The sequence below is a fragment of the Heterodontus francisci genome, chromosome 39 (genome assembly GCF_036365525.1).
Source record: "Heterodontus francisci isolate sHetFra1 chromosome 39, sHetFra1.hap1, whole genome shotgun sequence".
Classification (NCBI taxonomy): Eukaryota; Metazoa; Chordata; class Chondrichthyes; order Heterodontiformes; family Heterodontidae; genus Heterodontus; species Heterodontus francisci.
The window spans coordinates 15,743,596-15,887,774 of record NC_090409.1 but is presented as its reverse complement, the minus strand read 5'-3'; the positions used below and the strand labels follow the sequence as shown (position 1 = coordinate 15,887,774).

Here is a 144,179-nt window from a genome sequence, read left to right as displayed (position 1 = left end):
TACAGTGGGAACATGGGTCAACCAGCGCAGGATACTGATCACCATACCGATCTTGTACACTGAGAATATGGGTCAACCAGCCCAGGATACTGATCAAAATGCTGAGCTGGTACTGTGTCAATAAGGTCAACCAGCCCAGGATACTGACTGCCATACCGAGTTGGTGCTATGTGAATATGTGTCGCCAGCCCAGGATACAGATCACCATACCGAGCGGGTACATTGTGAGTATGGGAGAACCAGCCCAGGATACTGATTACCATGCTGAACTGGTATAGGGTGAATATGTGTCAACCAGACCAGGATACTGATCACCATGTTGAGCTGGTATGGTGTGAATATGGGACAACCTGCCCAGAATATTGATCACCATGCTGAGCTGGTACATTGTGAATATGGATCAACCCTCCCAGGATACTGATCACCATGCTGAGCTCGTACTGTGTGAATATGGGTCAACCCGCCCAGATTACTGATAACCATGTTCAGCTGGTATAGTGTGAATATGGGTCAACCTCCCCCCAGGATACTGATCACCATGTTGAGCTGGTATAATGTGAATATGGGTCAACCCGCCCAGAATACTGATCACCATGTTCAGCTGGTATAGTGTAAATATGGGTCAACCATCCCAGGATACTGATCACCATGCCGAGCTGGTGTACTGTGAATATGGTCAACCAGCCCAGGATACGGATCTGCATGCCGAGCTGGTACAGTTAAATATTGGTCAACCAGCCCATGATACTGATCACCATGCCGAGCTGGTACAATGTGAAATTGGGTCAACCAGCCTACGATACTGATCACCATGCCGAGCTGATACAGTGTGAATATGGTCAACCAGCCCAGGATACTGATCAAAATGCTGAGCTGGAGAAGTGTAAATATGGGACAACAAGCCCAAGATACTGATCATCATGCCGAGCTGGTACATTGTGAATAAGGGTCAACCATCCCAGGATACTGATCGCCATGTTGAGCTGGTGCAGTGTGAATATGGGTCAACCCGCCCAGGAAACTGATCGTAATTCGGACCTGTTACAGTGTGAACATGGGTCAGCCAGCGCAGGATGCTGATCACCATGCCGAGCTGGTACAGTGTGAATATTGGTCAAATAGCCCAGCATATAGATCACCATGCCGAGCTGGTACAGTGTGAATATGGGTCAAATAGCCCAGTATATAGATCACCATGCCGAGCTGGTACAGTGTGAATATGGGTCAAACAGCCCAGGATACTGATCACCATGCCGAGCTGGTACAGTGCGAATATGGGTCAAATAGCCCAGTATATAGATCACCATGCCGAGCTGGTACAGTGTGAATATGGGTCAAACAGCACAGTATATAGATCACCATGCCGAGCTGGTACAGTGTGAATATGGGTCAAACAGCCCAGGATACTGATCACCATGCCAAACTGGTTCAGTGTGAATATGGGTCAACCAGCCCAGGATACTGATCGCCATGTCGAGCTGGGACAGTGTGAATACGAGTCAACCAGCCCAGGATACTGATGACCATGCCGAGCTGGGACAGTGTGAATATGCTTAAACCAGGCCAGGATACTGATCACCATGCCGAGCTGGTACAGTGTGAATATGGGTCAACCAGCCCAGCATACTTATCAAATGGTGAGCTGGTACAGTGTGAATATAGGTGAACCATCCCAGGATACTGATCACGATGCCGATCTGGTACAGTGTGAATATGGGTCAAACAGCCCAGTATCCTGATCACCATGCCGAGCTGGCACAGAGTGTATGTGGGTCAACCAGCCCAGGATACCGATCACCATGCCGAGCTGGCACAGAGTGTATATGGGTCAACCAGCCAGGATACTGAACAGCATGTCGAGCTGGCACAGAATATGGGTCAACCAGCCCAGGATACTGATCAGCATGCCGAGCTGGTACAGTGTGAATATGGGTCAAACAGCCCAGGATACTGATCACCATGCCGAACTGTCCAGTGTGAATAATGGTCAACCAGTCCAGGATACTGATCACCATGCCGAGCTGGCACAGAGTGTATATGGGTCAACCAGCCAGGATACTGAACACCATGTCGAGCTGGCACAGAATATATATGGGTCAACCAGCCCAGGATACTGATCAGCATGCTTAGCTGGTACCGTGTCAATATGGTCAACCAGCCCAGGATACTGATCACCCTGCTGAACTGGTACAGTGTGAATGTGGGTCAACCATCCCAGGATACTGATCACCATACCGAGCTTGTGCAGTACGAATATGGGCCCTCACGGACATCCTGTGCGACTATTTGCTCTCTTCCAGTGTGAACGTCAGCAGTCTTCCATACTCATGCTTCCATAACCATTCAGTCTGCTCACTATCTGGAACCGGTTAATGGAAGGTATCATCGACAGTGCTAACAACTGGCACTTGCTCACCAATAACTTGGTCAGTGCTGCTCAACTTGGATCCTCAACGTTCATTCATCTGCAGACCTCATTGCAGCCTTGGTCAAAACATGGAGAAAAGAGCTCAACTCCAGAGGTGAGGTGAGAGTGACTGCCCTTGACATTCAGGCAGCATTCGTCCGAGTATGGCATCACGGAGCCCTAGCAAAACTTAGGTCAATGGGAATCAGGGGGAAAATCTATGCTGGTTGGAGTCATAACTGCCTCAAATGAGGATGGTTGAGGTTGTTGGAGGTTAATTATGTCAGTCCTGGGACATCAATGCAGTTTATTCTCAGCGTATTTTCCTTAGCTTCATCTGTTTCATCAATGACCTTCAATGAGAAGATCAGAAGTGCGATTATTCATTACGGATTGCAGAGTGTTTAGTTTCATTTAAGATTGCGCAGGTACTGAAGCAGTCCGTGCCTACATGTAGCAAGAACTGGACAATATCCAGCCTTGGGCTGAGAATTAGCCAGCAATATTTACACCACACATTCAGGAGTGTAACTGAATAATCCCCACTTGCCTGGATGGGTGCAGATCCAACACTCAGCAAGTTTTGCACCATCCAGGAGAAAACTGCCCGAATCATCACAGTGGTGCAGTGGTTTGCACCGCAGCCTCACAGCTCCAGAGACCCGGGTTCGATTCCAGGTACTGCCTGTGTGGAGTTTGCAAGTTCTCCCTGTGTCTGCGTGGGTTTTCTCCGGGTGCTCTGGTTTCCTCCCACAAGCCAAAAGACTTGCAGCTTGATAGGTAAATTGGCCATTATAAATTGTCACCAGTGTAGGTAGGTGGTAGGGAAATGTAGGGACAGGTGGGGATGTTTGGTGGGAATGTGGGATTCCTGTAGGATTAGTGTAAATGGGTGGTTGATGTTCGGCACAGACTCGGTGGGCTGAAGGGCCTGTTTCAGTGCTGTATCTCTAATCTAATCTAATCTAATCTAATCATTTACCACGTTGCCATTCACTCCTATTCAACATGAAAGAGAACGCAAAACTCTTTTAAAAGGGCACGCAAACATTTTCCACAGGCATGTAGATATTAATCAGGTAGAACGAGTTGGGGTGTGGTCTATTCGGGGAAAAGAGTGTAATATACACATAGAGACGCAGAGCAAATCAAATATACCTAATGAGTTCTTCATATCATTGTTTACTGAGGAAGAGGAATCCGCAAAATATTAATGTAAGTGGAGAGAGTCGAGATAATGGATAGAGTAAGCATTGAAGGGAGAAGGTCGTGGAAAGGCTGGCTGTGCTTGGGGTTGACAAGTCACCTAGTCTGGATGGCTTCCATCGCAGGCTGCTGAAGGAAGTGGAAATGGAGATATCACAACAGCATGCCATCATCTTACAATCCTCTATAGATGGGGGAGGTGCTTGAGTATTACAGAACGGCAAATCTGACACCCTTATACCATAAAGGGTGTGAGGACCTTCCTAGCAGCTACAGGCCAGTTAATTCATCATCAGTGATTTAAGTTTAACTTTGGTGGTCGGAAAACGTCAAAAAAAATCTGGACAAAATCAATAGTCACATGGAGAAATGTGAGTTCGTTCAGGAAAGCCAGCATGAATTTCTTAAATGAAAGTCATGTTTAACTCACCTGCTGGAGTATTTTAAGGAGATAACAGAGAGGATTGATGAGAGCAATGCTGTTGATGTGGTGCACATGGAATTTTAAAAGGCATTTGATACAGTGCCACACAACAGAATTGTGAACAAACTTGTAGCTCATGGAATAAAAGGGACAGTAGCCAGATGGATATGAAATTGGCTGAGTGACAGGAAACAAAGAGTAGTGGTTGGAGTTCCAGGGGATCAATGTTGGGACCCTTGCCTTTCCTGATATATATTAATGACCTAGATCTTGGTGTGCAGGGCACAATTTCAAAGTTTGCAGATGATACGAAACTTGGAAGCATAGTGAGCTGTGAGGAGGATAGTGTAGAACTTCAAAAGGACATATACATGTTGGTGGAATGGGCAGACAGATGGCAGATGAAGTTCAGTGTGGAGAAATGTGAAGTGATTCATTTCAGTAGGACGAACATAAAAAGAACAACACCGAATGAAGGGTACAATTCTAAATAGGGCGCAGGAGCAGAGGGACCTAGGTGTATATGTGCATAAGTCATTGAAGGTGGCAATACAGGTTGTGAGAATGGTTAATAAAACATATATTATCCTGGGCTGTATCAAGAGGGGCATAGAGTACAAGAGTAAGGAAGTTATGTTGAACTTGTATGAGACACTAGTTCGGTCTCAGCTGGAGTATTGCATCCAGTTCTGTGTGCCAAACTTGAGGAAAGACATTGGAGATAGAACAGAAAAGATTCATGGGAATGGTTCCAGGGATGAGGAATTTCAGTTATGAAGATAAAGTGGAGAGATTAGGGCTGTTTTCCATAGAGAAGAGAAGGCTGAGTGGTGATTTGATAGAGGTATTCAAAATAATGAGGGGGCTGAACAGAGTAGATGGAGAGAAACTGTTACAACTCGTGAGAGGATCGTGAACGGGAGGACACAGATTTCAAATATTTGGTAAGAGAAGTACAAGGGACATGAGGAAAAACATTTTCATGCAGCCAGTAGTTAAGATCTGGAATGCGCTGCCTGAGAGCGTGGTGGAGGCAGGTTCAATTGAAGTATTCAAAAGGGAATTAGACTGTAAAATGAAAAGGGGGAATGTGCAGCTTTATGGGGAGAAGGTCGGGGAATGGAAAAGTCGGAAATTGTTCCTTCAGAGAGCCAGTGCGGACACGATGGACCAAATGGCCTCCTTCCATGCTGTGACGATTATGTGATTCTGTGAGTGTAGATTAAAGGTTTAGAAACAATTCTCAGGGAAATATTAACAGACACTTGGAGAGGTGTGAGTTTATTAAGGATATTGAGCACAGATTTGTAAAAGGGAGATCATGCTTGACTTATCTAATTGTATTTTAGATAAAGAATCAGGGAAAGTTGTTGAATGCTGTGGATGTTGCCTATATGGATTTGAAGAAAGTGTTTGATAAAGTACCAGATAAAAGGCTGGTGAATAAAATTGAGGCTCATAGAATAGGAGGGTCAGTGTCCAATAGGAGTAAACACATGGCTTAACGACAGTAAACAGTTATTGTGGTAAAAAGTTGTTGATTTCAGACTGGAGGATGGTAGATAGTGGTGTTTCCTAAAGGGCATGGCTAGGACCACTGCTTTGAGTTTGCTGTATACAAATGATTTGGTCTTGAATATATAGTGGAATTTCAAAATTTGCTGATGATAAACTTGGAGGAGGGACAAACAGTGAGGATGATATGATTTTCCTGCAACAAGACAGAGATAGACCAGTAGAATAGGCAGACAAGTGGCAGATGGATTTTGATACAGACAAGTATGAGGTGATACAATTTGGCATAAGGGATAGGGTGAGGCAATGTAGCCTTATTGACACTGTTCTAACGAGTGTGTCGGAACAGAGGGAGCTGGGTCTCCAAGTGCGTTTGAATGTGAAAGGAAATGCTGACAGATTGGGCTTCATAATTAGGGAAATAGAATACAAAAGTAGGGAAGTTCTATAATGCAACGATACAGACCTCTGGTTAGGCACCAATTGGAGCTCTGTGTCTAGTTCTTATGATGTGAGCGTCCTTGAGATGGTGCAGAGGAGATTTGACAGAATGATTCCAGGGATGGGGGCTTTTAGTTACAATGTTAGTTTGGAAAAAAACAGGTGTGCTTCTCACTGGTGCAAAGGAGATTGAGGGGCAATTTAATGGAGGTGGACAAGATTATAACAGGCATAGATAAGGTGGAGAAGGAGAAATTGTTCCCATTAACTAATGGTACAAGGAGCGGGGACACAGGTGGAAGGTTTTGGGCGAGAGATGCAGAGGGAATGTGAAAAATAACTTTTTTTTAATGCAATGGGTCGTAATGTGGAGGCGGTGGCGGAGTGGTATTATCACTGGACTGGTAACGCAGAGACCCATGGTACTGATCTGGGGACATGGGTTCGAATCCGACCGTGGCAGAAGGTGGAATTTGAATTTAATTAATAAAAATCCGGAATTAAAAGCTAGTAAAAGCTATAATTTGTGCGGCACAATGGTGCGGTGGTTAACATCGCAGCCTCACAGCTCCACCGAGCCGGGTTCAAATCTGTGTGCTGCCTGTGTGGAGTTTTCAGTACTCCCTGTGTTTGCGTGGATTTTCTCCAGGTCCTCCGGTTTCCTCCCACATGCCAAAGACTTGCAGGTTGATAGGTAAATTGCCCATTATAAATTGCCCCTAGTATAGGTAGGTGGTAGGGAAATATTGGGACATGTGGGGATGTGGTAGGAATACGGAATTAGTGTCGGATTAGTATAAATGGGTGGTTGATGGTCGGCACAGACTCTGTGGGCCGAAGGGCCTGTTTCAGTGCTATATCTCTACATCTAAAATTTAAATCTAAATCTAACTATGACCTGGAAGTCGCAGCCCATAAGGGTGGTGGAAAGAAAGACAAATGAATGATTTCAAAAGGAAACTGGAATGGCACTTGAAGGAAATGTACTTGCAGGGCTATGTGGATTGAGCAGGGAGTGCACAACACACCATTCTGACTTGGAACTCTATCGCCGTTCCTTCACTGTCGCTGGGTCAAAATCCTGGAGCTCCCTTCCTAACAACACTGTGGGTGTGCCTACCCCACATGGACAGCAGCAGTTCCACAAGGCAGCTCACCACCACCTTCTCAAGGGCAAATAGGGATGGGCAATAAATGCTGGTCTGGCCAGCGTCGCTCACATCCCATAATGAATAATAAAAAATAAAGTGGGACTGATTGGACTGCTCTGCACAGTGCCAGCATGCATAATGGTCTCCTTCTATGTCGTAAATCTATGACTCCAGCATTGGAGCAAAATGACAGCAGTGTGTACAGTCTCGCAGATGAACTGCAGCAACTCACCAAGCCTCCATCAAGAGCACCTTCCAAACCCGCAACCTCTACCAGCTAGAAGGGCAAAGGGAGCAGATACATAGGAACACCACCACCAGCAGGTGCCCCTCCAAGCAGCATATCATCCTGACTTGGAACTATATTGCCATTCCTTCACTGTCGCTGGGTAAAAAACGTTCAGGAAAACAGATCACCTCTACCTTCTCAACGGCATTTAGGGATGGGCAATAATTCCGGGCCTATCCAGCGATGCCCACGTCCATGAACAAATAGAACTGTCGACAGCCACTGGGGATGCACTGTGCAGGAGCACTAGGCAAGTCAGGGTGGAAAATGTCCAGGAAATGGTCGTAGACAGGATTGGGGATGGACAGGATAAAGTATTGGAACTTAGCTCAGGGTCAAAGCAATCAGCGAGGAAGTGAACACGCTGTTTCAGCCTCATGTATTGGCAGATTCGTTGGATAGAGAACAGAGTTTGTGTTGGATACTGAAAACAATGGCTTCAATCTCCCTAATACTTCAATAACAAGGGCGGTAACGCATTGAATTGTGGCTTACACATGTAATAGCTGAATAGAGTGACTTAGCGGTGTGACAACAGCAGCAACGATGCAACAGCAAATTAAAACAATGGTAATACAGTTAGCAATGGTCTTTAGAGCTAATATCTGGAGACAGATATTTACCAGGAATGACAACAGTAACAAGGTGGACAGAGTGAACGATAGTATCAGTAATGCAGTTAAACATGGTTTATTGAATTGAAAGGTAGTGAGAGAGACTTACCAGGGACACCACCAATAGCGAGAATGGGATAGTAAATGCATTGAATCATTTTCAATGCATCGGAGATCTGCCACTCTAATGGTATCGAATCGTCATCTGCAGTAAGACTGTCAAACCAATAAAATAAACTCCTGTCCATTGTTGTAACATTCCAATCTATTGTTCTCAGATTCTGTTCCATTGTTGTAACATTACAACTTATTGCTCTCAGATTCTGATCTATCCTCTCCCCCTCTCTAGAACCACTGATCCATTTGTGCCAGGCATGAATCTCCCGCTGACACTTTGGGATATCACATTGAAAGGTGCACGTTATTAATAGAAGATGGAAACCCTCCAGTGACACAATTAGGGTCCATGGAGACTGACATTAATGACAGTCACTGAACAACCGGGTTCAGTTAATTCCTTTCAATCCAACACTGTTGGTACCATGATAACAAATCACATTTACGCTTTCCAGGTGAGATGTATGAGGGTTGCTGATGGAAAGAATGGTGGAAATAGCAGAGGAAATGGCCAGAATCTTACAATGCTCCAAGGATATGGTGATAGATTACTACAGATTTCTCAATGTGACACCCTGTTTAAAACCAGAGAAATGGATATACTCTGGAATTACAGTTCCAGCAATCTAACATCGATGTAAACTATTACAGTCTATAATCTGAGACAAATACTTTTTGCCTTGGAATAACAGGAGTTTATAAATGACAAGCATCTTGGATATGTTAATACCAATCATGTCTGACAAACTTGATCGAGTTCTTCAATTACGTCATTCCGCGGCTTGTTGAAGGCAGCATGGCTGATTCTATATATATGGACTTCCAAATGTCATCTGATCATTTTCTACCTAATGGATTTGTTAGGAAAACTACAGCCCATGGATTAAAGGGGCAGTGACAGTGTGGATATGACACTGGCTAAGAAACAGAAAGCAGAGAGAGGTTGTGAACAGTTGTTGTTCAGACTGGATGGGAGTATACAGTAGTGTTCCCCATTGATCAGTATTAGGATCACTCCTCCTTTTGTCACATATTAATGGCACAGACGGAGATATAAATGACCATTATTTCAACGTTTGCAGATGATGTGGAGTTGGGAAATGTAACCTGTGAGGTGGATCGTCAGAGTCTTCAGGAGGACATAGCTACCAGACCAGGAGCCAATGTGGAAAAGCAACCACAGGCATGATGGATGAATGGGATTTGGCGTGAATTAGGATGCAGGCAGCAGAGTTTTAGATGGGCTGAAGTTTATAGTGGGGGGCAAGGTTGGATGTACGTGATGAGAGGGTTGGAATAGTTGCATCCAGAACTAACAAAGGAATGGATGACAGATTCAGCAACAGATGAACCAAGGCATAAACAGAGAGAGGCAAGGATATGGAGGTGAAAGTAAGTGGTCTGGCTGATGGAGCTGGCAGCTCGGCTCAGAGTTCTATAGGAAGCCTAGGTTGTGAACAAGCTGGTTCAGCCACAGATACTGGCTATGGAGTGGGATGGAGTGGCTGGATAGGGTCAGTTGTGAGAGGTCACTATGGCGACCGGCAGTGACTGCTCCCCTAGTTCAATAGCAACACTCAGCAATAACCAATGAGGCAACTACTTGAGGAACACAGACTCCAGTAATAGACAGCAACAGAAAGAGTTTTATAATATAAGTACAGAACAGCACAGACGTTGTCACAGAGATTAATTTTCAGGAATGCCACACATGCAGATTATCAATCATATTAGTTTAATCTACTCCCAGGACAGGTACATTGTGGGGAAGATATAGAGTCAAGTTCGCTCTGCACTGTCCCCATCAAACACTCCCAGGACAGGAACAGCACGAGGTTGGATACAAAGATATGAAATTGGCTGGGTGACAGGAAACAAAGAGTAGTGGTTGGAGTTCCCGGGGATCAATGTTGGGACCCTTGCCTTTCCTGATATATATTAATGACCTAGATCTTGGTGTGCAGGGCACAATGTCAAAGTTTGCAGATGATACGAAACTTGGAAGCATAGTGAGCTGTGAGGAGGATAGTGTAGAACGTCAAAAGGACATATACATGTTGGTGGAATGGGCAGAGAGATGGCAGATGAAGTTCAGTGTGGAGAAATGTGAAGTGATTCATTTCAGTAGGACGAACATAAAAAGAACAACACCGAATGAAGGGTGCAATTCTAAATAGGGCGCAGGAGCAGAGGGACCTAGGTGTATATGTGCATAAGTCATTGAAGGTGGCAATACAGGTTGTGAGAATGGTTAATAAAACATATATTATCCTGGGCTGTATCAAGAGGGGCATAGAGTACAAGAGTAAGGAAGTTATGTTGAACTTGTATAAGACACTAGTTCGGTCTCAGCTGGAGTATTGCATCCAGTTCTGTGTGCCACACATGAGGAAAAACATGAGGGCATTGGAGAGAGAACAGAAAGGATTCATGATAATGGTTCCAGGTATGAGGAATTTCAGTTATGAAGATAAATTGGAGAGATTAGGGCTGTTTTCCATGGAGAAGAGAAGGCTAAGAGGTGATTTGATAGAGGGATTCAAAATCATGAGGGATCTGAACAGAGTAGATGGAGAGAAACTGTCCCCACTCGTGAGAGGATCGTGAACGAGAGGGCACAGATTTAATGTATTTGGTAAGAGAAGCACTAGTGACATGAGGAAAAACATTTTCATGCAGAGAGTGCTTAAGCTTTGAAATGTGCTGCCTGAGAACGTGGTGGAGGCAGGTTCAATTGAAGCATCCAATAGGGAATTAGACAGTTATATGAAAAGCGAGAATATGCAGTGTCGTGGGGAGACGATGGGGGAATGGAAAAGTAGGAAATGGTTCCTTCAGAGAGCCAGTGCGGACACGATGGACCGAATGGCCTCCTACCGCGCTGTAACGATTATGTGATTCTGTGAATGTAGATTAAAGGTTTGGAAACAATTCGCAGGGGAAATAATAACAGACACTTGGAGAGGTTTGAGTTAACTAAGGATATTGAGCACAGATTTGTTAAAGGGAGATCATGCTTGACTTATCTAATTGTATTTTTTGATAAAGAATCAGAGAAAGATGAAAGGAATGCCGTGGATGTTGTCTATATGGATATGAAGAAAGTGTTTGATAAAGTACCAGAGGCTGGTGAATAAAACTGAGGCTCATAGTATAGGAGGGTCAGTGTCCAATAGGAGTAAACAAATGGGTTAGTAACAGTAAACAGTGTGCCGTGGTAAAAGGTTGTTGATTGCAGACTGGAGGATGGTAGACAGTGGTGTTCCCCAAAGGGTATGGCTAGGACCACTGCTTTTAGTTTCCTGCATACAAATGATGTGGTCTTGGATATACAGTGGAATTTCAAAATTTGCTGATGACAAACTTGGAGGAGGGACAAACTGTGAGGATGATATGATTTGCCTGCAACAGGACATAGATATAGAACAAAGAACAAAGAACAGTACAGCACAGGAACAGTCACACTCCAGGCACTGAGGCAGACCGATATACAAGCGCATACACACGCACACACACCCTTCAGACACCAGGTACTGATGCAGTCAGACACACACACACACACACACACACACACACACACACACACACACACACACACACACACACACACACACACCAATCACACACACACTCACACCGATCAGACCTCAGTCACTGAGGCAGTCAGATATACAAACACACTCACACACACACACATACACACACACACACACACACACACACACACACACACACACACACACACACACACACAGTCTCTCTCTCTTACACACACACAGACACATACACTCCCTCTCTCCACCACACACAAACAAACGCTTTCTCGCAGCCACAGACACACACAAACTCTCTCACACACACGTGCACACACAAACACACACACACACACTCCCTCTCTCACCTCCCCACACACACACTCTCTCTACACGCAATCACGTGCACATGCATCTCTCTCACACACATTACCCCACTTACACACACACTCTCACACACATACTCTTTCTCTCAGCCACACACACACACTCTCTCTCTCACACACACACAATCACGTACACATGCACCCTCTTACTCATACACTACCTCTCTTACACAAACATACACTCTCTCACACACACAGGTACACTCTCTCTCCGACACACACACACACTCTTTCTCATACACACGTGCTCTCTCTCTCACACGGACACACACACCACACATGCACACACACACACACACACATTCTGTCACACGCAAACACACACACATGCTCTCTCTCTGTGTATCACACACTCACTCTCTCTGACACCCAGACGCTCTCTCTCCAACACATACATAAACACACACTCTCTCAAACGCACACACATGCCGTGCCTTTCACATACACACATACACCCCACACACACACGCTTTGTAATACACAAACACACACACACAATCACTCTCTCTGACACATACACAAACAAACGCTCTCTCTCACACACACGCGCTCTCTCTCTCACACACACTCAATCTTAGACACACACACACGCTCAGTCTCTCAAACACACAGACACACACACTCGCTGTAACACACACTCTCTCTCTCTAACATACACATACACACATGTTCTCTCTCATACACACTCTTTCTCAGACACACTCACACACACACTCACACACACACACAGACCCTCTCTCTCACACGCACACACATAAATACACACACACGATCAAACTCACTCTCTCACACGCGCACACACATATTCTCTCACACACACTATCTCTCACACACATACACACATGCTCTCTCTCACACACACACGCTCTCACACACTTACACACACATGCTCTCTATCTCACACGCAATCTCTCTCTCACACGCACACTCTCTCACACACACGCCCTTTCTGAAACACACACACATGGGCACACGCAATCTGACACACATACACACACATTCTCTCTCTCTCACACACACACGCTCTCTCTCACACACACATTCTCTCACATACACACACATACAAACACAGTCTCTCTCTATCACGCATACACACACACTCTCTCAGATCCACTCACACACACACTCACACAGACACACAGATCCTCTCTCCCTCACACACACACATAAACACACACAAACAATCAAACTCACCCTCTCACACGTGCACACACGCTCTCTCACACACATACACACATGCTCTCTCTCTCACACACTCACACGCTCTCACACACATACACACACATGCTCTCTCTCTCACACACACTCTCTCTTACACATACTCTCTCTCACACACACACATACACACACTCTCTCACACGCATACACACACATGCACTCTCTCTCAGACACACACGCGCTCTCTCTCACACACACTCTCTCTCACACACACATGCATATACTCTCTCTCTCTCGCGTACACATGCTGTCTCTCTCACACACACTACCTGTCTTACACACACACACACACACGCACTCTCACACAAACTCTTTCTCTCAGCTACACACACACAAACACTTTCTCTCAGCCACACACACACACACGCTCTCTCACGCGCATGCACACGCTCTCTCACAGACATACACACATGCTCTGTATTTCTCTCACACGCACACACATACACACACACTCTCTCAGACGCACACGCAGCCACGCTCTCTCTCACACTCGCACACAAACACACACACATGCTCTCTCTCTCACAAACACCCACTCTCTCTCAGACAAGCACACGCTCTCTCTCACACACAGTCTCTCACGCACACACACTCACACACACTCTCTCTCTCAAACACACGCACATACACTCTCTCAGACGCATACAAACACACATGCTGTCTCTCAATCAGCCACACACCCACATAGATACACACACACACTCTCCATCATACACACGCACTCTCTCTCTCTCACACACACAGACAGGCACGCTGTCTCTCTCAGACACACACACTCTCCATCATCGACACATACACTCTCTCTCTCACACACACAGACACACACGCTGTCTATCTCAATCACACACACATGCACACACACTCTCCATCATACGCACACACACCGTCTTCTCACGCACACACACACACACACTCCCTCTCTCTCTCTCAGACACACACACACACGCTGTCTCTCTCAGACACACACACACAGACACACACACACTCACTATCCATCATACACACACACACACTATCTCTCAAACTGACACACACACACATAGGCTCTCTCTCTCTCTCTTTCCATCTCACACACACACACGCATACACACAAACTCTCAAACACACGCGCCCTCTTTTTCTCTCTCGCACACACACACCCTCTCACACACAGAGACACACACACTCTCTCTCTGACAAACACACAAGTCACACACCAACACTGAGCCAGACATATAGACACACACACACAACACACACACACACAGATCACACCATAGGCATTGAGGCAGAGCCTCTCAGTCAGTTCAACATTTAACTCTCGATACAAGGTCACAGTGCTGCAGATGCTGGAAATCTGAAATAAGATCAGAAACTGCTGGAAATACTCAGCAGGTCTGGCAGGATTTGTTGAGAGAGAAATAGAGTTTAATGTTCCAAGTCGGTGACCATTCATCAGAACTGGATTATGGAAGATTATGGATGGAACCGTTTTTAAACCAGATGGGGAATGGAAGGAGCGGGAGGTTTATGATCAACATTCAGTTTCACAATTTCAGTATCATCCTTTTATTATTTATTATCTCCTGTCTTTCACCGTATCACAGACGTTCCCATTTGTTCGTTCAGGTCCAATCATTTCAATACATCACTGGATACAGGAAAACATTTATAAATCTTAATAAGTCTTCAATCAAACTGATAACTTTGCACCAGCCTGATGTATAATTTCTCTGTTAATTTCCCTTCCTCACAGTTAACTTGCTGATGATTAGGATCCTGTCTCGGGGAAATTGCAGTCTCTTCCAAATGTCTCACTCGCTACCTGGTGGCCATATCAGTGGCGGATTTACTGGTCATTATCCTGGACCTGATATTGAGACACATTCCCATTGTTTATTGGGAACAGTTTCAGTTCCTGTGGTCCATCCCGTGTGTAATATCCACGCCGTCCTGCTTTATGCAGCCACAGACTGTTCTGTCTGGTTCACCGTCATTTTTACCTTTGATCGATTTGCAGCCATTTGTTGCCAGAAGCTGAAAAGTAAATATTGCACTGAGAAAATGTCGGCTGTAGCTTTAAAACATTGACTTTGCTGAGCTGTTCAAAGAACACCTTCTGGTATTTTATGTTAACAGGTTTGTATTGGCTGGTGAACGAAATGGGGTTTCGTGATATAACAATGGATGCTCTGGAATCTCGTGTCTGGACAACAGTCGAGTTCCTCCACAACATGCTAACCCCGTGGATCCCATTTGTGCTGATTCTGCTGCTTAACGCTCTCACCGTCAGACACATTTTAGTGAGCGGCAGAGGACGCAGGAGACTCCGGGCTAACAGCAGTGGGGAGAGTTGCAGAGACCCCGAGATGGAAAGTTGAAGGAAATCCATCATTTTACTGTTAGTTATCTCGGGGAATTTCATCCTGTTGTGGGCAGTGTTCATGGTGTTTTCGATATCTAACCGGATGTGGTCTTTGGGGTATGAAGCTGTTTATCTCCCTGAGTTTCTGCTGGAATTGTCCTTCATGCTGCAACTCCTGAGTTGCTGCACAAACACTGCGATTTAAGCCGTGACCCAGACTCAGTTCAGAGAGCATTTGAAGAATGTGCTAAAATATCCCTTTACTACAATTGTCAAATGAATTCAATGATCAGAGGAGGGGGCGGAGCCTGTCTCCATGGAAACAGAGCGGGGCGGGACCTGTCACCATGGAGACATAGCGGGGACGGGGCTTGTGACCATGGAGGCAGATCGTGGGCGGGTACTGTACCACGGAGACAGATCGGGGGCGGGGCTTGTCACCATGGAGGCAGATAGGTGGCAGGTACTGTTTCCCCGGTGACGGGGGGGCGATGTCTGTTTCCAGGGTGACGGAGTAGTGGGGGCGGGTTCTGTTTCCAGGGAGACAGAGCGTGGGTGGGCCTGTCCCCATGGAGACAGAGCGGGAGGTGGGGCCTATCACCATGGAGTCAGAGCGGGGACGGGGCCTGTCACCATGGAGGTTGAGAGGGGGCGGGAGCCTGTCACCAGGGTCACAGTGCGGGGGCGGGGACTGTCATCATGGAGACAAAGAGCGGAGGGGTCCTGTCACCATGGAGACAAAGCGAGGGCGGGGTCCTGTTTCCATGGACATAGAGCGGGAGCGGTGTTTGTCACAATGGATACAGAGCAGGATCGGGGCCTGTGACCATGGTGCGAGGGCCAGGGCGGGGTCTGTTTCCCCGGTGATGGAGGAGTGGGGTGGTCGGATTTCCTGCTGACGGAGGAGTGGGGGAGGTCTGTTTCCAGAGTGATGGTGGAGTGGAGGTGGGGTCTGTTTCCGGAGTGACGGAGGAGTTGGGGTGGTAACTGTGTCCAGGGTGACTGGGAGTGGAGGCAGGGCCGTTTTCCAGGATGACTGGGAGTGGGGTCGGGGTCTGTGTCCAGGGTGATGGACGAGTGGGCGTGGGGTCTGTTTCTGGGGTGACGGAGGAGTGAGGGCGGGGTCTGTTTCCAGGGTGATGGGGAATGGGGCGGGACCTGTTTCCAGGGTGACGGAGAGTGGAGGCGGGTTTTGTTTCCAGGGAGACAGACGGGTCGGGCGTGGTCTGTTTCCGAGGGACGGAGAAGTGGGTGCGGGGACTGTTTCCAAGGTGACGGGGAGTGGGAGCTCGATCTGTTTCCAGGCTGACGTGGTGTGTTGGAGGGGTTTGTTTCCAGTGTGATGGGGAGTGTGAACGGGGTCTGTTTCCAGGGTGATGGGGACTGGGGGCGAGGTCTGTTTCCCCAGTCATGAGGAGTGTTGGCGTGGTCTGTTTCCAGGGTGATGGGGAGCGGGGGCGGGGTCCGTTTCCCCAGTGATGGGGAGTGGGGGCTGGGTCTGTTTCCCCAGTGACGGGGAGTGTTGGCGGGGTCAGTTTACAGGGTGACAGGGAGTGGAGGCTGGGTCTGTTCCCCCAGTGGTGGGGAGTGAGGGCGGGGTCTGTTTCCAGGCTGACGGGGAGTGGGGGTAGGGTCTGTTTCCCGGGTGACGAGGACTGGGGGCGACGACTGTTTCCCCAGTCATGGGGAGTGGGGGTGGGTCTGTTTCCCTAGTGATGGGAAGTGGGGTCGGGGTCTGTTTCCCCAGTGACCGGAGTGGGCGCGGGCTCTGTTTCCAGTGTGATGCGGTTTGGGGGCGGGGACAGTTTCCAGGTTGATGGGGAATGGGGGTGAGGTCTGCTTCCAGGGTGACGGGGAGTGGGGGAGGGGTAAGAATCCTTCAGAATGTTTCATAATCTTTATAATCCCTTTATATTAAAAACAATTCTGATAATTATTGATACACCTTTATAATAATTTATAAACATTTACTGACCTCTATAGCCTTTATAAAAAGTTCATAATTCTTGCAAACTCTTTGTAAACCTGCATAATCCTTTATGATTGTTTAGGATTTATTATCCTTTATGAGTATTTATTTTCATTTAGAATCTGGTACAGTCAATGCCGTGGGCAGAAAACATTGAAAATGATCGCCGTGTATTGCTGTCATGTCAAACAGACCACAGTACATATCACTTAAAATGTCTGCAACACATGTTGCCTAAAATGGCCGCAGTGCAGGTGACATCAAACAGCCACACAGAATGTCATTTAAAATGGCCGGAGCAAATGTCGCTTAAAACGGCCGCAGTGCAGGTGACATCAAACAGCCACACCGAATGTCACTTAAAATGGCCGCAGCACAGGTCGCTTAAAATGGCCGCAGAGCAGGTGACAGCAAACAGCCGCACGGAATGTCATTTAAACTGGCCGAAGCACGTGTCGCTTAAAATGGCCGCATTGCAGGTGACCTCAAACAGCCGCACGGAATGTCATTTAAAATGGCTGAAGCTCAGCTCACTTAAAATGGCCACAGTGCAGATAGCATCAAATAGCAACTCAAATGTCATTTAAAATGGCCGCAGCACATGTCAGTTAAAATGGCCACAGTGTTGGTGACATCAAACAACTACATGGAATGTCATTTAAAAAGAGGAGCAACTCAGGTCATTTAAAATGGCGACAGTGCAGATGACCAACAGCAACAGAAATGTCATTTAAAATGGCGGCATCACATGTTGCTAAAAATGGCCACAGTGCAGGTGACATCAAACAACCCAAGGGAGCGTCATTTAAAATGGTGCCACTGCAAGGGACAGATCGAAGCTGCCATCTACTATTACCAGCTGGAGAGGTACTGAAACCCACTACCACTACAGGAAAGAGCCAATTAAATACAGGTTTCCATTAAGACCAGCTGGAGTGGTACTGGGTCCCACTCACTCACCAGGGAAGAGCCAATTCAATCCAGGCCTCTGCTAATACCAGCTGGAGTGGTACTGAACCCTACTCATACACCAGGAAAGAGCCAATTCAATCCAGGCCTCCATTAATACCAGCTATAGTGGCACTAAATTCCACTCACAGACCAGGAAATAAACAATTCAATCCAGGTCTCTATTCGTACCAGTTGGAGTGGTACTGAACGCCACGCAAACACCAGGAAAGAGGCAATTCAATGCAGGCCTCTATTAATACCAGCTGGAGAGGTACTGAGTCCCACTCACACACCAAAAAATTTGCAATTAAATCCAAGACTCTATTAATACCAGCTGGAGTGGAACTGTGTCCCACTCACACACCAGGAAAGAGACAATTCAATCCAGGCCTCTACGACTACCAGCTGGAGTGGTACTGAGTTCAACTCACACACCAGGACAGAGCCAATTCAATCCTGTCTTCTTTTAATACCAGATGGAGTGGTACTTAGTCACACTCACACAGTCGGAAAGAGACAATTCAAACCAGGCCTCTTTGAGAACAGCTGGAGAGGCACTGAGTCCCACTCGCACACCAGGAAAGAGTCAATTCACTCCAGGCCTCTATTAATACCAGCTGAAGTAGTACAGAGACAAAAACAAGAAATGCTGGAATCACTCAGCAGGTCTGGCAGCATCTGTGGAAAGAGAAGCAGAGTTTCCGTTTCGGGTCCCTTCTTGGGGTCGCTGACCCGAAACGTTAACTCTGCTTCTCTTTCCACAGATGCTGCCAGACCTGCTGAGTGATTCCAGCATTTCTTGTTTTTGTTTCAGATTTCCATCATCCGCAGTATTTTGCTTTTATTGAAGTAGTACAGAGTCCCACTCACACACCAGGAAAGAGACAATTCAATCCAGGCCTCCATTAATACAAGCTGGAGAGGTACTGAGTCTCACTCACACACCAGGGAAGAGCCAAATCAATCCAGACCTCTATTAACACCAGCTGGAGTGGTACTGAACACCACTAAAACACCAGGAAGTAGCCAATTCATTCGGGTCCTCGATTAACATTTGCTGGAGTGTTTCAGAGCCCCACTCACTAGCCAAGTAAGAGCCAATTAAATCCAGGCCTCCATTAGTACCAGCTGGCGTGGTGCTGAATCCCACGAACAGATCAGCAGAGAAACAATTAAATCTAGGGCTCCATTAATACCTGCTAGAGTGGTACTGAGCGACACTAAAACACCAGCAAAGAGACAATTCAACCCAGGCCTCTATTAATACCAGCTGCAGTGGTACAGTGTCACATTCTCACCAGGAAAGGGCCAATTCAATCCAGGCCTCTATTAATACCAGCTGGAATGGTACTGAGTCCTACACGCACACCTGGAAAGAGCCAATTCAATCCAGGCCAACATTAATACCAGCTGGAGTGGTACTGAGCCACACTCACACTCCAGGAAAGAGCCAATTTATTCGAGGCCTCTATAGATACCAGCTGGAGAGTTACTGAACTCCACACACACGCCAGGAAAGAGCCAATTTAATCCAGGCCTCCATTAGCCAACGGCTGGAGTGTTACTGAACACCACTCACTCACCAGGAAATAGACAATTGAATCTATGCATCTATTAATACCATCTGTAGGGGTACTGAGTCCCACTCACACAGCAGAAAGGGGCCAAAACAACCCAGGCCTCCATTAATACCAGTTGGAATAGTTTTGAACCTCACTCACACACCCGGAAAGAGCCAATTTAATCCAGGCTTCCATTAGTGCCAGCGGGAGTGTTACTGCGTCCCATTCACACACCAGAAAGGAGACACTTCAATCCAGGCCTCTATTAGCACCAGCTGGAGTGGTATTAGTTAGGCCACACTGAGAATTTTGCGTGCAATTCTGGTCGCCACACTACCAGAAGGACGTGGAGGCTTTGGAGAGGGTACAGGAGAGATTTACCAGGGTGTGTATTTACTTATTTAGAGATACAGCCCTGAAACAGGCCGTTCGGCCCACCGAGTCTGTGACGACCATCTACCGCGCATTTATACTAATCCTGCATAAATCTCATATCCCTAACACATCCCCAGCTGGGGAGAGAACCGGAGCACCCGGCAACACAGGGAGAACTTGCATACTCCGCACAGGCAGTACCCAGAGTTGAACCCGCTCACTGGAGCTGTGAGGTTGCGGTGGTAACCTCTGCGCTACTGTGCCGCCTGATCAATTCCACTTCCATTTGAATCCCCTCTTATTATTGCATTCCCACACTTTTTGCTTCTCCCGGTGCCGCAGAGCCAACCGTGGTGCAATGACTTGGGCTGTTGCTGCATTCCCCTGAGAGGCCAGTATCCAAAGAAGTATACCCGTCTTGCAGGGCAATTGCCTTAGGAGATTCCTGAACTGTCTACCTAGTCCTCTTGCTCTGCCTGGTGGTCACCCATTCCATTCCTGCCTGTGGGGTCTGAGCCTGCGATGTGACCACCTCTCTATATGTGTTATGCATGATACTATCCACCTCGTGGATGCAGAGGGTAAATCTGGAGTTAATTGTTAAATAGACATCCGCAACCAATCATCTTCTTCTTTGGCCTCCTTGTCTCGATAGACAATAGGTAAGCACCTGCAGGTGGTCAGTGGTTTGTGAAGAAGCCCCTGGAGTGGCTATGAAGGCCAATTCTGGAGTGACAGATTTTTCCACAGGAGCTGCAGATAAAATTGGTTGCAGTGGCTGTTACACAGTTGCCTCTCCCCTTGCTCTTCTGTCTTTTTTCCTGCCAACTGCTAATCTCTTCGACTCGCCACACGTTAGCCCCGCCTAAACCGCTGTCCGCCAGTTCTGGCGATCACTGGCAACTGACCCCCACGACTTGTGATCAATGTCACAGGACTTCAAGTCGCGTTTTCAGACGTCTTTAAAGCGGAGACATGGACGGCCGGTGGGTCTGATACCAGTGACGAGCTCGCTGTACAATGTGTCCTTGGGGATCCTGCCATCTTCCACGCGGCTCACATGTCCAAGCCATCTCAAGTGCCGCTGGCTCAGTAGGGTGTATATGCTGGGGATGTTGGCCGCTTCCAGGACTTCTGTGTTGGAGATAGATGATTCTCGACAGGGGCGAGAGTAACAGGGTAGTTGTTATGGGGGACTTTAACTTTCCAAATATCGACTGGAAATACTATAGTTCGAGTACTTTAGATGGGTCAGTTTTTGTCCAGTGTGTGCAGGAGGGTTTTCTGACACAGTATGTAGACAGGCCAACCAGGGGTGATGCCACATTGGATTTGGTACTGGGTAATGAACCCGGCCAGGTGTGAGATTTAGATGTAGGTGAGCACTTTGGTGATAGTGATCACAATTCGGTTAGGTTTACCTTAGCAATGGGCAGGGACAGGTATATACCGCAGGACACGAATTACAGCTGGGGGAAAGGAAATTATGATGCGATTAGGCAAGATTTAGAATGCGTAGGATGGGGAAGGAAACTGCAGGGGATGGGAACAATCGAAATGTGGAGCTTATTCAAGGAGCAGCTACTGTGTGTCCCTGATAAGTATGTACCTGTGAGGCAGGGAGGAAGTTGTCGAGCGAGGGAGCTGTGGTTCACTAAAGAAGTTGAAGCGCTTGTCAAGAGGAAGAAGGCGGCTTATGTTAGGATGAGACGTGAAGGCTCAGTTAGGGCGCTTGAGAGCTACAAGCTAGCCAGGAAGGATCTAAAGGGAGAGCTAAGAAGAGCAAGGAGAGGACACGAGAAGTCATTGGCGGATAGGATCAGGGAAAACCCTAAGGCTTTCCATAGGTATATCAGGAATAAAAGAATGACTAGAGTTAGATTAGGGCCAATCAAGGATAGTAGTGGGAAGTTGTGTGTGGAATCAGAGGAGATAGGGGAAGTGTTAAATGAATATTTTGCTTCAGTATTTACAGTAGAGAAAGAAAATGTTGTTGAGAATACTGAGATTCAGGCTACTAGGCTAGATGGGATTGAGGTTCACAAGGAGGAGGTGTTATCAATTTTGGAAAGTGTGAAAATAGATAAGTCCCCTGGGCCAGATGAGAGTTATCCTAGGATTCTCTGGGAAGCTAGGGAGGAGATTGCAGAGCCTTTGTCCTTGATCTTTATGTCGTAATTGTCGACAGGAATAGTGCCGGAAGACTGGAGGATAGCAAATGTTGTCCCCTTGTTCAAGAAGGGGAGTAGAGACAGCCCTGGTAATTATAGACCTGTGAGCCTTACTTCGGTTGTGGGTAAAATGTTGGAAAACGTTATAAGAGATAGGATTTATAATCATCTTGAAAAGAATAAGTTCATTTGCGATAGTCAGCACGGTTTTGTGACGGGTAGGTCGTGCCTCTCAAACCTTATTGAGTTTTTCGAGAAGGTGACCAAACAGGTGGATGAGGGTAAAGCAGTGGATGTGGTGTATATGGATTTCAGTAAGGCGTTTGATAAGGTTCCCCACGGTAGGCTATTGCAGAAAATACGGAAGTATGGGGTTGAAGGTGATTTAGAGCTTTGGATCAGAAATTGGCTAGCTGAAGGTGGTTGATGGCAAATGTTCATCCTGGAGTTTAGTTACTAGTGGTGTACCGCAAGGATCTGTTTTGGGGCCACTGCTGTTTGTCATTTTTATAAATGACCTGGAAGAGGGTGTAGAAGGGTGGGTTAGTAAATTTGCAGATGACACTAAGGTCGGTGGAGTTGTGGATAGTGCCGAAGGATGTTGTAGGGTACAGAGGGACATAGATAGGCTGCAGAGCTGGGCTGAGAGATGGCAAATGGAGTTTAATGCGGGAAAGTGTGAGGTGATTCACTTTGGAAGGAGTAACAGGAATGCAGAGTACTGGGCTAATGGGAAGATTCTTGGCAGTGTAGATGAACAGAGAGATCTTGGTGTCCAGGTGCATAAATCCCTGAAGGTTGCTACCCAGGTTGAATGGGCTGTTAAGAAGGCATATGGTGTGTTAGCTTTTATTAGTAGGGGGATCGAGTTTCGGAGCCACGAGGTCATGCTGCAGCTGTACAAAACTCTGGTGAGACCGCACCTGGAGTAGTGCGTGCAGTTCTGGTCACCGCATTATAGAAAGGATGTGGAAGCTATGGAAAAGGTGCAGAGGAGATTTACTAGGATGTTGCTTGGTATGGAGGGAAGGTCTTACGAGGAAAGGCTGAGGGACTTGAGGTTGTTTTCGTTGGAGAGAAGGAGGAGGAGAGGTGACTTAATAGAGGCATATAAGATAATCAGACGGTTAGATAGGGTGGATAGTGAGTGTCTTTTTCCTCGGATGGTGATGGCAAACACGAGGGGACATAGCTTCAAGTTGAGGGGTGATAGATATAGGACAGATGTCAGAGGTAGTTTCTTTACTCAGAGAGTAGTCAGGGCGTGGAATGCCCTGCCTGCAGCAGTAGTAGATTCGCCAACTTTAAGGGCATTTAAGTGGTCATTGGATAGACATATGGATGAAAATGGAATAGTGTAGGTCAGATGGTTTCACAGGTCGGCGCAAAATCGAGGGCCGAAGGGCCTGTACTGCGCTGTAATGTTCTAATTCTAATTCTAAGATAGGGTCCTGCCACCTGCTGCCAAGGATTCACCGGAGGCAGTCAAGCTGGAATGAATTGAGATGTCGCTCTTGGCTGACGTACGTTGTCCAGGCCTCGCTGCCGTAGAGCAAGGTACTGAGGACACAGGCTTGATACACACGGACTTTTGTGTTCCGTGTCAGTGCGCCATTTTCCCACACTCTCTTGGCCAGTCTGGGCAGAGCAGTGGAAGCCTTTCTCATGCGCTCGTTGATTTCTGCATCGAGAGACAGGTTACTGGTGATAGTTGTGCCTCGGTAGGTGAACACTTGAACCGCTTCCAGAGCGTGATCGCCGATAGTGATGGATGGAGCATTTCTGACGTCCTGTCCCATGATGTTAGTTTTCTTGAGGCTGATGGCTAGGCCAACGTCGTTGCAGGCAGCCGCAAACCTGTCGATGAGTCTCTGCAGACACTTTTCATTGTGAGATGTTAAAGCAGCATCGTCAGCAAAGAGGAGTTCTCTGATGAGGACTTTCAGTACTTTGATCTTCGCTCTTAGACGGGCAAGGCTGAACAACCTGCCACCAGATCTTGTGTGGAGGAAAATTTCTTCTTTTGAAGACTTGAACGCATGTGATAGCAGCAGGGAGAAGAAGATCCCAAACAGTGTGGTTGCGAGAACACAGCCCTGGTTCACGCCACTGAGGATAGGAAAGGGGTCTGATGAGGAGCCGCTATGCTGAATTGTGCCTTTCATATTGTCATGGAATGAGGTTATGATGCTTAGTAGCTTTGGTGGACATCCAATCTTTTCTAGTAGTCTGAAGAGACCACGTCTGCTGATGAGGTCAAATTCTTTGTAAGATCAATGAAAGCAACCTAGAGGGGCATCTGTTGTTCACGGCATTTCTCCTATAGCTGGCAAAGGGAGAACAGCATGTTAATGGTGGATCTCTGTCCTCAAAAGCCACACTATGCCTCAGGGTAGACGCACTCAGCCATCTTCTGTAGCATGTTGAAGCAACTCGAGCGAAGACTTTCTCCTCTATGCTGAGCAGGGAGATTGCATGGTAGTTGTTGCAGTCACCGCAGTCACCCTTGTTCTTATGGAGCATGATGATCCTGGCATCGCACATGTCCTGGGGTACTGCTCCCTTGTCCCAGCACAGGCAAAGCAGTTCATAGAGTTCTGTAAGTATAGCAGGCTTGGCACTCTTGATTATTTCAGGGGTAATGCCGTCCTTCCCCGGGGCTTTTGCGCTGGCTAGAGAATCAATGGCATCACTGAGTTCCGATTTTGTTGGCTGCACATCAAGCTCATCCATGACTGGCAGAGACTGGGCTGCATTGAGGGCGGTCTCAGTGACAACATCTTCTCTGGAGTACAGTTCTAGGTAGTGCTCCACCCAGCAGTCCATTTGCTTACGTTGGTCAGTGATTGTGTCCCCTGATTTAGATTTGAAGATGGCGATCTTCTTGATGGTTGGCCCAAAAGCTCTCTTAATGCCATCATACATTCCTCTGATGTTTCCAGTCTCAGAGGCCAGCTGAAAATGACTGCATAGGTGTTGTCAGTAGTCATTTGCGAAGCGCCAGGCTGTTCTTTGTGCAGCACCTCTGGCTGCTTTAAGTGCTACGGATGTACTCAAATGAATTTAGAAACTTATGTAACAACTGTGATTGAAAAATTCTGCTTGTGTTGATGTGCAGGCGGCCCTTCTGCTTGGAGTGATACAGCTTCTTTTCGTTGAGTCTAACCTTGCTGCACACCAGGGAGTAGTCGGTTTCGCAGTCCGCACTGTGGAAGCTGCGTGTGAATCGATCACTGTTTAAAGTGGCTCGGCTTGTGACGATGAGGTCCAGCTGCTCTCAACGACGTGATGTTGGGTGCCTCCAAGAAACCTGGTGACAGGGTTTAGTGTGAAAGAACGAGTTGGAGATGCACAGGGTATGATAGGTACACAACTCAGGCAGTCTCTGCCCATTCTCATTCATCCTTCCAATATACAGGGGATAAATCTACATATAATTGTTTTGTAGAGATACACAACCAATACACAGATGTTAATCTACAGATAATTGTTAAAGGGAGATCCACGACCAATACACACGGGATGTATCTGCAGATTATTTTTAACTCGAGATCCACGACTAATACGCAGCTAGATCTACAGTTAATTGTTCAAGTGAGATTCACAACCAATACACAGGTAGATGAAGCTACAATTAATTGTTAAATCGAGATCAACAACCAATACACGGGATAAATCTGCAGTTAAATATTAAATAGAGATCCAGAACCAATACACAGGGGATACATCTACAGTTAATTGTTATATAGAAATCCACAATCAATACACAGGAAGGTAAATCCTGTATCCTGGTGCCTGTGTCCAAACTTTGGTTTTGGGCTTATTTGCCTCATTCGAGGGTTTTTGCGGTCACTTTTCCTTGGGATACAAAATCCTGGTAGGTCTCAGGGATTTTTTAAAATGTTCCCACACTCTTAGTGGAACACTGTGTCTTACTGCCACAGTTAAAGCCACAGCCTGGACTTCTGTGCTTCCTATCGGGGCCCTTTTCCTGCACTGTCTGGTGCATCCTGATTAATCCTACAGCTTTCCACTGTAACGTCCAGAATTCAGCTCGGAGGTGAGGTGCCTTGTTACAATGGAAACACACATGCTTTTCGGTGTCACTCCTCTTCTCAGCACCGTCTGTTATGGTCTGAGGAGGGTCCGCTGAGTGTTCAGCTCCACTATGTTACTCATGACTTTTTATTTGTTTTATTCATTCGTGCGATGTGGGCGTCGCTGGCCAGGCCTGCATTTAGTGCCCATCCCTAATTGCCCTTGAGAAGGTGGTGGTGAGCTGTCGCCCTGAATCGCTGCAGTCCATGTGAGGTATTTACACCCACACTGCTGTTTGAGAGTCCCAGGATTTTGACCCAGTGACAGTGAAGGAACGGCGATATAGTTCCATGTCAGGATGGTGTGCGGCTTGAAGGGGAACTTGCAAGTGCTGGTGGTTGCATAGATTTGCTACCCCTTGTCCTTATAGGTAGTGGAGATTGCCAGTTTGGACGGTGATGTCTAAGGAGCCTTGGTGCATTGCTGCAGAGCATCTTGTAGATGGAACACAATGCTGCCAACGTGTTTCGGTGGCGGAGGGAGTGAATGTTTGTGGATGGGGTGCCAATCAAGCGGGTTGCTTTGTCCTGGGTTGTGTTGAGCTTCTGGAGTGTTGTTGGAGCGGCACCCATCCAGGCAAGTGAAGAGTGTTCCATCAAACCCCTGACTTGTGCCTTGTAGATGGTGGACAGGCTTTGGGGTGTCAAGAAATGAGTTAAGCGCCGCAGGATTCCTAGCCTCTGACCTTTTCTTTTAGCTACGGTATTTATATGGCTACTCCAGTTCAGTTTCTTGTCAATGGTAACCCCCAGAATGTTGATAGTGGGGGACACAATGATGGTAATGCCATTGAATGTCAAGGGGAGATGGTTAGATTTTCTCTTGTTGGAGCTGGTCATTGCCCGGCACTTGTGTGGCATGAATGTTACTTGCCACTTATCAGCCCAAACCTGGATAATGTTAAAGTTTTGCTGCATTTCTACACGGACTACTTCAGTATTGGAGGAGTCACGAATGGTGCTGAACATTGTGCAATCATCAGGGAACATCCCCACTTCTGACCTTATGATTGAAGGAAGGTCATTGATGAAGCAGATGAAGATGGTTGGGCCTAGGACACTACTCTTAGGAACTCCTGCAGTGATGTCCTAGAGCTGAGATGATTGACCTCCAGCAACCACAACCATTTTATTTTTCGCTAACTATGACTCCAACCAGTGCAGAGATGTCCCCCTGACTCCCATTGACTTCAGTTTTGCCAGAGCTCCTTGATGCCATACTCGGTCAAATGCTGACTTGATGCCAAGGGCAGTCACTCTCACCTCACCTCTTGAGTTCAGTTCTTTTGTCCATCCTCATATCACCCTCCCATCTTCTATCCTTTTCTGGTTTTCGGAGGTGGCGAGGGAAGGGTTTCCCTTGGGGCAAGGACTTGTGAATAAGTGTTTAAACATCAGCCAGGATTGCTGCCTGCCTGGCTATTGCAACATTTTGTTCTCCATGTGGATGGTAATGGAACGGTAAATCGAGTTTCTGATCTCCTACTGAAAGATCACCTCTTTGAGGTTTTCATATGTGGGCTGTATTTTGAGTGTCTGTATCCTTTGGTCAAAAGCAAGTTGCTTAAGACTTTCAAACTCGAGGTATATTTGTTCCGACTGCTTTCTGAAGAGTTTGGAACTTTTGGAGGTGCACCTCCAGTGCTAGCTCTTGCACCTAGGATCGAATTTTTATTCATCTCATAGTCTGACAAACTCTCATCAGGCAACAGCAAATAGACCTCATGGGCTTTTCCTGTTAGTTTGCTTTGCAATAGCAGGGATTAGCTCTCTGCTGGCTACTTTGGCTGTTTTGCAAGCTTTTCAAAAGAGACGAGAAATGTCTCCACATCCCCCTCATTGAACTTTGGTGCCAAATGGGAGATCTTGAAGAGCTCAGAATTCTGTCCTGGGCTAGGGCTCGTTCCATCACCAGCGATGTCTTTGCTAGTTGCATTGGGTGTTCCCCTGTTTAGTTCGAGCCATTTTAATCCATTCCCTCCTTCTGCTGGAACACACTTTTCCCCTTACCTAATACACTCAACTTCTCCTTCGGGAAAGCACTCTCTTTTACTCTTTTCTGAAACTCTGCTCTTTCTGCTTCTGGAATTCTAATTCTAGTCTTCTCGGTTCGAGCTGTACCTTCTCCAATGTTACTTTGTCTGTTACCAACACTAAACCTGTTAATGAGTTTTCATGTTCAAGTGTAAAGTGGTTGGCACATGTTTTTGGATTTTGGGTTTCCTAGCTTTTGGACTGATAATAAACCCTACCTGCCAAGCTAAAATCCTCAACTCTTCAATGGAAAGGACTTTTAAAATCTGTCACAAATAACTTCTCTCTGGTTTCGGAAGGTACCGGCCTTCAATATGGACATTTTAATACTCCAGCAGTAAAATACCCAAGAAAACTTATATTGAAGTTTTTGTAGATTTTCTAGGGATCCATTTGGTTTTGCACTTCCAATTTCTCATTTTTGTTTTGGCTTTTGATCCCAGATGCGAGCCCCCAAAGTTATTTTTCACTCAGGTGAGGAGGGCTCGAAAGGCTCCCCTCTTGTCCCTCTCCTTGTTTGATGCAACTGTACTTATTCCCTTTTAAACAGTGGATTTGTTTACCAATTCAGTGAGTGTTTAACCCTTCATGTGCTAGGGTCATAAAAGAACCAATTGGAAGGGTTTTCTTTAATTTGAACAAGAAGGAGGTTACTTTATCGTCGTGAAAATCAACTCTTGATCGCAGTAAAATAGTAAACTGAGCTCCAACTATCAGGCTCACATGCACACGAGAATCACATGCACACACAAATAGATGACAGAGTAATGAAGAATAGTTTGGGTTGGATTAGAGTGCAGAACAAGTAAAAATAATATACAGTCTGAAGGGTCTGGTAATTCAGCTTTCTTCTGGATGGATTCGTGGTTCCAAAGTCTTTGGCTGGTAGAAGTGCACGTGCAGCTTATCCGCCTCAGTCAGGGTTTTCTTGGAGACGGTAATGGTCGGTGGTTTTCTCCCCACGTTTCTGTCTGTAGCAATGGTGGACATGGATGTTCTGCAGTCACGGACAGATTACAAACTTTCAATGTTAACTGGAGAGAGAGCGAGATAGACAGCCCTACTAGGGTTTTGCATGGGTTCGCTCCCAAAGCCTGTATGCTATGCATAACAAAAAGGTCCAAGTTTACATGGACTGGGGTGGGGGAGGACTGTTACATGGTCTCTCAGTACCTTTCTTTCTTTAACGGTGTCCAAAGTCTAAGTATCCCAAATGTCTCCCAATTATGTTGTCAACGTGCCCCCTGCAGAAACGTCTCTGCAAGTGAATGCTCCAAGATGGCTTCGAATGTCCTGCTAATTGGGGTGATCCCAGATAATCTACTCAACTGTTCAAGCCATTACCCTGGGTAGGAGCCTTGAAGACATGCATCTGCACTTCTATGCATTGGAATGTGCGGTATTTCAGTGAAAATTGTGGTGGCCAACTTGACTACCAGCGTTTTAAAAGTTAAATGTAGGATTCCAGCTTTCCAATTTCAAAGTTCAATGTAGGTTTCCAACTGGTGAATTAAAAATTATCATTCAGCCTAGTATGTTTTCTTGGTAGGAGGTATTAGAAAGGCTTGTTGCACTTCAAGATGTTAATGCAAAAAGCATGCTGAGGGAAGTAAGGGTGGGAATTGTGGAGGAACTGGCCATAATTTTCTTTACACAGGAGTGGTGCCAAAGGACTGGAGAATTGTAAATGTTACACCATTGTCCTAAAAAGAGTTTAAGGACATGCCCAGCAAAAAGGCCAGCCCGTTAAATTTCGGTGCTGGGAAAGCTTTTAAAACAATAATCCAGTACAAAATTAACTGACTGGGACAAATTAAAGAAATCCAGCACGGACTTGTCAAAGTCAAATTGTGTTTAAATAATTTGATTGAGTATTTTCAGTGAAGTAGCAGAGTGGGTTGATGATGATCATGTACTTGATGTGTTGTACATGGACTTCCAAACAACATTTGATGAAGTGTCACTTAACAGGCTTGTCAGCAAAATTGAAGCCCATGGAATAAAAGAGACAAAGTTGTCTACATGACAGGAAGCAGAGAGAGGTTGTGAAAGGTTGTTTTTAGAACTGGAGGAAGTTTCCTCAGATGTCGTTAGGAGGACTGCTACTTTTTGTGATATATATTAGTGACTGGGACTTGAGCATAAATTGCATAATTTCAAAACTTACATTTGACACAAAACTTGGACGTGTATTGCACAGTGAGGATGAGAGTGAGAGCCTTCAAGTGGATATAGACAGGCTGATGGAATGGGCAGAATAACTGTAACAGAGAGAAGCACAACTTGATATATTTTCATCGGATGGAGTGGAGAGTCAAAGGAGGTTAAAGGGTGTAATAGTAATGGGGGTGCAGCAACAGAGTGGATGCATGTGAGTAATTCTGTAAGTTGCCAAAACCTGTTGATAAGTTTGTTAACAATAACCTGATGTGTGACTGTTACAAAGACATACTATCCCTCCTTGAACTTCACACACTTACTGCAGCCTGTGACAATATTGGTGACACCATCTTCCTCCCACACCGCTCCACTGTCGTCCAGCTGAAGGAACATCTGTTACCTTAATATTATTTCATGGGATGTGGGCGTCACTGGCCAGGCCAGCATTCATTGCCATCACTAATCGCCTTTGATAAGTTGGTGGTGAGCAGTTAGGAAGGGAGTTCCAGCATTTTGACTCAGCGATAGTGAAGGAACGTCGATGTAGTTCCAAGAAGGTGTACAAGGTGTGTGACTTGGAGGGGAACTTGCAGGTGGTGGTGTTCCCATGCATCTGCTGCCCTTGTCCTTCTATGTGGTAGAGGTTTCTGGTTTGGAAGGTGTTGTCTAAGGAGCCTTGGTGCATTTCTGCAGTGCATCTTGTTGACAGTACACACTGCTGTCACTGTGCATCTGTGGTGAAAGGAGCGAATAATCGAGGATGGAGTGCCAATCACTTCGGTTACTCTGTCCAGCATGGTGTTGAGCTTCCTGTGTTTTGTTGAAGCCACACTCATCCAGGCAGGTGGAGAGTATTCCATCACACTCTTGACTTGTGCCTTGTCAACGGTGGACACGTTTGGGTAGTCAGGAGCTGTGTTACTCGCTGCACTATTTCTAGCCTCTGACCTGCTACTGTAGCCACGATATTTATGTGGCTACTCCAGTTCAGTTTCTGTTCAATGGTAACCCCCAGCATGTTGCTTGTGGGGGTTTACGATGGCAATGGCATTGAATGTCAAGTGGAGATAGTTACATCCTCTCTTATTAGAAATGGTCATTGTATGGCACTTTTGTGTCATGAATGTTACTTTCCACTTCCCAACTCAAGCCTGAATGTTGTCTAGGTCCTGCTGCATACTTCTATCTTCAGTATCTGAGGAGTTGAGAATGGTGCTGAATATTGTACTGTCATCTAACTTTCCCACTTATGACATTATGATTAAAGGAAGGTTATTGATGAAGCAGCTGAAGATAGTTGGGCCCAGGACACTATCCTGAGAAACTGCTACAGTGATGTCCAGGAGCTAAGCTGATTGACCTCTAACAACCACAATCATCTTCCTTTGCGCTAGGTATGACTCCAACCAGTTGGTTTCTCCCATTTACCTCTAGTTGGTGAGTTTCAACTCATATCTAAAATAGCAACAGAAAATGCTGTAAATACTCAACTTGTCTGGCAGCATCTGTGGAGAGAGAAGCAGAGTTAACATTTAATGTTGATGAACTATCATCAGAACCGGCAATGATTAGAAATTTAATTGGCTTTGAGCGTGTGAAAGGTGGGGAAAGCAACAAAAGGGAAGGTCTGCTGGAGATTATTTGACAAATAACAAGGCAAAGCCTTTTGTAACATTTGTTGTAAAAGACAAAGCACTTGTCCAGAGAGAGTGTTAATGGCTGAACTGCTCTGTCCGAAAGCAAAAGCATGAAAAACAAGTTTAAGACCAGGTGGTGGTGTGAAAGTCCTGAACTCAGTGTTGAGTCCAGAGGCTCTAAAGTGTCTCATTGGAAGATGAGGTGCTGTTCCTCAAGCTTGCATTCAGTTTCACTGAAATACTGCAGCAGATCGAGGTCGGAAATGTCGGAGTGGGAGCATGGTGGTGAATTAAAATGGCAAGTGTCCGGCAACTCAGTGTCATGCTGTGGACTGAGTGGGCAGGTTCTGCAAAGTGGTCACCCAATCTGCATTTGGTCTCCCCAATGTAAAGGTGACCACATTGTGAGCAGCGAATACAGTATAATAAATTGAAATAAATTGCTTCACCTGAAAGGAGTGTTTGGGGCCTTAGATATCACCTCCTGTGATTGCATGGGAAGGTGCCGTGGGAAGGAGATAATGTGTTGGGGCGATGGAGGAGTGGATCAGGGTGTCGCAGAGGGAATAGTCCTTTCGGAATGCTGACAGGGGAGGGTGGGGGGATGATACTTTTGGTAGTGGCATCACGCTGCAGGTGATGGAAATGGCGGAAAATCATCCTGTGGATGTGAAGGCTGCTGGGGTGAAAAGTGAAGACGAGTTGAACATATTCACCAGTCTGGGGGGAGGGAAAAGAGTGAGGGTAGAAGTTTGGAAAATGAGTCGGACCTGGTTGAGGGGTTTGTTAACCACAGTGGGGGCGGTTACTCAGTGGAGGAAAAAGGGAGACATATTAAAAGCGTTTGTTGTGGAAGGTTGTATCACCAGGGAAACTGGGAGAATGGATTGGAGTCCTTACAGGAGGCAGGGTGTGAAGGAGTGTAGTCAAGGTATCTGTGGGAGTCAGTTGGCTTATATTGGCTAGTAGTGGGTAGGGATAGAGACAGAGAAGGCGAGGAAGGGAAGCAAAGTGTTGGAGTTGGACCGCAAGAAGGTGATTGAAGGGTGAAAAGTTGGAAGCAAAGCTAATGAAGTTTTCCAGTTCGGGATGGGAGCAGGAAACGGCACTGATACAGTTATCAATGTAACAGAAAAAGAGCTCAAGGAGGATACCTGAGTCAGACGAGAACAAGGAATGCTCAACATCTGCGACAAAAATAAAATTTAAAAAAATAGACAAAGCTAAGACCCATGCAGGTAACTTTTACTTGCACTTCAGCTACAAAGAGAGACTGTACAGGTTAGGGATGTTCTCCTTAGAGCAGAGAGAGCTGAGCAGGGTGGCTGAGTGAGGCGTACAAAAGGGGCATATATAGGGCAGATGGGAAGAAACGTTTTCCCTTAGTGGAGGGGTCAATAACCAGGGGGCATAGATTTAAGGTAAGGGGCAGGAGGTTTAGAGGGTATTTGAGTGGAAAAAGATCACCCAGCGGGTGCTTGGAATCTGGAACACACTGCCTGAAGGGGTAGTAGATGCAGGAACCCTCACAACATTTAAGAAGCATTTATTTAAGCACTTGAAACGCCATTGCATACAAGGCTACGGGCCAAGTGCTGGAAATGGGATTAGAATAGATAGGTGCTTGATGGCCAGCATGTACACGATGGGCTGAAGGGCCTGTTTCTGTGCTGTATAACTGTATGATTCCATGAAGTGAGTGGAGTTCAAGGAGAAGCTGTTCAATGTGAGAACACGTTCAGCCGGGCGGAGGGGTGTGATGTTGGATGGGAACGGTTGGCCCTCTGTTCAAGAAAGAAGCAGAGAACACAATGACCGTCCTGTTGGGGGATGGAGGTGCAGAGAGATTGGACGTCCACAGTGAAGAGGAGGCAATTATGGTCAGGAAACTGGAAATTGTCTAAATGACATATGGCGTCAGAAGGGTCACGGATGTAGGAGGGTAGAGACTGGACCAGGGGAGAAGAAATCGAGCCAAGATAGGAAGTTATATGTTCAGTGAGGCAGGAACAGGCTGCAACAATGGGTCGACCAGGACAGTCCTGTTTGAGGAACTTAGGAAGAGATGGAAGTTGGTTCTCCGGGGTTGCGTGACTGAGATTGGAAGGTGTAGAGGGAAGATCTCCATAGGAGACGAGGTCTGTGATAGTCCTGTGGACAGTAGTTTGATATTGAGTGGTGGGGTCATGGTTCAGGGGGAGGTAGGAAGAAGTGTCTGTGAGTTGTCGCTCAGCCTCTGCATGGTAGAGGTCAGTACGCCAGACAACAATAGCACCACCCTTGTCTGCAGGTTTAGAACAAAGAACAAAGAACATTGCAGCACAGGAACAGGCCCTTCGTCCCTCCAAGCATGCGCCGATCCAGATCCTCTATCTAAACAGTGGTCCCAGCACGGATCCCTGTGGAACACAACTGGTCACACGTCTCCATTTTGAGAAACTCCCTTCCACTGCTACTCTCTGTCTCCTGTTGCCCAGCCAGTTCTTTATCCATCTAGCTAGTACACCTTGGACCCCATGCGCCTTCACTTTCTCCATCAGCCTACCATGGGGAACCTTATCAAACGCCTTACTGAAGTCCATGTATATGACATCTACAGCCCTTCCCTCATCAATCAACTTTGTCACTTCCTCAAAGAATTCTATTAAGTTGGTAAGACATGACCTTCCTTGCACAAAACCATGTTGCCTATCACTGATAAGCCCATTTTCTTCCAAATGGGAATCGATCCTATCCCTCAGTAACTTCTCCAGCAGCTTCCCTACCACTGACGTCAGGCTCACCGGTCTATAATTACCTCGAATATCCCTGCTACCCTTCTTAAACAAGGGGACAACATTAACAATTCTCTAGTCCTCCGGGACCTCACCCGTGTTTAATGATGCTGCAAAGATATATGTTAAGGCCCCAGCTATTTCCTCCCTCGCTTACCACAGGAACCTGGGATAGATCCCATCTGGACATGGGGACTTGTCCACCTTAATGCCTTTTAGAATACCCAACACTTCCTCCCTCCTTATGCCGACTTGACCTAGAGTAATCAAACATCTGTTCCTAACCTCAACATTCTTCACTTCCCTCTCCTCGGTGAATACCGATGCAAAGTGCTCGTTTAGAATCTCACCCATTTTCTCTGACTCCATGCATAACCTTCCTCCTTTGTCCTTGAGTGGGCCAATCCTTTCTCTAGTTACCCTCTTGCTGCTTATATATGAATAAAAGGCTTTGGGATTTTCCTTAACCCTGTTTGCTAAAGATATTTCATGACCCCTTTTAGCCCTCTTAATTCCTCGTTTCAGATTGGTCCTACATTCCCGATATTCTTTCAAAGCTTCGTCTTTCTTCAGCCACCTAGACCTTATGTATGCTTCCTTTTTCCTCTTAGCTAGTCTCACAATTTCACCTGTCATCCATGGCTCCCTAATCTTGCCATTTCTATCCCTCATTTTCACAGGAACATGTCTCTCCTGCACGCCAATCAACCTCTCTTTAAAAGCCTCCCACATACCACATGTGGATTTACCTTCAAACAGCTGCTCCCAATCTACATTCCCCAGCTCCTGCCGAATTTTGGTATAGTTGGCCTTCCCCCAATTTAGCACTCTTCCTTTAGGACCTCTCTCGTCTTTGTCCATGATTATTTTAAAGCTTACGGAATTGTGATCACTATTCCCAAAGTAGTCCCCTACTGAAACTTCAACCACCTGGCCGGGCTCATTCCCCAACACCAGGTCCAGTATGGCCCCTTCCCGAGTTGGGCTATTTACATACTTCTCTAGAAAGCCCTCCTGGATGCTCCTGACAAATTCTGCTCCATCTAGACCTCTAACAGTAATTGAATCCCAGTCAATGTTGGGAAAATTAAAATCTCCTATCACCACCACCCGGTTGCGCCTACATCTTTCCATAATCTGTTTACATATTTGTACCTCTGTCTCATGCTCGCTGTTGGGAGGCCTGTCGTACAGCCCCAACATTGTTACCGTACCCTTCCTATTTCTGAGTTCTGCCCATATTGCCTCACTGCTCGAGTCCTCCATAGTGCCCTCCTTCAGCATAGCTGTGATATCCTCTTTGACCAGTAATGCAACTCCTCCACCCCTATAAACTCCCTCTCTATCCCGCCTGAAGCATCGATATCCTGGGATAATTAAAAGAAAAATACTTTGGATGCTGGAAATCTGAAACAAAAACAAGAAATGCTGGAATCACTCAGCAGGTCTGGCAGCATCTGTGGAAAGAGAAGCAGAGTTAACGTTTCGGGTCAGTGACCCTTCTTCGGAACAGACAAATATTAGAAAAGTCACAGATTATAAGCAAGTGAGGTGGGCGTGGGGCAAGAGATAACAAAGGAGAAGGTGCAGATTGGACCAGGCCACATAGCTGACCAAAAGGTCACGGAGCAAAGGCAAACAATATGTTAATGGTGTGTTGAAAGACAAAGCATTAGTACAGATTAGGTGTAAATACACTGAATATTGAACAGCAGCAAGTGCAAACCTGAAAAAAACAGTGGGTAAGCATTTCATCAAAGGAGGCGTAATACCTGCCCACTTACCTCCTCTCTCCTCACTATCCCAGGCCCCATACACTACTTTCAGGTGAAGCAGCGATTTACTTGTACTTCTTTCAATGTAGTATACTGTATTCGCTGCTCACAGTGTTGTCTCCTCTACATTGGGGAGACCAAGCGCAGACTGGGTGACCGCTTTGCGGAACATCTCCGCTCAGTCTGCAAGCAGGAGCCTGAGCTTCAGGTTGCTTGCCATTTCAACACTGCCCCCTGCTCTCATGCTCACATCTCTGTCCTGGGATTGCTGCAGTGTTCCAGTGAACATCAACGCAAGCTCGGGGAACAGCATCTCATCTACCAATTAGGCACACTTTAGCCTGCCGGACTGAACATTGAGTTCAATAATTTCAGAGCATGACAGCCCCCCATTTTACTTTCATTTTTAGTTATTTTTTCTTCCTTTTTTTTTACTTTCTTTTTTTACATTTTTTACAATTTTTTTTGCATTTATTTCATTTCATCTTAGTTTGTTCAGTTTGCTTACCCACTGTTTTTTCAGGTTTTTTTTCAAGTTTGCACTTGCTGCTGTTCAATATTCAGTGTATTTACCCCTAATCTGTACTAATGCTTTGTCTTTCAACACACCATTAACATATTGTTTGCCTTTGCTCCGTGACCTTTTGGTCAGCTATGTGGCCTAGTCCAATCTGCACCTTCTCCTCTGTTATCTCTTGCACCACGCCCACCTCACTTGCTTATAATCTGTGACTTTTCTAATATTTGTCAGTTCCGAAGAAGAGTCACTGACCCGAAACGTTAACTCTGCTTCTCTTTCCACAGATGCTGCCAGACCTGCTGAGTGATTCCAGAATTTCTTGTTTTTGTTCCTGGGATATTTAGTCGCCAATTATGCCCTTCCCTCAACCAAGTCTCAGTAATAGCAATAACATCATACTCCCAGGTACTAATCCAAGCCCTAAGTTCATCTGCCTTACCTACTACACTTCTTGCATTAAAACAAATGCATTGATCACAATGTCAGGATTAGACCTGAGAGAACAGAGTGCAGCAAGTTCAGAGGGAGACAGGTTAGAGCGAGTGTGGGCGGCAGAGAAATTGAGTGGCTGATGTCTCACCGACACTTCTCAATGAAAAGATCAAGAGTGAGTAAAAGGCCAGAGGGAGGGAGAATACATGAGGTGGGTGAGTCGGTCCACTGGTCAGGGGGAGGACTCCTGGTCAAAGGATTGAGGCCGAATTCGATGGCGATGGAAAAGAACTCAACATCATGCCCAGCGTGAAATTAATTGAGGTGGAAGTGTAAGGGGATAAAACTGAGTCCTTTGCTAGGCACAGATCATTCAGTGACAAAGAGGCGAAGGACCCACTGTTTAAAAATAAGGAGTCAGCTATTAAAACGGAGATGAGGAGATATTTTCCTTTCAGAGGGTCGAGATTTTTTTGGAATTCTCTTCCTCAAAAGGCAGTGGAAGCAGAGTCTTTGAATATTTTTAATGCAGAGCTGGATAGATTCTTGATAAGCAAGGGGGTGAAATGTTTTCGGGAGTAGGTGGAAATATGACGGTGGTCAGTTCAGCCAGGAATTTATAGAATGCTGGAGCAGGCTCGACGGGCCAAATGGCCTACTCCTCCTAATTTGTATGTTCCTTTTTATATTAATACAGGACTCCTTTCAATGTGTTCTTCCATTGTGTCAGCGCGAGCATCACACCCAGCACTAACAGGAAACAGCAACTCTGGACAGATGGAAAGGATCGATCAGAAACTGAGAATAGATTGGAATGTTGCAACAATGGGTCAGAATCTGAGAACACTAGATTGGAATGATACAACAATGGCTCCGAATCTGAGAAAAATAGACCGGAATGTTACAACAATGGATCAGAATCCGAGATTAGATTGAAATGTTACAACAATGGGCTTGCGTTTATCCTATTGGTTTGATAAACTTTCTTCAGATTCTTATTGGATAACATTAGCGCATCGGATCTATTGGGTACTGATGCTGACTCAATACATGTATTATCCCATCCTCTGCTATTGTTGGTGTCCCTGGTAAGTCCCTCGATCCATAAATTAATTCTATAAACCATGATGAACTGTTATGCTGTTCTTAACAACGACCACCTTCAAAATATCGTCCTGCATGTGAACCCATTTGCTAGATAAACTCTGGTCTGTGCCTTTGCCAAATCTACTGTTCCAATGCTGTCCTGTTTACATTCCCTATTACAAACCATCATAAACCACAGTCTATCCAAAACTCTGCTGTCCATCTCTTAACTCACACTAAATCTCGTGCAACCAACATCCCTGTTTTCAGTGACCTACATTGGTTTCTGTAGGACAGAGTAGACAGGAAGAAATAAATGGAGCATGCAAGAAAAGTACCACAATTATGGGTGACTTCAATCTGCACGCAGACTGGGCAAATCAGATTGGCAAAGGTAGCCTGGTAAATTGGTGCATACACTGTGTTCAGGGCAATTCCTTAGAGCAGCACGTTCTAGAGCCAAACAGAGAGCAGGCTATTCCAGAACTGGCAATGTGCAATGCGACAAGATTAATCAAGAACCTCCTGGTAAAGAAGTCCTGAGGCAACAATGATCATAACATGATAACATTTCAATGTTCAGATTGAAGGGAAATCTGTGGATCGAAGACTTGTTTTTTTTTTAACCTAAATGAAGGTAATTATAGGGATATGAAGGCAGAGCTAGAAAAAGTGAACTGGGAAACTAGGTTAAAAGTTAGGAAAGTCGTGATACAATGGCATACATTTAAGAAGATACTTAATAACTCTTAGCGCAGGTTTATCTCAGTAAGAAAGAAATGCTCTTGCAGAAGGTTGCAGCATACGTGGCAAAATAAGGAAATTAAGGGTAATATTGAATTGAAAGAAGCACTGAAAAATCTGCAACGATTGTTGGTGGGTGAGAAGATTGGACAGATTTTAAGAACCAGCAATGAATGACAAAAAAGAGGAAAATAGTAGAGTGTGGGAGAAAGCTAGCTAGTAAAATAAAAGCAGATAAGAAGAGATTCTACATGTATCTAAATGGGAAAAGAGGGACTAAAATTAGTGTCAGTCCTCTAGAAAGTGAGTTTAGGAATTAATAATGAGAAACAAGGACTGGCAGAGGTGTTGGACAGGTATTTTGTGCCTGCTTTCACTGTAGAAGACTCAGAAAACCTTCAAAGATACCAAAATCAGGAGGCAAAAGGAAACGAGGATGTTGAAACAATCACCATCACCAGAGGAACGGTACTGGGAAAACTATTACACCTAATGGCTGACAGGACCCACCATCCGTGGTTAACTAAAATATTTAAAGATCGTATAAAACTTGAAGAAAATTCATATGATGGTGCAAAAATGGGGTGGCAGGTCAGAAGATTGGACAGAATATAAAAAGCAGCAAAGAAAAACTAAAAGATTAATAAGGAGGGAAAAAATAGAGTATGAGAGAAAGCTGGCTAGAAACATAAAGACAGATAGGAAGAGGATCTATAAATATTTAAACAAGAAAAGAGTTAGCAAAGTGAGCATTGGTCCTTTAGAAAGTGAGTGTGGGGAATTAATAATGGAAACTAAGGAGATGGCAGATGAATTGAGCAGATATGTTGCATTGATCTTCACTATTGAGGTTGCAAGTAACGTCCCAGTATTAGCAGTAAATCAGGAAATGGAAGGGAGGGAGGAACCCAAGAAAATTGCAATCACCAGGAAAATGGTACTGAGCAAATATTTGGAGCTGAAAAGTACCCGGGTCCTGATGAACTTCTGAAAAAAGGCACTAGTTAGATAACTGATGCGTTGCTTTTGATTTTCCAAAATTCCCTAGATTCAGGTAAGGTTCCATTAGATTGGAAAATAACGAATGTAACTCTTTTATTCAAAAAGTTAGGGAGACAGAAAGCAGGAAACTATAGGCCAGCTGGCTTAAAATCTGTCTTCGGGAAAATGTTAGAAGCTATTACGAAAGATGTAATGGCAGGGAATTTAGAAAAAATCCGGGGAACCAGGCAGAATCAACATGGTTTGGTGAAAGGGGAATCATGTTTAAACAATTTACTGGAGTTCTTTGAAGAAGGAACATGTGTTCTAGAAAAAGGGGATTTGGTGGATGTACTGTTCTTAGATTTCCAGAAGGCATTTGATAAGGTGCTAGATCAAAAATTATTGCAGAAAATAAAATAAAAAATCGTTGTGCAGGGAGTAACATTTTGGCATGAAGAGAAGATTGGCTCGTTAACAGGAAACAAAAAGTAGGCATAAATGGGTCATTTTCTGGATGGCAAGATGTAATGAGTGCTGTGCCACAGGGATTAGTGCTGGGGTCTCAACCTTTTATAATTTATATAAATGACTTCGATGAAGGGACTGAAGGTCTAAATTTGCTGATGAGACAAAGATAGGTAGGAAAATAAGTTGTAAAGAGGACATAAGGAGGCTACAAAGGGATATAGATAGGTTAAGGGAGTGGGAAAAGATCTGGAAAATGGAGTATAATGTGGTAAAATGTGAACTTGTCCACTTTGGCAGGAAAAATAGAAAAGCAGTATACCCTTTAAAAGTCGAGAGATTGAAGAACTCGGTGGTAAAGAGGGATCTGGGTGCCTGGTACATGAATCAGAAAGAGTTAGTATGCAGGCACAGCATTAGGAAGGCAAATGGAATGTTAGTGTTTATTGCAAAGAGAATCGAGTATAAAAGTGGGGACGTTTTACTGCAGCTATGCAGGGCCTTAATGAGGCCACATCTGGAGTATTGTGTACAGTGCTGCTCTCTTTATTTGATAAAAATGCTATACTTGCATAAGAGGTAGGTCAACGAAAATTCACTTGTCGTATTCCCTGAATGAAGGGCTTATTTTATGAAGAAAGTTTGAAAAGGGTGGAGTTTAGAAGAATGAGAGGTGCCTTATTGAAACATATCATAGCCTGAGGGGTCTTGATGGAGTGGATATCTCTTGTGGTATTCCGTTTGTTGGGGAGACAAGGGGATAAAGTTAAAAATAAGAGTTCAACTGTGATCTTATCGAATGGTGGAGCAAGCTCAAAGCGTCGAATGGTCCAGTAACACCTCAATTTTAATATTCCCACCAGGTGATCAAATCCATCCACGGCCTCACCCCTCTGAAAATCCCAATCCTGTCCATTTCCAATAGTCCTGAAACTTACGCATCTTAATTTTTTTTTCTTATTCCCTTTTTAAAGTGAGTTTCTTTCCCTCGGTCTCTCTCCATGACCACACATTTAATCTCTCCAGCTCCACTGGTGTTGTGGAAGTTTGGATCCATACAATGGTGTGAGCTGCACCGCCGGTTTCATCCAGCACTTTGTGCAGGACACCCAGGCTGGCCGGAGTGCTCGCCTGGGTGTAACGTGTTTGTGTCTGTAGCGTGACGAGGGGCCTAAATATGGTGTCAATCAGCCATTCCAGCAGCTTTGGTGTACGTCTTTGAAACGTGGTCAGTGCATGTCCACTGACCGCCTGTGTTAGTCACTCTCAGCTGAACATACATTCAGCAGCACGAGGAACCCCTTCTAGTGTTATGTAAAAGGACCAGGCATCCAACCTACAGAAGGGGGACTTTTGACTTACTTCTGCGATTGTAAAGTCAGTGGAGGTGTTGTGGATAGTTTTCTGGAGGTTGTCTTGTGAGCTGCTGCAGACATTCAGGAAGGACAGAGGATTTGTGACCCAACTCTGGACGAGGTATGCGGACTGTAGTTACAGGGTCTCTGGGTCTGTAACTTGACCAACAAATGGAGCAGAGGCTGCAGAGAGGGGAAGCTCTGCAAAGAGGGATTTGGAGGGGTCTCTTCCTTACCCACTCCAGGTTTTCCAAGAGCAAAAAGAGCACTGGTCCTAATACCGAGCACTGGGGATCACCACTGTATACTCCCATTGAGTCTGAACAACAACTTTTCACCACTTCTCGCTGTTTACTGTTCCTTAGCCAATGTTATATCCGCACTGTCACTGTCCCTTTAATCCATAGGGTTCAGATTCCTAACCTGTCTATTGAATGTCACTTGATCAAACACCTTTTGAAAGTCCATATATATAACTTCAATCACACCATCCTCATCAGTCCTCTCCATTGTTTTCTCAAGGAACTCCATCAAGTTTACCTCACCACCACCTCTTTCCACTCCTCCACTGTTTTTAAATTATCAGACTGCTTATCCAACATCCAGTACTGGATGAGCAGATATTTCCTCCAATTAAAGCTGGGAAGACTGAAGACATTGTTTTCATCTCTCTGTTCCCTTGCTATTGATTTCATCCCTCTCCCTCGTAACAATCTGAGATTCAGACAGGCTGTTTGCAACCTTGGTGTCACATTTACCACAAAATGAGCTTTAACCTAATTTTCAGGATATCATTACAACCGCCTATTTCCACTTCAGTAACATCGCCCGACTTCACCCCTGCCTCAGTCCATCTGCTGCTGAAACCTCATTCATGCCTTCGTCACCTCTGGATGTGATTATTCCAACTCAGTCCTGGCTAATCTCCCACATTCTACTCTCTGTCAACTTGAGGTTATCCAAAACTCTGTTGCCCATGTCTTAACTCACACTAGCCCCGTTCATCTATCACTGACCGACATTGGTCCCAGTCAAATCTTGTCTTGATTTTAAAATTGTCATCCTTGTTTCAGATCCCTCCATTGCCTCTGCTCTCCCTATCTCTGTCATCTCCTCCAGTTCGACAACCCACAAAGATATATGTGCTCCTCTAATTCTGGACTCTAGTCCATCCCAAGTTTTAATCACTGCACCACTGGCGGCCGTGCCTTCTGTGCCGGGGCCCCAACTCTGTAATATCCTCCCTACACCTCTATGTCTCTCCACCTCGCTTTCGTCCTATAAGACACTCCATAAAGCATATCTGCATGACCAAGCTGTTGGTCACCTGATGTAATATCTCCTGTTCCATCTCAGTGCCATACTTTACTTTACAATGTTCCTACGAAGCACTTTGGGATGTTTTATAATGTTAAAGGCAAAATATAAATATAATTTGTTTTTTTTCCTGGGTTATGACCTCCATAAATCTTCTGATTAGCGTTGGAAGTCTGACAGGTCATTAGTTTACAGCGTATACTCCATATCATTCTTTTTGCACAGTGTGCAACATTTGCACCCCTCCAGCCCTCTGTCACCATTCCCATATCCAAGTATGTTTGAAAGCGTCTGCCCAGTGCTTCTGCTATTTCCACCATTCCTTCCCTCAGCAACCCTTGCACTTCCAATCCAGACACAATGGTCAAATTTATTGTGGTATAAAACATTTTGGATTGAAACGGGTTAACTGAATCTGTTTGTTCAGTGACTGTAATTAATGTCAGTCTCCATGGACCCTAATTGTGTCACTGGAGGGTTTTCCTTTCCCATTAATATAGGACTCCTTTCAATGTGTTGATGCATAGTGTCAGCAGGAACATCATCCCCAGCACTAACAGGGATCATCGTCTCCAGAAAGATGGAGAAGATCGATCAGCATCGGAGAACAATTGATTGGAATGTTACAACAATGGATCAGAATTTTAAAACAATAGACTGGAGTGTTTCAACAAAAGGCAAGAGTTTATCTGAGTATATTTATGACATTTCACCATATTATGATTTGCTAACATTAGAATGGCAGATCTATTACACACTTTTGCTTCTTCAATGCATTTACTATCCCCTGCTGGCTGTTATTGGTGTCCCTGGTAAGTCTCTCTGTACAGATTTTAATTTTATAAGCCATATTTAACTGCATTACTTTTCATATCATTTACTGCTTGATGCTACTGTTATTCCTGGTAAATCTCTATAAACAATGCCAAATGATTTCTAGAAGACAAGGTTAAGGGCACATTACCTGAATGCACGCTGCAGTCACAACAAGGTCGATGATTTGAAGGCCTAAATCGAGTTAAATGGGTATGATCCAATTGCCATTACGGAAACGTGGCTACAGGGTGAGCAAGGCTGAGAACTGAACATGCAAGGATATTCGACATTTAGGAAGGATTGGCAAAAAGTAAAATAATGTGGTGTTGAGCTGATAATAAGGGATGGGATCAGTGCATTGGTAAGGAGGATTTCAGATCTGAAGAGCAAAACGTGGAATCTGTTTGAGTGGAGCTAAAAACAACAAACGGCAGCAAACATTGGTATGAGCAGTTTATAGGCCTCCAAACAGTAGTAGTAGTTTGAGTCATGGTATTCATCAGGAGATTAGAGAAGCACGTAGCATGGATAATACAGTAAGCATGGGTGAATTCAATCTGCAAAGCTAATAATGGAGGACGAGCCTATGGAGTGTTTTAGGGATAATTGACTGGAGCAGTATGTTGAGGAACCGACTAGAGAAGAGGCTATTTTAGATTTAGCATTGTATCATGAAAAAGGGCTAATTAATAAGCTAGTAAAGACATAACAAAAACAGACGGGAAAAGATTCGATAGGTTTGCAAAGTGAAACGTCTGTCTCAGACAAACGTGGGTCCATTACAGGCAGATTCAGGAGAATTTATCATGGGGAATAGAGAAATGGCAGAGAAACCAAATGATTACGCTGTGTCTGCCTTCATTGAGGAAGATACAAAAAATTCTCCAAGGATTAGAGATCGAAGTTATGAGGGAGAATGAGGAATTGAAGGAGATTAGTATTCGTAAGTAGGTTGTATTGGAGAAATTAACAGGGCTGATGTTTGAGAAGACACCAGGACCTCATATTCTACATACCAGAGAGTTGCAAGAGGTAGCTATGGAGATAGTGGATTCATTGGTGATCATCTTCCAAAGTACTATAGATTCTGGAATGGTTCCTGCAGATTGGAAGGTCGGAAAAGTCACCCCACTATTTAAGAAGGAAGGGAGAGAGAAAACAAGGAATTATAGACCTGTTAGCCTTCCATCAGTCGTAGGGAAAATGCTGGAATCTATTCTAAAGGATCTGATAAATGGACACTTGGATAATAATCATCTGATTGGGCATAGTCAACATCGACTTCTGAATGGAAAATCCTGTCTGGCGAAGCTGTTGGATTTTTTTGCAGATCTTTCTAACAGAATTGATAAAAGAGAGCTGGTGGACTTTCTATACCTGGATTTTCATAAGGCTTTTAATAACGTTCACAATAGGAGGTTGGTTAGCAAAATTAACCACATGGGCTAGGAGGTAATGTATTGGCATGGATTCAGGATTGGTTAATAGGCAGTAAACAGAGTATAGGAATAAAGAGGTCATTATCGCATTGACAGGCTGTGACAAGTGCGGTACTGCAGGGATCAGCGCTTGGGCCCTGCTATTCACAATATATATCAATGATTTGGATGTGTGGGCCAAATGTCATATTTGCACGTTCACGAATAACACAAAAGTAGATGGGAATGTGTGTTGTGAGGAAGATGCAAAACATCTAGAGAACGGGTAAGAACGTGGCAGATGGATATAATGTGGCAAAATGTGAGGTTATAGGAGGGATAGATGTGCAGAGTATTTCTTACATGATAATGGATTATAAAGTGCAGATGTTAAAAGGGACCTGGATGTCCTCGATAAAAAAGTCACAGAAAGCCAACATGCAGGTGCAGCATGCACTTACGAAAGCTAATGGTATGTTAGCCTTCATTGTAAGAGGATTTGAGTATAATGGGCTGGTGTAGCCACTGTTGTCATGGTGGTGCTGCCGGCCCAGAGGTAATGTTGCCATTTTGCTCTGTTGTTCGCTCATGTCTCTCAGGTGTGTAAATCAATGTCTATGACCTTTCTGTCACGCCTGCAAACATCATTAAACGAAACTTTTGGCATCCTACTGGTCTTCTGGCTCCCGTTGCCTTTCCACACAGAATATCTTATGAATATGTCAGTTCTCCATCCTGCGAACGTGCCTGAGCCAGAAAAGTCACCTCGGCTTGATGAATGCCAGTGTACCTGGAATACTTACCTGTGAGAGCATGGTGATATCCAGAGGACATAGATTGAAGGTGACCAGCAGAAGCAGCAGAGACAATATGAGGAAAATCATTTTAATCAATGAGTGGTTTGGATTTGAAATGTATTGTCTGATCGGGAGTTGGATGCAAATTCAAAACGAAGTTGGATAAATATTTGAAAGATCGAATCTACTTTTTTATAAATGTTCAGCATAACCTCCCAGCCTGTGTGCTGTTTGTCTTTACTTATAAATCCCAGGACCCCATTTGCTTTACTAACTTTCCTGTCTCCTTGAAAGATTTTCACACATACATCGCAGGGTTTACCTGTTCGCGAACTCAGTTTAAAGTTGTATCATTTAGCGTATATGGTCTGTCCTCATTCATCCTCCCAGAATATATTTCCTCACACATCTTCCTTGCCAGTTAAATATTGGTAAGTCTGAAGCCATTGTTTTCAGTCCCCATCCCAAACAATGTTTCATAGTTACTGACTATATCTCTCTCCTTGGCAACTGGCTGAGACGAAATGAGACTGCTTGGAACCTCGGTGTCATAGTTGGCCCTGAGATGAGCTTCCTGCCAAATATTCACATGAACTGTTAAACTCCCTATTTCCAGCCCCGGAACATTGCCCCCTCTCAGCTCTTCTGCTTCTGAAAAAGTAATCGGTGTCTATTTACTGGCATGGAGAAGTAGAACAGCATAAATGAAATAATATGCCTAAATGAGAGAATGTGTTGGCTTGTACTAGGAAAGGAAGTTGTGGAATTTTAGAAAGCCTTTGAAGGAGCACCACATAAATTATTAACAAAACAGGGGCACATTGGATAAAACAATGGCTTAAAGGCAGAAAACAGTGAGTCGTGCAAATGATTCGTTCCTGGGATGGAAGCGCCGTTGGCTGGACCAGCATTTATTGCCCATCCCGGATTGTCGGTGAGAAGGTATTGCTGAGCTGTTTTAATGAAGCGCTGCTTTCCATGTCAAGTAGGTACAGTCACAGTGCTGTTAGGAAGGGAGTTCCAGGATTCTGACCCAGCGACAGTGAAGAAACATCGATATAGTTCCAAGTCAGGATGGTGTGACTTGCAGGGAAACATGCAGGTGGTGATGTTTCTATGCATCTGCTGACCTTGTCTTTGGAGGTGGCAGGGTCGGGGATTTGGAAGTTGCTGTTGAAAGAAACGTGGTGAGTTGGTGCACTGAATCTTATAGATGGTACACACTGCTGCCACTCTGCATCTGTGATAAAGTGAAAGTTTAGGGTTGTGGATGGCTGTTCTGAATGGTGTCGAGCTTCTTCAGCACTGTTTCAGCTGCACCTAACCAGACAAGTGGAGAGTATTCCATCACATTCCTGACTTTTGCCGTGTCGATGGGGAGATAGGAGGTGAGTTACTCATCACACATTTCTTCGTCTCTGACCTGTTCCTTTGTAACCACAGTATTTACCTTGCCTGCTCCAGTCCAGTTTCCGGTAAATGGTGACCACCACGATATTAATAGTTGGGGTTTCAGTGACGATGATGCCATAGAATGGCATGGGGAGATGGTTAGAATCTCTGTTGTTTCAGATAATCATTGCCTGGCTCTTATATGGCTCGAATGCTCCTTGCCACCTAAGAGCCCAAGCGTGGTTATTGTCCATGTATTGCTGCATTTGGACAAGGCCTGCTTCAGTATCTGAGGAGTCGTGAATGGCGTTGAACATTGTGCAATATTTAGCCAACTTCCACACCTCTGATTTTCTAACAGACGGAAGGTCATTGATGAAGCAACAAAAGATGGTTGGGCCTAGGACACGACACTGAGGAACTCCTGCAGTGATATCCTGGGACTGAGATGATTTGCCTTTAATAGGGCAGTCAGTCTCACCTTGCCTCTGGAGTTCAGCTCTTTAGTCCATGTTTTGAACAAGGCTGTAATGAGGTCAGGAGCTGAGTGGAACCCAAACTCAGCGTTAGTGAGCAGGTTATTGGGCCGATTCACTTTGTCAGAAGAGAAAGGGAGAGGCAATATAAACTTAATAACATAGTTCTAAAGAGTGTGCAAGGGCAATGGGCCCTAGGGTTGATGTGCATCAATCTTTGAATGTGGCAGGACATATTGAGTGAATATTTGTCAAAGTATATGGGGCCTTGGGCTTCATAAATGGAGATATTGAGTACAAAAGTAGGCAAGATATGTTGAACCTTTTCTCATGCAGGCCAAGAATGAGGCACATTAATTTCGCCATATGGACATTGAATTTCAAATTGTTGCTGGGCATAAAAGGAAGTCTATTAGAAATGTTGCCGTGCCCCTGCCTGGAAGGCCATTTTTGCATACTAGCATACAGAGTTTAAACAAAGGAGCTACCCCTTCCTTTCAGTGCACAAGATCTGACCAGTTTAGTCACATGACTAACTGGCTGTCACCGTTTTTTTGAACTCGCCACATAGAATTTAAACTCAGTAAGCTGTTTGCTTCTGGGCTGAGAAGACCTCTCTTCTGTCTGCTCCCATCTCTTGCTCAAAAAATTGGAAACCACTGAAGAAACAGGAATCCCAAGAGAGAAAAGTTGCCTAGAGTGATCAAGGTTTAAGAAGAATACTGGGGCCCAATGAAAAGCAAGATCTACCTAGAAACGGACTTTACAGTGAGATCGAAGAACAGTAAAAAACCACCTTCAGAGATTGCCTCAAACGTTTTCATTATATTTTCTTTGTTTTTCCGTCCCTATTTGCATGTATTGCATGTGCATGCTAGCGTGGGATTGTTGTGTATCCGTGGTGTTAACCAAATTAGATTTTAAGTTTTATAAAATTTCACTTTTCTTCTTTAAACCTGAGAAAACGTTGTGTTCTGGCTTACTTGCCTTTTCATTGGAAAGCAGTGAACAAGGATTCACAAAGGGGGAGCTCAAAACACGGTGCGTTAAAATTAAAGCCTGTTACAGTAAGAACAGGTGAAGGCTGAGAGGGACCCCTAGACACCTTTCCCACCTGGTCATAGCACTTTATAAAGACTGGTAAGGCCCCAACTAGCGTATTGGGGTTTATGGTTACAAGGTTAGGATGGAGACTCTGGGACTGCTTTCCTTGCAGCAAAGACGGTTGAGGGAAATTTGACAGAGGTCTACATGATAAGGACAGGTTTAGATAAGGTAGGCAACGAAAATCTGTTCCTATTAGCTTATATTAGAAAAAGTGAGGTATCCGTAGTTAAGGTTTTGGGCAAGAGATGAAGGGGTTGTGAAGAAGAACGTGATTTTATGCAACGAGTGGCAGTTGTTTGGACCTTGCTGCCTCCAAGGGTTTTGGAAATGGGTAGAATCAATGTTGTCAGAAGGTTTCTGGAAAGAAACTTGAGAGAAGTAAACTTGCAGGACTCCAAGAACAGAGCCGCAGAATGAGACTGACTGGGTTGCTGTACAGAGAGCTGGCATGGACAAGATAGGATGAATGGTCTCATTCTGTGTAGCTATTACTCTTTCAATCAATGAGAGGGGAAAACTATTACTACTGATTACATACCTTGGAAAGGTTTATAAGGGACCCTGCAGCATCATCCTGTTGAAACCCGTAATGTAAGTTAAATGTTAGAAGGCCCAGAACGTGGTTAACAAATGTCCTTCACAAACAGAGTAAATGAGTTCAGACAGCAACGCCCCACCTTCCCCCCCCCCCCCCTACCCTGCCTGCCTCACTAGTCTGGAGTCATTCACAATGAGGAGTAGTTTTTCCTGGTTTTCTCCACATAGGAGAGCAGCCAGGCTTTTCACTGTGTCCCCCACCTCCATGTGGAAAGTCTTGTCAGGGTTAGGTAAGATAATACCCCTGACCTGGATGACAACTTTCTTCAATTGTGCTACAGTCCATACTTTCTTCAGACCAACCGGTTTAAACCTGGTCATCATTAACATTAGGTAGCTCATAGATATGTCTCTGAGTATCGGGAAATTGATGAATGAAGGTCCACTGGTACACCACCAGTCTGAGGAAACGACAGAGTGTAGCCTTTGAGGTGGACAGGGGTAGACACTGGATGAGAGTGAACTGATGCCCCACCAGGCTGAGGATAGGACACAGGGTAGTCTTTGAGGTGGACAGGGGTAGACAGGGGATGAGGGTCCGCTTATACCCCACCAGCCTGAGGATAGGACACAGGGTAGTCTTTGAGGGGGACAGGGTTAGACACTGGATGAGGGTCCACTGATACTCCACCAGCCTGAAGATAGTACACAGGGCAATCTTTGATGTGGACAGGGGTAGACACTGGATGGTCTCGACCTGATGTTAGCGTGGGCTGATGCTGGATGATCCAATCTGGGCACCTAGAAAGGTGACACGACCTTACACCAGCTGGGCCTTACGTGCATGGTCCTTTGGTCCAGCTCCCAAAGTAACTGCAGTAGTTCCTGTAAAACGGTTAAATGTGTGGACACGGTCTGTGGTGATGAGGAGGAGATCATCGACATATTTCAGTAAGCAAGAAGACTGTAAAAATGTCATAAGGGCCCCGGCCATACGTTTGTGTAAAATAGTGGGGTTATTGTGGCACCCTTGTGACAGACATGCCCAGGGGTATCTCTGGTCCTCAGAAGTGAATGTGAATTTAAATTGTTTGTCTAGTTTTACTGGGATACTCCAATATCCATTAGAGATATCCAAGGTGTAGAAGACAGCCCTGCCACTGGGATTCCAGGAGAGTCGTTTGGGTGTCTCTCAGACAACTGTGTTCACACAGGGGTGACTGAGTTGAGTTTGTGATGGTCAATAGTCAGTCACCAGCTCCCATCCGGTTTTCTAACTGGCCAAATGAGGCAGTTAGTAGTGAATGTGCCTTTGTCACTGATGATCTTGAGCCATTTGCCCGAGTACCTGATGCACTGTGGGAACTGGCCAAGCTCGCTTCCTAATCTGCATGACTACTATTGCTGCATTCATCCTTTCCAGCCGCTGCTCAACAGTCTCAGCGGATAACGGGAATCACTGTTACAGTCAGCTTCACCAATGTCCCTATTGCAGCACTCACAGGCGGAGTGATGCAGGCAATAACAATTCAAACAGCGCACAGGGGCACTCTTTTTTGCTGCAGATGTTTGGGATGACCCAGATCTCTGACTGGGCAGTGCCCCTCTGGACAGCCACTATATTAACTTTGATGGGTGTTCAGGGACTATTAGCCTGGGCCTGCTCCCAGGCTGTTCAGAAATGGGTGTGAATTTGGTCACAGGGTGTGTTTTTGGTTATGTAAATGCCAGAGCTAAATGGATAAATGGTTGAAGGCCATACAGAAAGACGGGTTTACTACCTGGGCAATTACAATGGTACACGCCATCCTTGCTAGTGTGCCTGAAGATGTCATGGAGCCTTTCTGTGAAGGCACTCAAGCTCTCGACAGGGAGCTGCTTTGCATTGACCAGGACCTGGTGGACGCCAATGTTCCCTTTTCCCAGTGCCCTCCAGAGGTCAGCCTCCATATCCTCTATTGTGTCCTCAACCAGAATTATCTGATCCAACTCTTGTTTTTAACCTGTTTAAAGTCATTCCGTTCTATTTCATGATAAGTGACTTTGAAAATGTTACACCTTGGTATGAGACGAAGTGAGCAGCTGCTCATATCCACCGTTCCCAGGTCCTGCTTTAGTGCCCTGGCCTCAACGGGGGTAAGGGAGCTCTTTGTGACTGTGGATTGCTCTTGCTCTTACAGGCTGGCCTGCAACTTCGGCCCGGGTTTCCACACACCCTGGTATTTTCCAGTTATCCTTCCCTCTTTGGAAGGAGGACGTGGAGTAGAACCTATTCGATGAAAAGTCACAGACCTGAAATATTAACTCTATTTCACTCTCCACAGATGCTGCCAGACTTGCTGAGTATTTCTGACACTTCCTGTTCTCATCTCAGTCTCTCATATCATTGTTTGAACAAAACACTAGACGCCTCATTCGACAATTGTAGCTGAAGGTGTATTTTGACAGGACAGTGATCTTGTCAGTGGAAAATCCTGCCGAACCTGGAATGAAAGATATAAACACATTTTACAAATCATGATTCAGTGCTCAAGTCGCATAACATGGTCTGCTACTGAAGGGAGCAATCAGCAGGGAGGTAACTCCGTGAAACGGATTTCTGACTGATGAGTATATTGCTTACAGGTGTTTTGATAATGAGTGTTTTGTTTTGTTGTAAACCAGTAGTATTTGTACCAAATTGGTAAGATCTTTTTTGTTTAATTTGAGCTTTTAGTGTTGTCTCCTTCTTTCCCGTGATTGGGGAGGGTTTAAACTAAAATGGCAGGGGGATGGGAACCTTTGCAAGGAGTTAGAGAAGGGGGGATCAAAGACAAGAACAAAAAACAGTAAGGGGAATAAGAAAAGTGACAGGAAGAGAAATCAAGGGCCAGAATCAAACAGGGTCACAGTTAAAAATAGTGGGAGAGAACAAGCAATAGTAAAACGACAAGCCTTAAGGCTTTGTGCCTTAACACGTGGAGCATTCGCAATAAAGTGGATGAATTAATCATGCAAATAGATGGAAATGGGCATGATACAGTCACGATTACGGAGACATGTGGGCAAGGTGACAAGGGATGGGAAATTAACATCCAGGGATATTCAGTATTTAGGAAGGACAGACAAAAAGCAAAAGACGATGGAGTTGCAAAGCTGGTTAAAGAGGAAATTAACGCAATAGTGAGGAAAGATATTAGCTCTGACAATATGGAATCTGTATGGGTAGAGCTGAGAAACATTAAAGGGCAAAACACGTTAGTGGGGGTTGTGTATAGACCCCCAAACTGTAGTGGTGATGTTGGGAATGGCATTAAACAGGAAATTAGAGATGTTTGCGATAAAGGAACATCTGTAATTATGGGTGTTTTAATCTGCATATAGATTGGGCAATTCAAATTAGTCACAATACCGTAGAGGAGGAATTCTTGGAGTGTATACGAGATGGTTTTCTGGACCAATACCTTGAGGACAGGTCATCCTACACAGGGTATTGTGTATTGAGAGAGGAATAATTGACATTCTAGTTGTGCGAGACCCCTTGGGGGATCATAATGACCATAATATGATATAATTCTTCATCAAGATGGAGAGTGAAGTAGTTGATTCTGAGACGGCGTCCTGAATCCTCGTAAAGGAAACTGCAAAGGTCTGAGGTGCGAGTTGGCCATGACGGATTGGGAAACGTTACTTAAAGGGATGACGGTGGATAGACAATGCCAAACATTTAAAGAGTGCACGGATGAACTGCAACGATTGTTTAGCCCTGTCTGACTCAAAAGTAAAACGGGAAAGGTAGCCAAACCATGGCATACAAGGGAAATTAGAGACCGAATTAGATCCAATGAATAGGCAGATAGGTTTTCCAGAAAACAAACAACAGACCTGAGGATTGGGAGCAGGATAAAATTCAGCAAAGGGGGACCAAGGGATTGATTAAGAAGGGGAACATAGAGTACAAGAGTAAGCTTGCCGGGGACATAAAAAACTGACTGTAAAATTTTATTTAGGTATGTGAAGAAAATAAGATTGGTGAAGATAAATGTAGGTCCCTTACAGTCTGCAAACAAGCGAATTTATTATGGGGAACAAAGAAATGGATGACCAACTAAATGCATACTTTGGTTCTGTCTTCACAAAGGAGGTCACACCTATCAAACCAGAAATGTTGGGGAAAACACAGGGCGTGGTGAAAGAGAGGAACTGAAAGAAATCAGTATAAGTAGAGAAATGGAGCTGGGGAAATTGATGGGACTGAAGGCCGATAAATCCCCAGGGCCTGATGGTCTGTATCCCAGAGTACTTAAGGAAGTGGCCCTAGAAATAGTGGATGCAATGGTTGTCATCTTCCAAGATTCTGTAGACTCTAGAACAGTTCCTACAGATTGGAGGGTAGATAATGTAACCCCAATATTTAAAAATGGAGCTAGAGAGAAAGCAGGGAATTATAGACCAGTCAGCCTGACGTCGGTAGTGGGGAACATTCTAGAGACCATTATCAAAGATTTTATAGCAGAGTACTTGGAGAACAGTGGTATAATCGGATAGAGTCAGCATGGATTGACGAAAGGGAAATCATGCTTGACAAATCTACTGGAATTCTTCGAGGATGTTGATGACGGGGAGCCAGTGGATGTGGTTTATTTCGACTTTCAGAAGGCTTTCGACAAAGTCCCACTTAAATGATTAGCATGTAAAATTAAAGCGCATAGGATTGAGGGCAGTTTATTGTGATGGATGGAAAATTGGTTGGCGGACAGGAAACAAAGATTAGGGATAAATGGGTATTTTTCCAAATGGCAGGCAGTGACGAGTGGGGTACCGCAGGGATCAGTGCTAGGACCACAGCTGTTCACAATTTACATGAATGATTTAGATGAGGGAACTAAATGTAATATCCCCAAATTTGCAGATGGCACAAAACTGGGTGGGAGGGTGAGTTGTGAGGAGGATGCAGAGAGGCCTCAGGGTGATTTGGACAAGTTGAGGGAGTGGGCTAACGTATGGCAGATGCAGAATAATGCGGATAAATGTGAGGTTATCCACTTTGGTAGCAAAAACAGGAAGGCCGATAATTATTTGAACGGCTATAAATTGAGAGAGGGGAATATGCAGCGTGGCCTGGATGTTTTCGTACACCAGTCGCTGAAGGTAAGCAAGCAGGCAAAACAGGCAGTACAAAAGGCAAATAGCGAGAAGATTCGAGTACAGAAGCAAGGCTCTCTTGCTGCAATTATACAGGGCCTTGATGAGGCCACACCAGGAATATTGTCTGCACATCTGGTCTCCTTATCTGAGGAAGGGTGTTCTTGCTATAGAGGGATTGATACTGGCATGGCGGGACTGACGTATGAGGAGAGATTGAGTCGGTTAGGATCATATTCGCGGGAACTCAGAAGATTGGGGGTGAGGGCGGATCTCATAGAAACTTATAACTTTCGAACAGGACTTGACAGGGTAGATGCAGGAAGGTTGTTCCCGATGGTGTGTGAGTCCAGAACCAGGGGTGCTCGTGAAAGGATATGGGGTAATCGTTTCAGGACTGAGATGAGGAGCAATTTCTTCACACAGAGAGTGTTGGGTCTGTGGAATCCGCTATCACAGAAATCAGTTGAGTCCATAACAGTGTATGTTTTCAAGTAGGAGTTAGATATAGCTCTTGGGTCTAAAGGGATCAAAGGATATAGGGCGAAAGCGGGATCAGGTTACTGAGTTGGATGATCAGCCATGATCGTAATGAATGGCGCAGCAGGCTCGAATGGCCGAATGGTCTACTGATGCTCCTATTTTCGATGTTTCTATGCTCCTATTTGAGCACAAAATGAGTTTCCAACCACATATTTGTTTCATCACGACAACCATCTATTTCAACCACAGTAACATTACCTGACTTCATTCTGTCTCAGCCCATTTGCTGCTGAAACCTTATTCATGTCTTTATTACGTTTAGACTTGACTATTCCTTTGTTTCTCAATTCTTTGATTGAATGTGGGTGTCACTGGGAATGTCAGCATCTGTTGTCCATGCTTAATTTCCTTTAACAACTGACTGACTTGCTTGGACATTTCAAGGGACAGTTGAAAGTCAACAATACTGCTGTGGATCTGGAGTCCCAGGTAGGCCAAACAAGGTAAGGAATGCAGATTTCCTTCCCTAAAGGACAATAGTGAAGAAGATGGTGTTTTACAAAAATCGATGATAGTTTCATAGCACCATGACTGAGACTAGCTTTCTATTCCAGATGTTAATATACTCCTGGCTTGTCTCAAACATTCTACTCCTTGTCAACTTGAGGTCATCCAAACTCTGCTACCCTCGTGTTAACTTGCACCAAACCCCACTCCCAGATCATTGATCTACATGGGCTCCCAGTCAAGCAATGTCTTGATATCAAAATTCTCAACCGTTCTTCCAACTCCCTCCATGTCCTTACCCCTCCTTATTCTCTGTAATCTCCACCAGTCCCATAATGCTTCAGGTTATCAGCACTCCTCTAATCCTGGCCTATTGTGTATTCTTGATTTTCATCATTGCATCACTGGCAGCCAGGTCTTCAGCTGCCTAGGCCCAAAATTCTGGAATGCCCTTCCGAGACATCTTTTTCTATTATTTTTTCATTGAATGTGGGCTTCACTGCAAGGCCAGCATTTGTTACCATCCCTAACTGCCCTTGACAAATGAGTGGCTTGCGAGAACATTTCACAGGGCAGTTAAGAGTCAACAACATTGCTGTGTGTCTGGAGTCATGTGTAGGCCAGATCAGGTAAGGACAGCAGATTTCCTTCCCTAAAAGATATTGATGATTCAGATGAGTTTTTCCAACAATCGATGATAGATTCATGACACAATTACTGAGAATAGCTTTCATTTGCAGATTTTTATTAATTGATTGAAATTATTAATTAATTGAATTTTAATTTCCACCAGCTGCCTTGTCGGGATTTGAAGCTAGTGCATTAGCCTGGGCCTCTGGATTACTAGTTCAGTGTCATTGTCACTGTCACTGCCTCCCTGCATCACTTTCCTCCCTTAAGACAATACTTAAAACCTTCCTCTTTAACCAATCTGTTGGTCAGCTGACTTCATATCTCCTGTTGTGTCTCGCGTCATACTTTGCTTTATATTCTTCATGTGAAGCACCTTGCGATGTTGTATTATATTAAAAGCACTGCATAAATATAAGTTGTTGCTGTTGAGGTTTGCCAGCCATGGCTTGTCTTACTATATACATGCTGCTGCCATTTATTGCCCTATGTTTCTTTTTCAAGAAGTGAATACTTTTGTCCTGGGTTGTGAACTGTGCAAATTTTTCCCACCTGCAACGTTAGATTGATTGATCAGTAAATACAGGGTTTCCTCCATCTCTCCTTTTTTCAACAGAGTGTAACATTTACAAGCTCAAGTCTCTGTCATCATTCCTATATCAACGGAGGATTGGAAGATTCTTGACAGGGTCGCTGCTATTTCCACCATTCCTTTCCTCAGCAACCCTCATACATCCCATCCAGACTGGGTTAATGTTCCACTTTATTGTGGTACAAACAGTGTTGGCTTGAAAGGGGTTAACTGAACCTGTTTGTTCAGTCACTGAAATGAATGTCAGTCTCCATGGACCCTAATAGTATAACTGGAGAGTTTACCTCTTCTATTAATAAGGAACTTCTTTCAATGTGTTATCCCACAGTGTTTGTGGGAGCATCAACCCGGACACTAACAGGGATCAGCAGCTCCAGAGAGAGGGAGCGAGAGAGGATAGATCAGAATCTGAGAACAATAGATTGGAATGTTTTAACAATGGGCAGGAGCTTATCCTTTTGGTTTGACGAGCTGATGATGATGATTGGATAACATTAGACTGGCGGATCTATTGTGCCCTTTGGATGTTTCAAAACATTTACGATCCCCCCTCGCTATCGTTGGTGTCCCTGGTAAGTCTCTGTATCCAGGTATTCATTCCATAAACCATGTTTAACTTCACGGCTGATGTGGGCGGCACAGTGGCGCAGTGGTTAGCACCGCAGCCTCACAGCTCCAGCGACCCGGGTTCAATTCTGGGGACTGCCTGTGTGGAGTTTGCAAGTTCTCCCTGTGTCTGCGTGGGTTTCCTTTGGATGCTCCGGTTCCCTCCCACATGCCGAAGACTTGCTGGTTGATAGGTTAATTGGCCTTTATAAATTGCCCCTAGTATAGGTAGGTGGTAGGGAAATATAGAGACAGGTGGAGATGTGATAGTAATGTGGAATTAGTGTAGGATTAGTATAAAATGGGTGGTTGATGGTCGGCACAGACTCGGTGGGCCGAAGGGCCTGTTTCAGCGCTGTATCTCTAAACTAAAATTATCATTCACTCTACCCTCCTTACTACTGTTGTTATTCCTGGTAAATCTCTTTCTATGGCTGTTAGCTCCATAAACCATTGCTAATGGTATTACAGATCTTTTAATTTACTGTCGCATCTTTACTGCTGTTGGAGTCCCTGTTAAGTCTCTCCATCCAGCTGTTACATGCATAAACCAAAATACAATGCATTATTCACCTTGTTATTAAAGTATTGGGGGAGATTGAAGCCATTGTTTCCAGTCCCCAACATACATTCTATTTTCTAGCCAATGAATGTGAGGCTGAAACAGACAGTTCACTTCCTTGCTGATCTCTTTGACCCTGAATGGCGTTCCAATATCTTTGAAACTTGGTTTGTGCTTGTCCACTGACCGCCTGTGTTAGTCACTGTCAGCTGAACATACGTTCAGCAGCACGAGGAACCCCCTCTAGTGTTATTTAAACAACATGAATTCTGACAACGCTGCGCTGTGCCAACTTCATCACGTAGCCACGCCCCGTCCAATTTCATGCATGTGCAACACAGCATCATCGGGTATGAACACCCCTTCCCCCACTCGGCTGGAGGAAGTGGCTGAATGGGAGATTGTGAGGCTGGAGCTTTCCGCTCACCTCAGCCACTCACTCTGGAACTCGCTGGGCCCCTCCACTCCACTCACCAGGCTGATTGTTCCTCGCATCCCCCCAGTCCCCCTCCAGTCACTCACTCGCAATTTCCCCCGAAGCCTCCTCCAGTCACTCGCTCCTCGCTTCCCACCGTTCCCCCTCCAGTCACTCGTTCCCTGCTTCCACGCATTCCCCCACCAATCATTCGCTCCGGCCCTCTCCGCTCCCCTCCACTCCACTCCCCTGGCCGATTGTTCCTCGCTTCGCACCACCCCACTCTCCAATCACTTGCTGCCTGCTTCCCCCACTCCCTCTCTATTCACTCGCTCCCCGCATCCCCCACTCCCCCTTCAGTCACTCAGTGCAAGTCGCGCCGTTTCCCTTCTCTCGGCCACTTGCACCTACGTCGCTACGTCGGTAAGCTGCGTGCCTTGGAGCTAGTGGCTGAGCGGAGTGCTGAAGTTGGGAGCGAGCGACCGGAGAGTGGGTGCCGAGGAGAGGGGAACAATCGGTCAGGGGAGGTAATGTGAGCTGCGAGGTCTGGAGCTAGTGGCTGGGCGGGGTGCTGAAGTGGGGAGCGAGCGGCCGGAGAGTGGGTGCCGAGGAGAGTGCAACAATCGGTCAGTGGGAACAGCGAGGTCTGGAGCTAGTGGCTGGGCGGGGTGCTGAAGTGGGGAGCGAGCGGCCGGAGAGTGGGTGACGAGGAGAGTGCAACAATCGGTCAGTGGGAATAGCGAGGTCTGGAGCTAGTGGCTGGGAGGGGTGCTGAAGTGGGGAGATATTGACCGGAAAGTGGGTGCCGAGGAGAGGGCAATGATCGGTCAGGGGATTCAGGGAGATCTGTGAGGTCTGGAGCTAGAGGCTGTGGGGGCGAAAGCGCCTGTGGGGATGGGAGAATGGGAACGGCTAAGAGGAGGAAGCGGCCTGTGCGGAGAAGGAGAAAGCGAGTTGCTGATGGGAGAAGAGCGGGTGTTGGGGCCGGCGCGAGAGGCTGCATTTGGTTGAAATCAGACCTGCTCAGTCATATAATCGAATCATATTAAAGAACTGGCAGCACATTTTATTCTCTGCCCAATTTCCAATGGAAATTTACTCACAAAGTTCATTTTGTATTGAATAGTATTACTGGAATATTAAATGGATCTGAGGAGTACCGTTAGTATCCTATAACAACATAGTAGCATTTTACTGGGCTTCCATCCAACTTAATGTAAGGTTAGATTGCTGGAACGATCTAAACAGAAGCATTTCCTGTGATAAATTGAGCAATGCCACCTTTGATCCTGGCAGCTGCCTGAATGTCGCAGACACTGACGACCAGTTGAAGAGTCTGCATTTGTACATGTGCAGGAACTGCAGCACCTATTGGTTGCATTGTCAGCAGCCTTATTTAAAAGGACCAGGCATCCAACTTACAGGTGAGGGGCTTTTGACTTACTTCTGCTATTGTATGGTTAGTAAAGGTGCTATGGATGATATTCTGGAGGTTGTGTTGTCAGCTGTTGCAGACATTCAGGGAGGACAGAGGTTTTGGTGACCCAACTCTGGACGAGGTATGGAGACTGTAGTTACAGTGTCTCAGGGTCTGTAACATGATCAACAAATGAAGCAGAGGCTGCAGAGAGGGGAAGCTCTGTAAAGAGGGAGGAGGAGGGGGCTCTGCCCTACCCACCCTGGGTTTCGCAAGAGCACTTTTCCTCCCTGCACCTAACCCAGGAGCAGTCTGTGAGGTGACTCTGATTCAATAAGGAGGTGGTCACAAAGCTGTGTCACCTCCTGTAATACGACCTTGAGCCTCACACCAGGGTGAGGACGGAGCTGTCAGTGGCTGTTAAGGTTGCAGTTTCATTGTACTTCTTTGTATCTGGATCTTTCCAGATGGGAGCACGTGACATATTCAACATCTCCTCGTCTGCTGTCCATTTATGTATCCATTAGGTGACGAAGGCCATCTATGCCGAATGAGGTGAATACATCATTTTCTACCTCAGGCGCTCCAAGCGCCTCTTCATTGTTTCTAAACCCTTACTTGCCAGTTGAACTGACTGGCCTGTCTTTACTAGAACGGCCCTGACAAACATTCTAGTATAAGGGTGTCACATTTACCACTCTCTAATCCTCTGGCACCTTCCCCATCTAAGCACGAATGTAAGATTATAGCAAGCCCTTCTGCTATCTACATACACACTTCCTTTAGCCATCCGGACCAGGTGGATTATCTACTCTAAGCATAGCCAGACTTTCCAGTCAGTACCTCCTCCCTCTGAATTTTTACTCTATCCATTGCCTCTACTCTCCCCGCTTCCACTGATATTTTGTAAGATTCCTGTTACGACAGCGATACGAAGTAATCATTAGCTATTTTAGCCTTGCCCTGTGCCTCGAAGCATATATTACACGCTTTGTCCAGCATAGACACCGCCCACCTTGTCCTACCTGATTGATATCTACATGCCTGTAGACAATGTTTGCATTGCCTATTAGAAGATTTCTGGGTTCTCGTTTATGTTGAATGATAGTGAATGTTTAAGGCGGTGGATGAGGTGCTGATCAATCAGGCTGCTTTGTCCTGAATGGCGTAAAACTTCCTGAGTGTTGTTGGAGCTGCACCCATCCAGACAAGTAGAGATTATTTCATTAAACTCCTGACTTGTGTGGCGCATATGTTACTTGTCAATTATCAGCCCAAGGCTGGATATTGTCCAGGTCTTGTTGCATTTAGGCATCGACTGCTTCAGTACCTGAGCAGTCACAAATGGTACTAAACCCTGTGCAATCATTCACGAATACTCCCACTTCTGACCTCATGATAGATGGACAGTGATTGATGAAGCAGCTGAAAATGGTTGGGCCTAGGACACTACTCTGAGGAACTCCTGCAGTGATGTCCCGGGACTGAGATAATTGACCTCCAACAACCACAACCATCTTCCTTTGCGTGAGGTATGACTCCAACCAACGGAGAGCATTCCACCTGATTCCCGCTGATTTCAGTGTTGCTTGTGCTGCTTGATGCCACTCTCGGTCAAATGCTGACTTGATGTCAAGGGCAGTCACTCTCACCTCCCCTCTGGAGTTCAGCTGTTTTGTTCATGTCTGGACCAAGGTTCTAATGAAATTAGGAGATGATTGTATCTGGGGGAACTCAAAATGATCATTACTGAACAGATTACTGGTGAGTAAATGTCACTTGATAAAACTATTGATGACAGCTTCCATTGCTTAGCTCATGAATGAGAGTAGAGAGAAGGGTGGTGGAAGCATGGCTGCTGGAACACTTCCGACTTTCCCTTCAGGAGATTACAAATGGGCGTACAGGCTGCCCGTGAGGGCTCATATTCGGACTGAAACTGCTCGGCGTGGCGATCAGTATCCTGGGCTGGGAGACGCATATTAAAACTCTACCAGCTCGAAATGGTGATAAGTATCCTGGGCTGGTTGACACATATTCAAACTGTACCAGCTCGTCATGGCGATCAGCATCCTGGGCTGGTTGACCCATATTCACACTGTACCAGCTCGGCATGGTGATCAGTATCCTGGGCTGGTTGACCCATATTCGGGCAGTACCAGCTCTCCAAGGTGATCAATATCCTGAGAAAAGCAGGGAAGTTATGCTGAACCGTGATAAAGCTCTGGCTGGGCCACAACTAATCTATTGCGCCCAGTTCTAGTCACCATACTATAGGGAGGATGTGAAGGTTCTCGTCTGGATGCAGAGGAGATTTACCAGAATAATTCCAGGGATGGAGAATTTTAGCTACAAGGTTAGTCTGGAAAATCTGGTGTTATTTTCCCTGGAGGAAAGGAGCCTGAAGGGAGATAAGATAGAAGTGTAGAAGATTATAACAGATTTAGATAAGGTAGGTAAAGCAAACCTGTTCCATTGGCTGATGGTACAAGGACTAGAGATAATGTTTGGGAAAGAGATGCATGGGGCAAATGAGGAAGAACTTTTTAATGTACCGTGTAGTAATGACCTGGATATCACTGCCCACTGGATGGTGGAAGCAAAGACAGTGAACAATTTCCAAACGATTTTGGATGGACACACGAGGGAAATAAACGTTCCGCAATACAGGAACAGAACAGAGAATGAGAGTGACTGGATTGTTCTACAGGGAGCTGGCATGGATTTGATAGGTCCAATGGACTCCTTCAGTGCTGTAATGAATCGATGACAGAGAGTTACTATTACTACTGCTTCCATATACTGTTCGATGAAGAAGGCAGGAGCGTATGCCAGCAGCAGCATCAAGCATACCACAAAATGAGGTGTCAACCTGGTGAAACTACAACCCAGGACTACTTGCATGCAAAACTGCGTAAACAGCACGTGATAGACAGAGCTAAACCATCCAATAACCAACAGATCAGATCTAAGCTCTGCAGTCCTGACACATTCAGTCGTGAATGGTGATGGACAATTAAACAACTCACTGGAGGAGGTGACTCCACAAATATCCCCATCCTTAATGATGGGAGAGGCCAGTACATCAGTGTAAAAGATGAAGCTGAAGCATTTATAACAATCTTTTGCCAGAGGTGTCGCTGGAAGCTTCCCATACTGTACTTTGCATTCTCCATTCACAATCCTTATCATAACAATTTAAAACTTAAGTTAAAAAATGAGAATAACACGGGCTTTTAAAGGAAAGAAAACAAAGGAAATAAATTACTTCAGTGGTTTTCATCTGTTCTTTCTTCAAATTTCTTTCAAACAACTGGAATTAAAACTGAAAAATGAGGTGAATTCGCACAAGTAAACAATCTAACTCCAAAGAAAGTGTTTAAGCCTGTCGTAAACTTCAGTTTGAGTCATCCACACCCATGGATGAGTCTCTCTCTCTCTCTCTCGTTCTCTCTCTCTCTCTTTCCCAGCACAAGGAAATTGCTTTTTAACACGCCAGCATCCATGTTATAGTAACTTTTGTCCTCCTCACTGACACCAATTGAAAATCCAAGCTTGAGACAAAGAAATCAAACTGGAAACTTCAAATACATAAACAGAAGCTAACTCACGCGCAAGTTTTTCCTTTTGTTTTCCTCACAAAGAGTTTCAGCCTCACTGTGGTTCCGAAATATTTCCTTTCCTTTTATCTCTCAACTGCACTCGTGACTTGGTGGAATTGAAAGTAACAGACTATTCTGTGTTATCTCTACCTTAACAGGACAGACTGGCAAGGGTGTTACCATAACGGGAGAGACTGGTAAGAGCGCCATATAACGGAGTAGACTGGTAAGGGTTCTCCCTCTCCATCATTGTCCTCCTCCGAGGCCTCCTGCCCCGTTTCAGTATTACCTGTGTGATACTCTGCTTTTTGTGTCGGCTGCTACAGCCGCCTGGGTGCGGCTTTCTCCTCTGGGTTTACATTCACTGAATGGTAGACCTGTACTGTGCATGTACCGTCTTCCGGGGAGGTCACTCCTGTAACTTCCTAAGGACACCTCTAGAATCCTCTGACTTCTGGGCTAACTGGACATTATCCTGTGTGACAGTGACAATATATTTCTCTGCTAACTCTAACTGTTGCTGAACTGCACTGCACTGTATTAAGTGTCTGTTGTTGTATAATGACAGTAAAGGACACTGGTTCATTGTTTAACTGATGTAGCTGTGTCTGCTGCTGCCGGTTCTGTTCACTTTCAGCTACCATTTCTCTCACCTGTGACTGTATCACTTCCTCATCGCACAGTGCACGGTGTGATGCTGCACATGGAGTCAGATTTAAAGCCTTTTCACCCTACCGATGTTTAGCCAAGACCTGTGCCTGGATAAACTTCACTATCTTTTCAAAGGAACGTGTTCAGGCTTCCATACACAGTCTCCTAATATGGACTGGATACTGTCCATATTATACTTAGTGCTTAACTCTTCCTCATATGTTTCCCAGAGACCCTCCTTCCCATTGTCTTTTTGGGTCAGTATAATCTGCTGTCCCTCAAAAGAGTTTATCCCTGCAAGAATTTACAGTGGTCAAACGAATGTTCCAATGTTTGTGAAACTTGCTTCAACATCCTCAGCTTACGTAGCAATCAAAGTCCCGGGTTTCAGCACCACTTGCAAGATCTGGGGTTTGGTTTAATTTAATTGTCAATTACAATGACAGTCTATGTTGGGAGAGCAGATCTAAATGGGACTTGCAGCTCAGACTAGCTATACAGTCACATGGGTACGAGACTGCTTTCACAAGCTTCACAGACTTAATGAAGTTCAACACAATAAGCACAAAATGGTGATACTGTGCAAAGGGCAGTGGTCAGCAGTTGTGTTCACAGTGGAACACCGGTCCTCAACCTTTGGTTAACTGTGGAACCTTGTCTCTTCATTGAGCTCTATCTTCCGTCTTCTTCTTGAAGATGATGTGCGCTTTTGGGGTCTTACAAGTTCTTACTTTATACACCTTTCCCAGCTTGGTTCTGTTCCATATTAGGTAAAAGCCCTTTTTTGATCATTTGATTGGTTAGTCATCAGCTAACTATCCTTCCATGATGGCACTTAGAGCCTGGTTTAAGCCATTGTCATTAAGTGGGGGAGCGGGGGGCGGGGGGGAGGGGCCTCGAGATTCGAGCTGCCTTGACTCGATGAATTCCCTAAAAAAGGTCATATCTTGACCCGGTGCCACCCTGCTGTGGCTGTTCAACCATAGTGACCACTGAATGGGATTGAAATGTATGTATCTCATTTCACAGCTTCCTGGCCACACAGGAGCTGTTTACAGGTTTATACCAGTTAAAAAGCTAACAGTCTCTCTGGTATAATCCACAGTCCAACGAATTTTAAATAACTGGTCACAACAGCTCAGGACTTGTCCAGACGTTTAGCTAACATCATGCTTTGTGGTTATGTTACATACAGAATACTATTTTAACCGTTATCCTGAAGGATATGTCAACTAAATTATAACAGTCCTGTAATAAAATAAACTCAATCCGACAGTTTAGTCCCAACAAGGACGGAGATATCCAGCTTTGCGTTTGGAGACAGCAGTAACCATTGCCCACTGTTGACTGATTGTGTCTGAAGCTGTTGAGTTTTAGCTAAACACAGGGTATTTCTTTTATTCGCTCTCTCATAAGATGTGGGCATCACTGGCCAGACCAGCATTTAATGCTCATCACTAATTGCCCTTGAGAAGGTGCTGGTGAGCTGACTACTTGAACCGCTGCAGTCCATGTGGGGTCAGTACACCCACAGTGCTGTTAGGAAGGGAGTTCCAGGATTTGGACCCAGCGACAGTGAAGCAACGGCGATATAGCTCCAAGTCAGGATGGTGTGTGACTTTGAGGGAAACTTGCAGATGGTGGTGTTACCATGCATTTACACTCCTTATCCTTTTCGTTGGAGAATTTGCGAGTTTGGAAGGTGCTGTCTAAGGAACCTTGGTGAGTTGCTGCAGTGTATCTTGTAGATGGTAAACAATGTTCCCACTGTGTGTCGGTGGTGGAGGGAGTGAATGTTTGTGGTTGGGGTGCCAATCAAGTGGACTGTTTTGTCCTGAGCTTCCTGAGTGTTATTGGAGCTGCACCATCCAGGCAAGTGGAGATCATCCCATCACATTCCTGACTTGTGCCTTCTGGATGGGCTTTGGGGAGTTCGGAGGTGAGTTAATCGCTACAGGATTTCTAGCCTCTGACCTGCTCTTGTAGCCACGGTATTTATATGGCTGGTCACGTTCAGTTTTTAGTTCAGTTTCTGGTCAATGGTAACACCCAGAATGTTGGTAGTGGCGGATTCAGTGATGGCAATGCCATTGAACGTCAGGGCGAGATGGCTAGATTCTTTCTTGTTTGAGATGTTCATTGTTTGGCACTTGAGTGGCACGAAAGTTACTTGCCACTTATGAGACCAAACACGGATATTGTGCAGATATTTTTACATCTGGACATGGGTTGCTTCAGTATCTGAGGGGTCGTGAATGGTCATGAACATTGTGCAATCATCAGTGAACAACCACACTTCAGACCTTATGATTGAAGAAGGTTCATTGATGAAGCATCTGAAGGTGGTTGGGCCTAGGGCACTACCGTAAGGAACTCCTGCAGTGATGTCCTAGAGCTGAGTTGATTGACCTCAAACAACCACAGCCATCTTCCTTTGCGCTAGGTATGACTCCAACCAGCGGGGAGTTCTCCCCTTGATTCCCATTGATTCCAGCTTTGCTAGGGCGCCTTGATGCCATACTCAGTCAAATGCTGCCTTGATATCGAGGGCAGTCATTCTCACCTCACCTCTCGAGTTTAGCTCCTTTGTCCATGTTTAAACCAAGGCTGTATTGAGAACAGGAACTGAGTCGCCTTGGCAGAACCCAAATGGAGCATCAGTGAGCGAGTTGTTGCTCAGCATGTGCTGCTTGATGGCACAGTAAACAACAGGGGAGGTGTTGGCTTAGTGGTATTCTCGCTGGCAAAGTAATCCAGAGGACCAGGTTAGTGCTCTGGCGACATGAGTTCGAATAGTGACATTTGAATTCAATTAATAATATCCGGAATTTAAAAAGTTGGTCTAATGGTTCCAAGAAAGCTTTGTCAATTGTTGTAAAAACCCATCTGGTTCCCTGATGTCCTTCAGGGAAGGAAATATGTCGTCCTTATCTGGTCTGGCCTACATGCGACTCCAGACTCACAGCAATGTGGTTTACACTGACATGGCTGAGCAAGCCACTCAGTTCAAGAGCAATTAGGGATGGGAAATCAATGCTAGCCTCGCCAGCGATGCCCACATCCCATGAACTAATAACACCTTCCATCACTTGATGATTATTGAGGGTAGACTGGCCAGGTTGGATTTGTCCTGATTTTTGTGTGCAGGACATACTTGGGCAATTTTCCAGATTGCCGGGTAGATGCGAGTGTCGTAGCTGTACTGGAACAGCTCGGCTAGGGGTGCAGCATTTTCTGGAGCGCAGGTATTCAGTACAATTGCCGGACTGTTGCCAGGGCCAATAACCTTTGCAGTATCCAGTGCCTTCAGTCATTTCTTGATATCACGTCCTGTGAATCCGATTGGCTGAAGACTGGCATCTGTAATGGTGGGGACTTCAGGAGGAGGCCGAGATAGATCATTAACTCGGCACTTCTGGCTGAAGATATTTGTAAATGCTTCAGCCTTATATTTTGCACCAATGTTCTGGCCTCTCCCTTCATTGAGAATGGGGATACTTGTGGAGCCTCCTCCTCCAGTTAGTTATTTAATTGTCCACCACCATTCACGATTGGATGTGGCAGGACTGCGGAGCTTAGATCCGATCCATTGGTTGTGGGATCGCTTAGACTTGTTGATTTCAAGCTTCTTCCGCTGTTTTGTATGCAAGTAGTCCTGTACTGCAGCATCACCAGGTTGACACCTCATTATGAGGTTTGCCTGGTGTTGGCCCTGGCATGCCCTCCTGCACACTTCATTGAACCAGGCTTGTTCCCCCCGATTGGTGGCAATGGTAGGGTGCTGGGCCATGAGGTTACAGATTGTGTTTACGGACAATACTGCTGCTGCTGATGGCCCACAGCGTCTCATGGATGCCCAGTTTTGAGTTGATGGATCTGTTTGAAATTAATCCAATTTAGCACGGTGGTAGCACCAAGCAACATGATGGTGGGTACTGTCAGTGTGAAGACGGGACTTTGTCTCTGCAAGGACTATGTGATGGTCACTTCTACCAATACTGTCTTGGACATATGCATCCGTGACCATTAAATATGTGAGGGCGAGGTCAAATAGGTTTTTCTTTCCTCTTGTTGGTTCCCTCACCATCTGCCACAGTAGTTCAGAGGACAATTAAAATTGGTCAGCTATGTGGCCTGGTTCAATCTGCACCTTCTCCCTTGTTATCTCTTGCCCAACCCCCACCTCACTTGTTTATAATCTGTGACTTTTGTAATATTTGTCAGTTCCGAAGAAGGGTCACTGACCCGAAACGTTAACTCTGCTTCTCTTTCCACAGATGCTGCCAGACCTGCTGAGTGAATCCAGCATTTCTTGTTTTTGTGTAAAAGTGAGTCTCATTGAGTTACATGTAGACCAGGTCAGGGAAGGATGGCAGGTCTCCTTCCCTAAAGGACATTAGTGAACCAGATAGATTGTTATAAAAATCAATGATATTTTCATGACAATATTACTAATGTCCAGCTTTCAATTCCAGACTTTTATTTATCAATTGAATGTATTAAGTAATTGAATTTTAAATTCCACCAGCTGCAATGGTGAGATTTGAACCCATGTCACCAAGGCTTTAACCTGAGCCTCTGGATTATTAGTTCAGTGACATTGCCACTATCCCACTGTTACTGCCTCTCTGCATCGCATTCCTCCCTTAAGACACTACATAATACCTTCCTCTTTGACCAAGCTGTCGGTCATCTCTCCTCATAGCTCCTGTTGTATCACGTGTCATACTTTGCTTCATAATGCTCCTGTAAAGCATCATGCGATGTTTTATCACATTCTTCTTCTTCTTCTTCTTCTTCTTCTTCTTTGGCTTCCTTGTCTCGAGAGACAATGGGTAAGCAGCTAGAGGTGGTCAATGGTTTGTGGAGCAGCGCCTGGACGGGCTTTCAAGGCCAACTCTAGAATGACAGACTCTTCTACAGGTGCTGCAGATAAAATTGGTTGTCGGGGCTGTTATACAGTTGGCTCTCTTCTTGCACATCTGTCTTTTCTCCTGCCAACTGCTAAGTCTCTTCGAATCGCCACATTTTAGCCCCGCCTTTATGGCTGCCCGCCAGCTCTCGCGATCACTGGCAACTGACTCCCACGACTTGTAATCAATGTCACAGGGCTTCATGTTGCGTTTGCAGACTTCTTGAAAGCGGAGACGTGGACGGCGGGTGGGTCTGATACCAGTGGTGCGCTCGCTGTACAATGTGTCCTTGGGGATCCTACCAATCTTCCATGCAGCTCACATGGCCAAGCCATCTCAAGCTCCGCTGGCTCAGTAGGGTGTAATAAATTGTGGATGCTGGCCGCCTCCAGGATATCTGTGTTGGAGATACGGTCCTGCCAGCTGATGCCAAGGGTTCTCCGGAGGCAACGAAGATGGAATGAATTGAGACGTCGCTACATTTTATTACATTAAAGGCATTATATAAATGGAGGTTGTTGTTGTTGACGTTTACTATACATGACTTGTCTTACCATATACTTGCTGCTGGCCATTTGTTGTCCGTTGTATTTTTATTCTTTCAATCAGCGAATACGTTTGTTCTGCGATGTGAACTCTGGAAATTTCCCCATCAGTGATGTTAAACTGATTGGTCAGTAAATCCAGAGTTTATTCCTTCTGTCCTTTTTTAATCAGGGTGCAACATTTACAACCCTCCAGTCCACTGCCACGACTCCCATATCCAAGGAGGATTGGAAGATTCTGGCCAGTGCATCTACTATTCCCACCTTTTCCTCCCTCAGTATCCCTCATACATACTACCCATAACGAGTAAATGTTCTACTTTATTGTGGTACAAAAGGTGTTGAATTAAAAAGGGTTAACTGAACCTGTTTGTTCAGTGACTGTAATTAATGTCAGTCTCCATGGACCCTAATTGTGTCACTGGAGGGTTTTCCTTTTCTATTAATAAGGAACTCCATTCAATGTGTTATCACATAGTGTCATAGGGAGCATCATGCCCGGCATTGACAGGGATCAGCGGCTCCAGAGAGATGGAGACGATAGATCAGAATCTGAAAATAATAGATTGCAATGTTGTAACAATGGATCAGAATCTGAGAACAATAGATTGGAATGTTGCAACAATGGGTCAGAATATGAGAACAATAGATTGGAATGTTACAACAATGGGTCAGTATCTGAGAACAATAGATTGGAATGTTACAATAATGGGTCAAAATCTGAGAACCATAGATTAGAATATTGTAACAAAGGGGCAGAATCTGAGAGCAATAGATTGGAATGTTGCAACAATGGACAGGAGTTTATACTAGGATATTTACAATCTTTCTACATATTATGATTGGTACTCATTTGATGATCGGACCCTGTATGCTCTTGAGATAATTCAATATATTTACTATCCCTTCCGGGCTATTGTTGGTGTCCATGGTAAGTCTTTCTATGCAGCTATTAATTCTATAAACCATGTTTAACTGCATTACTGCTCCTGTAATTTACTCTGCCCTTCTTGCTGCTGCTGTTATAGAGTCATAGAGTCGTACAGCAGAGGAACAGGCCCTTCGGCCAACCACATCCATGTCGACCATAATGTTTATCTATACTAATCCCACCTGCCTGCATTAATTCCATATCCCTCTATGCCTGGCTCATTCAAGGACCTGTTCAGATGCCTCTTAAATGTTGCTACAGTTCCTGCCCCCACCAGTTCCTCAGGCAGCTGATCCCAGATACCCACTATTCCTTGTGTGAAAAATTTACCCCTTTGATCCCTTTAAACCTCCTCCCTCTCACCTTAAATCTATGCGCTCTAGTTTTAGTCACCCCTACCATGGGAAACAGACTCAGACTATCTACCCTATCTATGCCTCTCATAATTTTATATACTTCTATCATGTCCTCTCTCAGCCTCCTTTTGCTCCAGGGAAAACAGACCAAGCCTATCTAATCACTCTTTATATCTCAAGTTCTCCAAACCAGGCAGCATCCTTGTGAATCTTTTTTGCACCCTCTCTAGCTTAATCACATCTTTCCTGTAGTGTGGCGACCAGAACTGCACACAGTACTCCAAATGCGGCCTAACCAACGTTATGTATAACTGCAACATGACGTCCCAACTCTTGTACTCAATGCCTCGGCCGATGAAGGCAAGCATGCCAGACGCCTTCTTCACCACCCTGTCTACCTGTGTTGCCACTTTCAAGGAACTATGTACTTGCACCCCAAGGTCTCTCTGCTCAACAACACTCCCCAGGGCACTGCCATTCACTGTATATGTCCTGCCCTGGTTTAGCTTCCCAAAATGCATCACTTCACACTTGTCTGCGTTAAGTTCCATTTTCAAATCCCTTGCCAACTTTCCCAGTTTATCTATATCCTGTTGTAACCTTAGGCAACCTTCTTCACTGTCCACTCTACCACCAATTTTGGTGTCATCTGCAAACTTACTAATCATGCCCGCGACATTCACATCCAAGTCATTAATATATATGACAAACAACAGAGGACCCAGCACCGATCCCTGTGGCACACTACTGGTCACTGGCCTCCAATCTGAAAAACAGCCCTCCACTACCACCCTCTGCCTCCCATCACCAAGACAATTGTGTATCCAATTTGCTAGCTCACACTGAATCCCATGTGTTCGAATCTTCCAGATCAGCCTACTACGCAGGAACTTGTCAATGGCCTTGCTAAAGTCCATGAGGACCATGTATATCGCTCCGCCCTTGTCATTCACCTTGGTTACCTCCTCGAAAAACTCAATCAAATTCGTGAGACATGAGTTTCCATGCACAAAGCCATGCTGACTATCCCTAATCAGACCATGCCGTTCCAAATGCATATAAATCCTGTGTCTCAGAATCCCTTCCAATAAAGTTCCCACCACTGATGTAATGCTCGCCAGCCTGTAGTTCCCTGGCTTAGCCCTGCTGCCCTTCTTAAATAAAGGCACAACATTAGCTATCCTCCAGTCTTCCGGTACCTCACCTGTGGCTAACGATGGTACAAAAATCTCTGCCAGGGCCCCAGAAATCCTTTCCCTTGCTTTCCATTGCATCCTAGGATATACCTGGTCAGGCCCTGTGGATTTATCCACCTTAATGCGCTTCAAAACATCCAGCACCTCCTTCTTTGTAATGTTGATATGCTCCAGCATATCGCTGTTCCTCCGTTGAACTCAGCAGCTTCCATGAACTTCTCCACGGCAAATACGGATGAGAAATATTCACTTAAGACCTTGCCCATTCCCCGTGGCTCCACACATAGATTGCCATACTGATGCTTAAGGGGACCGACTCTCTCTCTAGCTACCCTTTTACTCTTAATATCCTTCGAGAATCTTTTAGGATTCTCCTTTATCTTATCTGCCAGGGAAATCTCATGGCCCGTTTTCACCCTCCCACTTTCTGTCTTCAGTGCACGCCTACATCCCCTAAACTCCACGAGGGACTCGCTTGATGCCAGCTGCCTATGCATGACAAATGCCTCCTCCTTTGTCCTGACCAGAACCTCAATATCCCTCGTCAACCAAGGTTCTCTAAACTTGCCAGCCTTGCCCTTCCATTTAATAGGAACATTCCTGCCCTGAACTCTTCCTATCTCACCTTTAAAATCCTCCTACTTGCCAGACATCACTTTACCCATAAACAGCCACTACCATTCAACTCGTGAGAGTTCCTGATGATGCTATCGAAATCAGCCTTTCACCAATTTAGGACATCAACCTGAGGACCAGTCCGATCCTTTTCCATAACTATTTTGAAGCTAATAGAGTTATGGCCAATGGTCTTAAAGTGCTCACCCATTGACACATCAACCACATGCCCATCCTCATTTCCAAAGAGGAGGTCGAGTGTAGCAGCTTATCTAGTTGGGCCATCCACATACTTCTTCAGAAAACTACCCTGGACACACTTAACAAATTCTTGCCCATCTGATCCCTCAGCACTCGGCAGTCCCAGTCAATATTAGGGAAATTAAAATCACCTACTATTACAACCTTATAATTCCTGCACCTATCTGTGATTTCCCTACATATATGCTCCTCCACTTCCCTCTGACTATTGGGGGGCCTATAGAATAATCTCATCAAAGTGATCACCCCTTTCTTATTTCCACGTTCTACCCATATGGTCTCGCTGACAATTCCCCCGGGATATTCTCTCCATGTACTGCCGTGATGTCCTCCCTACACCGGAAGTATCGGTACGCCGGAAAATGGAGCTGCCAGTCCTGCCCATCACTCAAACACATTTCCGTAATAACGATAATATCACAAACCCATGTACAGATCCCTGCTCTGAGTTCATCTGCCTTACCTGTAAGGCTTCTTGCATTAAAGTCAATGCAGTTTAGTCGATCAGACCTTCCACACTCCCTGTCCCGTCTCTGCCCGGCCTGCATACTCGACTTGCTTTTAGAATATTACAGCGCAGTACCGGCCCTTCGGCCCTCGATGTTGCGCCGACCTGTGAAACAATCTGACCTACACTATTCCATTTTCATCTATATGTCTATCCAATGGCCACTTAAATGCCCTTAAAGTTGGCGAGTCCACTACTGCTGCAGGCAGGGCGTTCCACGCCCCTACTACTCTCTGAGTAAAGAAACTACCTCTGACATCTGTCCTATATCTATCACCCCTCAACTTAAAGCTATGTCCCCTCGTGTTTGCCATCACCATCCGAGGAAAAAGACTCTCACTATCCACCCTATCTAACCGTCTGATTATCTTATATGTCTCTATTAAGTCACCTCTCCTCCTCCTTCTCTCTAACGAAAACAACCTCAAGTCCCTCAGCCTTTCCTCGTAAGACCTTCCCTCCATACAAGGCAACATCCTAGTAAATCTCCTCTGCACCCTTTCCATAGCTTCCACATCCTTCCTATAATGCGGTGACCAGAACTGCACGCAATACTCCAGGTGCGGTCTCACCAGAGTTTTGTACAGCTGCAGCATTACCTGGTGGCTCCGAAACTCGATCCCCCGACTAATAAAAGCTAACACACCATATGCCTTCTTAACAGCCCTATTAACCTGGGTAGCAACTTTCAGGGATTTATGCACCTGGACACCAAGATCTCTCTGTACATCTGCACTACCAAGAATCTACCCATTAGCCCAATACTCTGCATTCCTGTTAATCCTTCCAAAGTGAATCACCTCGCACTTTTCCGCATTAAACTGCATTTGCCATCTCTCAGCCCAGCTCTGCAGCCTATCTATGTCCCTCTGTACCCTACAACATCCTTCAGCACTATCCACAACTCCACCGACCTTAGTGTCATCCGCAAATTTACTAACCCACCCTTCTACACCCTCTTCCAGGTCATTTATAAAAATGACAAACAGCAGTGGCCCCAAAACAGATCCTTGCGGTACACCACTAGTAACTAAACTCCAGGATGAACATTTGCCATCAACCACCACCCTCTGTCTTCTTTCAGCTCGCCAATTTCTGATCCAAAGCTCTAAATCACCTTCAATCCCATACTTCCGTATTTTCTGCAATAGCCTACCGTGGGGAACCTTATCAAACGCCTTACTGAAATCCATATACACCACATCCACTGCTTTACCCTCATCCACATGTTTGGCCACCTTCTCGAAAAACTCAATAAGGTTTGTGAGGCACGACCTACCCGTCACAAACCCGTGCTGACTATCGCTAATGAACTTATTCTTTTCAAAATGATTATAAATCCTGTTTCTTATAACCTTTTCCAACATTTTACCCACAACCGAAGTAAGGCTCACAGGTCTATAATTACCAGGGCTGTCTCTACTCCCCTTCTTGAACAAGGGGACAACATTTGCTATCCTCCAGTCTTCCGGCACTATTCCTGTCGACAATGACGACATAACGATCAAGGACAAAGTCTCTGCAATCTCCTCCCTCGCGTCCCAGAGAATCCTAGGATAAATCCCATCTGGCCCAGGGGACTTATCTATTTTCACACTTTCCATAATTGCTAACACCTCGTCCTTGTGAACCTTAATCCCATCTAGCCTAGTAGCCTGAATCTCAGTATTCTCCTCGACAACATTTTCTTTCTCTACTGTAAATACTGACGCACAATATTCATTTAACACTTCACCTATCTCCTCTGATTCCACACACAACTTCCCACTACTATCCTTGATTGGCCCTAATCTAACTCCAGTCATTCTTTTATTCCTGATATACCTGTAGAAAGCCTTAGGGTTTTCCCTGATCCTATCCACCAATGACTTCTCGTGTCCTCTCCTTGCTCTTCTTAGCTCTCCCTTTAGATCCTTCCTGGCTAGCTTGTAACTCTCAAGCGCCCTAACTGAGCCTTCACGTCTCATCCTAACATTAGCCTTCTTCTTCCTCTTGACAAGCGCTTCAATTTCTTTAGTGAACCACGGCTCCCTCACTCGACAACTTCCTCCCTGCCTCACAGGTACATACTTATCAAGGAGACGCAGTAGCTGTTCCTTGAATAAGCTCCACATTTCGATTGTTCCCATCCCGTTGCAGTTTCCTTCCCCATCCTACGCATCCTAAATCTTGCCTAATCGCATCATAATTTCCTTCCCCCAGCTATAATTCTTGCTCTGCGGTATATACCTGTCCCTGCCCATCGCGAAGGTAAACCTAACCGAATTGTGATCACTATCACCAAAGTGCTCACCGACATCTAAATCTAACACCTGGCCGGGTTCATTACCCAGTACCAAATCCAATGTGGCATCGCCCCTGGTTGGCCTGTCTACATACTGTGTCAGAAAACCCTCCTGCACACACTGGACAAAAACTGACCCATCTAAAGTACTCGAACTATAGTATTTCCAGTCGATATTTGGAAAGTTGAAGTCCCCCATAACAACTACCCTGTTAATCTCGCCCCTGTCGAGAATCATCTTCGCTATCCTTTCCTCTACATCTCTGGAACTATTTGGAGGTCTATAAAAGTCTCCCAACAGGGTGACCTCACCTCTCCTGTTTCTAACCTCGTCCTATACTACCTCAGTAGACGAGTCCTCAAACGTCCTTTCTGTCAATCTATACATTTGCCTCAACTACCTCATCGGAGAGACTACTACTTTGGGTCCCACCCCCTCTGCAAGATGAGTTTAAACCCTCCTGAGTAGTACTAGCAAACCGCTCCGCAAGAATATTGGTCCCCTTTCAGTTTAGATGCAACCGTCCTTCTTGTAGAGGTCACCTCTGCACCAGAAGAGATCCGAATGATCCAAGTAGCTGAAGTCTTCCTGCCTACACCAGCTCTTCAGCCACGCTTTCATTTGCCTTATTCCTCCCCTCACTAGCACGTGGCACAGGTACTAATCCTGAAATTATAACCCTCGAGGTTCTGCTATTTAACCTTCTGCCTAACGCCCTATATTCGCTTTGCAGGACCTCATTCCTCTTCCTGCCTATGTCGTTAGTACCAATATGGTCCACGAAGTCTGGCTACTCACACTCCCCTTTCAGAATGTCCTGCAGCTGCTCCGAGACATCCTTGACCCTAGCACCAGGAAGGCAACATACCATCCTGGAGTCTCGTTTGTGGTCACAGAAATGCCAATCTGCACCCCTTATAATAGAATCCCCTATCACGATAATTCTTGCACCCCTTCTCCTCCGCTGCTGTGCAGCAGAGCCCTCCGTGGTGCCACAAACTTGTCTGTTGCTGCTTTGCCCTGGCAGGTCTCACCCACCCCGCCCTCACCCCCACCCCCACCACCAACAGTATCCAAACTGGTATATCTGTTTGAGAGTAGAATGGCCACAGGGGACTCCTGCACTACCTGCCTGCGCCTACTGCTCCGTCTGGTGGTTACTCATCTCTTTTCTGCCTGTGCAGCCATTACCTGCTGTGTGACCACCTCAATAAACGTGCTATCAACGGCGTCCTCGGCTTTTCGGATGCTGCACAGTGAATCCACCCACATCTCCAGCTCCATAATGTGGGAAGCCAGTAGATCCAGCTGGATACACTTCCTGCACACATGGTCATCAGGGACACTGATGAATTAGTTGCTCCCTTAATTAAAAAGTACTAATTACACGAGGGGCCTTGTTCTACCCACTCCAATCTAAATTCCTGGTGAATCTCTACATCCAGCTATTAGCTGTCAAGCCATTGCTAATTGCATTACAGTTCTTGTTATTTCATCTCTCATCTTGATTGCAGTCTGTGACTCCAGTAATTCTCTATTTCCAGCTCGGAGATCTGTAAAGACTGTTTCACTGAAATACTGTTCTGTAAAGTAAATTTTGGGAATATTGAAGCCAGTGTCATTGGTCTCCATCGCAAACTCCATCCCCTATCTGTGAAACACACTCCCTCCCAGGCCAATGTCTGATGCTGAACCAGACTACTTACAACCTCTGTATTTTATTTATCCCTGAGCTGCGTTCATCTCCATATTCTCTCCATCACCAACCCTGCCTATTATCACCTTTGTAATATCGCCCATCTCCACCTCTGCCTCAGCCCATCTGCTGTGTAAACCCTCACCTGTGCCTTTATTCATTTGACTATTCAAATTCTACCCTGGTCATCCACCCAGTTATAAACCTCTCAACCACAGCCCATCCACAACTCTGCTGCCTGTATTCTCACTTCCACCAAAGCCCGATCACCCATCACCCCTGCGCTCACTGATCTACATTGGCTCCCGGTCTGGCAGCTCCTTAATTTCAATGTTCTCATTCTTATGTTTGAATCCCTCCATAGCCTCACTACTCCAATTAGTCCCATTCCCCTGTCCATCCCCATATTCCTGCAAATCTGCTGCCATCAAGTCTATTTACTTAGCCCTTTTTCAAGAGAATTTCCTTCCCTCTCTATCTCCCCTGGTGGTGATTCGAAGCTCTTACAGCACCACTGTTGCCCACACTGTGGAAGCCTGGATCCAAAAAAGGCTATGAGCTGAGCTCCCAGCCACCTCCTGTGTGGCCTGCACTCTGTCCCATGCTGTGCAGCTCTAACCCAGGTGTACATTGTGTGCACAAATAGCATGAGGAGTTGTAGAATGGCATGGCAAACAGCGATTCCAGCAGCTTTGATGCACGTCTTTGAAATTTGTTCTGTGCATGTCCACTCACCACTTGAACTAGTGACTCTCAGCTGAACATACATTCAGCAGTACGAGGAACCCCCTCTCGTGTTATTTAAAAGGACCAGGCATCAAAATTACTGGTGAGGGACTTTTGGCTTACTTCTGCTATTGTACAGTTAGTGCAGGTGTTGCGGATGTTTTTCTGGAGGTTGTGTTGTGAGCTGCTGCAGACATTCAGGGAGGACAGAGAACTTGGTGACCCAACGCTGGACCAGGTATGGGGACTGTAGTTACAGTGTCCCTGAGTCTGTAACATAACCAACAAATGAAGCAGAGGCTGCAGAGAGGGGAAACTCTGCAAAGAGGGAGGAGGGGGCTCTGCCCTACCCTATGTTTTTCAAGATCACTTTTCTTACCTACACCTAACCCAGGTGCGGTGTGTGAGGTGACACCGATTCAAAAAGGATCTGGTCACAGAGCTCCTGTAACATGACCTGGAGCCGCACACCAGGGCGAGGATAGAGCTGTCAGTGGCTGTTAAGGTCACAGTTTCATTGAACTTCTATTCATCTGGGTCTTTCCAGGAAGGGGTGGGCGCCGTATGCAACACAGAGTTATAGACAGTGATAGACATAGAATCATTTACCACACAGAATGTGTCCATTTGTCCATCGAGAACATGCCGACTGTCTTTGGAGCAATTCAGTCAGTCCCACTCCCCCGCTCGATCCCCATAGCCCTGCAAGTTCACTTCCTTCAAGCGCCCATCCAGTTTCCTTTTGAAATTGGAAGGAAGGCTCCAATTGGAAGGAAGTAAAGCTGGTAACAGGTGGTACAGAAGTGACATTAGAAGGCATGCAAAACAAAGGTGAGCATTAACCAGAATGCAGAATGTCAAGAAGACACGGTCAAGTGCACACTACCTGAATGCACGCAGTATTCGGTCCAGGGTAGATGATTTAAAGGCCCAAATAGAGGTAAATGGGTATGACCTAATTGTCATAACGGAAATGTGGCTACTGATTGACCAAGGCTGGCACTGAATATTCAAACATATTTGACATTTACGAATGGCAGTCAAAACGGAAATGTCAGTGGTGTTGCGCTGATAATTTGGGATGGGATCTGTCCATTAGTAAGGGAGGATCTCAGGTCTGAAGAACAAAATGTGGAATCTGTTTGGGTGGAGCTAAGAAACAGCATGGGGCCGAAAACATTTGTAGGAGTTGTTTATGGGCTACAAAACAGTCGTGGCTGTGTGGGGCATGGCATTAATCAGGATATAAAGGAATAATGTAGCATGGGTAACACAGTAATCACTGGTAACTTCAATCTTCATATAGAATGGGTAAACCTAATGAGATCTAATGCTATGGAGGACGAGTTTAGTTTAGAGATACAGCACTGAAACAGGCCCTTCGGCCCACCGAGTCTGTGCCGACCATCAACCACCCATATATACTAATCCTACACTAATCCCATATTCCTACCACATCCCCACCTATCTCTATATTTCCCTGCCACCTACCTATACTAGGGGCAATCTATAATAGCCAATTTTCCTACCAACCTGCAAGTCTTTTGGTTTGTGGGAGGATACCGGAGCACCCGGAGAAAACCCACGCAGACACCGGGAGAACTTGCAAACTCCACACAGGCAGTACCCAGAATTGAACCTGGGTCGCTGGAGCTGTGAGGCTGCGGTGCTAACCACTGCGCCACTGTGCCACAGTTTCTGGAGAGTGTTGGGAGTGTATTTTTTTAGAGAAATATGTTGAGGAAGCGACCTCTGAACTGTCTATTTTAGATCTGGAATTATGTAATGAGACAGGGCTAATTAATGATCTTATTGTAAAAGAACCTTTAGAGATGAGTCACCATAATATTATAACATTTTACATTGTTTAAAAGTGAGATAGTTCAATCTGAAGCCAGGGTGTTAAATTTGAACACAGGAAATTATCAAGGTGTAAAGGGCAACTTGGCTGGGGTGGATTGGAAAAGTACATTAAAATGTATGGCCGTACATAGACAATGGTTGTCTTTAAAGAAATAATACGTAGTTTGCAGCAACTATAAATGCCCCCAAGGCACCAAAAACCCCAAAGTAAAGGCAGTCAACCATAGATAACAAAGATGGTGTCCAGTGTGGGAAAGTGTGAAGTAAGCCTCTTTGGTAGGAAGAATGGAAAGGAAGATTATTATTTAGATGGGGAAAGACTACAAAACACTGCACTGCAGAGAGATTTGGGTATTCTTGAGCATGAAACGCAAAACATAGGCACGCAGGTGCAGCAAGTAATTAGGAAGGCAAATAGAATTCTGGCCTTTATTGCTTGGGGGTGGGGGGAGGGGGGTTGGTTAGCGTTTAAAATAGGGAAGTCTCGTTACAACTGTACAAGGTGTTGGTGAGACCACACTTGGAGCACTCCGTACAGTTTTGGTGCCCATATTTAATTGTATTAAAAGTATTAAAGCATTGGAGGCAGTTCAGAAAATGTTCACTCGGCTGATACCTGGGAAGAAGGGGTTGTCTTATCAAGAACGGCTAAACAGGTTAAGCCTTTATTCATTGGAGTTTAGAAGAATGAGAGGTGATTTTATAGAAACATATAAGATTTTAAGGGGGCTTGACACGGTAAATGTTGAGAAGATGTTTCCACTGGTGGGGGAATCTCGAACTAGGGGACATAGTTACAGAATAAGGGGGCACACATTTAAAACTGAGATGCGAAGGAATTTCTTCTCTGAGGGTGGCGAATCTTTGGAATTCTCTGCCTCAGAGAGTTGTGGAGGCTAGGTCGCTAAATGTATTTAAGGAGGAGGTAGATAGATTTGTGAAATCTCGGGTTGTCAAGGGTTAGGCAGAGCAGGCCCGAAAGAGGAGCTGAGGTCTGGGACAGAGCAGCCATGATCTTGTTGAATGGCGGGGCAGGCTTGAAGGGCTGAATGGCCTAATCCTGCTCCTATCTCTTATGTTCTTATGTATAAGATTAAAAGAAGAGGCCTATAAAGATGCCAGAAGTAATAGTAAATCTGTGGAATGGGATGATTTAGGAATACAGCAAAGGAGGATGAAGAAACTGATAATGAAAGGGGGAATAGAATGTGAATGTTAGGTCGCAGAAAATATAAAAAACGAATTCTAAAAGATTCTATATGTTCATAAAAAGGAATGTTTTGGTGGAGACAAATGTACGTCCATTACAGGCAGTCAGGAGAATGTATAATGAGGAATAGAGAAATGCCAGAGAAGCGAAATGATTACTTCGTGTTTGTCTTCACTGAGGTAGATACAAGAAAGCTCCCAGAATTAAAGAACCAAGTGCGAATGAGGAATTGAAGGAAATTAGTATTAGTAAGAAGGTTGTATTGGCGAAGTTAATGGTCCTGAAGGTTGATAAAATGGCAGGACATGATATTCTACATCCCAGAGTGTTGAAAGAGGTAGCATAGAAATAATGAATGCATTGGTGATCATCTTCCAAACTTCTATATATTCTGAAGCGGTTCCTGCAGATTGAAATGTTGTAAATGTCACCCCACTATTTAGGAAGGGAGGGAGAGAGAAAACAGGGAATTACAGACCTGTTAGCCTCACATCAGTCATTGGAAAAATGCTAGAATCTATTCTAAAAGAGGTAAACAATGGACACTTGGATAATAAATATCTGATTGGGCATGGTTAGCATGGATTTAAGAATGGGAAATCATGTTTGACGAACCTCTTGGAGTTTTTTGAGAATGTTACTAACAGAATTGATAAAGGGGAGTCGGTGGATGTGGTCTCCTTGGATTTTCAGAAGCCTTTTGATAAAGTCCTCCACAGGAGGTTGGTTAGCACATTTAAATAACATGGGATAGGAGGTAATATACAGGCATGGAATACGGATTAGTTAACAAGCAGAAAACATGGAGTAGAAATAAACGGGACATTCGCGCGTTGGCAGGCTGTGATGAGTGGGGTATCGCAGGGATTAATACTTGGCCCCAGCTGTTCGCAATATATATCAATGATTTGGAAGTGGGGACCAAATGTAAAATTTCCAAGTTCGCAGATGACACAAAGCTAGGTCGGAAGATGTGTTTTGAGGAAGTTACAAAACGTCTTAGATGGGATTTGGACAGACATCGTGAGTTGGCAAGAACGTGGCAGATGGAATATAATGTGCAAAAATATTAGATTATCCACTTTGGTAGGAGGAATAGATGTGTAGAGCATTTTTAGGAGATTAGGAAGTGTAGATGTAGAAAGGGTGTCCTTGTCAATAAGTCACTGAAAGCTATCAAGCAGGTGCAGCAAGTAATTAAGAAGGCTAATGGCGTGTTAGGTTTTAATGCAAGAGGATTTGAGTACAGGAGTAGTGAAGGTTTTCTTCAATTGTATTGATCATTGAGCAGACCGCACTTTGGGTATTGTGTGCAGTTTTGGTCCTCTTACCTTAGGAAGAATATTATTGCCATAGATGGGTGCAATGAAGGTTCATCAGACTTGTTCCCGGGATGGCAGTACTGTCCGATGAAGAGATATTGGAGAAACTGGGCCTGTATTCTCTAGAGTTTCGAAGAATGAGAGGTGACCTCATTGAAACCTACAGAATACTTAAAGGGATAGACGGGGTAGATGCAGCAAGATGTGTCCAGGGCTGGCAACACTATTTCAAAAGAAGAGAGAAGCCACTTAGGAAAGAGATGAGGCGAAATTCCTTTACTCAGAGGGTTGTGAATCTTTGGAATTCTCTACCCCAAATGGCAGTGGAAGCTCAGTCATTGAGTATGTTTAAAACACAGATTGACAGATCTCTAAATAACAATGGCATAAGGGGATATCAGGATATTGTGGGGGAAAAAAGCGTTGAAGAGGACGATCAGCTATGATCATATTGAATGGTGGGGCAGGATCGGTGGGCTGAATGTCCTACTCTTGTTCCTATCTTCCGAAGTTCCTATTCTATGATCGGTGGCCGTGCCATCAGCTGCCGAGGCCCTAAGCTCTGGAGGAGAAGAGTAGAGCTTCTTCATGGTAGGCATTCCTGGAAGAGAAGTGGCAGTGAATTAAACACCAAAATAAAATCAAAATACTGCGGATGCTGGACTCGGAAATGAGAACAGAAAGTGCCGAGAATACTCAACACGTCCGGCAGCATCTGTGTAGAGAGAAACAGTGTTAATGTTTCAGATCTGTGACCTTTCATCAGAACTGGTAAACGTTAGAAATGTACCAGTCTGCATTTTAATCTCTCTCCTCTCCGTCCCATCACAATCCTTCCTTCTTGTTCTTCTTTCCCCTTCCCCTCTTTCACTTGCTCAAAGACTGTTTCATTGGCTGTTGTAAATTTCCCCTAGTGTTGGGAGGTGATAGGGAATATGGGATTACTGTAGGGTTAGTATAAATGGGTAGTTGTTGGTCGGCACAGACTCGGTGGGCCGAAGGGCCTGTTTCAGTGCTGTATCAATAAATAAATAAAAAATGAGTTTTGTTAATAGTTGTTTTTTCAGTCTGCAGGAAGGTGACAGTGGTATTCCCCAAGGGGCAGTGCTGGGACCACTGATTTTTTTTGATATGTATAAATAACTTGGATATTGGAATACAGAGCATTCAGATCGAGGCAGCATGTGCTCATATCCACCATTCCCAGTTCCTGCTTTAGAGCCCTGGCCTCAACGGGGGTAAGGGACCTCTGTCTGGTTGTGGTGGTGACATTTCCCACACACTCAAGGACTGTGGATGGTTGCTCGCTGACTCCATCTCTGTCAGTCTTGTTCTTAGGCTGGTCTGCAGCTTAGGCCCACACACCGGGGTATTTTCCAGTCATCTTGTCGTCCTTGTCTGGAAGAGGTGGAGCAGAGACTGTGAGGCTCACAAATATGTTGTCCCAAGAAGAACCGGGATTTCTGGCTTTGTGTTTGGAGATAGCCGCCATGTGGCGCCTGATGCCAGAGTAACAGATTGTACAAGATGCCAATGTTCTCCTGACAACCTTCATTTTCCTTCTGTAAATTGTCCATCTCTTCCTTTATTTCTTTGTGTCTTTTATTTAACTGTCAGGTGCACAGATGTGCCCCATTGACCAACTTGTCTCAGCCCTTAGCTTAGCTTAAATTTGCATTTCTGGACATCCTGAGATATTCTAATGAGAAAGAAATCATAATCCCCATCCTACTCATCGAAAATCCTTAGGATATCCGTCTCCCATGGTGTGCCTGTTTTTTCTCTGCCAGGTTATCAATGGAATATTTCCTGTGATATGCTAATGACATTGTATTTCTGGCTTTACTTATTTAAAACTCTCTTTAAAGCCACCCCCCCCCCACATTCCCCCACCCCACACACACAACCCCACCCCCCACCCGCTTAGTGATGAAAACACACGTTTGATCGAGTGTAAACTCTCGCTCTATCTCGAGATGTCCAAATCAGTCTCAACGAAGTACACACGTGTTTGACTGTACATTCTCTCTCTCTCTGTCACAAATCCCTACCCAGTCTTTGCAATAACCACAAGCTTTTGACCAATTTTAATCTCTCTCTGTCTCCAAATTTCCCACCCATTCCCATCAATGATCGCTCAACTGAGCTTGTTATTTCTGACAAAACAAGTATACGAAGCCAATGATCCCAATCTCTGTGATCCCTCTCCTACACTGCTGTAAGATCTGATCTCGGGTCACAGATTACCCAAAAGGCGGTCGAAGGGTCACCAGCAGTTTATTCAGGACTGGCAATTCAAATACAGCACTAAATCTGAAAATACATTGTAGACGTATGATCTGCGACAGGTGAGAATGTCTTTCTGGCTATGGATCAGATGTTAGAAGCTATTATGAAAGATGTTATAGCAGGGCACGTGGAAAAATTCAAGGTGATCAGGCAGAATCAGCATGGTTTTTTGAAAGGGAAATCATGTTTAACCAATTTACTGGAGTGCTTTGAAGAAGTAACATGTGCTGTGGAGAAAGGGGAACCCGTGGATGTATTGTACTTAGATTTCCAGAAGGCATTTGATAAGGTACCACAATAAAGGTTATTGTGGAATATAAAGCTCATGGTGTTGCGGTAAAATATTTTCATGGATAGAAGATTGTCTAGCTAACAGGAAACAGAGAGTGGACATAAATGTGTATTTTGCTGGTTGGCAAGATGGAACGAGTTGTGGGCCACAGAGATCAGTGCTGGAGTCTCAACGTTTTACAATTTATATAAATGACTTGGATGAAGGGATGGAAGATATGGTTACTAATGTTTCGATGACACAAAGATAGGTCGGAAAGTAAGTTGTGAAGAGGACATAAGGAGTCTACAGAGGGATATAGATAGGTTAAGTGATAGGGCAAAGATCTGACAAATGGAGTATAATGTGGGAAAATGTGGAATTGTCCATTGGCAGGAATAATAAGCGAAACTAAACATATTCTCTGAATGGTGACAGATTGCAGAATCTGAGATGCAGAGGGATCTGGGTGCCCTGATGCATGAAATGCAAAAGGTTAGTCTGCAGTTTCAGCAAGTTAGTCTGCAGTTTCAGCAAGTAATGAGCAAAGCTAATATAATGTTATAATTCACTGCGAGTGGAATTGAATACAAAGTTGGTGAGGTTATATTACAGTTATACAGGAACTGATGAGACCACATCTGGAGTACTGTGTACAGTATTGGTCTCCTTATTTAAGGAAGGATGTAAATGTGTTGGAAGCAGTTCAGAGAAGGTTTACTGGACTAAGACCTGGAATTAGCGAGCTGTCTTATGAGGAAAGGCTGGATAGGCTAGTCTTATATCAGCTTAGTATAGAAGAGTAAGAGGCGACGTGTTTGAAACAGAAAAGATTCTGAGTGTGGGACATAGCAAATGAGGCAGGCAGAGAGAGAAACACAGAGAGAGAGAGAGAGAGAGAGAGAGAGAGAGAGACAGCTCAGCTCATCTGCTGCTGAAACAAATGCCTTTGTCACCTCGAGACTTGACTATTCTAACACACTCCTGGCTGGACTCCCACATTCTACTCTCTGTAACCTTGTGATCATCTAAACCTCTGCTGCCATCTTCCAACTTACACCAAATTCTGTTCACCCAACATCCCTGTGCTCACTAAGCTACATTGCCTCATGGTCCGGTAACACATCAATTTTAATATTGCCACCATGTGATCAAATCCCTCCGTTGGCTCACCCCTCTGATTATCCAAATCCACAGTCAATTTCCAATATTCCTGAAACTTGTTCATCTTAAAGTCTTTTTTCTAATTCCCTTCTTAAAGTGAGTTTCTTTCCCTTTGTCTCTCTCCCTGAACACACATTTCATCTCTCCAGCTCCACTGGTTCTGTGGAAGTTTGGATTCATAAAATGTTGTGAGCTGCATTGCCGGTCACATCCAGCACATTGTGCAGGACACCCAGGCTGGCCGGGGTGCTAGTGTGGGTGTAACGTGTGGGTATGTGTAGCGTGAGGAGGGCCTGAATATGGTGTCAATCAGCCATTCCGGCAGCTTTGATGTACGTCTTTGAAACTTGGTCTGTGCTTCTCCACTGACCGCCTGTGTTTGTCACTCTCAGCTGAACAAGAAAGCCCCTCTGGTGTTATTTAAAAGGACCAGGCATCCAACTTACAGGTGAGGGGCTTTTGACTTGCTTCTGCTATTGTAAAGTTAGTGGAGGTACTGTGGATAGTTTTCTGGAGATTGTGTTGTGAGCCGCTGCAGACATTCAGGGAGGACAGAGGATTTGGTGAGTCAACTCTAGACGAGGTATGGGGACTATATTTACAGTATCTCTGGGTCTGTAACATGACCAACAAATGGAGCAGAGGCTGCAGAGAGGGGAAGCTCTGTAAAGACGGAGGAGGAGGCGGCTCGGCCCTACCCATCTCGGATTTTCCAAAGGGAAAAGAGCAGTGGTCCTAATACCGAGCCCTGGGTAACACCACTGTATACTCCCATCAGGTCTGAACAACAACCTTTTATCACTTCTCTCTGTTTACTGTCCCTTAGCCAATGTTATATCCACAATGTCACTGTCCCTTTCATCCATAGGGATCAGTTTTCCTAACTTGTCCATTGAATGTCACTTGATCAAACACCTTTTGAAAGTCCATATATATAACTTCAATCATACCACCCTCATCAACCCTCTCCATTGTTTTATCAAAGAACTCCATCAAGTTTACCTCACCACCACCTCTCTCCAGTCCTCCACTGTTTTTAAATTATCAGACTGCTTATCCGAAATCCAGTACTAGATGAGCAGAAATTTCCTCCAATTAAATATTGGGAAGACTCCAAATCTGTTCCCTTGCGATTGATTCCATTCCTGGTGAATCTATACCTCCAGGGATTATCTGAAAAACCAATGCGAACGGTATTACAGTTCTTATCATTTACTCTCTCATCTTTGCTGCTGTTGATTTCTCTATTTCCAGCTGGAAGATCTGTAAACCCTGTCCCACGGAAATACAGTTCTGTAATGAAAATTTTGGGAAGGCTGAAGCCATTGTCATTGGTCGACATCACAAACTCCATCCCCTATCTGTGAAAGATATTACCCACCCTTGCCGAAGTCTGAGGCAGAACGGGACTGTTTACAACCTGTGTGTTCTATTTATACCTGAGCTCAGTTCATCTCCATTTACTCCCCATAAACAACCCTGCCTAATATCACCCGCCTCCACATTTCCCTCGGCACATCTGCTGCATAAACGTCATCCGCCTTTGGTCAAATTGAGCTGGTTGATCTATTTGCACACTCGACCAGCTCCGCATGGTGATCAGTATCTGGTGCTGGTTGACCCATATTCACACTAAACCAGCTTGGCATGGCGATTAGCGTCCTGTGCTGGTTGATTCATGTTCACACTTTACCCGCTTGGCATGGCGATCAGTATCATGGGCTAGTTGACCCATGTTCACACTGCACCATCTCGGCATGGTGATCAGTATACTGATCTGGTTGACCCATATCCACACTGTACCAGCTCGGCATGGCGATCAGCATCGTGGGCTAATTGACCCATCTTCACTACATAGCAGCTGTGCATGGCGATCAGTATCCTGCACCGGTTGACCCACAATCAGCCTTTACGAGTTGGGCATGGTGATATGTATCCTGGGCTAGATGACAAATATTGACACTGTACCAACTCGGCTGGCGATCACTATCCTGGGATGCTTGAGCCATATTCACACTGTACCAGCGCGGCATGGCGATTAATATCCTGAATTGGCTCGCACAAATTCACACTGTACAAGCAGCGCCTTGCAATCAGTATCCTAGGCTGGTTGACCCACATTTGCACCGTACCAGCTCGACACGGCGATCAATAACTGGGCTGGTTGACTCATTTTCACACTGTACCAGCTCGGCAAGTGATCTATATCTAGCACTGGTTGACCCTTTTGCAGAATGTACCAGCCGGGCATGATGTTCAGTATCCTGGGCTGTTTGACCCATATTCACACTGTGACAGCTTGGCATGGTGATTAGCATCCTGTGCTGGTTGATCCATGTTCACACTTTACCCGCTTGGCATGGCGATCAGTATCCTGGGCTGGTTGACCCATATTCACATTGTACATCCTCGGCATGGTGATTGGTATCCTGGGCTGGTAGAACCATATTTCCACAGTCCCATCTCGGCATGGTGATAAGCATCCTGAGATGGTTGACCCACATTCACACTTTACCCGCTTGGCATGGCGATCAGTATACTGGGCGTGTTGACTCATATTCACACTATACCAACTTGGCATGGTGATCAGTATCCTGGAGTGGTTGACTCATTTTCGGACTGTCCCAAATAGGCATGCCGATCTGTCTCCTAGACTGGTTGACCCATAAATACACCGTCCCTTCTCGGCATGGCGATCAGCACCCTGGGCTGGTTGACCCATATTCACTCCACAACAGCTCGACATGGTAATCAGTATCCTGGGCTGGTTGACCGATATTCACACTGCACCAGCTCGACATGGTGATCAGTATCCTTGGCTGGTTGACCCATATTCACACTGTACCAGCTCGGCATCGTGATCAGTATCCTGTGCTGGTTGACCCATAATTCACGCTGTACCAACTCTACATGGTGATCAGTATCCTGTGCTGGTTGACCCATATTCGCACTGTACCAGCTCGGCATGGTGATCAGTATCCTGTGCTGGCTGATCCATATTCACACAGTATCAACTCGGCATGGTGATAAGCATCCTGAGCTGGTTGACCAACATTCATGCTGTACCAGTTCACCAGGGTGATCAGTATCCTGGACCGGTTGACCCATATTTGGACCGTCCCAGTTTGGCATGTCAACCAGTATCCTAGGCTGGTTGACCAATTTTCACACCATCCCTCCCCAGCATGGCGATCAGCATTCTGGTCTAGTTGACCCATATTCACTCCGTACCAGCTCGACATGGCGATCAGTATCCTGCACCAGTTGACCCATATTCGGACTTTACGAGTTCGGCATGGCGATCTGTATCCTGGGCTGGTTAACCCATATTCTCACTGTACCAGCTCGGCATAGCGATCAGTATCCTGGGTTGGTTGACCCATATTCACATACTTGCCATGACGATCAGCATCCTGGGCTAGTTCGCCCATATTCACACTGTACCACGTGGCTATTGCTCACTATCTTGGGCTAGTTGACCAATATTGACACTCTACCCAATTCGGCTGGAGATCACCATCCTGGGCTGGTTGAGCCATATTCACACTGTACCAGCACCGCATGGCGATCAGTATCCTAGACCGGTTGACCGATATTCAGACGGTACCAGTTCATCATGCCGCTCTGTATCTTAGGATGGTTGACCCATTTTCAAACCGCACCAGCTCGGGATGGCGATCTGTATCGTGCACTGGCTGGCACTTTTTCAGAATGTACCAGCTGGACATGGCGTTCAGTGTCATGGGCTGTTTGAGCCATATTCACAATGTACCAGCTCCAGATGATGATCATTGTCTTGTGCTGGTTGACACGTATTCACACAGTCGCATCTTGGTATAGCGAAAAGCGTCCTGAACTGGTTGACCCACATTCACACTGCACCTGCTTGGCATGGTGATCATGTTCTGGGCTGTTTGACCCAAATTTACACCATTCCAGCTCGGCATGGTGATCAGTATATTGGGCTGGTTGACCCATATTCACACTGTACCAGCTCGACATGGCGAAAAATATCCGGGGCTGTTCGACCCTTATTCACACTGTACCAGCACGGCATGGTTATCAGTACACTGCACCGGTTGACCCATGTTCATACTGTCCCAGTTGGGCATGCCGATCTGTATCCTAGGCTGGTTGACCCATATACACACCGCCCATACCCGGCATGGCGATCTGCATCCTGGGCTAGTTGAACCATATTCACACCGTCTCTGCTTGGCATGGTGAACTGCATCTTGGGCTAGTTGACCCATGTTCGCTCCGTACCAGCTCGACATGGCGATCACTATCCTGGGCTGCTTGACCCATGCTCACTTCATACCTTCTCGGCATGGCAAACAGCATTCTGGGCTGTTGACACATATTCAGACAGTATATGTTTGGCATGGCGATCAGCATCTTGTGCTGGTTGACCCATGTTCACACTGTATCAGTTTGGCATGGTGATCAGCATCCTGGGATAATTGATCCATATTCAGTCCATACCAGCTGTGAATGACGATCCGTATCCTCTGCTAGTTGACCCGTATTAACACTGTAGCAGCCCGGCATGGCGATCTGTATCCTGGACCGGTTTACCAATATTCACAACGTCCTACTCGGCATGGCGATCGGCACCCTCGGCTCATTGACCCATATTCACTCCATACCAGCTCGACATGGCGATCAGTATCCTGGGCTGTTTGACTCGCATTCACACTGTACCAGATTGGCATGGCGACAGTATCCTCAGTAGGATGAGCCATATTCACAGTGTCCCTACTCAGCATGGCGTTCATTATCCTGGGCTGGTTGACCCAAACATTAATTTTTCTCCTCCAGGGAGCTGTTGAATTTTTTTGCCCTACCTTTCCCCTTCAGGGAACCTTGACTTTGCCTGACAAATCTGTCCCTTGAAGCAGCCCGTTGTCCAGACACCATATTTCTTTGAAACCTTTGATTCCAAATTATTCGGCCATGACCCATTCTATGTTTGCTTCTTTTTGTGAGATGCAGGCATCACTGACTGGGCCAACGTTTAATGCCCATCCCAAATGCCCTTGAACTGAATATCTTGCTCGGCCATTTCAGAGGGAAGTTAACAATCTAACTCCATTGAAGTTGACTTTCCTCCAGTTATTTATTCTTACTATGGTTTGTTCTTTGTCCTTTCCATAGTCAGCCAAAACCTTATGATACAATAATCAATGTCCCCTAAATGTTCTCCTACTGATTATTATTCCACTTGGCCCACCTTATTCCCAAGAAACGGATCCAGCCGTGTCTCCTTTCCAATTGGACTGGAAACATACTGCTGTAGAACATTTTCCTGAGCATACTTTAGGAACTCTGGTCCCTCTCTGCCCTTTGTACCACTAATATCCCAGTCCATATTTGGATAATGAATATGCCCCATTGTAACTACTCTATAATTCGTGCATCTTTCTGTAATTGCCTTCCAAATTTGTTTCTCCACATCCTTCCCACCGGCTGGTGACCTGTAGACAACACCGGGCAATGTAACTGCATTTTTTTGTTCCTTAGCTCTAGCCAAATTGATTCTGTCCTCGACCCGCTGGGGATATCCTCTCTCTTCGGCACTGAAATTCTCTCTTTAATCATTGTCACCACCTCTCCCCCTTTTTTCCCTTTCTGATCGTTCCTGAACTCCCTGTCCCCAGGAATATTTAATACCCAGCTATGCCTTTCTTTGAGCCAGATCTCTCTTATATCCAGAACATCATATTTTCACATGGCAATCTGCGCCTGTACCTCACCAGTCTTATTAACCACAGTCCATGCATTCTCATACATGCTCAGGAAGCCTAATTTAGAATGTATTATTTTCTCCGTTACTCTGACCTTACCTAATAACTTATTATTCTCTACTCTAGTGCTTTCTATCTTTCCCAGTATTCGGTGCAACTTGGTATTCCTCTGATATTTTCTCCAAGTTCTCACACCCCTGTCTAGTTTGGTTAAACCTTCCCCAATAGCTCTAACGAATCACCCCACAAGGTAATTATTCCCAGCTCAATTCATAGAGAGATACAGCACTGAAACAGGTCCTTCAGCCCACCGAGTCTGTGGCGACCATCAACCACCCATTTATACTAATCCTACATTAATCTCATATTACCTACCACATCCCCACATTCCCTCCATCCTCCTGACACGTTCCTATACTAGGGGCAATTTACAATGGCTAATTTACCTATCAACCTGCATGTCTTTGGCTGTGGGAGGAAACCAGAGCACTCAGTGGAAACCGACGTAGTCACAGGGAGAACTTGCAAACTCCGCACAGGCAGTACCCTGAACTAAACCCGGGTCATTGGAGCTGTGCGGCTGCGGTGTTAACCACTGCGCCACTGTGCCACCCAGCTGCAATCATCCGGCCTGTACAGATTCAACATTCACCAGAACTGGTCCCAGTGTCCCAGCAATGTAAAGCCCTCCCTCCTGTACTATCTTTCCAGCCATGCATTGCTATTTAATTACTTGTGCGGGTGCTGGTAGTAATCCGTAAATTACTGCTTTTGACGTCCTGCTTGCTAATTTCTTACTGATCCCGCTGAATTCTGACTGCAGGACCACCTCCTTCTTTCTGCCTATGTCATTCGTACCGATGTGAACCATGACTGCTGGCTGTTCACCCTCCACCTTCAAGATGCTCTGCAACCACACAGTGTTATCCTTGATCCTGACACCAGGGAGGCAACACACCATCCTGGATACACATCTGCGGCCTCAGAAACCCTTGTCTGTTCCCGTGATTATCGAATCTCCGATCACTATCAACATTCCAGTCTTCACTGTACCCCACAGTACTGCTCAGACAGGCCTGGTACCATGGCCTTGTCTCTGGTTACAGTCCCCCGATGAACCATCACTTTCCTCAGTATTGAATACTGGTTGGAGAGTGAGATGCAGGGGTCTCCTGTACTACCTGCCTGATACTTCTTGACTGTCTGGTGATCACACATTGACTCTCTCCCTGCATACACTTAAGCTGTGCGGTGACCAGATCTATAAAAGCGCTCTCCACAAATCACTCAACCTCACGTATACACCGCAGTGACTTCCATGTTCCCACCATCTGCAGCTTGTAGATCATCACAGACAACAGGATGAGCGGGAGGTAGGAGCTAAGAAGGGACATAAGGCAGGAGCATAGCATCATCCTGAATGCTCTCGGTGATGCCGTTTGCTACAACCTGTGTCACAGCCGGTCCCATGATGTGGAGAACCATCTCCTCCCTCAGTCTCAGGGGATGAAGGTATGCCCGGTCCCGCCAGTTCACTTCTGCTCCCTGTGATTATAGGCCACCTTGTCCTGTAAGAAAGAGGGCAGAATGTCAATGGTTGTGTTGCACTGTGTTTGGGTGATGTGCCTGCCAAGGCTGAATAGCTGGAGGTATGTGGAGGTAGTGAGAGGTGCATGTGAGGCTGGTACCAGTGGAAGGTGTGTGAGGGTGATGTGGAGTATGTGTTTGTCAGGTGTGAGTCCTGAGTGGTAGGGACTGCTGATGGGTGAGTGATGGGTGTGTGGTACAGTGAGCAATGTGAGAGGTTGGTGGTGTTGGGGGTAGGAGATGCCATGTGGAGATGTATTCACTGACATTGACCACCAGTGTGAGCACATTAAACTTCTTCTGACACTGCTGCCAGGTGCTCGGGGCCAGACTTTTTGCATTCACCTCCCTGGCCACCTGCTCCCATTCCCTTAGCTCTTTCTATTTCCCTTTCCCTCTTTCACACTTTCTCACTCTCACTCTCACTTCACTCTCTGTGTCCCTTCCTCATAGAATCAGAGATTGATGCAACACAGAAGGAGGCTATTCGGCCATTGTGTCAGTGCTGTCTCTTTGAAAGAGCTGTCTAATTAGTTCCTCTTCCCTCCTATTTCCCCATAATCCTGCAGCATTTTTTCCCCTTTTCAAGTATATGCTAAATTTCCTTTTGCAAGATATTATTGAATCTGCTTCCACCATGTTTTCAGGCAGTGAATTCCAGATCCCAACAACTCGCTGTGCAAGTAAATTCTCCTCATTTCACCTCTGGTTATTTGTCAATTACCTCCAATCTGTGTCTTCTTAATACTGACATTTCTGACACTGGAAAGTTTCACATTAATTACTGTATCAAAACCCTTTATGATTTTGAATTCTATATTAAATCTCCTCTTACCATTCACTGCTCTAATGAGAACAATCATAGCTATTCCAATCTCTCCACGTAACTGAATTCCCAGTTCCCTGGTACTATATGAATAAAGTTCTGCTGTTCCATGTGTACTGGGAAGTGCCACAGTGTTTTATATATATTTAACATAACTTACCAGTTTTGTTTTCCATGCCTCTATTTATAAAGCCCTGGATCTCAAATGCTTTATTAACTGCTTTGTTAACCTGTCCTGTGACCTTCAATGATTTACACATAAACTCCCCAGGTCTCTCTGTTCTTGCACTCCGTTTACAGTTGTAACATGTAACTTGTGTTGTTTCTCCACATACATCCTTCTAAAATGTATTAACTCACACATCTGCTGTGACAATTCAAATTTGAGAAGGTTGAAGACATTGTGTTCAGTCCTCGCTCCAAACATCATTCCCCAGTTACCGACTCCATCCCTCTCCCTGGCAACTCTGTGAGACTAAACCAGACTGTTCACTCCTTGGTGTCATATTTGACTCCGAGTTGACCTTCTGACCACATATACACAACTTCACTAAAACAGCATTTCTGCACCTAGAAAATGGTCGAAGGATCATTGAAAAGCATAGAATTATTATAACACAGAAAGAGGCCATTTGTCCCATTGTGTCTCTGCCAGCCAAATAACAATCCCAGCAGCTGAATCCCACCTTCCAGTATTTGGTCCGTAGCCCGGCAGATTACGGCACTTGAGGTGCATCAAGACTCCTTTAAAATGAGTCCAGGGTTTCTGCCTCAACTACCCTTTCAGACAGTGCGTTCCAGACCCCCACCACATTCTGGCTTATGTTTCTCCACATTCCCCCTCTAATATTTCTACCAATCATTTTAAATCTATTCCCCCTTGTCACTGACCGCTATTCTAAGGTGAACAGACCCTTCACCTCCACTCTATCCAGGCTGCTCAACATTTTGTACATTTCAATCAGATTTCCCCTCAGCCTTCTCTGTTCCAAGGAGAACAACTCCAGCCTATCCAATATTTCCTCATAGCTGCATTTTTGCAGTCTTGGCAACATCCTCGCAAATCTCTTCTGTACCCTTTCTGGTGCAATTACATCCATTCTGTAATGAGGTGACCAGAACTGCACACAGCACTCAAGTTGTGGCCGAACTATTGATTTATACAGTTCAAGCATAACCACCCTGCTCTTATATTCTATACCTCGGCTAATAATTGAAAGGATTTCATATGCCGGCACAGTGGCGCAGTGGTTAGCACCAAAGCCTCACAGCTCCAGCGACCCGTGTTCAATTCTGGGTACTGCCTGTGTGGAGTTTGCAAGTTCTCCTTGTGTCTGTGTGGGTTTCCTCCGGGTGCTTCGGTTTCCTCCCAGAACCAAAAGACTTGCAGGTTGATAGGTGAATTAGCCATTATAAATTGCCACTAGTATAGGTCGGTGGTAGGGGAATATAGGGACAGGTGAGGATGTGGTTCGGAATATGGGATTAGTGTAGGATTAGTATAAATGGATGGTTAATGGTTGGCACAGACTCGGTGGGCCGAAGGACCTGTTTCAGTGCTGTATCTAAAATCTAAACAAAAATGCCTTGTTAACCACCTTATCGACCTATCCTGCTACATTCAGCACTCTGTGCACATTCACTCTAAGGTCCCTCACTTCCTCTACACGTCTCAGTACTTTCCCAGTAATCATGCATTACGATGCCTTGTCTGACCTCCCAAATTGCGTCACCTCACACTTATCCAAGTTGAATTTCATTTTCCAATTTTCTGCCCATCTAACCAGACCATCAATATCTTCCTGCAGCCGGCAGCTGTCCTCCTCACTATCTACCACGTGGCCAATCTTTGTGTTGTCTGCAAAGGACTTGATCATGCACCCTACATTTACGCTGAAATTGTTAATATACACCACAAAACGCAGGCGACCCAGGACTGAGCCCTGCGAAACGCCACTGGAAGCAGCCCTCGAGTTACAAAAGCACCCATCAACAATTACCCTAAACCAAAAGCAATATACTGCGGATGCTGGAAATCTGAAATAAAAAGAAAGAAATGCTGGAACCACTCAGAAGGTATGGCAGCATCGTTGGAAAGAGAAGCAGAGTTAACGTTTCGGGTCTGTGACCCTTCTTTGGAACTGACAAATATTAGAAATGTCACAGGTTAGAAGCAAGTGAGCTGGGGGTGGGGCAAGATATAACAAAGGAGAAGGTCTAGATTGGACCAGGCCACATAGCTGACCAAGAGGTCATGGAGCAAAGGCAAAAATATGTTAATGGTGTGTTGAAAGACAAAGCATTAGTACAGATAGGGCGTTAACGACTGAAGATTGAACAGCAGCAAGTACAAACATGAAAAATACAGTGGGTAAGCAAACTGAACAAACCACGTTGAAATGAAATAAACAAAAGAAAAAAATGTTAAACATGTAAAAAAGAAAAAGGAAAAAATAACTAAAAATAAAGGTAAAATGGGGGGGGGGGGGGGGGGGCTCGTCATGCTCTGAAATTATTGAACTCAATATTCAGTCCGGCAGGCTGTAGTGTGCCTAATCGGAAAATGAGATGCTGTTCCTCGAGCTTGCGTGGATGTTCAGTGGAACACTGTAGCAATCCCAGGACAGAGATGTGAGCATGAGAGCAGGGGGGAGTGTTGAAATGGCAAGCAACCAGAAGCTCGGGGTCCTGCTTGTGGACTGAATGGAGGTGTTCCGCAAAGCGGTCACCCAGTCTGTGTTTGGTCTCCCCAATGTAGAGGAGACCACATTGTGAACAGCGAATACAGTATACTACATTGAAAGAAGTACAAGTAAATCGCTGCTTCACCTGAAAGGAGTGTTTGGGACCTGGGACAGTGAGGAGAGAGGAGGTAAATGGGCAGGTATTACACCTCCTGCGATTGCAGGGGAAGGTGCCATGGGACGGTTGAGGTGGTCGGGATAATGGAAGAGTGGACCAGGGTGTTGCAGAGGGAACGATCCCTTCGGAATCCTGACAGGGGAAGGGAGGGGAAGATGCGTTTGGTAGCGGCATCACGCTGGATGTGGCAGAAATGGTGGAGGATGATCCTCTGGATATGGAGGCTGATGGGGTGAAAAGTGAGGACAAGGGGAACCCTATCACGGTTCTGGGTGGGAGAGGAAGGAGTGAGGGTAGAGGTGCGGGAAACGGGCCGGACACGGTTGAGGGCCCTGTCGACAACAGTGGGGCAAATGCTCGGTTGAGGAAAAAGGAGGTCCACCTTGGTACAAGGTGTATCCACCATGCTACGTTTCCCTGAATCCAATGGGATTTTATTTTGTTAACCAATCTTCCCTGTGGGACCTTGTCAAAAAGCTTGCAAAACTCCACGTAGTCCACATCAATTACACTACCCTCATCGATCTTCCATGTTATTTCTTCAAAGAATTCATGCAATTTCGTCAGACACGATTTCGATCATCAGATCCCTGCTTACTATCCTTAATTAATCCATGCCTTTCTAAGTGACAGTTTATCCTATCTCTCAGAATTGATTCCAATAATTTTCCCACGATGTAATTATTTGGTATATCCCTCGGTCGCTTTTTAAACAGAGGTACAATGTTAGCAATTCTCCAATTCTCTGGCTCCACACCTGTATCCAGTGAGGACTGGAAAATGATGGTCAGACCCTCGGCTATTTTCTCTCTTGCTTCTTTGACCAACCTGGGGCATATTTCATCCAGATCTAGTTATTTATCAACTTTCAAGGCGACTAATCCCATTAATACTTCCTCTCTCCCTATGTTTATCACATCCAATAATTCACAGTCTTCCTCCTTAACTACAATATCTGCATCGTCCCCCTCTTTTGTGAAGACAGACGCAAGGTATTCATTAAGAACCATACCAATATCTTCCTCCCTTACACATAAGTTACCTTTTAGGTCTATTATGGGCCCTACTCGCCCCTTAGTTATCCACTTACATTTAATGTATTGATAAAACATCTTAGGGTTCACCTTGATTTTGCTTGCCAATGTTCTTCCATGCCCTCTCTTTGCTTTCCTAATTTCCTTTTTAATTTCACCCCTCCACTTTCTATCCTCCTTTCGGTTTTCTGTAGTATTGAGTTATCGGTGTCGGACATAAGCTTTCCTTTTCTGCCTTATCTTACCCTGTAGGCTCCTTGTCATCCGTGAAGCTGTGGATTTGGCCGTCTCGTCCTTTTATTTCTTTGTGGGAACAAGTTGACCCTGAAACTCTTGAATCTTCCCTTTGAATGCCTCCCACTGTTCTCACACGGATTTACCTTCAAGTAGCTGCTTCCAGTTCACATTCGCTAAATCACTCCTCAGTTTAGTAAAATTGGCTTTGCCCGATGTGAGAATTCTGACTCCTGTTCGATCTCTGTCCTTTTCCATAATTATGTTAAAACTGACTGAATTATGATCACTACCATCAAAATGCTCTCCCACTGCCACTCCGTCCACCTGCCCATCTTCATTTCCGAAAACTGTGCCCTCTCTTGTTGGACCTGCTACATACTGGCCAAAAAGTTTCTCCTGAATACGGGCCAAAAAGGTTCTCCATAACATCGCCTGACGTCACCCCGTCCCAGCTCCTCTGGATAAAACCCTCATTTATTCCTTCATTCCCACTAGACTTGACCATTCCAATCTCCTCCTGCTGATCTCCCACATTCTACTGTCTGTAAACTTCAGTTCATCCAAAACTCTGCTGCTGATGTGTTAACTCACACTCTCTCCCTCTCACACACGCACGTTCTCCTTCTCTCTCTCTCTCTCTCACAGACACACGCTCTCTCTCACACAGACGCTCCCTCTCTCACACACACACACAAACACTGTCTCTCTCACACAAACACAAACTCTCTCTCAGATGCACGCACAAACACAGACTCACACACTCACACACACACACACACACTCTCTCAGACACAGGCACACACACTCTCTCCCACACACACAAGCTCTCTCTCTCATGCACATATACGCTCTTTCACACACACACGCTCTCTCTATCATGCACACGCACACACACTCTCTCTCACATGCGCACAAACACTCTCTCTCTCAAACACTCTCTCTCAGACACACACACACACGCTCTCCCTCCCTCTCTCTCTCTGTCTCTCACACTCTCTCTCGCACACTCACTCTCTCCCTCTCAGACACAGACACATACGCTCTCTCTCTCCCCACACACACTGTCTCCCACACGTGCACAGCAACCCCCCTACACACACAAGCTCTCTCTCGTGACACAGGCACACACACACTCTTTCCCACACATGCACAAACTCTCTAACACACAACCACAAACATAAAACGCTCTCTCTCACTCAACACACACACATAAATCTCTCTCTCTCACTCACACGCAGACTCTCCCGCACACACACACAAGCTCTCTCTCTCACGCACACACACTCTCTTTCACACACACAAAAACTCTCTCTCACACACGCACAAGCACTCTCTCACACACACACTCTCGGACACAAGCACTCGCCAGACACTCTCACACGCACACGCGCTCTCTCTCACAACACACAAACACAACCATTCACCCTCTCTCTCTCAGAAACAGACACGCGCACACATACACACGGTGACTCCCTCTCGCACACATACACACACACGCTGTCACTCAGACGCACACACACACACTGCACACACACACGCCCACACACTCTGTCTCTCAAACACACATACTCTCACACATACCCACACACGCACATGCTATCTCTCATACACACACACAGATGCACTCTCAGACACACGCGCACACAGACACTCACACACACATCCACTCACACAAACACACGCTCTCTCTCTCTCTTACTCATACACACTCTCTCTCACTCACACACACCTGCTCTTTCTCTCTCTCACACACACTCACACACACGCTCTCTCTCACACACACACACACTCTCTCTCGCACACATACACATACACACACACACACATTTTCTCTCAGATGCAAACAGACACACACGCTCTCAAACAGATGGACACGCTCTCTCACCATCACTCACAGTCTCTCTCTCTCTCTCTCACACACACTGTCTCTCAGACACACACACAAGCTCTCTCTCAGACACACTCACACACACTCTCACACGCACGCACGCTCTCTCTCACACAGACACACACTCTCTATTTCACAGACACACACACTCTCTCTCAGACACACGCACACGCACTCAGTTCAACAATTTAAGTATCATCCTTTTATTATTTAATCTCTCCTGTCTTATACCGTATCACAGACATTCCAATTTGTTCATTCACGTCCCATCATTTCAGTACATCACTAGATACAGAAACAGATTTATAAATATCAATATGTCCTCAATCAAACTGGTAACTTTGCTCCAGTCTAATGTATAATTTCCCTCTTTATTTCCCTTCCTCACAGTTAACTTGCTGACGATTGGGATCCTGTCTCGCGGAAAGTGCGGTCTCTCCAAATGTGTCACTCGCTACCTCGTGGCCATGTCAGCGGCGGATCTACTGGTCTTTATCCTCGACCTGATATTGAGACAGATTCCCATTGTTTATTGGACACAGTTTTTGTTCCTGCAGTCCATCCCCGTGTGTAATATCCATGCCGTCCTGCTTTATGCAGCCACAGACTGTTCTGTCTGGTTCACCGTCACTTTCACCTTTGATCGATTTGTGGCCATTTGTTGCCAGAAGCTGAAAAGTAAATATTGCAGTGAGAAAACGTCGGCGGTGGTTGTGGGTACAGTGACAGTGCTCAGCTGTTTAAAGAACATCTTCTGGTATTTGATGGTAACAGGTCGGTATCAGCTGGTGAACAGCCCCTGGTTTTGTGGTATAACAGACGATGTTCTGGAATCTCGTGTCTGGACAACAATCGAGTTCCTCCACAACATTCTAACCCCAGCGCTCCCATTTCTGCTGATTCTGCTGCTCAACGCTCTCACCGTCAGACACATTTTAGTGATCAGCAGAGGACGCAGGAGACTCCGAGCTCACAGCAGTGGGGAGAGTCGCAGAGACCCCAAGATGGAGAGTCGAAGGAAATCCATCATTTTACTGTTAGTTATCTCGGGGAATTTCATCCTGTTGTGGGCCCTGTTAATGGTGTTTTCGATAGGGAGGCGAATGCAGTATTTGGAGTATCGGTCTGTTCATCTACCTGTGTTTATGCAGGAATTGGGTTTCATGCTGCAGCTCCTGAGTTGCTGCACAAACACTGCGATTTACGCCGTGACCCAGACTCTATTCAGAGAGCAGTTGAAGAATGTGCTGAAATATCCCTTTAATGCATTTGTTAAATTAATTCAATGATCAGAGGAGGAGGCGGGGCACGTCACCATGGCTACTGAACGGGGGCGGGTCCTGTCGCCATGGAGACACAACGGATGTATGGCCTGTTCCCCCGGTTATGGAGGAGTGGGGGCCGGGACAGTTTCACCAGTGACGGAGGAGTGGGGGGGGGTGGTCTGTTTCCAGGGTGATGGGAGCGGGGGGCGGTGCCTTTTCCCCGATGATGGAGGAGTGGGGGGGGCGTGGCCTGCATTCATGAAGCCGAAGGAGTAGGGGCGGCATATGTTTCCAGGCTGACGGAGTGGGGCGGGCTCTGTTTTGCAAGTGACGCAGCTGTGGGGGCGGGACTTGTTTCCCCGGTGACAGAGGAGTGGGGGTGAGGCCTGTTTCCCATAGCGACGGCAGGCGGGGGCGCGGCCTATATCCCCAGTGACGGAGGAGTGTGGGCGGAGCCTGTTTCCACAGAGACGCAGGATTGGGGGCGGGGCTTGTTTGCTGGCTATCGGAGGAGTGGGGGAGGCGCCTGTCTTCCATAGAGACTGAGAGTGGGGGCGGGGCCTGCTTCCCAAAGTGATGGGGAGTGGGACGGGGCCTGTTCCTCCGTGACGGAGAATAGGGTGAGGCCTGTTTCCATGGTGATGCAGAGTGGGGGCGGGGTTTATCTCCAAGGAGACGTGGAGTGAGTGCGGCGACTGTTTCCAGGGTGATGGGAAGCTGCAGTCAGAATCTTTCTGCATCTTTTATAATCTTCATAATCCCTTGCTAATAAAAATAACCATTATATTTATTTATTACCCTTTATAATGATTTATAAAGACTTGAAAACATTTCTACCTTTATAAACTTTATAATTATTCATAACACTTTGTAAATCTTTATTATCCTTTATGACTTTGTTTGGTTTATTACCCTTTATTTGCCTTCATTCTCATTTATAACCTGTTACATTCACTGCCCTGGACAGAAAACATCGAAAATGATCCCCGTGGATTGCTCTCATTTCAAACAGACCACAGTTCATATCATTAAAATTGCCGCAGCACATTTCGCTTAAAATGGCCGCAGTGCAGGACACATCAAACAGCTTCACAGAATGTCGCTTAAAATGGCCGCAGTGCAGAAGACATCAAATAGCTGCATGGAACGTCATTTAAAATGGCCGCAGCACATGTCGCTTAAAATGCCCTAAGTTCAGGTGACATCAACCAGCCACACAGAATGGCATCAGAAATGGTCGCAGTGCAAGGGACAGTTGGAAGGCAGCCGATGCTAAAATCAGCAGAAATAGTACAGAGTCCCAAACGCACACCAGGAAAGGGTCCATACAAAACAAGGTTGGTTTTAATCCCATCTGGACTGGTACTGAGTCGCAATCACATACCAGGAAAGTAACAATTCAATCTAGGCATCAATTAATACCAGCTGGAGTGGCACTGAGTCCCATTCACACAACAGGAAAGAGTCAATTCAATCCAGGCCTCCATGAATACCAGCTGGAGTAATGCTGAGTTCCATTCACACCCCAGGAAAATAGCCAATTCAATCCAGGCCTCTACTAATACCAGCTGGAGTGGTACTGAGCCCCAAGCACACACCAGCAATGGGACAATTCAAGCCAGGCCTCTATTAATACCTGCTGGAGTGGTACTGAGTGGCACTCACGCACCAGGAAATAGCAAATTCAATCCCGGCCTCTATTAATAGCAACTGGAGTTGTACGCAGGTCCACTAACATTCCAGAAAAGAGACAATTCAATCCAGGCCTCTATTAATACCAGCTGGAGTTGTACAGAGTCCTATTCACACACAACAGGAAAGAGCCACTCCAATCCAGGCCCCTAGTAGCACTCGCTGGAGTGGTACTGAACCCCAATCAGTCACCAGAAAAGTGCCAATTCAATCCAGGCCCCTATTAATACTCGCTGGAGTGGTACTGAACACCAACACACACCAGAATAGAGCCAAATCAATCCAGGCCTCTATTATTACCAGCTGGAATGGTACAGAGCCACACTCACACAACAGGAAAGAGCCAATTCAATCCGGGCCTCTATTAATAGCAGCTGGACTGATACTAAGTCCAACTCACACACACCAGGAAAGAGCCAATCAAATCCAGGCAAATATTAATACCAGCTGGAGTGGTACTGAGTCACATTCACACACCAGGAAATCACCAATTCAATACAGGCCTCTCTTAATACCAGCTGGACTTGTACTGAGCCCCAGTAACATGCCAGGAAAGAGCCAATTCAATCCAGGCCTCTATTAATAGCAGCTGGAGTGGTACTGAGTCCCACTCACACACCAGGAAAGAGCCAATTCAATCCAGGTCTCCATTAATACCTGCTGGAGTGGTACAGAGCCCCACTCACACACCAGGAAAGGGACAATTAAGTCCAGGCCTCTTTCAATACCAGCTGGATTGTTCACAAGCACCACTTCCATACCAGAAAAGAGCCAATTCAATCCAGGCCTCTATTAATACCAGCAGGAGTTGTACAGAGTCCCATTCACACACAACAGGAAAGAGCCACTCCAATCAAAGTCAAGTTTTGACTTTTTTTTTGGTTTTTCAGCAGATTTGTTTAGAATTTAGAATAGAGTGAATGGAAGTTAAGGCAGTTGTATGTTCCTCCTGCAGAATGTGGGAGGTAAGTGTCGCCAAGAGTGTACCTGCTGACTGCATCTGCGGGATGTGCACCCAACTCCATCTCCTCGAGAACCGCGTTAGAGAACTGGAGCTGGAGCTGGATGAACTTCGGATCATTCGGGAGGCGGAGGGGGTTATTGAGAGGAAATATGGGGAGGTAGTCATACCTCAGGTAAAATACGTAGGTAGATGGGTTACCGTCAGGGGAAGGAGAGGGAACCAGCAGGCAGTGCAGGGATCCCCTGTGGCCGTTTCCCTCAACAACAGGTACACCGTTTTGGATACTGTTAGCGGGGACGACTTATCCGGGGTAAGCAATGGGGTGCAGGTAACTGGCACAGAGTCTGTCCCTGTTACTCAGAAGGGAAGGGGGAAGAGGAGCAGAGCATTAGTCATTGGGGACTCCATAGTTAGGGGAACAGATAGGAGGTTCTGTGGGAACGAGAGAGACTCACGGTTGGTATGTTGTCTCCCAGGTGCCAGGGTTCGTGATGTCTCGGATCGTGTTTTTGGGAACCTTAAGGGGGAGTGGGAGCAGCCCTAAGTCGTGATTTACATAGGCACCAACGACATAGGTAGGAAGAGAGATGGGGATTTAAGACAGAAATTCAGGGAGCTTGGGTGGAAGCTTAGAGCGAGAACAAACAGAGTTGCTTTCTCTGGGTTGTTGCCCCTGCCACGTGCTAGCGAAGCGAGGAATAAAGAGAGAGGAGTTGAACACGTGGCTGCAGGGATGGTGCAGGAGGGAGGGTTTTGGTTTCCTCGATAATTGGGGCTCTTTCTGGGGTAGGTGGGTCCTCCACAAACAGGATGGTCTTCACCTGAACCAGAGGGGTACCAGTATCCTGGGGGGGAGGGGGGAGATTTGCTAGTGCTCTTCGGGGATGTTCAAACTAATTCAGCAGGGGAATGGGAACCGAAATTGTAGTGCCAGTGTACAGGATGTTGAGAATAGTGAAGTTAGGGAAATGGTTACAAGGACGCAAGAGGGCACTGGCAAGCAAGAACCTGGTTTAAAGTGTGTCTACTTCAACGGCAGGAGCATCCGGAATAAGGTGGGTGAGCTTGCAGCATGGGTTGGTACCTGGGATCTCGATGTAGTGGCCATTTCGGAGACACGGGCAGAGCAGGGGCAGGAATGGATGTTGCAGGTTCCGGGATTTAGATGTTTCAGGAAGAACAGAGAAGATGGTAAAAGAGGGTGGGGGGTGGCATTGTAAATCAAGGAGAGTATTACAGCGACAGAAAGGACGTTTGAGGACTCGTCTACTGAGGTAGTATGGGCCGAGGTTAGAAACAGGAGAGGTGAGGTTACCCTGTTGGGAGTCTTTTATAGACCTCCAAATAGTTCCAGAGATGTAGAGGAAAGGATAGCGAAGATGATTCTCGACAGGGCCGAGAGGAACAGGGTAGTTGTTATGGGGGACTTTAACTTTCCAAATATCGACTGGAAATACTATCGATCGAGTACTGTGGATGGGTCAGTTTATGTCCAGTGTGTGCAGGAGGGTTTTCTGACACAGTATGTAGACAGGCCAACCAGGGGCGGTGCCACATTGGATTTGGTACAGGGAAATGAACCCGGCCAGGTGTTAGATTTAGATGTAGGTGAGCACTTTGGTGATAGTGATCACAATTCGGTTAGGTTTACCTTAGCGATGGGCAGGGACAGGTATATACCGCAGGGCAAACATTATAGCTGGGGGAAAGGAAATTATGATGCGATTAGGCAAGATTTAGGATGCGTAGGATGGGGAAGGAAACTGCAGGGGATGGGAACAATCGAAATGTGGAGCTTATTCAAGGAGCAGCTACTGCGTGTCCTTGATAAGTATGTACCTGTGAGGCAGGGAGGAAGTTGTCGAGCGAGGGCGCCGTGGTTTACTAAAGAAGTTGAAGCACTTGTCAAGAGGAAGAAGAAGGCTTATGTTAGGATGAGACGTGAAGACTCAGTTAGGGTGCTTGAGAGCTACAAGCTAGCCAGGAAGGATCTGAAGGGAGAGCTAAGAAGAGCAAGGAGAGGACACGAGAAGTCATTGGCGGATAGGATCAGGGAAAACCCTAAGGCTTTCTTTAGGTATATCAGGAATAAAAGAATGACTGGAGTTAGATTAGGGCCAATCAAGGATAGTAGTGGGAAGTTGTGTGTGGAATCAAAGGAGATAGGGGAAGTGTTAAATGAATATTTTGCGTCAGTATTTACAGTAGAGAAAGAAAATGTTGTCGAGGAGAATTCTGAGATTCAGGCTACTAGGCTAGATGGGATTGAGGTTCACAAGGAGGAGGTGTTATCAATTTTGAAATATGTGGAAATAGATAAGTCCCCTGGACCAAATGGGATTTACCCTAGGATTCTCTGGGAAGCTAGGGAGGAGATTGCAGAGCCTTTGTCCTTGACCTTTATGTCATCATTGTCGACAGGAATAGTGCCGGAAGACTGGAGGATACCAAATGTTGTCCCCTTGTTCAAGAAGGGGAGCAGAGACAGCCCTGGTAATTATAGACCTGTGAGCCTTACTTCGGTTGTCGGTAAAATGTTGGAAAAGGTTATAAGAGATAAGATTTATAATCATCTTGAAAAGAATAAGTTCATTAGCGATAGTCAGCACGGTTTTGTGACGGGTAGGTCGTGCCTCACAAAACTTATTGAGTTTTTCGAGAAAGTGACCAAACAGGTGGATGAGCGTAAAGCAGTGGATGTGGTGTATGTGGATTTCAGTAAGGCGTTTGATAAGGTTCCCCACGGTAGGCTATTGCCGAAAATACGGAAGTATGGGGTTGAAGGTGATTTAGAGCTTTGGATCAGAAATTGGCTAGCTGAAAGAAGACAGAGGGTGGTGGTTGATGGCAAATATTCATCCTGGAGTTTAGTTACTAGTGGTGTACCGCAAGGATCTGTTTTGGGGCCACTGCTGTTTGTCATTTTTATAAATGACCTGGAAGAGGGTGTAGAAGGGTGGGTTACTAAATTTTCAGATGACACTAAGGTCGGTGGAGTTGTGGATAGTGCCGAAGGATGTTGTAGGGTACAAAGGGACATAGATAGGCTGCAGAGCTGGGCTGAGAGATGGCAAATGGAGTTCAATGCGGAAAAGTGCGAGGTGATTCACTTTGGAAGGAGTAACAGGAATGCAGAGTACTGGGCTAATGGGAAGATTCTTGGTCGTGTAGATGAACAGAGAGATCTTTGTGTCCAGGTGCATAAATCCCTGAAGGTTGCTACCCAGGTGAATAGGGCTGTTAAGAAGGCATATGGTGTGCTAGCTTTTATTAGTAGGGGGATCGAGTTTCGGAGCCACGAGGTCATGCTGCAGCTGTGCAAAACTCTGGTGAGACCGCACCTGGAGTATTGCGTGCAGTTCTGGTCAGTGCATTATAGGAAGGATGTGGAAGCTTTGGAAAGGGTGCAGAGGAGATTTACTAGGATGTTGCCTGGTATGGATGGAAGGTCTTACGAGGAAAGGCTGAGGGACTTGAGGTTGTTTTCGTTGGAGAGAAGGAGGAGGAGAGGTGACTTAATAGAGACATACAAGATAATCAGAGGGTTAGATAGGGTGGATAGTGAGAGTCTTTTTCCTCGGATGGTGATGGCAAACACGAGGGGACATAGCTTCAAGTTGAGGGTTGATAGATATAGGACAGATGTCAGAGGTAGTTTCTTTACTCAGAGAGTAGTAAGGGCGTGGAACGCCCTGCCTGCAACAGTAGTAGACTCGCCAACATTAAGGGAATTTAAGTGGTCATTGGATAGACATATGGATGAAAATGGAATAGTGTAGGTCAGATGGTTTCACAGGTCGGCGCAACATCGAGGGCCGAAGGGCCTGTACTGCGCTGTAATGTTCTAATTCTAATCCAGGCCCCTATTAATACTCGCTGGAGTGGTACTGAGCACCAATCAGACAACAGAAAAGCGCCAATTCAGTCCTGGCCCCTATTAAAACTCGCTGGAGTGGTACTGAACCCCAATCACACACCGGAAAAGAGCCAATTCAATCCAGGCCTCTATGAATACCTGCTGGAGTGGCACTGCGTCCTACTCACCCACCAGGAAAGATTCAGTTCAATCCAGATTTCTAATAACACTAGCTGCATTGGCACTGACACCCACTCACACACCAGGAAAGAGCCAATCCAGTACAGGCCTCTATTAATGCCATGTGGAGTGGTGCTGAACCCCACTCACTCAACAGGAAAGAGCCATTTCAATCCAGGCCTCTATTAATACCAGCTGGAGGGGTACTGAGACCCACTCACACAGTAGGAAAGTGCCAACTCAATCCAGGCCTCTATTAATACCAGCTGGAGTTGGACAGAGTCGCATTTACACACACCAGGAATGAGTCAATTCAATCTAGACCCCTAGTAATACTCGCTGGAGTGATGCTGAACCCCACTCGCACAACAGGAAAGAGCCAATTCAATACAGGCCTCTATTAAAACCAGCTGGAGTGTTACTGAGTCCCACTCACACACCAGGAAAGAGCCAAATCAATCCTGGATTCTAATAACACCAGCTGCATTGGTACTGGACCCCACTCACACAAGAGGAAATAGCCAAATCAATCCAGGCCTCTATTATTACCGGCTGGAATGGTACAGAGGCCCACTCACACAACAGGAAAGAGCCAATTCAATCCGGGCCTCTATTAATACCAGCTGGACTGATACTAAGTCCAAATCACACACACCAGGAAAGAGCCAATCAAATCCAGGCCAATATTATTACCAGCTGGAGTGGCACTGAACCCCACTCACACACCAGTACAGAACCAACCGAATCCAGGACTCTATTAATACCAGCTGGAGTTGTACTGAGTCACATTCACACACCAGGAAATCACCAATTCAATACAGGCCTCTCTTAATACCAGCTGGATTTGTACTGAGCCCCACTAATATGCCAGGAAAGAGCCAATTCAATCCAGGCCTCTATTAATAGCAGCTGGAGTGGTACTGAATCCCACTCACAAACCAGGAAAGAGCCAATTCAATCCAGGTCTCCATTAATACCTGCTGGAGTGGTACAGAGCCCCACTCACACACCAGGAAAGGACAATTAAATCCAGGTTTCTTTCAAAACCAGCTGGATTGTTCCCAAGCCCCACTTCCATACCAGAAAAGAGCCAATTCAATGCAAGCCTTAATTAGCAGCAGCTATAGTGGTACTGGGTCCCATTCACAGACCAGGAAAATGGCAATTCAATCCATTCCTCTGTTAATACCAGCTGGAGCGGCACTGAATCCCACTCACACACCAGGAAAGAGACAATTCAATCCAGGGCTATATTAATACCAGCTGGAGTGGTACTGAGTCCCATACACACACCGGGAACGAGTAAATTCAATCCTGGCCTCTTTAATACCTGCTTGAGAGGTACTAAATCCCATTCACACGGAAGGAAAGAGCCAATTCAATCCAGGCCTATCTTAAAGCAGCTGGAGTGGTGCTGAACCCCACTAAAACACCAGGAAAGAATCAATTTAATCCAGGCCTCTTTTCGTACCAGCAGGAGTGGCACTGAGCTCCACTCAAAGACCAGGAAAGAGCCAATTCAATCCAGGTCTCCATTGATACCTGCTGGAGTGGTACAGAGCCCCACTCACACACCACGAAAGGGACAATTAAATCCAGGCCTCTTTCAAAACCAGCTGGATTGTTCTCAAGCCCCACTTCCATACCAGAAAAGATCCAATTCAATGCAAGCCTCAATTAGCAGCAGCTGGAGTGGTACTGGGTCCCATTCACAGACCAGGAAAATGGCAGTTCAATCCATTCCTCTGTTCATACCAGCTGGAGCGGCACTGAATCCCACTCACACACCAGGAAAGAGACAATTCAATCCAGGGCTATATTAATACTAGCTGGAGTGGTACTGAGTCCCATACACACATTGGGAACGAGTAAATTCAATTCTGGCCTCTTTGATACCTGCTTGAGAGGTACTAAATCCCATTCACACGGAAGGAAAGAGCCAATTCAATCCAGGCCTATCTTAAAGCAGCTGGAGTGGTGCTGAACCCCACTAAAACACCAGGAAAGAATCAATTTAATCCAGGCCTCTTTTTGTACCAGCAGGAGTGGCACTGAGCTCCACTCAAAAACCAGGAAAGAGCCAATTCAATCCAGGCCTCTATCAATACCAGCTGGAGTGGTACTGAGACCCACTCACGCACCAGAGAATATCCAACTCAATCCAGGCCTCTATTAATACCAGCTGGAGTGGTACTGAGTCCCACTCACAAACAAGGAAAAGCCAAATGCAATCGAGGCCTCTATTAATAGCAGCAGGAATGAAAGTGAGTCCCAGTCATACACCAGGAAAGAGCCAATTCTATCCAAGCCTCTATTAATACCAGCTGGAGTTCTACTGAGCCCCACTCAGACACCAGGAAAGAGCTAATTCATACCAGGCCTCCATTAATACCAGCTGGGGTTACACAGAGTCCTATTCACACACACCAGGAAAGAGCCAATCCAATCGAGGCCCCTATTAATACTTGCTGGAGTGGTGCTGAGCACCACTCACACATCAGGAAACAGCCAATTCAATCCAGGTCAGTATTAGAACCAGCTGGAGGAGTGCTGAGTTCAACTCACACACCAGCAAATGGCAAAGTCAATCCAGGCCTCTATTAATAGCCATTGGAACGGTACTGAATCCCACTCACACACCGGGAAGGAGCCAATTCACTCAAGGCCTCTATTAATACCAGCTGGAGTGGTACTGAGCCCCACTCACTCACCAGGAAAGAGCCAATTTAAAGCAGTCCTCCAAACATCAGGAATATGAACACACTGATAGAGAACACAACCTGTGAAGTGTAAAACACCACCAGGAAAGTGGGGTGATCGGGATGGGATTGGGGTAGGGGAGGGGAGTGGTGGAGTGGAGTGGGGGAGGAGAGTGGCCGTTGGCAGTGGGGTAAGGGTGTGGGGGAGGGGAATGCGAGGGGAGTCTGAGTGCGGAGTGTGGGATGGGAGTTAGAAGGGGGAGGGAAAGGGAGAGGTGAGGGGCGGCGGAGGGCAGGGGAGTGGGGAAGGGGAGGTAGTGGGGGAGGGAAGTGGCGAGTGGGAGAAGAGCGTGGCGGAGGGGAGGGGTGTGACGGAGGGGTATGTGGGGAGGGGAGTGTATTGGGGCAGTGGGGGAGGTGAGTGGGGGAGGGGCCGGGACTGCAAAGGGGAGTGGAGCAGGGGGATGGGCATGAAGAAGTGGGGAGTGGAGTGGGGGAGGGGAAAGTTGTGATGTGACTGTGGAAAGGGGGTAGTTGGGAGGGGAGTGAAGGGAAGTGTGGAGGTGAGTGGAGGAGGGGAGGGGAGGGGCCTAGGCCGTGGAGTGGGAAGGAGTGGGGACGGAAGTAGTGAGGAGAGTGGGGGAGGGGAGTGGGGGGAAGACCGGGGCGTGGGGTGTGGGGGAGGGGGGTGGGGGAAGTGAGTGGGGGAGTGGGGAGGGGAGGGGAGTGGGGAGAGGGAGGGTTGTGCGGAGAGGTGTACGGAGTGAGGTGGGGAGTGTGGGAGCAGAGTGTGGGAGGTGACCGGGATGGAAATGGAGGAGTAGAGTGGGAAATGGAGTGGGGAAGGGGGTTGGGGGAGGGGAGTGGGGGAGGAGAGTTTGGGAGGGGAATGGGGGAGGGCAATGGGGGACGATAGTTGGGAGGGGAGTTGGGGAGGGGAGTCTGGGAGGGGAGTGAGTAGGGGGAGAAGAGGGGAGTGGACGAGGCGATTGGGGAGGAAAATGGGGAGGAGAGGGGAGGGGAGAAGAGGGGAGGGAAGTGCGGACGGGCGTGGGGGCGTAGTAAGGGGAGTGTGGAGGGGAGTGAGTGAGTGGGTAGTGAGTGGGGAGGGAAGTGGAATGGGGAGTGGGGGAGGCGAAGTGAGTTGGGAGGGGAGTGCGGGAGGGCAGAGGCGAGTGTGGGAGGGCAGTGGCGGAGGGGAGGGGAGTGGGTAAGTGGGATGTGGGGAGGGAAATGAGTGGGGGAATGGAGGGAAGTGGGGAGGGGAGTGGGTAGGGGAATGAGTGGGGGAGTGGATGGAAGTGGGGAGGGGAGTGGGGGTGGGGCAGGCATTGGGAAGGGGAGTGGGGGAGGGGGAGGGGAGTGCGGAGGGTAGTGGGGAATGGGGGAGTGTGGAGGGGAGTGGGGGAGGGGAATATGGGAAGGGGAGTGGGGAGGGGAGTGGGGGAGGTAAGTGGGGGAGGGAAGTGGGGGAGGAGAGGGGACTGGGTGAGTGGAGTGATTAGGGGGAGAGGAGGGGAGTGCATGAGGAGATTGGGGAGGAAAGTGGGGAGGGGATTGGAGAGGGAAGTGGGTTTGGGTGTGGGGAGGGGAGTGGGGAGGGGAATGGGGGAGGGGAGTGGTGGAGGGGACTGTGGGAGTGGTGGGGAGCGGGGAACAGGAGTGTGGAGGTGAGAGTGGGAGTGGTATGGGCGATGGGAGCGGAGTGCAGGAGGGGAGGGGGGAAGGGTAGTCGAGGATGGGAGCTGGAGGGCGTGGGGGAGGGAACTATTGGGAGGGCTGCGGGGGAGGGGTGTGGGGGAGGGGTGTGGGGGAGGTGTGTGGGGAGGGGTGTGGGAGGGGAATGGGAGTGTGAGAGGGGAGGGGGAGTAGTGCGGATTGGGGGAGGGGGATGAGTGGGGGTGGGGAGTGGGGAAGGGCAGTGGAGGAATCGAGTGGGGATGGGAGTAGTGGAGGGGATGGTAGGGAGGGGATTGGGGAGGGGTGGTAGGGAGGGCAGTGGGACAGAGGTGTGTGGGGCAGGGGATGGGAAGGGGATGGGAGTGTTGAGTGGGGGCGGGGAATGGGAGTATGGGAGGAGGAGGGGTGTGGGGGATGGGAGTGGGGCAGGGTAGTGGGGGAGGGGAAGGGGAGTGGGGGAGTGTGAAAGGGACGTGCGAGGGGTAAGCGGTGTGTGGGAGAGGGAGCGGAGGGATGGGAGTTGGGAGTGCGGGAGGGGAATGGGGGCAGGTAGGGTGGGTGAGGGAAGTGGTGGAGGAGAGAGGGGAGGGGAATGGGGAGGGGATTGGGGAGGCGGAAGGGGAGAGTGGGAGGGGAAAGGGTAGTGTGTGGGGGAAGGGGAGTGTGTGGGTGAATTTGAGGGAGGTTAGTGGGGAAGGGAGTGGGGAAGGGGAGTGGGGAGCGTAGTGGGAGTGGTGTGGCGAGGGGAGGGGTGAGGGTTGTGGGGTGTGAAGTGAGCAGGGGCGTGGGGGAGGTGACGGCGGGAGGGGAGTGGGGGAGGGTTGTTGGTAGTGGATTGGGACGGGTGTGGGGAGAGGGAGTGGAGGGGGAGAGGTGTCAGGCGGTGAGTAAACAGGGGTATGGGGCGGGGAGTGAGCAGCGGTGTGGGGAAGGGCGGGCAGGGGTGTGGGAGAGGTGAGTGCGGGAGGGGAGTTGAGTGGGGGAGGTTTGTTGGTAGGGGCTTGGGGAGTGGGGTGGGGAGGGGAGTGGATGGGGTCCGATTGGAGGGGAGCGAATTGGGGAGAGGCTAGGGGACAAGGGTGGGGGGGGTGGGAGTAGGGAAGGAGAGTGGGGGAGGGGGAGTGGAGGAGTAAGAGGTGAGTTGGAGAGGTGAGTTGGAGAAGCGAGTCTGGGAGGGGAGTCGGTAGGTGAGTCGGGGACGCGAGTGGGGAAGGGAAGGGAGGTGGAGGAAGTGAGGGGACTGGGAGAGGAGTGGGGAGAGGGAAGGGGAGTGGAGGAGGGCATTGGCAGACAGAGGTCTGGTACGGGGTGGGGAAGGGGAGTGGGTGTTGGGGTAGGGGATTGAGCGAGTGGAGAGGGAGATGGAAGTGGGGAGGGGAGCGGGAAGAGGTGTGCGTGAGGGGTGTCTGGAGTGGGGTGTGCGGAGATGGGGAGCGGTGTGGGGGAGGGGAAGGGGACTGGGGAGTGGGGGAGGGGATTAGGTGACTGGAGTGTTGATTGGGGTGTGAGGGGGAGGGGAGTGGATTGGGGGATGGAGAGTGGGGGAGGGGAGAGGGGGAGCGGTGTGGGGGAGGGGGATGGGTGTGGGAGAAGGAAGAGGTGGACTCAGGGTAGACGAGGAGGGGAGTTGGGAAGAGAGTGGGGAACAGGAGTGTGCGCGAAAGTGCGGAGGGGTGTTAGGAACGGTGTGGAGCGTGCGTAGCGAGGGAAGGGAGTGCAGTGTTGTGGGGAATAGGGGAGGGCAGTCGGCAGGGAAGTGGGGGGGGGGAGCGGTGAGAGGTGTTGGAATGGAGGAAGGAAGTGGGGAAGGGAGTGGGGGTGTATAGGGGGCAGTGGAGTGGGTAATGGGAATTGGTAAGGGCAGTGGAGAAGGGATGGGGTGGGTGTGGGGGTGGGGAGGGTCAAGGGAGTGGAAAGGGGCGTGGGGGAGGGTAGGGGATAGGGAAGGGGTGCGGTGAGGGGCGTTGATGGGGAGGGGATTGGAGGGGAGTGGGAAGGGAACTGGGGAGAGGGGGAGGGGAGAGGGGGAGGGGACGAGTGTGGGGGACGGGACTGGAGGAGAGGAATGGGTCAGGGGGATGGGAGTGGGGGAGGGGAGTGGTGGAGGGGAGTGGGGGAGAGGAGTGGCGGATGGGATTGGGGGAGGGGTGTGGGGTAGGGGTGTGGGGGAGGGTCGTGGGGGAGGAGAGTCGGGGAGGGCAGTGGGGGAGGGAAGCTGAATGGGGGAGGGACGGGGAGAGGTGAGGGCCGGCGGAGGGGTGAGGGAGGGGAGGGGACTGGGGGAGGGGAGTGGAGTGGGGGAGGGAAGAGGGGAGTGGAAGAGGGCAGTGGCGAAGGGGAGGGGAGTGGGGGAGGGGCATGTGGGGAGGGCAGTGGATTGGGGAGTGGAGGGGAGAGGGGAGGGGAGTGGGGGAGGGGCGGGGATTGGGAAGGGGAGTGCAGGAGCGGAGAGGGACAAGGGGAAGTGGAGCGGTGAGTGGGGGAAATGGTAATGGGGAAGGGAGGGAAGGGGACAGGGATGGGGTGTGGAGGAGGGGCGGGGACTGGGCCGTTCAGTGCAGGAGGGATGCGGAGTGGGGAAAGGAAGTGGGTGAGGGGAGCTGTGTTGGAGTGAGTCAGTGGAGTGGGGGAGGGATGTGGGTTTGGGACTGGGGAAGGGGAGGGGAGTAGGGGAGGTGGACGAGCATGGGGGACGGGACTGGAGGAGAGGAATGGGTGAGGGGGACGGTAATGGGGAGGGGAATAGGAGTGGAAAATGCGACGTGAGGGGGAGGGGTAGTGGGGACGTGAGTGGGTCAGGAAGGTGACGTGGAGGAGCTGAGGGCAGTTATGACGGGAGTGCGGGAGGGGATAGGGGAGTGTAGGAGTGGGGGAGTGGTGTGGGGGAGGGGAGTTGGGGAGGGGAGGAGAGTGGGGGAGGGGAGTGGGGAAGGGAGTGGATGGGTGTGGGGGGCAAGGGAGGGGCGGAGTGGGGCGCGGGAGTGAGGTAGGGGAACAGGACAGAGGCGAGTTGGGGGGCAGTGGGAAGGATAGTAGAGGGGGAAGAGAGTGGGGAAGTGGTTTGGAGAGGGGAGTGGGAGAGGGGAGTGGTGGAGGGGAATGGGGAGACTGGGGGAGGGGAGCGTGGGATGGGTGTGGAGTGTGGTAGTGGGAAGGGAGCGAGGGGAGTGGGCAATGGGTGTGGTGGAGGGGTGCGGGTTAGGGAGGTCGGGCCTTGAGTGTGGGAGGGGGAAGGGAGGAGCAGAGTGGGACGTGGAATAGGGAGGGGGATGGGAAAAAGGGGGTGTGGGGAAGGACAGTGGGGGAGGGGAGTGGAGGAGGGGATTGTGGGAGGGGAGTTAGGGAGAGGGAGGGGAGGGAACGAAATGGGAGAACGAGTGGGGGGGTGGTGTGGGGTGGTGAGTGGGGGAGGGATTGTGGAAGGGGAGGGGTGTGGGGGAGGCGAGTGGGGAGAGGTGTGGAGGAGAGGTGTGGGGGAGGAGGAAGGGGAGTGGGGGAGGGGAGTGGGGGAGAAGAAGGGAAGTGGGGGTGGCGTCTAGGGGAGCAGAGTGGAGGAGGGGAGTAGGGCAGGGGAGTAGGGCAGGGGAGTAGAGGAGGGAAGTAGGGAGGGGTGTTGGGAGGGGTGAGGAGTGGGGTAGTGGGAGGAGAGGGAGCAGAGTGGGAGAGGGCTGTGAGAGAGGGGAGTCGGGAAGGGGAGTCGTGGAGGGGAGTGGGGGACGGGAGTCAGGGGGCAGGGAGGAGCGGACTGGGGTGTGGGAGTGAGGGAGGGGTTCAGGACAGAGGGGAGTGGGGGATGGCAGGGGGGAGCATGGTGGAGGGGGGAAAATAGTGGGGGAGTGGTGGGGGGAGGGGAATGGGGGAGCAGAGTGGTGGAGGGATGGGGGGGAGGGCAGTCGGGGACAAAAGAACAAAGAACAGTACAGCACAGCAACAGGCCATTCGGGTCTCCGAGCCTGCGCCGGTTTTGATGCCTGCCTCAACTAAAACCTTCTGCACTTCCGGGGACCGTATCACTCTATTCCCATCCTATTCATATATTTGTCAAGATGCCTCTTAATTGTCGTTATCGTACCTGCTTCCACCACCTCCCTCGGCAGCAAGTTCCAGGCACTCACCACCCTCTGTGTAAAGAACGTGCCTCGCACATCCCCTCTAAACTTTTCCCCTCTCACCTTAAACCTATGTCCCCCAGTAACTGACCCTTCCACACTGGGAAAAAGCTTCTGACTATCCACTCTATCCATGCCGCTCATAACTTTGTAAACCTTTATCATGTCGCCCCTCCACCTCCGTCGTTCCGGTGAAAACAATCCGAGTTCATTCAAGTTATCCTCACAGCTAATGCCCAACAGACCAGGCAACTTCCTGGTAAACCTCTTCCGTACCCTCTCCAAAGCCTCCACGTCCTTCTGGTCGTGTGGCGACCAGAATTTCACGCAACATTCTAAGTGTGGCCTAACTAAAGTTCTGTACAGCTGCAGCACGACTTGTCAATTTTTATACTCTATTTCCCAACCGATGAAGGGAAGCATGTCGTATGCCTTCTTGCCGACCTTATCCACCTGCGTTGCCACTTTCAGTGACCTGTGGACCTGAACGCCCAGATCTCTCTGCATGTCAATACTCCTAAGGGTTCTGCCATTTACTGTATACTTCCCACTTGCATTAGACCTTCCAAAATGCATTACTTCACATTTGTCCGGATTAAACTCCATCTGCCATTTCTCCGCCCAAGTCTCCAACCGAGCTGTATCTTGCTGTATCCTCTGACAATCCTCATCTTTATCCGCAACGCCACCAACCTTTGTGTCGTCGGCAAATTACAATCAGACCAGCTACATTTTCCTCCAAATCATTTATATATACTACAAACAGCAAAGGTCCCAGCACTGATCCCTGCAGAACACCACTGGTCACATTCCTCCATTCAGAAAAACACCCATCCACTGATACCCTCTGTCTTCTATGACCGAGCCAGTCCTGTATCCATCTTGCCAGCTCACCTCTGATCCCGTGTGACTTCACCTTTTGTTCCAGTCTGCCATGCGGGACCTTGTCAAAGGCTTTACTAAAGTCCATATAGATAGCATCCACCGCCCCTCCCTCATCAATCATCTTCGTCACTTCCTCAAAAAACCCAATCAAATTAGTAAGACAGGACCTCCCCTTCACAAAACCATGCTGTCTCTCGCTAATAAATTCGTTTGTTTCCAAATGGGAGTAAATCCAGTCCCGAATAATCCTTTCTAATAGTTTCCCTACCACTGATGTAGTGCTCACCAGCCTTTAATTTCCTGGATTTTCCTTGCCACCCTTCTTAAACAAAGGCACAACTTTGGGTTTTCTCCAGTCCTCTGGCACATCACCTGTAGCTAATGAGGATGCAAAGATTTCTGTCAAGGCCCCAACAATTTCTTCCCTTGCCTCCCTCAGTATTCTCGGGTAGATCCCATCAGGCCCTGGTGACTTATCTACCTTAATGCTTTGCAAGACACCCAACACCTCCTCCTTTTTGATAATGAGATGTCTGAGACTATCTGCACTCCCTTCCCTAGGCTCATCATCCAGCAAGTCATTATCTTAGGTGAATACTGATACGAAGTACACATTTAGCACCTTGCCCATTTCCTCTGGCTCCACACATAGATTCACATCTCTGTCCTTGAGTTGGCCAACCCATTCCGTGGTTACCCTCTTGCTCTTTATATATGTATAAAAAGCCTTTGGATTATCCTTAATCCTGTTTTCCAATGACTTTCCATGACCCCTTTTAGCCCTCCTAACTCCTTGCTTATGTTCCTTCCTACTATCTTTATATCCCCTCAAGTGCTTCATCGGTTCCTAGCCTTCCAGCCCTTACAAATGCTTCCTTTTTCTTTGTGACTTGGCTCACAATATCCCGTGTTATCCAAGCTTCCCGAAACTTGCCAAACTTGTGTTTCTTCCTCACAGGAATATGCTAGTACTGGATTCTAATCAGCTGACGTTTGAAAGACTCCCACATGTCAGATGTTGATTTACCCTCAAACAGCCGCCCCCAATCTAAATTCTTCAGTTCATGCATAATATTGTTATAATTAGGCTTCCCCCAATTTAACACCTTCACCTGAGGACTACTCTCATCCCTTTCCACAAGTACCTTAAAACTTATGGAATTATGGTCACTGTTCCCGAAATGCTCCACCACTGAAACTTCAACCATCTGGCCGGTCTCATTCCCCAATACCAGGTTTAGAATGGCGCCATCCCTAGTTGGACTATCTGCATCCTGTTTCAAGAAGCCCTCCTGGATGCTCCTTACAAATTCTGCCCCATCCAAGCAACTAGCACTAAGTGAGTCCCAGTCAATATAGGGGAAGTTAAAATCACCCACCACCATAACTTGTCCAAATGTTTGCTTGTTTTGCCCATAGTGTGCTTGTGTGGCCAAGAATGTGCTGGGGGAAAACCACATTGTAATCGGGGATGACAGCAGGTGCTGGGGGTGCCCAAGAATGTGAAACGGTTGGAGAAGTGTTTCCTGTGGTGCCCAAGATTGTGCTGGATGATCGGAAATTTTCTAGATCGGCCAAGAGTGTGCTCGGGTTGTTCAAGTGCCTACTAAAGTTATGCACAGTATGATAGGAGTGCCCAAGTGTATGATAGGGGTAGCCAAGTGTGTATTCGGGGTGCCCCAGAGTGTGATAGGAATGCCCAGAGTGTGCTAAGTGCGGCCAAACATGAGCTAATGGATAGAAAGAGTGTGCTCGAGTGTCCAAGTGTGTGCCAGGGGTGCACATACTGGGCGAACTTTGCTCAACTGAGTGCTTGGTGTGCCGAAGAGTTTCATATGTGTGCAAGAGTGTTCTGGGTGCCCAGCAGCGTACTCGGGGATGGCAGGAATGATCTAGTGTTGTTAAAGAGTGTGTTAGAGTTGCTCAAGCGTTTGCTTGGTTTTCCCAGAGGGTACTAGGCATGCCCAATTGCGTGATAGGGGGTGACCAAAGTGTTATATGGGTGACCAAACATGTGCTCGTGATTGGCAGGAGTGTGATAGGGTGTTAAACATGTCCTAGGGGTACCTAAGCGTGGGCTAGGGTTGCCCAGATTTCTGCTTGTTGTGCCTTCAATGTGCCTACTTCAGGTTCCCTAGATCGTTCTTGGAACACCCATGTGCGTGGGGTGAACAAAAGTGTGCTAGGTTGGCCAGTGTATGCTAGAGGTGCCAAACAATGTGATCAGTGTGTCCAGTGTATGCTGGATTTGTCCAAGAGTGCGTGCTGGCGAATGACAAGAGTATGCTACAGGTGCGCAAATATTTAGTATGTCTGTCCAAGAGCATGCTTGGCGTGACCAAGAGCATTCTCGGTGTGCCCAAGAGTATGTTATGGGATGTAAACAGTGTGATAGGGGTGCCTAATATTGTGCTAGGGTTCACCAAACAGGTGCTAGGGGATGGCAAATTTGTGGCAGAATGTCCAGGTGTCTGCTACGGGTGCCCAAGAGGGGGCCGGTTTGCCGAAATGGGTGTTTCGTGTGCCCTGAGCATGCTAGGAGTAAGCAAGTGTGTTAAAGGCGTGCCCAAGAGCATGCTAGGGCTGCCCGACAGTGCTCTACGTGTGCCCAAGAGTGTTCTAGGTATGCCCAAGAGTATGCTAGGAGTCGGCAAGACTGTAATAGTTGTGTCTAAGAGATTACTGGGCAGGCCAAAAGTCTTCTAGGGGTACCCAATAGTGAGATAGAGGTGATAAAACATATGCTAGGAGATGACAAGTGTGTGCTAGGGTGTCCAAGTGTCTGCTAGGGGTGCCCAAGAGAGTGTTTGTTTACCCAAATGAGTGATCAGTGTGCTCAAGTGTGCAGTGTGATCCCCAGAGTGTATTCGGCGTGTCCAAGAGTGTACCTGGTTATGGCAAGTGTGTGCTGCGGTGCCTGGATTGTTCTAGAGTTTTCCAAGAGGGTGGTAGGTGTGCCCAAGATGTGTGATGTAGTCTGGTAAGAGCGTGCAAAAGCATGGCAAGAGTGTGTTATGTGTGCCCAGGAAGTGCTGGGAAATGGCATGTGGCAGCATGGCCCAAGTGTCAGCCAGCGGGGTGCAAGAGTGTGACAAGAATGTCCAAGAGTATACTATAGATGACAAACAGTTTGCCAGAGGTGCCCAAGTATGTGATAATGGTGCCTAAGTGTGTGATAAGAGTCTCCAAATTGTGATAAGGTGAATAAGTGTCTGCTGGGGATGGCAAATCCCAAGCTTGGGTGCGCCCAAGTGTGTGTTATGTGTGCCCAAATGTAGGCTAACTGTGTCCAAGACTGTGAAAGAGGTAGCCAAGTGTGTGATACGGTGTTTGCTAGGGCTGCACAAGTATGAGCTAAGGTTGCACAAGGGCGTGATTGGTGTGCCGGGAGGGGAATGATGTGCCCAAGTTAGGTTTGTGGTGCCCACGTGAGGGCTAGGGGTAGCAAGAGTATCTTACCAGATAGCAAGATTGTGCTCGAGTGTGCACTAGGGGATGAAAAGTGTGTGAAAGGAGTACATTAGAGGGTTTAGGTTTGCCCAAACATGTGGTATCTGTGCTCCACATTGTAATAGGTGTACTCAAGAGAGAGCTAGGGGTGCCAAGATTGACTTAGGTGTGCCAAGAGTATGATAGAAGATGGAACGAATATACTAGGGTAGTCCAAGAGTGTAATAGTGGTGCCCACGTATGTGCTCAGGGTGAACTATTGTGTACAAGGGCATGGCAAGTGTGTTCATGGAAGCATAACTGTGAGACAGAGTGCTCAAGAGGGTGCTAGGACAGCCCTAGTGCGTGTCAGTGGTTCCCGAGTGAGTGCTGGCATTGCTAAGAGTGTGTAAGGGAATGGCAACAGTGTGCATGGGGAGCCCAAGAGTGTTATCGGTATAACCAAGCGTGTGATTGGGTGCCCAAGAGTGTGATAGGCATGCCCAAGTTTGTGCTAGGAGTGACAACAGTATGTAATGCGTGACCAATGTGTCAGGGGCGCTGAACAGTGTGTTTGGTATTGCCAAGAGACTGCTAGGACTGCCCAAGAGTGCAGGAGGGCTGCCCAAGCGTGTGCTGGATGCTGCCCAAGGGTGTGCTAGGGGATGACTAATGGTGCCCAAGAGTTTGCTAGGGAAGGACAAGTATGTGCTAAGGGTGTGCAAGTGTGAGATAAGGGTGCCCGCAGTGTGATAGGGGTAAACAAGTGTGTGCTGGGTCGGTGAACGTTTGATAGTGGTGCGCAAGGGTGTGATAGTTGTGCGCAAAAGTGTAATAAGAGTGCCGAAGAGTGTGCTAGTGGAGCCCAAGAATGTGTTAGTGGTGCCGAGGAGTGTGCTGGGGCGCCCAAGCGTTTGCTAAGTGTACGCAAATATGAGCTGAGGTTGCTCAAGCGTGTGATTGGGATGCATGGAGAGGAATAGGTGTGACCAAGCGAGTGACAGGAGTGGCAAGAGTGTGTGACCAGTTGGCAAGAGTGGGCTAGAGGACGGCAACAGTGTGATTGAGGTGCCGAAGAGTATGTTAGGAGATGGCAAACGTGTGCCACGAGTGCCCAGGAATGTGCCAGGGGGGTAGCAAGTGTGTAAAAGGGGTGCCCAAAAGTGTGAAGAGGTGCCCAAGAGTGTGACAGGTGTGACCAAGTGTTTGCTAGAAGTACCCATGAGAGTGATAGGTTTTCCCAATAGTGGTCCAGGAATGCCCAAGTGTGTGATATTGGTGCCCAGGATCTTGAGAGCGCCAGAGTGGGCCAGGAATGCTTGAGAGTATGGTAGTGGTTCCAAAGAGATTGCGAGGAGGTGGAAAGACGGTAATAGGGCAGCCCAACGTCATGCTAGCGGTTGGCAAGTGTTTGCCAGCGTGCCCAAGAGAGTGACAGGTTTGGGAAAGTGCATTGTAGGGAAGGCAAGAGTGTGTCAGGGTTGCTCAACTGTGTGATGGTGTGCCCAAAAGTATGAAAGGGGATGGTGAGAGTGTGCTAAGAGAGTGCCAGGTGTGCCAAAGAATGTGCACAGGTGTGCCGGGGATGGAAGGCGTTTCCTAGCATGCTCAGCAGTGTGCTCGGGTGAACATGTGTAAATTAGTGGTACCCAAGTGCACGCTACAGGTTGCCAAGTGAATGCTAACGGTGCCCAGAGGGTGCGTGCGGATCGCAACAGTGCGGTAGGTATGTCAAGATTGTGATGGGGAGCGCAAGTGTGTGAGAGGAGATGGCAAATGGGTGCTATCGGTGCCAAAAGTGTCTTATTGGATGGCAAGTGTGTAACAGGTTTGCCCAAGAGAGCGCCAGCTTTGCCCAAGAATGTGATTGGAGATGGCAAGAGTGTAGATGCGGTGCCCAAGAATGTGATAAGGGATAGCAAGCATGTGGCAGGGTTGTCCAGGGGAGCCCCAGGTGTGCCCAAGAATATACCAGGCGTGTACTAGGGGGTGGCTAGAGTTATTTAGGGGTTCCCAAGTGTCTGCTGGGGTACCCAAAAGTGTAATTCTGGCTCCCAGGTGTGTGCTCAGTGTGCCTAGAATGTACTGGTGTCCCAAAGAGCATGGTAGGGTGCCGAAAAGTGTACAAGGGGATGGCTAGAGTATGCTGGGGTATCCAGAATGTACTAGGGATGCCTAAATACGTTCCAGGTGATGTTAAAAGTGCACTGAGGCTGTTGAAGTGCCATATAAATGCCGTGGATACAAGAGCAGGTCAGAGGCTAGGAATCCTGAGGCGAGTAACTCACCTTCTGATTCCCCAAAGCCTGTCCACCATCTACAAGGCACAAGTCAGGAGTGTGATGGAATACGCTACGCTTGACAGGATGGGTGCAGCTGCAACAACACTTTAGACGTTCGGCACCATCCAGGACAAAGCAGCCCACATGATTGCCACCCCATTCACAAATATTAACTCCCTCCACCACCGATACACAGTCGCAGCAGTGTGTACCATCTACAAGATGCCCTGAGGCAACGCACCAAGGCTCCTGAAACAGCACCTTCTAAACGCACGATCGCTACCACCTAGAAGGACACGGGTAGTAGATGTTTGGGGACACCATCACCTGCAGGTTACCCTCCAAGCCACACACCATCCTGACTTGGAACTATAACGCCGTTCCTTCACTGTCACGGGTCAAATTCCTGGAACTCCCTTCCTAATAGCACTGTGGGTGTTCCTACCCTACATGGACAGCAGCGCTTCATGAAGGCAGTGCACCACCACGTTCTCAAGGGCAATTAGGGATGAGCAATAAACGTTAGCCTAGCGAGCGACGCCTACATCCAATGAATGAATTTTTAAAAATTGTGCTTGGAGAGCTCGGATTTTGCTATGGTTGTACAAGTGTAAATTAAGGGTGCCCAAGAGTTTGTTAGCTGTGCCCAAGAGTGTGTTATGGTTGCCCAAATAGAGTTTGGTGTGCCAAGAGTCTGCTACGTGGGCCCAAAAATGTAATGGTGTACCCAAGAGTGAGCTAGGAGATGGCAACAGTGTACAGGGGACCTGATAATGTACGAGGGAAGCCTAAGAGTGTGATGGGATGGCCAAGAGTGTGCCGGGGTGCCCGGGCATGTGCTCGGGTTGTCACAAGATGTGTCAGGCGTGTCCAAAAGTGTGATGAAGGTGCAGACGACTGGGATGGCGCGGCCAGGAGGGTGATGGGAGTGCCCAACTTATGCTTGGTGTGCCCAAGTGTGCGTTAAGAGATGGCAGAAGGGTGTTGGACGTTCGCAAGAAGGTGATAAATATGTTCTAGGGTGTCTTGGGGAATGGCAAGAATGTTCTGCGGTTCCCAGACTGTGATAGTCGTGCCCAAGAGTGTGGAGGTGTACCCAAGTGTGTGCTAAGTGTGCACAAGAGCACGCTAAGGGTATCCAGAATGTGCTGGAGGTGGGGGAGGTGGGAAGAGTATGCTTGTTGTGACTAAGAGTGTTCATGGTATGCCCACGATTGTGATATGGGATGGCAAGATGGGGCTATGGGAGTCCAAGAGTGATGATGGGGTGCCGAAGAGTGTGCCCAGAATGTGATAGGGGTTCCCAAGAGCATGCTAAGTGTGCCCAAGAGTGTGATAGGGGATGGCTTGAGTTAGATAGGGGCTCGTAAGTGTGTGCTTGGGTGTATCATGGTGTGATAGAGGTGCCCAAGAGTGTGACCGGCATGCCTAGAATGTATTAGATGTGCCCAAGAGCATGCTACGCGTCCCCAAGAGCAGAACAGGGGTGCCGAATAGTGTTATAGGACTTAACAAGTGTGTGATGGGGTTATCCAGCGTGTGCTACGTGTGCTGAAACATGTGCTAGGTGATGGCAAGAGTGTGATAAGGGTTTCCAAGTGTGTACTAGGGGGGTCCCGATTGTGCTATGCTTGTACAAGTGTGAATTAGAGGTGCCCAAAAGTATGATAGGTGTGCCCAAGAATATACCACTGTTGCCAAAATGTGTGTTCAGTGTGCACAGTGTCTGCTAGGTGTGCACAAAAGTGTAATGGGGTTCCAAAGAGTGTGCAAAGAGTTGTCCACAGAGTGATGCAGGGTCCAAGTGTGTGATTGGGATGTAGAGGTGCGTCCTAGAGAAAACCAAGTGCTGCATTTGACTGCCCAGGAGCATACTAGGGGATTGGATAAGTGTGCTATACATGCCCAAGAACGAGATAAGGATGCCCAAGAATGTGATGGGGTGCCCGCAATGGTGCCAGGCTTGAACAAGTGTGAGCCAGCATTGCTCACTCTTGTGCTTGGGATGGCAATTTTTTGCTATATGTGCGGAAGAGGGAGAGTGGTGTACCTTAGAGAGTAATGGGGTGGCAAGAGCGCATTACAGAGTGGCAAGAGAGTGCTAGCGGATGGAAAGTGTGTGAAATGTATGCCGAAGAATGTACTAGGAGATGGCAAGAGTGTTATAGGTGCCCACAGTGGTTTGATGCGCCGAAGAGTGTTGTGGGGTGCCCGATGGTGCACTCGTCAATGGCAAGAGTGTGCTAGTCGTGCCCAAGTGTGTGATGTGGTGAACAACAGTGTGCTAGGGGAGCCCAGTATATGCTGGAGGTAAAAAAGAGAGTGATAAATGTGCCCAGAATGTGCTCTGGTTCTCCAAGAGAATGCTAAAAATGTGATACACGTGCCCCGAGGGTGCTAGGAGTGAGCAAGTGTGTGATAGGGGCGCTCACAAGTTTGTTAGGTGTTTTCAACAGCGTTCTATGTGTGCCCAGGTGTGTTCTATGGGTGACCAAGAGTGTGTTAGGGGATGTCAAAAGTGTGATAGGAGTGTACAATAGGGTGCTGGGGTGCCCAGAAATGTTCAAGGGTTGACCAGGTTTGTGTTAGGGGTGACCAAGGTGGTGTTGGTGTCCCCAGTGTGTAGTAGGCATGCCCCAGCGTGTGCTAGGTGATGGCATTCGTGTGGTAGTAGTGCCCAGATTGTGCCAGGGTTGTTCAACTGTGTACTGGTGGTGCAAATGAGAGAGGTAGGGGTGCTCAAGTGTACTAGGGGTGTCCAGAGAGTGATAGGGGTGACCAAGTGTGTGATAGTGTTGCCCAAGCGTGTGCGAGATGTTTTGATGTAAGTGCTAGGCGTGGTCAGAGTGTGATAGGTGTGGCAAAACATGTGCTAGGTAATGACAGGAGTGTGCTTGGGTGTCCATGTGGGTGATAGGTGTGCCAATGTGGGCGCTAGGCTTCCTCACATGTGTACTTCCCTTTCCCAATAACGTGCCATGCTTGTCCAAGAAAGAGACAGAGGATGGCAGCAGTGTGCTAGGGGTAACGAAGTGGGTGCTAAAGTTGCAGATGTGTGTCCCGGGGTGCTGAAGAGTGAACTAGGTGCGTCCAAGAATGGACTAGGGTTGGCCAAATGCTTGCTTGATGTGCCCAGAGGGTGTTCTGTGTGCCCAAGAGAGCGATAGTGGTTCCACAAGCACGTACTGGGTGTGTCTAAGAGTGTCCTGCCTGTGCAGAAGAGTGTGCTAGATGATGGCAACTGTGTGATAGGGTAGCTGGGAACATAGTAGGCGTGCCCAAGTGTGTGGTCGGGGTAACCAAGAGTGTGATGGGTGACCCAAGAGTGTACTAGTGGTGCCCAAGTGTGCACCAGGTGTGTTCAAGTGTGGGATAATGGTGTCCAAATGTGTGATTGGTGTGTCAGATCGTCATAGGCGTGCCCAAGAGTGAGGTAGCGGTGGCCAATTGTGTAATCAGGGTGCCAAAGAGTGTACTAGGGCATCACCAACAGTGTGCTAGGTGAAAGCAAGTGTGTGCTAAGAGTTCTGATAATGTAATATTGGTGCCCAAGAGTGTAATGTGGGACCAAGAGCGTGCTTGGGGTACTCAAGAGTGTACAAGGGATACCCAAGAGTACACTATTGGTGCCTATGCAATGATAGGGGTGCCAAAGTGTGTTCTGGGGCAACCACAAGACTCTGGGGGACGCCAAGAGTTTGCTAGTGGTGTCCAAGAGTGTGATGGGGTACACAAGATTGTCCTAGCAGTGCCTAGTGTGTGACGGAGGTCCAAAAGAGAGTGGTCAGTGTGCTCAGACGGTGCTCGGGTTGTCTAAGTGTATGCGAGAGAATGACAAGAGTGTGCTACAGGTGCCCAAGAGTGTGCTAGGAGTGAGTAAGTGTCTGCTAGGGGTCAGAAGAGAATGCAAAGCCAACCCAGGTTCTGGAGGTGACCGTACTGTGTGATATGGGTGTCCAGAGTGTAATAAGTGTACAGAAGAGAGTACGGATGTGCTCAAAAGCTATAGGGATGGCCAAGAGTGTGCAGCAGGATGGCAAGAATGTGAAAGGTGTGTCCAAGAGTGTGCCGGCGTGCCCAAAAGTGATCTCGAAGTGCCCAAGAGACTACTACGGGATGCCCAGATTGTGTTCGAGGGGTGCCCAAGAGGGTTCTAGGTATTGCCAAACATGTGCTAGGGGATGGGAGTAGTCCGCTAAGGTGTCCATGTGTGTCGTAGGAGTACCCAAGATTAGGTTAGAGCTGTCAAAGTGTGTACTTGGAATGCCCAAGAGTTTACTAGGTGTGCCCTAGGGTGTACTAGAGGTGTCCAGTGCAATGCAGAGGTGCCCACGTGTCTGCTAGTGCAGCCCAAAGTATACTAGGAATGACCAAATGTGTGTTGGGGTGCCCAGAGCGTTAGCGGTTGTCGAAACATGCGCTGGAGATTAGCAAGAGTGTACTAGTGTGTCAAGTGTGTGAGAGGGGCGCCAAAGAGTGGGCTAGGATTGCCCAAATGTCTGCTTGTTGTGCCTATACTGTGCTTGGCTGCCGAACAGTATGCTAGAATTGCCCAAGAGTGAACTTTGGATGGCAGCAGGTGTTAGGTGTGCCCAAGAATGTGCAAGGCTGCAGCAATGAGTCCTCGGGGTGGCCAAGAATGCGTTAGGTTTGTCCACGCGTGTGCTAGGAGTAGCCAAGGGTGTGCTGGTGCACCCAAGAGGTTTCTCATAATTCCCAGCGTGGGCTAAGGTTGCCCAAATGTGTGCTTGCCGTGCTCATCTGCCAAAGTGTGTGACAGGGGATGCCGCAAGTGCTATGGGTGCCAAAGCATTTGAAAGTGTTGCAGAAGTGTCTGCTACGGTTCCCAAGACTATGCATGGACACAGCACGTGTGTACTAGGAGTGCCTAGATTGTGTTAATTTTGTCCAATTGTAGAGTAAGGGTAGAGTAAGCATACACCCCAGAGTATGCTGGGGTGACCGGGTTTATGCTTGGTGTGTCAAAGATTGTACTAGGAGTGCCCAAGTGTGTGCTAGGGATGCCCAGAGTGTGCTTGCAGTGGCGGAACATGAGATAGGGGATGACAAGTGTGTGCTAAGGTGTCCAAGTCAGTGACAGGGGTTCCCCAGACTGGCCTGGTATTGCACAAATATGTGCCTGTTGTGACCAAGCGCGTCATGGGTGTAACAGAGAGTATTCTGGGGATCCCAACAGTGTACTAGTGATGGCAAGAGTTTGCTAGTGGTGACCAAGTGTGCTCTTCTGTCCCCAAGAGTGTTCTAAGCGCGCACATGTGAGCGCAGTGGGTGACCAGTTTGCAACAGTGGCGAAGAAGAGTGTGCCAAGAGTGCCCAAGAACAAGATAGCGGTGACCATGAGTGATCTATGGGATGGCCATAGGTTGCTAGGGGTGCCCAAGCATGTGCAAGGGTTGCAGAGGTGTTCTAGGGGTGCCCAAGAGTGTACTAGGGATAGCCAGAGTATGTACGAGGGGTGCCCAAGAGTGCAGTAGTTCTGGCCAAGCATGTGCTATGTGGTGGGAGTAGTGTGATAGGGTTTCCAAGTGTTTTGTAGCAGTATCCACGATTGTCCTAGGTTTGACCAAGTGTGTACCATGGTGACGAAGACTGTTCTAGGAGATGGCAAGAGTATGGTAGGGTTGACCAAACATGTGCTGAGTTTGGGAAGCGTGTGCTAGGCTGTTCAAGTGTCTGCTTTGGGTGCCCAAGAGTGGACTAGTTTTCCCAAATGTGTAATTGAAGTGCTCAGAGTGTGAAAGGTGTGCCCAAGTAGATGTTAAATTTGCCCAAATCTGTAGTAGGAGAGCTCAAGTGTGTGCTCGGGATACGCAAGAGTGCACTAGGGGTGCCAGAAGTGAGTGTTAGGTGATGGAAAGTGTGTTCCAGGAGTCCCAGGAATGCGCAAGTGTTGCCCAAGAGGGTGTTATTTGCTCAAGTGTGTGCTGGGGATGCGCAAGAGTGTACTAAAGGTGCCCAGAGTGTGACGGGGTGCCAACGTGTATTCTGGGATGCCCAAGATTGTACACGGGATGGCAAGAGTGTGTCAGTAATATTCAACAGTGTGCTGAGTTGCACAAACGCATGTGGGGGAGACCAGTGTTTGCTAGAGATGACAAACAGAGTGCTCAGTGTCGCCAGAGTGCAAAGGTTTCGTCCAAGATTGTGCTGGGAAATGATATGCCCAAGACTGTACTAGGAGTGAATAAGTGTGCGATGGGTGCGCCGAAGAGCTGCGAGGTGTGAGCAAAAATGTTGTAGGTGTGCCCAAGAGTGTTTTGGATGAGCACACGAGAAAGATGGGTTTTTCCAAAAGAGCGCTGGGGTTCCCAACATTGTTCTCGGGGTGCCCAAGTTCATGCTCGGTGATGACAACTATGTGATAGGAGTACACAGATTGTGCTAGGGTTGTTCAAGTGTGTGATAGGTGGGCACAAGTATGTGATAGGTATGCCCAAGGGCGTGTTATGTATGACCAAGAGTGTATTGGGGAGGCGGACTGAGTGATAGTTCTGCTCAGAGTGTGATAGGGGTGGCCAAGCATGTGCTTGTTGATGGCTGGAGTGTGCTAGGATGCCCAGCGGTCGGCTAGGGATACCCAAATGTGCGATTGTTGTGCCCAAATGTGTGCTTGGTGAGCCCAAGAATGATCTATGGGTGATTAAGAGCGAAATAGATCAGCAGAGCTATAGGGGTGCCCAAGCGTGTCATAACGTGGTAGTAGTGTGTCCTCGGGGTGCCCTGGAGTTTCATAGATGATGACAAGTGTGTTCTTGGAGTACCCAGATTGTGGCAGGGTTGTTCAAGTGTCTAATAGGTCTGCCCAAGTGTGTAATAGAGGTACCCAAGAGTGCACTCGGGGTGCCCAGAGCGTGCTAGGTATGCCGAAATATGTGCTCGGGGATGGCAAGTGTGTGCTCGGTCAAGTGTCAGGTAGAGGTGCCCACGATTGTGGTATTTTGCCTAAATGGGTGCTTGGTGTGCCCAGAATGTTCTAGGTGTCCCCAAGAGGTGACTGGGGTGCCCAAGAGTGTAGTAGTGGTGCCCAATAGTCTGATGGGGGTGCCTAGGAGCGTACGAAGGGTGCCCAAGAGTGTACTATGTGATAGCAAATATGTGCTAGGGGTGATAGAATGTTCTGGGGTTGCTCAAGACTGTGGTAGAGGTACCTAAGTGTCTGATCAGGCAGCCCAGGAGTATACTAGGTGTGCCTAAGAGTGTGCTTGAGTTTCCAGAGCATGCTAGGGGTGCTAAATATTCTTCTGGGGTGTCCAGGAGTGAAATCGGGTTGGCAAGAGTGTGCTACTGGTGTCCATGAGTGTGATGGTGTGAATAAGAGTGTGCTAGAGGATCCCAGTGTGTGATAGATGTGTGGAAGAGAGTGATCAGTGTGCCCAGAGTGTGCTCTGTCTGCCCAAGAGTGTGCTATAAAATGATAAGCGTATTATATGTGTAACCAAGTGTGTGCTAGGATGTCCACGTGTCTGATAGGTGTTGACAAGAGTTGGCTAGTTTTCCCAAATGTGTTCTTGAAGTGCCCAGAGTATGATAAGTGTGCCAAAGAAGGTGCTCAAGAGTGTGGCAGTGGTGACCAGGAGTGTAGTGCCTGTGTGGAGTTTGCAAGTTCTCCCTGTGTCTGCGTGGGTTTTCGCCGGGTGCTCTGGTTTCCTCCCACCACCAAAGACTTGCAGGTTGATAGGTAAACTGGCCAATATAAATTGCGCCTAGTGTAAATAGGTGGTAGGGGAATATAGGGACAGGTGGTGATGTGGTAGGAATATGGGATTAGTGCAGGATTAGTATAAATGGGTGGTTGATGGTCGGCACAGACTCGGAGGGCCGAACGGCCTGTTTCAGTGCTGTATCTCTAAATAAAAATAAAAATAAAATAAATAATACGTAATATCAAGTGTGTGATTGGAGTGCGCAGAATAATGGAGGGTTTCCTATGAGTGTTTTAGGTTCCATGGGTTGTACTGGAGGTGCCCAGGTCCGTAATTGGCGTGCTCAGAATATGATAGTGGTGACAAAGAGTGTTGTGGGGTGCCGAAGTGTATACTCGGGGGTGGTAACACTGTGCCATCGGTGTCCAAGAGTGTGATGGGGTGCACAAGAGTGTGTTAGTGAGCTCAGTGCATGCTACAGTTGACAAAGAGAGTGTTCAGTATGTCCAGAGTGTGCTCAGGTTGTCCAAGAGTGTATGCTAGAAAATGACAAGGGGTGATATGTGTGCCCAAGAGAGTGGTAAGAGTGAGCAAGTGCATGCTAGGGGATGGCAAGTTTGTACTAGGGTGTCCAAGTGTCTGTTATGTGTGTATGACAATGGGATGGTTTTCCCTAATGTGTGCTCAGAGTACCCAGGGTGTGCTAGGGGTGAAGCAAGTGTGTAATCGGGGTGCCCAAGAGCATGTTAGGGGTGCCCAAGAACGCGATAAGGTTGCCCAAGAGTACTCTAGGTGTGCCCAAGACTGTGATAGAGATGACAAGAGTGTGCTACGTGTGTCCGAGAGAATGCTGAGGATGCCCAGCATAGTTCTAGGGGTGCCCAAGAGTATCTTCCAAGTATCTTCCAGGAGAGCTCAAGAGTGGACTAGTTTTCCCAAATGGGTGCTTGGTGTGCTTAAATGCGTGATCGGTGTGCCCAGGAAGGTGATGGGTGTGCCCAGGTGTGTTCTGGTGGTGCTCAAGAGTGTGCTGGAGATGCCCAAATGTCTAATAGGGGTGCCATACTGTGTAATAGGGATGCCCCGACTGTATTAGGTGATGGCAAATGTTTACTAACAGTGACCAGAATGTGCTTGGGTTGCCCAAGGGTGTCAAAGGGTTGCCCAGGTGTGGAGTAGGGGTGCACAAATGTATACTAGGTGTAGCTAGGACTATGCTTGGAGTTCTGAGAGTGTGATGGGGTGGTGAATGGTGTTCTGAGGTGCTCAAGAGTGTACTGGGGATGGAAAGAGTGTACTAGTGGTGTCCAAGCGGATGTTGGGGTGCACAAAAGTGTGATGGGGAGCCCAGAGTGTGATAGAGACGACCAAAAGTGTGCTAGGGAATGCCAAGTGTAAGCTAGAGTGTCCAAGTGTATGTTAAAGTGCCCAAGAGTGGGCTAGTTTGCCTAAAAACGTGATAGAGTGTCACCCTCTGCCCAATGTGTAATAGGTGTGCCCAAGGAGGTAATAGGGGCGTCCAAGTGTGTGATAGTGGTGCTCAAAAGTGTGCTGGCTGTGCCCAAGAGTATACTGGGGAGCCCAAGAGAGGACGAAGGGTGCCCAAGAGTGCACTAGGTGATGGCAATTGTGCACTAGGAGCACGCTGAACGTTGTAGGTTTGCACAAGGGTGTGGAAGGGATACCCAAGAGAGTACTAGGGATGTCCAGGAGAGTAATTGGAGTTTCCAGAGCGTGATAAGTTGCTCAAGAGTATTCTGAGGTACCCAAGAGTATCATCAGGGATGGCAAGTTTGTGCTAGTGCTGTCCAAGAGCTTGCAACTGTTGCTCAAGGCCGTTCCAGGTTTGCTAAGAGCATTCTAGGTGTGCTAAATCATGTTCTAGGTGTTCCCAAGCCTGTACTAGATGTGCCCAAGAATGTTCTAGGTGCGCCGAAGAATGTGCTAGAGTGATGGTGTTCCCAAGATTGTAATAGCTGTGCATAAGCATGTACTAGGGATATCCAAGTGCCTGCTAGTTGTGACCAAGTGTGTGATTGGGAGACTATGTGTGCACTAGGCGTCGTCAGAGTGTGATAGGGGTGGCCAAACCAGTGCTAGGGGATGGCAGGAGTTTAATGGGGTATCTAAGTTTGTGATAGGGCTGCCAAAGTGCGGGCTAGGGTTGCCCAAAGGTGTGCTTATTGTGCCCAGAGACCGCTCGGTGTGCCGCCCATGAATGTGCCATGTGTGCCCAAGACTAAGCAAGGGGATGGCAGAAGTGTGCTAGGTATGCCCAAGCACCTGATAGGGTTGTAGTGGTGTCCAAGAGTATGATCGGGTGCATAAAGGTTTTCTCGGGCCAGCCAGTGTATGCTGGAGTTGCCAAAGAATACATTTACTGTGCCCAGAGTATCATAGGGGTGCCAAACAGTGCTCCAAGTATGCCCAAGAGTGTAACTGGAGATGGCAAGAGTGCTGCAGGGTATCTAATAGAGTAATGGAGTGTTCAAATGTTCTAGGGGTGCCCAGGAGAATGCTCGAAATGCCCAGTGAGTTTTAGTGTTACCCAAGTGTGTGCTAGGTGAAGGCTGGTGTGTGCTAGGAGTGTGCACATTGTGCTAGCGTTGTACAAGTGTGAGCTGTGGGGGGAGGGGCTAAGAATGTTCGAGGGAAGCCCAAATTGTACTAGGGGTATCCAGAGTGTAATCGGAGTGCCCAGAGTGTTATCGGTGTACCCAGAGTGTAATAGATGTGACAAAAAGTGTAATCAGTGTGCCCAGAGTGGATTAGGACTGTTGAAGCGTGTGCTGGAGATGATAAGTGTGTGCTCGGGTGAACCAAGAGAGTAATAGGAGTAAGCAAGTGCATGCCAAGAATGCCCAAGAGTGCACTAGGTGTGCTCAAGACTGTACTAGGGGTGCCAAAGAGTGTACTAGGAGCGAAGCAAATGAGTGCTGGGAGTGTCCAGTATTCTCTAGGTGTGCCGAAGAATGTGGTAGGGGTGACCATATGGTGATAAGCTGGACAAATGATATTCTGGGCTGCCCAAGAGTGTACTTGTGGATGGCTGCTGTGTACCAGTTGTGTCCAAGACTGTGATGGAGTGCACAGTAATGTGCCAGAGGAGCTCAGTTGTGATAGAGGTGCCAAAGAGAGTGATCTGTGTGCCGAATGTGTGAAATGACTGTTCCAAAATGTGCTAGAGAATGTCAAGGGTGTGCGACAAGTGCCTTAGACTGTATTAGGGGTGCCCAAGTGTGTACTAGCGGTGCCCAAATGTGGGCCACTTTACCCTAGCTAGTGCTCAGAGTGCTAGAGTGTGCTGTATGTGCCCAAGAGAGTGATGGATCTATCCAATAGTGTGATGGAGTGAGTATGTGGGTGCGAGTGGTGCACAAGAGGCTGCTCAAGGTGACCAAACATGTGCTAGGGGATGGCAAGAGTTCGATAGGGTCTCCAAGTGATGCTAGGTGTGGCAAAGTGGGGGATAGGATTGCCCAAATGTGTTTGTTGTGCAAAGAGAGTGCTCAGTGTGGCAATAGTGTAATAAGCTTGTCCAATAGTGTGCTAGGGCATGAGAAACGTGTGGTACGGGTGACCCAGAGCACACTACGTGTGCCCAAGACAGTGATAGAAGTGCCCGAATGTGTACTTGGTGATGGCAAGTGTATGATAGGAGTGTCCAGATTGTTCTAGTGTTGCCCAAGAGTTTGATAGCTGCGCCCAGATGGTGATAAGGTGGATGAATAATGTTCTGGTGTGCCTCAGACGGTACTCATGGATGGTAACTGTGTGCCAGTCGTGTCCAAGTGTAATGAGGTGCACAAGAATGTGCCAGGGTAGCCCGGTGTGTGCTAGATACGCCAAAGAGTGTTATAAATGTGCCCAGAGCGTGATAGGTCTTTCCTAGTGTGTGCTAGAGAAAAACAAGAGCGTGCTAGGAGTGAGCAAGCGTGTGCTAGGATTGTCCACGAACATGCTAGGGGTGCTCAAGAGGGTGCTAGGTGATGGAAAGAGTGTGCTAGGGGATGGCAAGTGTGTATTAGATATTTCCAACTGAGTGATGTGGTGACTAATAGCGATTTAGTGTTGCCCAAATGCATGCTAGTGTTGGCCAACTGGGTGCTCCATGTACCCAGAGAGGATAGGCATTCCCAAGTGTGAAAGGTGAAGGCAGGTGTGTGATAGGTGTGCACAAATTGTGCTAGGGCTGTTCAAGTGAGTGATAAGGGTGCCCAAGAGTGTACTAGTGGTGCCCAGTATGTGATAGGGCTGTGCAACAGTTTGCTGGAGAATGATAAAAGTGCTCTATGCGTGCCCATAAGTGTGCTACGTGTGAGCAAATGTTTTCTGGGGTAACGAAGACTGTGCTAGAGGTGACCAAACAAGTGCAAGCGTGCAAGTGTGCACTCGGTATCATATTGTCTGCTAAGGGCTGCCCAAGAGTGGGCGTATTTGCCCAAATGTGTTATCGGAGTGCCCAGAGAGTAATAGGTTTGCCCAAGAAGGTCCTACTGCTGTCCAAGAGTTTGGTCGAGTTGCCAAAGTGGGACATAGGGTGTTCCCAAGAGTGCAGTATGGTTGCCAAAGAGTGTACTAGGTGATGGCAAGTGTGTGCTAGTAGTGTCCAGAATGTCCTAGGGTTGCTCAAGAGTGGTAGGCGTGGCCAAGTGTATCATGCAGCAGTCAAAGTGTATACTAGGTATGCCCCAGAGTGCAGTTGGGATGCCCAGAGTGTACTCAGTGATGGCAAGATTGTGAACGTGGTGCCCCAGAATGTAATGGGGTGCACAAGATGTGCTACGGGAGCCCACTGTGTGATATAGGTGCCACAGAGAGGGATCAGTTTGCCCAGATTGTGATAGGGTTGTCCAAGAGTGTGCTAGAGAATGACAAGTGTGTGCCACAGGTACTCTAGAGAGTGCTAGTAGTTAGCAAATGAGTGCTGGACGTGACCAAGATTGTGAGGGAGCTACCCAAGAGTCTACCAGGGGTAACCAAGTGTTTACTAGTGTTGCCCAAGGGTGTGCTAGGTAAAAGCAAGTATGTGCTAGGGAGTCTGGTACCTGCCAGATGTGCCAAACAGAGTGATGAGTGTGCCCAGAGAATGCTAGTTCTGTCCAAGAATGTGACAGAGAATGACAAGAGTGTGCTACGCGTCCACAAGAGTGTGCTGGGTATGAGCAAATGAGTGCGAGGTGTGCCCAAGATTATACTGGGGTGCCCAATATTGTTCTAGCGGTGCCAAAGAGTGTGATAGAGGATGGTAAATATGTGTTAGCAGTGCCCATAATGTTCTAGGCTTGCCCAGGAGGATATTAGGTCTGCCCAGGTGCGTGTTGGAGGTGTCCAAGAGAGCAATAGTGGTGCCCAAGCGTGCCAATTGGCTGTCCAAGTGTGTGATGGTGTGCTGATGTGTGTTCTGGGATGCCCAAGAGCGTATTTGTGAGTATCAAGAGTGTGCCACCTGTGTCCAAGTGTGTACGAGGGAAGCCCAGTGTGTGCTAGGTGATGGCAAGTCTCTGATCGGGGTGCAAAGAGTGGGATAGCTTGTCCAAATATGCGTTCAGAAGGCCCAGAGTGTAATAGGTGTACGCATGTGATAGGGGTGCCCAAATGCGTGGTAGAGGTGGCCAAGAGTGTTTTAGGATGCCCAAGAGTGCACGAGTGTTGCCCAAGACTTTACTAGGTGATAGGAAGTGTGTGCTTGGATTACTTAGAATGATTTATGGACGCCCAAGAGTGTACTAGGGGTAACCAAGAGTGTGCTGGAGGTAACTGGAACATGATAGGGTGCCAAAGAGCATACTGAGGAATGGCAGAAATGTATCAGTGGTGTTCAAGTGTGTGATATGGAGCACAAGCGTGTGCCAGAAGTGACCAGTGTGTGCTACAATACCAAAGAGAGTAATCAGTGTGCCCAGAGTTGTCCAGGTTCTTCCAAGAACGTGTGATGGAGAATGACAGCAGGGTGATACCTGGATGCAAGAGTGTGCTCGGAGTAATCAAGTATGTTGTAGGGGTTCCCAAGAGCATGCCAGTTGTGCCCAAGCGTGTGTTAGGGGATAGAAAGAGTGTGAAAGATGTGTCCAATAGGGTGATGAGGTACCCAAAAGTGTTCAACGTGTGCCAAAGTGTGTTATAGAGGTCTACAAGGAAGTGCTCGCTGTGCCCAGGTTGGGGTAGGCGTGCTCAAGAGTATAATTAGTGATGGCAAGTGGGTGCTGGACTGCCCAGATTGTGCGATGGTTGTTCAAGGGTGTGATGGGGTTGTCCATGTGTGTGAAAGGGGTACACAAGACTGGGCGATGTTTGACCAAAAGTGTGCTTGCCATGCCCAAGTCGTGATAGGCGAGACCAAGAGTGGACTCGGGGTGCCAAAGAGTGTACCTGGGAATGTCAAGAGTTTTCTAGTGGTGCCCAGGAGTGTGCTGAATGAATAAGAGTGCGCTAGGCTTGCCCAGTGTATGCTAGGAGTGCCCAACTGTGTACTGGGGTGCCTATGTGCATGCTACGGGTGCCCAAGATAGTTCTAGGCGTACCCAGGTGTGTGCTAGGGTGCCTAAGTATGTGATAGACGTGTAAAAGGTTGTGATATGTGTGCTCAAGACAGTTCTTGGAGAGGGTAAGAGTGTTTTCTGGGTGACCAAACATGTGCTAGAGATGGCAAATGTGTGCTAGTGTGCCCAAGTGTCCCCCAAGGGTGCCCAGGAGTGGGCTAGCTTTCCCAAAAGAGTGATAGGTGTGCCCAGAGTTTGATAGGTGCGTCAAGAAGGTGCTAGGTAATCCCAAGAGTGTCGTAGAGGTTCCCAAGTATGTGATGGTGATACACAAGAGTGTACTAGGGCTGCCCAAGTGCATACTAGGGTTGCACAAGAGTGTGCTGAGTGATGGCAAATGTGTGATAGGAGTGCCCAAAATGTGCTCGGATTCCCCAAGAGACTGATAGGGTTTGTGCAAGTGTGTGCTGGGGGCCACCGGGAGTGTAGTAGAGGTGTCCAAAGTGCTGTAGGATGTCGAAGTGCCCAAGAGTGTACATAGAATGGCAAGAGTGTGCCAGTGGTGTCCAAGACTCCTGGGTAGCACACAAGTGTGCACAGGGAGGCCAATGTTTGATATTGGTGCCAAAAAGAGCGCTCAGTTTGCCCAGAGTTTGTGAAGGCTGTCAGGAGTGTGCTAGGTATGCCCAAGAGTGTGCTAGGGGATGGCAGGATGTGATAGTGATGTCAAATAGAGTGATCAGTGTGCCCAGATAGTGATAGGGCTGTTCAATAGTATGCTGGGTGTGCTCAAGGTTATGCTGTGGTGCCTAGGTTTGTACGTGGAGTTCCCAAGTGTGTAATAGGTGTGCTGAGGGCGTGACTTGGGAGACATGTGCTCGGTGATGGAAGGACCGTGATAGGGTGTCCAATTGTGTTCTAGACAGACAATGCGGGGGCTAAGGTTGCCCAAATCAGTGCTTGTTGTGCCCAGAGAGTGATTGATGTGCCCAAGATGGTGCCGTGTGTGTCCAAGCTTACTTTGTCCGACAGTGTGCTTGGAGTGTTTTATAGAGGTGCCCAAGGGGGACTTTGGTGTGCCCAGTGTGTGCTAGGTGAAGACAAATGTGTATAGCAATTCATAGATTGTGCTACGGTTGTTCAAGTGTGTGATAGGTGTCACCAAGAGTGTAGGAGGGGTACCCAAGAGTGTGATAGGGGTGACCAGTGAGTGATAGATGTGCCAAAGAGAGTGATTAGTTTTCCCATAGTGTGCTAGAGAATGACAAGTGTTTGCTAAGGGTGCCCAAGGGTGTGCTAGGAGTGAGCCAGTGTGTGCTAAGTATGCCCAAGACTGTGTGAGGAGTGACCGAAATCTGCTAGGGGGTGGCAAGTGTGTGCTTGAGTGCCTAAGTGTCTGCTAGTGCAATCCAAGAGTGGGATAGTTTGCCCACATGTGTGCTTGGAGTGTCCAGGGTGTGCTAGGTGTGACCAAAAAGGTACTAGGGCTGCCCATGTGAGTGATAGAGGTGCCCAAGTGTGTACTGGGTGTGCCAAGAGTGTGCCAGTGGCGCCCAGTACGTGCTAGAAGGAAAGAAAGAGCGTTCTCAGTTTGCCAGAGCGTGTGAGGGTTGTCCAAGAGTGTGATAAAGAATGACAAGAGTGTTCTACAGGTGCCGAAGAGTGTGTTCGAGGCATCCAAGGAGGTGTTCGGTTTGCCTACAATGGATTAGATGTGCCCAACTGTGTGTTAGGAGATGGCAAGTGTGTGACAGGAGTGCGCATATTGTGCTAGCATTATGCAAGATTGTAATCGATGTGCCCGAGAGTGCGATAGAGATGCCCAAGTACCCAGGGTACCCGGAGTGTGCAAGAGGATTCCAAGGGTGTGCTCGGTTAGCCGAGAGGGTACTGCGTGTGCACAGTTGTGTAATAGGGGTGCCCAGTGTGTGATAGTGGTGTCCAACCATGTGGTAGAGGTTGGCAGGCGTGTGCTAGGACGTCAAAGATTTACTAGGATAAAAGCAAAATACTGCGGATGCTGGAAATCTGAAATAAAAACAAGAAATGCTGGAACCACTCAGCAGGTCTGGCAGCATTTGTGGAGAGGGAAACAAGTTAATGTTTCGGGTCAGTGACCCTTCTTCGGACAGTTCCGAAGAAGGGTCACTGACCCGAAACATTAACTCTGTTTCCCTCTCCACAGATGCTGCCAGACCTGCTGAGTGGTTCAAGCATTTCTTGTATTTATTAAAGATTAACTAGGGCTGCCCAAGAGTACGCTAAAGTTGTCCAAATGTGCTTCCGGTGCCCATAGTGTGCTCGTCTGACCAAGAGTGTGATCGGGGATGGCAGCAGGTGCTAGCTGTGCCCACGCAATTGAAAGGGTCGAAGAAGTGTATCCTAATGCTCCAAAGTGTGTTCTCGGTGATGGCACGTATCTTCTGGATGCTGAGATTTCCAAGTGTATGCTGGTGGTGCGTAGAGTGTGATAGGAGTGACCATGCGTGTGCTAGGAATGTCTAGAGTGCACTAGCTGTGACCAAACATGTGTTAACGTGTGGAAAGCTTTTGGTAGCGGTGTCCAAGAGCGTGAGCAGTGTGCCCAGAGTGTGCTAGGTTGTCCAAGGGTGTTCTAGAGAATGACAAAAGTACACTTCAGGTGGTCTTGTGAGCACCAGGGGTGATCCGTGTGTGATAGGGGTAAAGAAAGTGTGCTAAGAGTGCCCAAGAACGTGATAGAGGTCGCCAAATGTGAGCTAGGGGTTGGCAGCCGTTTGCTAAGGGTGTCCAAGCATGTGCAAGGGTTGCAGAAGTGTGTTCTCGGGGTGAACAAGAGTATGCTAGGTGACGCAAAGTTTGTGCTCAGGGTGACCAAAAGTGTAATCGGGGTGGCCAATAGTGAAGTGGGAATGCCCAAGTGTGCGCTAGGTGGCCCAGAGTGTGATAAGGTGTCGAACAGTGCTCTGGGGTGCCTGGGTGTACTCGGCGATGGCAACATTGTGCCAGTTCCGTACAGGAGTCTGATGGCATGCCCAAAAGTGTTCTGCAGGTGTGCAAGTGTGTTAGAGGTGGCCAAGGGGTTGATTGGTGTGCCTAGAGTGTGTTAGGTGTGCACAAGTGTGCATTCGGAGATGGTAAGTGCGTGCCAGGATTGCCTAGATTGTGCTAGTATTGTCAAGAGAGTGATAGGGTTGCCCAAGTGTGTAATAGAGTTGCCCAAGTGTATACTAGAGGTGCCCAGCGTGTGATAGACGTGCCCAAGAGTGTGCTAGGGTATGCCAGAGTTTACTAGTGGTGCCCAGCCACGTACTAGGGGTGCCTGGAGTGTGATGCGGTGACCAGTGTGTCGTAGAGTTATCAAAGAGTGCCTTTAGTGTGCCCAGAGTGCTATATGAGTATCCAAGAGTTTGCTAGAGAATGACAAACGTGTACTACAGCTCCGCAAGAGCGTAATAGGGGTGACCATGTGCCTACTAGGTGTATCCAAGAGCGTTCAAGGAGTTCCCAAATGCGTGTGCAAGGGGATGGCAAGAGTGCAGAAGGTATGTTCAAGAGAATGATAGGGATGTCCAATAGTGTAATAGAGGTACCCACAAGTATACTAGGGTTGCCCAGGATGTGACAGGGCTGCCCAGTTGTCTCACAGCGGTGCCCAAACGTGTACTAACGTTGCAGAATTGCATCCTAGTGTGTACTAGGTGATGGTAAGGGTGTGATAAGATTGCCCAGATTGTGCTAGTGTTGCCCAAGCATGTGATTGTGGTATCCCAGAGTGTGTCGGGGAGTACGAAAGTGTGCTAGAGGTGCCCAGTGCATTCTGGAGGTGCCAAAGTTTGTGGTCAGTGTTCCCAGTGTGTAGGTGTGACCACGTGGTTGCCCACGTGGTCGCAAGTGCATGATAGGAGTGCCAAGATTGCGCTACGGTTGTTCAAGTGCTAGATAGGGTTCCCAAATGTGTACTAGGGGTGTCGAAGAGGGGGCTAGTTTGTCCAAATGTGTGCTCGGAGCGTCCAAAAATGTGACGGGGTGACTTCGTGTACAGTAGTGGTGCCCAAGAGTGTACTAGGAGTACATGAGAGTGTACTCGGCGTGTCGAAGTGTATGCTAGGTGATGGCAATTGTTGGTCGTGACCAGAACGTTCCAGCATTGCCCAAGAGTGTGGGAGAGATGCCCAAGTGAGTGTTGTGGCAGCTCAAGAGTGTACTAGATATGCCCAAGCATGCGCCTGATGTGCCCAATAGATTTTTAGGAGTTCAGATGTTTGTTCAGGGATGCCCAAGAGTGTGATAGGGAAGGTCAAGTGTGTGTGAGGGTGCACAGAGAGTGTTAGGTTTGCCCAATAGTGCACGAGAGCTGCCTGAGAGTGCACTTGGGGTACCCCAAATGTCATTGGAATACCAAAGACGGCTGTGGTGTGCCCAAGAGAGTGTTCAGGGATGGCAACAGTGTACTGGTGGTGTCCAAGAGTGTTTTGGGATAAGCAAGCCAGTGACTGATTGTGATGCCGAAGAGGGTGCTCAGTGTTCCCAAAGACTGTAATGGAGAATGACAAGAGTGTGCTACAGGTGTGAAAGAGTGTGCTAGGAGTGAGACAATGTGTGTTAGCGGTGCCCAAGAGCTTGATAGGTGTGCCCAATGGTGTACTAGGTGTGCCCAAGTCTGTAATAGGGGTGCCCAAGAGTGTGTTAGGTAATGGCAACTGAGTGCGAGGAGTGCCCAGAATGTACTAGGGCTGCCGAAGAGTGTGTTAGCGGTGCTGAAGTTAATTCTGGGGAGCCCAAGGGTGTACATGGGAAGGCAAGAGTACGCCAGTGTTGTCCAAGAGTGTGCTGGGGTTCACAAAAACGTCATAGGGCTGTCCAAGCGTGTAATAGAGGTGCAAAGTGTAATAAAGTTGACCGGAGCATGCTAGATGTGCTCAAGTGTCTGATAGGGTAGGCCAGAGTGCACTAGGGGTGACCAAATGGGTGATATAGTTGCCCAGAGTTTTTTTAGGGGTGCCCAAGTAAGTGCTAGAGATTGGCAGTAGTGTGCTAGGGAGGGACGTGTGTAATAGGGATGACGAAGAGTGTTGTAGATGTGCCCAAGACTGTTCTAGGTGCTCCTCGAGCATGCTAGTGGATGGCAAGAGTGTACTACGGGTATCCGAGGGAGTACTGGGGTGCCCAAAAGTGTTCTAGGTTTGCTCCTGTGTGTGCTAGATAATGGCAAGTGGGTGATCGGAGTACCCAGATTGTGCTAGGTTTGTTCAAGAGTGTGATAGAGGTGAAAAATAGTGCAATAGGGATGCACAGAGAGTGACAGGGGTGCTCAAGGGTATGCTAGTTGTGCCCAAGTATGTACTAGGTGTGCTCAGAGTTTGATAGGGGATGGCAAGCATTTGCTACGGGATGGCAGGATTCTACTAGCGTGTCCAAGTGTATTCTTGGGGAACCAAAGTGGGGCTAGAGTTGCTCGAAAGTATGCTTGTTGCCACCAGTATGTGATCGGAG

The 144,179-nt window shown here is 47.2% G+C and overlaps 1 protein-coding gene across 1 annotated transcript; it reads left to right on the top strand.

Moving 5' to 3' along the window:
* The first annotated feature begins 44,633 nt into the window (after positions 1 to 44,633).
* LOC137352811 (probable G-protein coupled receptor 139) lies at positions 44,634 to 102,806 on the top strand. Its single transcript, XM_068018667.1, has 2 exons — positions 44,634 to 44,865; positions 101,908 to 102,806. The coding sequence occupies exons 1-2, from the start codon at positions 44,634 to 44,636 to the stop codon at positions 102,804 to 102,806; spliced, it is 1,131 nt and encodes a 376-aa protein (XP_067874768.1).
* The last annotated feature ends 41,373 nt before the right edge of the window (positions 102,807 to 144,179 follow it).

Excerpts from the sequence above, each read along its gene's own strand:
- LOC137352811 (XM_068018667.1), top strand. The coding sequence starts at position 44,634 with ATGGAGAAGATCGATCAGCATCGGAGAACAATTGATTGGAATGTTACA. Across the intron at positions 44,866-101,907 it reads GGCTGTTATTGGTGTCCCTG|TTAACTTGCTGACGATTGGG; the intron begins GTAAGTCTCTCT and ends CCTTCCTCACAG.